The sequence below is a fragment of the Salminus brasiliensis genome, chromosome 8 (assembly GCF_030463535.1).
Source record: "Salminus brasiliensis chromosome 8, fSalBra1.hap2, whole genome shotgun sequence".
Classification (NCBI taxonomy): Eukaryota; Metazoa; Chordata; class Actinopteri; order Characiformes; family Bryconidae; genus Salminus; species Salminus brasiliensis.
This window is the reverse complement of record NC_132885.1, coordinates 6,313,831-6,458,009: the sequence shown is the minus strand read 5'-3', so window position 1 is coordinate 6,458,009 and position 144,179 is coordinate 6,313,831. Positions and strand designations below refer to the sequence as shown.

The 144,179-nt window shown below is 39.8% G+C and overlaps 1 protein-coding gene across 3 annotated transcripts; it reads left to right on the top strand.

Moving 5' to 3' along the window:
* The first annotated feature begins 53,669 nt into the window (after positions 1–53,669).
* On the top strand, positions 53,670–114,150 carry ikzf2 (IKAROS family zinc finger 2). 3 transcript variants are annotated; one of them, XM_072685448.1, is made up of 8 exons: positions 53,670–53,813; positions 59,118–59,166; positions 68,823–68,927; positions 83,193–83,384; positions 88,772–88,939; positions 99,230–99,367; positions 101,438–101,563; positions 107,236–114,150. In XM_072685448.1, exons 2-8 carry the CDS (start codon positions 59,139–59,141, stop codon positions 107,964–107,966), a joined length of 1,488 nt encoding a protein of 495 aa, XP_072541549.1. In that variant the 5' UTR covers positions 53,670–53,813; positions 59,118–59,138; the 3' UTR covers positions 107,967–114,150. The 3 variants fall into 3 exon arrangements, with proteins under 3 accessions (XP_072541549.1, XP_072541548.1, XP_072541550.1); XM_072685447.1 differs by lacking the exon at positions 53,670–53,813 and adding an exon at positions 54,479–54,893; XM_072685449.1 differs by lacking the exon at positions 53,670–53,813 and adding an exon at positions 58,335–58,450.
* Positions 114,151–144,179: the final 30,029 nt, after the last annotated feature.

Sequence of the window (144,179 nt, the reverse complement as noted above, 5' to 3'; positions counted from 1 at the left end):
AGGGAAGTGTGTGTGTGTGTGTGTGTGTGTGCGTGTGTGTGTATTTGGGTATTTGTGGGATCCATATGTCAACAGAATAATGGAATATATGCATATCTTCCTAGATGTATGGAGTTATTCCGACAAACAAGCAAAACATCAGCCTTAATTAGAAACAGTAAAAGAGCCCAATGCTGATCTTTCAGACCACACTTCTCCAGAGTGATGAACACATGAATATTCTGATGTTGTGAGGACAGTTGGTCTCTCCTCAAAAGGAAAACTGCAGTAAAAAGACACCAAAGAGACCAGAGCAGATGTTTGAGTTGCTAAAGTTAAGTTCGGGGTTGGGTTAGGTGTGCCAGTGGAACCTTGTTTATACACTAAAAAGGAAAACCTTGAAATCATCCCATAAAGTCAGGAATACACATACACATACAACATATGTATGTGTGTTTGCACAGTACAGGCATACCCAGCCATCGACTAAGCCATTAAAGCCACCGTTTGCGTTCGCAGGGGATCTCCAGTGCTGAAGGTTCCTGTAGCTGCAGATCAGACGCAGTGTGATGGGCAGCTGAAGACTCTCAGCCCTTTTAAAGCTTTGCTCCCAGCCTCCGCATCTCCTACACCATCTGCTCTCAGCACAGGGTGAGCAGATCCGATAGCGGCGCCGTCTCACATACGCTGAGCTGAATGACAAAAGCACTGTGGCTCATGTGTTCAAACATGGTGGTGATGCAGCGGTCTGTGCAGCAGGAGCTCCGGTGCTTTTTTTTCCCTTCTCTTTCCAACCTCCTCCTCTTCCTCCTCCTCCTCACTCATCAATACTGTCACTTTCAGAGAGCTCATGCTTTGACTGACATGTTCCTCTAGGCTCACGCAAGGCTGAGATTTTGAAACCACTGATGCTCCACTTGAATATTGAAGACTGTGGGCCAGATGTACGTGCACCAGAATGTTCAACACAAAGAGTAACTTAATGTCAACTCCGTTTGCACCCACGATGCATCTGAAAGTACCGTTCAGTGTAGTTAGACTGCAGCTAATCACACCAACAGCACGTATGACTGTTGTATTTAATGAAGTCCATTTGTTATGGGCTTATGTATGAGGTTTGTGCCATTTCCCAACCACTTTTTATTCAAATTTACACTAAGACTGACATACACCATGTTGACAAAAGTATTGGGACATTTGATCATTCATTGTTTTTTCTGAAATCAAGAGTATTAAAGAACGCTTATCCTGCTTTATCGTGCTCTGTACTGTCTCTGCTCTGTTTGAGCCAACATGGAGGAAGCGCTGATTGCCTTGGTTTCAAAACAGATGATAGGATTAAAGATTAAAGAGCAATTATCTTTTTTAGATTTTTAATGTTTGTGAATCTGTTGAATCTAAATGGAGAACTGATTTCTGGGTCTGCTCGTAACCAACTGGGGCTTTAGAGTAACTGTTTCTACTGTCCAGGAAAGGCTTTCCGCTAGATTTTAGGGCATTGATGTAAAGGATTTGATTGCATTCAGTGACAACAGCATTAGTCAGGTCAACATATTGGACGATCACCACCCCACCTCATCCCAAAAGCTCCATTCATCATTCCAGAGAACACAGTTCTTCCTCTTCTCCACAGCTCAATGCTGGGGGGCTTTAAACCCCACAAGCCCATACCTAGCATTAGGCAGCATGGTGCCAATAGGTTTATGTTTATCTTCTTTAGAAAGTCATATCTTCAATCTACAGGGACTAGGCAGGCTTTGTGTACACTTGCTCATCTGTGTTAGCAATGGGTGCAATCCAAAGTGGCTGAAGCAGTGTCCACAAACATTTAGCTATATCATCTATGTAAATTGCCTCTGTTCTAACTGGCAGCCATATATAGGGCCTTGTTCGAAAAGCAACCCAGGGCTGAAACACTGCTTATATGTTTAATAATGTAAATGGGTGGGGCTAGGCTGAATAGGCTTGTATGTATGGCTTGTTCGGAGCCTTTTTGGAGCCTTGTCTGATAATAAACTGCTAAAACAATATAACTGTAAACGGTCCCTTCTACTTCTATCTGCTCCTAAAGGCTACACCATAGATCAGATGGGTCTACAGTTTCAAACTCTATCAAACGCATCCTGCAACCCTTCAATGTCAGTTTCCAACCTCAGAGCCACTCTTGGCTGCATATTCCTGGGTGGTGGACTCACTTTCGGCCTGGCAGTGAATGTTGAACAGTGTAAAATCCCAGCATCACCGAAACACTCGTACCTGCACCACACACACACACCATACCATGAACAATACCATGTGGTCCCCAAAGATGGGCGACAGTGTCTGGAGCAAGTGCAGCTTAAAGTAGCTGAATGCATTCATCAGAAGGGGTGTGCACAAATATTTGGACAAGTAGTGGATATTGTGTAGGACAGGATGCCTGCCAGCTGTGAGTAGGGGAAAGCAGAAGGAAGAGGACATGAATGTGAGATAAGGAGAGGGAGCAAGAGAATGAGAGAGAGAGAGAGAGACAGAGAGAGAGAGCAAGAGAGAGAGATGCATGGAGGAGAGAAGTGTAAAACACAAAGGGGGTAGCAAATCACAGCTCTCTTTCTCACTCTCTCACACACATACACACCCCGACACACACATTAACGCTATCACCAGGTACGTATTGATTTGCTCTAATAAACACAGGCTCACGAGCTTAGCTTTCCTCGTTTTTGTACCGCAGACGCTATTCTCTGTACGTCTTTCACACCGTGCGACGCATAACACTCTTGCCTCTATTCTCTGAAGCCCAATTATCATTTTAAGCAGCATATCTGGAGCACAGGCGCCACTAATAATCTCTGAACGTTCCTGCCTTTGAAGAGGGGTCAGCCTCTCGAGGCCGCGAGCGTTAAAAGCATTAGCATTAGCATAGCATGGCTGATTGTTGCTGCTGATTCTGAGCACCAGGGTGAACATAGTGTCAGACGGGGTCATCCCTCGCTCTAATTGACCCCGCCTCTTCATGCTGAGTGTCGTCTAGATGCCCTAGCCGGAGCTAACGTGGCCCCACAATGCAGCACTGCTGCTCTCTGATTGGCGATTAGGCATCAGGGCACAGCAGCAGGACGGATGGCATGCAAGAGCCATCTCTGAGGTCAGTGAGGCTAATTGGTTTGTGCACAACGGTGACGGATCATTAGCCATGCCGCACTCAAGAAACCGCCGTCCTCTCTGCCCCTGCTAATGGGAAAATTCTCTGGCATGAAACTGTAGAACACCTGCTGCTTGCATAGGGCCCTGGTATATTCGTGATTTGCTGTATTTAGAGAACTCCTTGGCGAGGTTTACATAATTTTTACTTTGAAAGTCTAGAGTTTGGTTCTTTGGCTTTGCTATGAGTATAAAATATGAGTAAAGGTGCTTTTGATGGTTCTTTAAGCGATATCATAGAAGAACCACTTTTGATTGTGTAAAGAACCAGGTTTGTAATAGAGATGTGAGAACCTTTAAAATGGTAAAGGACTTTTATATTATATAAATAATGATTTTCAGACCTTTAAATAGTTCTTCCCACTCAAATACATGTCAGCAGAGCATTGATGTTTTTGAGTTTTGTACATATACAACTAAAAAAAGTGTACCCCATAGAAAAAAAATAACATGAAGATATTTTATACATTTTGTGTGATTCACAACAGGAGCTCCTGTCCACTGGTAGTGCTGTTTTTCCCAAATACACACAACCTGTCTACTGTTTATTCAAATACACAACCATAAACTCAAAGAAGAATTGAGAAAACAGAGTCGTTAAAGCTATATTCATGCTACTTTTCTCTTTTGTTCTACAAATTTTACATTCTACTATGGTTAGATGTAGTAGGTTAATAAGTTCTTGCAATTTCCCCTTCATTGGCAATTTGTTTGTCAGCAATTTACTGTAAAATGTACAATATCTCTGCAATGTATATATGTAATAACATATACATAATTCTTCCTGTTCTGGGTCACGTAGTTCATCTAGTAAACAATTTAGCTTTGTCATCCATATGTGTAACTGGCAGGTGGGAGGAAATTGGAGGACCTGAAGGAAAGCCACATGGTTACAGGGGGAAAACACACCGAAGTCTTTACAGGAAGAGACCAGAATGAAGATCAAACCTAAAACCCTGAAGCTTCAGCAGTTGTGTGGTGCACACACTACCCGCTGTGAAGCTATGCTGCATGAAACGCATTACTTTTACATTAGATTTGCTAACTTCAAGTCTGCACTTCAAGCCTGCACTTCTTGAAAACTCCTTCAAGCATGATGTTTTCAAAGTCCGACACCTGTTAGCTGCTGAAACAGAATTTGATAGCTAGCATGTTCTTCAGTTAGCACTTTATACAGAATTAACACTATATGACAACATATTTGTGGACACCCCTTCTAATACATACGTTCAGTTACTTCAGCTGGCCTCATTGCTGACACAGATGTACAATGAACACACACAGCTTCTCTAGTCCCTGAAGAGAAGTGTTGCCAATAGATTAGGTCTCTCTGGAGCAGATAAACATGCTGCCTAATGCCAGACGTGGGCTAGAGGGGCATAACGCCCTCCAGCACTGAGCTGTGGAGCAGTGGAAGAACTGCGTTCTCTGGGATGATAGGAATTTTGGGAGGAGTCGGTGATGATGTGGGGTGGTAGACGTCTAACATCCTGACCTTACTAATGATCTTGCTGCTAAATGCAATCAAAACCTCACAGCAATGCTAAAATATCTAGTACAAAGCCTTCTTTTCTGGACAATAGAGACTCCAACAAAAGCAGGATAAACCATGAATACTCTTAATTTCAGAAAAAAAACATTAAATATGCCGATGTCCCAATACTTTTGTCTATTAAGTGTATCAGTTTGTTTACAAATAAGGAAAAAAAATCTAGGCAAAGTTTTATATAAATGTATAAATATGAATATACTGCTGTCTGTACACATAACTGTGACTTCTAAGGGTCAGGTAGTGCTGCTGTCTTGCAGCATATTTTGTCCCATTTCCTTATTTTTGCAATGGATGCCTATCAAAAGTGCATTGGGGCGACCTTGCGGTTGAGACCCTCTGATTTATGGTCGCATTTGCGTGTGTGGTTGTTGAGAGAACATCAAGGCCTTCAAGGTGTCTGGAGGTGTAAAAGGCTGAGTGATGGGGTGGTTAAATGAGATGATTCGAATGGACGCCGGCCCATATGCTAGTGATTAAGGAGTGTGTCATTTGTGATGTGTGTTTATGAGGCAGTGCTGAGGTGAGACACAGAGTGTGAGGTAGTCCATTAGGACTGAATGGGATCAGAGAGGGCAAATGACAGCATTACTTTCTCTCTCTCTCTCTCTCTCTCGCGCTCTCGCTCTTTCTCTCTCTCGCTCTCGCTCTCTCGCTCTCCCTCTGCTCATCAGCATTCTATGGAGGATGCAGTCTATCAGCTCTGCGACTCTTAATTTGGGAAGCGTGCAGTGAGACAAATTCTGCCTCGTCGCTGTTTAATGACAGTGCATCTGATACTGCTCGTGTGGCCACAGTGTGAATTTAGCGAGAATCAGGCCTTATTAGTGACAGTTGGTTTGAGTTGATGTGATTAGCTGGTCAAAAAGCCACCAAAATACATCAGGGGGTGATGACGCAGGCAGGAAAATAACTGTTGCTGTACAAATTGCTTTATTTATTTATTTTGCTTCGAACAAGTGTTGAACACAACTTTCTTAACATTTAAAGGTGCCATGGGGGGCTTTGAGTGCCTCAGTGGTCTAATGTATTATCACTATGGCCTGAAGGTCACGAGTTCCAATCTCAAGCCATGCCGCTTTGCCATCAGCGGCCAGAGTCAGAGGTAGCACAATTGGCCGTGCTCTCTCCGGGCGGGTAGATGGTGCTCTTTCCTCTCCTCTCATCGCTCTTAAATGATGTTGGCTGGCACAGGCTTCTGGTTGCTTCCTTCTAGTAGAAGTCGTTATCTTTCTAGTATCGGGAGCATTGCTAGTGCTGGGGGGAACTACAAATGGATGGGTTAATTGGCAGTATCAAATTTCCCAGAAATTGGGAGAAATAGAGAAATCTTGGCATAGTTTAATAATGAGAGCTCAGTACATGGACATGACAAACCATGAACCTCTACCATCATCACCTGAGTCGCAGTTTTAAAGTCCTTCACCAGCTTTCTGTATTATTCTTCCTGTCCACTTCTGATACACCCCACACTTGACATGTCTGTAAATGGCTTTGTGTTGTGCCTGAGGTCAGAGATGCTCAGGTTGGACAGTAATGGAGCTAATACTGTTCCTCTGGAGCACTGGAGGTGCTCTCAATTTCATACTGCTATTAATTTTATATGCAATGTGGCTAAATAGATGTCTACAAACCAACAGGAATATCCAGTACTATAGCACTTCTAGCTCAGTGTTTAACTCCCTGTTGTGATAATGGTAACATTTTGTTTTTCCTTGAGGTTGATGGAAACATGTCCCTCTCCTTTGCTCTCTGAGCTTGGGTGCTTTTTCTCACCAAGGCGTCAGAAATTTTCTCAGCATGTGCCTCAGGCCTTTTTGTTAGTGTGTTTGCACCTGTGCAAACTCAATTACTTAGTGGCCGCATCCGTGCATGGGATTGAAATGCGCGCCTGCCGTTTTGTTCTTCATCAGCGTGTAATTAGCTGGAGATGGGATTTGCACAGGCCTCTCCCACTGGGGAGCAAGAGCTGGTAATAGAGAGGTGAACGGGGAGCCAAAGACGGCTGTAAAGGAAGCCTTAAAGGTGCCCTAGAAAAGAAAGCTGTATTTGTCTTATCAAAGTTAAATAATGAGAGTTAAAAACACGATAACCTCTGCTTTTTCTGCACTGTTCAGAATGCGTGGCTCTTCCCAGAGGATGTGGCTTCTCTTGGACTGATTGCAATTCAAGACAAGATGGAATACATATTAGATGAATTCACATCCATCCAGTGCCGTTTGTAAATAATGTAAACATTCAGATTATATCAAACCTGTATGTTTATCCACTTTAAACCAGTGCAATATTGTAAATAGAGAATATGTATAATGTATGTGTGTGTGTGTGTGTGTGTGTGTGTGTGTGTATTGCATATAAAGTGTATATATTTATAGTTTAAGTTAATGTGTAAAAATTCAAGTATTTCTATTTTGTGAATTTGTGATATTGTGAGGGACGATGCACCTAAGTATTTCATTCAGTTTTACACCTGTGTAATGTGACGTGAAATTAACCATGATTTGATTTGATTTCATTTGAGATGCTGAAACTGGCAAACGTCCATATCATAACTTGTATTGAGGACAGACACGCCTCTCTGTTTTAGCTCATTTAAAACTCATGTACAGACCCAACATATCATTCAGGTAATGTTTAAGAATGTGTAATATTTGCAGGTTTTTTTATGTCAGGAAAATCATGGAACCTGCATGTTTTCCACTGTAACTACAAAGCTAATGTAGCTTCAGTGTACTGGAAGCTTATACTGAACCAGTTAGCACTATTTGTATTTCTTAAAGGTGTCCTAGGATGGAATCTGTATCTTGCCATAGTTGATTAATAAGAGTTCAGTGCATGGAACTCACCGTGAACACCGTGAACCTCAGGCACTATTGTTCCTCCAGCAGAAACAAAACAGAGCTGGAAAACAGGCAATTCCAAAACCCCAACTGTTACAGAAGCCTTTTGAACAAGCCTTTCTGGGCTAACTGCAACATGAGAAGATAGAAGTGAGGCTAAGATGGCTTAAAGCTAATGCCAGGCTGACCGGAGAAGAAAAAAGGATTGAAAGGTGGAAGTACTGCCATTGTGGTGCATAAAAAAAATCTAACAGGCTAAAAGCTAATGCTAGGCTGACCGTAAAAGGGAGAAGGAGGCTTATAAAACTGCATCAGAAATGACTATCAAACATGTTTCAAACAAGGAAAAGCTGCCTCAGGAAGGAAGAATGGAAGGGAAGCTGACGAGTGACTACAGAAGCTCATGTAAAGCTCCATGACCCAACTTTCCATCATTATCTTCACATAACTAAAGCTTATGTTATTGCTATGGTTTGGAAACCCCATGTAACCTAAGCCTTGTTAAAAATTGCCATATCCTGCTGTAATGAGAACAAAACCTAGGTGTACAAAACAATACAAATACAATACTGTACATACAGCCTATTGTGTATATACTCTGGAACTATATACTCATAGTACTATGGAAGTGAGTGACTATGCTTAATGTATGTAACTTTCAGTCAAGACAGCATTTCCTTACACGTTACTCATTTTCAGGTAATGCTTCTGAGGAGATGAGACCAAGATAATGTACTTGCATACAGAAAGGACAGAAAGTGTCAAATGGAAAATAAGTGAGAAAAATAGAAATTTCCAATGATTCAAAGATGGAGAGAATGGAACCCCAACAATCATGCAAGACCTAGTAGTGCACCAAATCTGGCCTGCTCAGATAAACAGCTTTCATCTATGAGAAATGTCTTGATTCAGACCCTATGATAGCACTAAGACACCTTTAGTTCAGATGACAAACAATCTTTTTCATGCTTCTGATCAAGACCTCAGTGCAGCCTTTAATACAAAATATCACACTATCATCCTAGAAAGGTAGGAGAACATGCAAATGTGAGGTGTGGAATTCCACCAGGCTCTATTTTAGGACCACTATTATTTCGTTAGCAAACATGGTGTTAGCTTCCATAGTTATGTGGATGATACACTGCTCTATATATCAGCCAAAGCTGATGACAAATCTGGATTTAAGACAATTGAGGACTGTGTAAAGGATGTGAAATGCTAGATGCCACATAATGTCATCCTTCTAAACAGTAACAAAACAGAAGTTCTCCTTTTGGGTCCAAAAGCTAAAAAATGTTAACTTGCTCCTGAGTACCTGCAAGATGTAATTAACTATTATGAACCATCATGATTACTTAGAACACAGGGTTCTGGCTTCCTACTAGTTTAAAATTTCAGAAAGCCTCAGCAGGGGGAGAAGCCTTTTCATCTAAAGCCACCCAATTCTGGAATAACCTTCCAGATAATGTTCAGGGCTCAGATACAGACTCAATCTTCATGTTAAGGCTGAAAATGTATGTTTCCTTTTAAATAAAGGTTGTAGGTCCAGGGAACTGTGGTAAACCGAGATGCTGGTGCTGTCATCCCATTGCCTGCACACAATTATCCAGGTTTGTCGACACTGGAGCAGATGGATGCCAGTGTTTCTGGGTGCTCCCATGTCTGTGATACCTTCTGGCTCTCCTGCTCAACATTTACCTTTGCTTACCTTTGACTGCCCACTTATCTGGCCTGACCTGATGGAAGACTGACCACTGGGCCTTTCTGCACCTGTGTCAAACCAGCTATCCACCCTCCTGCCACTGCTATCTGCCTTTGTTGGACTATTTGCTGTTATCATTACTGGCACCATTAACCATCATTACTTTAATTATTCTTACCTTCTCTACTGTGATTAGATTTGTTATTTTATGACTATTTCAGCACACCTGATAATTTATAAAAAAGTTCTGATTAGAGGAGGATGGGTCCCCCCTTATGAGTCCTGGGTCCTCCCAAGGTTTCTTCCTCCAGCTCTGAGGGTTTTTTTTCTTGCCACTGTCACCTTTGGCTGCTCACTGGGGGATTTAACTCTATATTTCTTGTTGATCTTTTGTCCTCTTACTGATTCCTGTAAATATAATTTATGACAAGGGCAGTTAAAAAAAGCACTATGCAAATACATTTACATACACAGGTTTCTGTTCATACTTTCACTGTGAGAGGACAACTTAATGCTCTGGGTCTAAAAGCATGTAGAGGAACCTCACTTTTTTTTGGTCTTTTTAATAATGTGTAATTTTAATCCTTATTGAGGGTTATATGCAAATGTCTTGACAACACTGTATACAGTATGATTCGCACATGCAGAGGTTTGGACACCCATACTGAAATGACATGCTTTACTGATATTCTAACTTTCTGTCTATTTGCTCAATGTAACATATAAAAACATATATAATATAAAAGAAGAACATAACAAAACATTCCACAACTGTTGTACTATTTTATTTTGGATGTTTATTTTAACACACAAATCAATAACTTAAATAAAAAAATACATCAATACAGTGCTAAGAAATGTAAATCAGTAGAGCATTAGCTCATAAAATCAACAGTAATCAACAGTGAATAAAATTCACTCTAGTTCCCGTGCCTCTGTGTAGAACTATTGTCAAATGTTAGCCTTTAGCGGAAGCTCTTTTACAGAGTGACTTACAAAAGTGCTTCACTGTTTACTCAAAAATAACCTTAGCTAGACTAAAATTCAAAGATAACTCTAAGCTTAGATACTACTAAAGACAAGTCAGTATGGAGACCATAATACTCTACTCTTCGCCAAAGTACTCTCGGAGGAGCTGGGTCTTCAGCCTGCATTTGAAGACAGTGAGCGACTCTGCTGTTCACTTCGATGCCGGACAGTTAAAAGTCTGGACACTCGTCTTCCGTGAATCTTAAGGGATGGCAGGTCGAGCCGAGCCGTACTTGAAGCTGGAAGGGCTCTTGGTGCAGATTGCCTTTTGACCATTGCCATCAAGTACGGAGGGGCTGGCTGGTCCATTCTTGGCTTTGTAGGCCAGAGTCAGGATTTTGAATCTGATGAGGGCAGCAGCTACAGGAAGCCAGTGAAGAGGGCCTGATGGTGTGCAAAGGAAGACCAGCCAGAAGAGCGTTGCAGTAGTCAAGTCTTGAAGTGACGAGAGACTGAATGAGTACCTGGGTGACCCCTCTAGAGAGGAAGGATCGAATAAAGGAGAAATCTGCATGACCAAGTTAGAACTGCAACATGACTTTAGAACGATAACTGATCATCCATGACTACACCAAGGCTTCAAGCTTCTTTAGATGGAGTGACCAGTGAGTTCTTAAAGGAGATCATTCTGAAGTATCTCTTTCTGAAGCTGCTCTTTCTTGTTGCGGTTGAATTTGAGGTGGTGAGCCACCATCCAAGAAGAGTCAGCGAGGCATGCTGAGATGCGGGTAGAAGCCTGTGTGTCAGACAGTGGGAAAGAAAGGATGAGTTGAGTGTCATCGGAGAAACAGTGGAAAGAGAATCCATGAGAGGATATCACTTTACCAAGAGAGCCAGTGCAAAGCGAGAAAAGAAGAGGACCAAGAGCCGAGCCTTGTGGAACGCCAGTGGAGAGACTACAAGGAGCGGACTACTACTACTAATACTACTAGTACTACTACTACTACTACTACTACTACTACTACTAATAATAATAATAATAATAATAATAATAATTTTAAAGCATTTTTATTTGGGGGGGTGCAGTCATGTCCTCACAACTGTCTTCATCATCTTGGTGACACTTGGTCCCCTACAATGTGACAAATAAACCCCCTAACACATACACACAAACCCGGTGCTTGTTTTTGTCTGCTGATCATGACAGTGGGTCTATTCTTCCTGAATAATAGTCCAACTTCTGGCAGCCAAGTAAAAGAAGCAATTGATCAAAATGTGCGGAGCGTTCAGTTAAGAAGGATGGAAGTTGGTCTGGCAGGCCAGATTCTCATTATTGATATTGCCTGGTGTTTCTATTGTTTGCCATACTCATACATACATCAACTGAAATTGATTTTTTAAATACTTTAGAAGCTTTCTAAACAGTTAGCGACACACTGTGTCCTCATGATTACCTAAACTTTTGAGAGTGGACCGTTCCTTCATAATGGTTTAATTCCTTTGACATTGTAATTTAACAACAGACGTCATGCTCGGTGATGAAGGAGGGAAAGAGTAGCGATAGCAGAAGCCCAGAGCAATTACACTGAGGTTCAGCTCTCACGCTGCAGCTCCAAATGGATTACTGTCACTGTCTTAACACGCCTGACATTCTAATTAAAGCAAAGCCCAGGGATTTGCTATTCCGTTATGTCTGAAAGAAAGACAAAGTGATTTATGAATTTTCCGTTCACTATTCAGATAGCTCCATGTGTAATACAGCACCTGCTGACATATCTCGTCTCTAGCTGTTGCAAAATGAACAAAATGGAAGATATTTGTTTTTTTTCTTTCTCTCTCTCTTTCTGTATCTCTCAGTGTCTACACATATATACTATTTATGGGTGCCAATGCTTAGGGTAAGCCAGGGTCCTTACTAAAACAAACAAACAAAAAAAAATTACCGTATCAGTCTAGTTCTATTAGCATTGCATTGGCTTCCAGTTCTGTAGTTCTGTAAATTCTGTAATTCGACATGGTCTCGCTCCTGAGTTCCTGCAAGATCTCATTTCCTATTATGAACCATTATGATAGTGGAGGTAATTATAAACGCGTTTGCACAGATAACATTTATGATCTTTTATTTTTTATATTATAAAAGACAAAAGTAACTGTACGTGAGCTTTGCTGAAAATATTGTTAAAAACAGCAACTGATTACAGAAATTTTGAGTTAACTCAACTTCGTTAAATATTTTTACTTCTGATTCTCAGTTTGATCAACAATTCATACTAATTTGAGCCTTGAAACATCAGTAAATGAGCTGCAGCTGAAACTGATTCAATATTGTCACATGGTTAGTTTGTGGCTTATTCCCCCTCAATCTGTTTACTGTTTATTCCCCAGGTTAGAACTAGAATTAGACTGAACTTATGGCACTTATTTGAACTTATGATCAAGCAGGCAGTTAGACAGTCACTCCACTCTACAGCTGTAAAGCCGTGAACATTTCTGTGTTCAGGAAAGAAGGGAAGATAAATTTACTCTGAACTTTGTTTTATTTTATAAGAGAAGATAATCTCAGAAAGTTCAAACTGTAGCAAGGGCTCAGAGCTCTACAGTGAAAAGCTGCCCTGTCCTGGCACTGAAGTGGTTGAACGAAATTCCCCTAGGTGTCAGATTGGAAGAATCGCTTGCTGTCTTTAAAAGCAGACTGAAGACCCACTTTTTCCAATAGTATGTAGGCAGGGTGTTGTGTAGTGTTGAGTATTGTTGTCTCCATTCTGACTTTTGTATTTAGTAGTATCTAAGCTTACAAGCTGGGTATTTTCTATATACATATGTATGTGTGTGTGTGTGTGTGTGTGTGTGTATTAGAAAACATAATGTATTAGAAAACACAATGGAGTGTTTATTAAATACCAATAAACACTCCATTGTGATTGATGTGGGTGTGTGTTAACTTAATCAATCAGCAAATCTCTCCTGGTGAAGGTCCAGTATTTCCCGTTCCTATCCAAAACTTATTCAGTGTTTAATTCCAGCAAATCAGGTGAGCCGCTGGCAGAAGTGAACAAAGCCATACATTGTCTGGGGTTCACAGAGAAGCCCACCACTCAAACTGTGTTCTTCTAACTGTGTTTTCCTCCAGCCAACATATCAGTAACTGGACTGTCCAACAGCACATTCTGATGTTAAATAGTGTTTAACAGGTAAAACTCACGCACTTACTGTTGAGGTATCTTTAAACAGTCTTCTAGGTCTCTATCGCATAGTGCTGTGTAAGCACACACAGACACACACAGACATTTCCTCTGTCTCTCTCAGATACCACAGCATTATCTGTACAATGCCAATGTTCAATATTCCTACTTTTCCCACTGAAAGCTCTTTGTCTTGTATAATTTATAACTCCACGGACGCCACTGGATTTCATTCTAAATGGGATCCGTCATTGGCCGACAACTGTTCATAGACTGTCAGTTTGTTTTGTGACTTGGGGATTTTAGTGTGTTTTATTAAATTATTTTCCTTTTTTAATGTAACTTGCATAAATTCATAGACACACTTCAAATGACTGGTAACATCAAAGAGGCAAACTGCTGGAAACTGAAGAAAGAATGTGAGATTTGCCACTGGTGACTAAAGTCTTGTACTGAAAACTGTGTATTAAGTGTATTGAGACTTAAATAACAAATAGTTTGGGGCAATTTTAGGTTTGTGTTAAGACTGTTGCAGCTATTAACCCCTCATCTCTGGACGGCTGAATCACAACAGCTTTGTCTCCAATTTAGCAAGTGAATAAGTAAGTCAAATTAATTTCTTCAGACCATTTAAAACAATCAGTGTTTCACCAAAGTGCTTTATACTACAGAAAAGATAAAAATAAAAACAATAATAAAGGATGGAAAGAAATAAAAGGGACATTCTTAATATACCGTAAAAATCACAGTGCAGAGGACTTAGCTGTTTATGAATCGCACTATGTTTTAAGTTTGGTCTTAAATGGCAGTAATAATTGAGCACAATAGGAGTGTCGGAGCTTAATAGGAAGACTGTTCCAGGGCCTTGGGGCCGCCACTGAGAGAGCTTATTCACCTTTAGTTTTTTCTTAGTCCAGAAAACCCTCAGAAGAAGCTGGTCAGTAGATCTCAAGGCTGAAATAATTTGCCGACAGATGCAAGAACCAGCCAATTGAGTGCTTAAAAAGCCCACACTTAAACTTTAAATTGAGGTTAGGCAGCAGGATTAAGTCTAGAACTCTTACTCTTACCTATTGTTTAGGCCTGTCACCAGCAGGGGGCATCACCTTAATGTGGGATGTTATAACTGTCCATGATACTTTATATTAAATGACAAAGCCTTGACTTCACACCTATCTTTGTGGTGAACTTTGTCAGAATTTGGGTTTAATTTATGTAAAATATTGCTTTTGTTCGCCTAACATTTATATTGTTTCGAGTTTTTTTTAAGAGTATAATTTTAATTGGACAATAATCTGATATAAATTATATTTTATAATTGTATACATTTTATTAAATTGTAAAAATAAAATAAAACTTGTCATGTATCCAATATAGAATACAACTACAAAGATGACGTGTGAAGTGAATAACATTGGTTATCTGTTTAGAGAGGTATCTGTGAAGGGATAGATATATTAGAAAGTGTTGAGGTTGGAAGCAGGACAAATGGGCAAGCATAAGAATCTGAGCCACTTTGACATGGATCAAATTGTGATGACTGGGCCAGTAAGTCAGAACATCTGCAAAACATCAGGCAGGTCTTGTGTGATGTTCCTGGTTTGTAGTAGTCAGTACCTATCAAAATTTCTTCAAGGCAGAACATCCAACAAGGAACAGGATTTTGGGCCTGGACCCAAGAGTCTACAGAACTCAAAGGAATGTCTTGGTGCCACATACCACAGGGCACCTTGAGAGGTCTTGTGGAGTGCCTGCCTTGATGGGTCAGAGCTATTTTGGAGGCACAAGTGGGGCCTGCACAATATTAGGCAGTTAGTGGTTTTAATGTTATGGCTAATTAATGTTAATTAATGTTAAATTAATGTGCTGTGAACAGTTTGACACTTTGATGAACCTCGAGTGAACATAAAAAACATTGCTTGGCCTTTTTGGCCCCACTTTGCATTAGTGGGTCTAATAACTGTGTAATTACATGTTTACAGTCATACAATAACAACGTAATTACTATAGTATTACAAATGCATTAATTCAGAAGTGTATCAACTTCCGCTTTGACTCAAATACTTAGTGTGAATAAGTTGCTGTAACAGGAAAAGCAGCAGCAGTTCATATAAATACAGTTATCCTCGTCTTATTACACGTGTATAACCACATAAGAGAGCGCATGCTGGTACAGCTAGTAAAATAAACTTGTGTAATTACAAGAGTCACACATGTGTAATTTCGCAAGCTGTCCTGCTGTCATCCATCTGTAACAGCAAACACATCACCAGTAGCTATACTGTGGTTGTTATATGATTATTAATGTAATTACACAGTTATTACCAACACATAAGATAAAGCAAGAGCATATTTTCCCATGTTTTTCTAAGCTGAACAGTGAAAGTCAAGCCAAGAAAGCAAAGCAATAAAAAAAACTAAATTTTTGACAAGCTGTGTGTGTGTGTGTGTGTGTGTGTGTGTGTGTGTGTAGTGTAAGGGCTGGCTGGATAGTCTCTGCTCACTGAGCTGAAGCTGGAAGACAGAGGAAGTGGATGGAGACGTCATTACAGTCCAGCTTCAGCAGCCTCCTCCCAGGCCTCTGATAGCCTGAGAAAAGAGCGAGTTGGTGAAAGCCACAGTGTCAGCCTTCTGCAGAAATGACTCCAGTGGTTTCAGCCATGACATCTCGGCCGATCTGATTGATGTCCAATATGAGTGTTCTCTGAATTCTCTGAATTACTGGAAATAGAGCATAATCATGTCTGAACACATCTGTTTGACCATTGTGTCTCAACTTCTGCCAGTCAGCACCAGAGTGCTGAGAATGCTTATTACAGAAAAAGAAGCTCTAATAGAACTGAACCGCCGTGTTCTTCAGAGAGTGTCATCCCTGCGTACAGTACACTAAGCACCCTTTTCTAGTGCTTTCTAGGTACGTCTTCAAGAAAAGCCTGGACCTGAATAATTGCAGTAATTCACAGTCAAGTTTTTTTTTTTTTTTTTTTTGATAGCAAACACATTCACGATTGAAAGCCAAGTGTGATTACATCAGCTCATGCACTTTGTATCAGATATCAACCCTATTAAAACATGCCTCTACCTCTCAGTAATGGGGAGCTGGAGCACTTTGTATAGCAGAATTATTATTAAAGAAATAAAGAAATAAATAAAAACAGGAGCGACTGAAAGGGTCTTTCTGTGGCATTACAAATGGCTTTGACATTTAAAAGGACTTATTGGAGTTGATAGTAACAATGCTGGTGCTTCCTTGTCCTTGTTTATGTGGCCTGTACCTCAGACCCCAAGCAGCTCTTTCCTGTGCTCACAGTTATTGAGATGGACTTCCTTCTCTCTTCACTCTGTGAGCTGTTATTCATTCATTTATGTATTTATATCTTGAATAGTCTGTATTTCATCAGTGAAATCTGCAGACATTAGACAGCATCAGGCTTTTTCTGCTGGATAAAACTGGCAAAAACTAAATGGATAAACTGAATAAATGGAATAATGGAGAAAACAATCAAAAACAGCCCTCACCTACACCTAAATCTACACCTAACCCTTAACCTACACCTAAATCTACACCTAACCCTTAACCTACACCTAAATCTACACCTAACCCTTAACCTACACCTAAATCTACACCTTAACCTATATCTAACCTTAACCTAACCTTAACCTACACCTTAACCTACACCTAAATCTACACCTTAACCTACACCTTACTCTACACCTAAACCTTAACCTACACCTAAATCTGCACCTTAACCTACACCTTACTCTACACCTAAACCTTAACCTACACCTAAATCTACACCTAAACTTTAACCTACACCTTACTCTACACCTAAACCTTTACCTACACCTAAATCTACACCTTAACCTACACCTTACTCTACACCTAAACCTTAACCTACACCTAAATCTACACCTAAACTTTAACCTACACCTAAATGTACACCTTAACCTTAACCTAACCTTAACCTAACACTAAACTGCACCTTACTCTACACCTAAACCTTAACCTACACCTAAATCTACACCTTAACCTACACCTTACTCTACACCTAAACCTTAACCTACACCTAAATATACACCTAAACCTTAACCTACACCTAAATATACACCTAAACTTTAACCTACACCTTACTCTACACCTAAACCTTAACCTACACCTAAATCTACACCTAAACTTTAACCTACACCTAAATATACACCTTAACCTTAACCTAACCTTAACCTACACATTACTCTACACCTAAACCTTAACCTAACCTTAACCTAACCTTAACCTACACCTTACTCTACACCTAAACCTTAACCTACACCTAAATCTACACCTAAACTTTAACCTACACCTAAATATACACCTTAACCTATATCTAACCTTAACCTAACCTTAACCTACACCTTACTCTACACCTAAACCTTAACCTACACCTAAATCTACACCTAAACTTTAACCTACACCTAAATATACACCTTAACCTTAACCTAACCTTAACCTACACCTTACTCTACACCTAAACCTTAACCTAACCTCAGCCCAACCTTAACCTACACCTTACTCTATACCTAAACTCTAACCTACACCTTACTCTATACCTAAACCTTAACCTACACCTAAATCTACACCTAAACCTTAACCTAACCTCAACCTAACCTTAACCTACACCTTACTCTATACCTAAACCCTAACCTACACCTTACTCTATACCTAAACCTTACCCTACACCTAAATCTACACCTAAACCTTAACCTACACCTAAATATACTCCTTAACTAACCTTAACCTACGCTTAAGCCTTAACCTACACCTTATTCTACATCTAAACCTTAACCTACACCTAAATATACACCTTAACCTAACCTTAACCTACACTTAAGCCTCAACTTACACCTAAATCTACACCTAAACCTTAATCTACATTTAAATCTACACCTAAACCTTAACCTACTCCGTACCCTACTCCTAAAACTTAACCTACACCTAAATCTACACCTAAACCTTAACCTACACCTTTATCTACACCTAAACGCAATGTTAACCCTTATTGTAAACCTTATTGTAATTATAGAGAACTGAGGAATCCTTGTTGTTTCTCTATTCATTTTGGTCGATTCATTCCTTTATTATAAACTATTTATTAAAGTTGATTATTAAGTTGAATGCAACACAGAGACCCTTGAGAAGAGGTATTCTGGGTCCGGTGCTGGTGAGCTGTTAATTTGTGGTGAGAACATAATCTTCAATCCGACCCTACTATCAGATGTACTCTGCAAAATTTAGCTAAACAGCTGACGTAGCCAGGTGTTAACGTAGTACACTGCCCAGATCATTAACATTTCTACAGCTGTGCATAGATGCCATCTCGCTGCTGCTCCATGTTAAAGGAGTGTTTGTTTTGTGTGGCCTCTCTTGATGTACGTGTGGACTCAGGGAAATCTCAGCAGAGCAGTCCAGAGTGGATGAGTCATAGAGGAGAGAAGTCAAGCCACACACACACACACTACCCTAAGTTACCTCTGCACTAAGGGGCTTATGCATTTTCTCTAACACACAGACAGTCAAATACACTGCATGAAAAAGCTGAATCCCGCTGGGTGTGTGAGCTGGGAATCTGCTCTGCAGACGTACAGGAGAAAGCGCTCGTTATGAGGCTTTTCTCTGAGAATAAAGAATTCGTTTTCATTAAACATTTTCATTTACAGTCGAACAGAATCAGAACACTTGAATCAAAGACATCAGCGCTGAGTCCATCACTAGTTAATAGTTGATGCCAAACTGCTGCTAATAAATGAAAGCTCCCGAAATAAAAGCCTGCTTTATTGGTCCTAATGAATGGAGAAATTTGGAGAAGACATTTAAACAGTACTTTCTGGACATTCTGTAAAAGCTGTCATTATGGATGAATCACCCCACAGTTGTAAAGCCTTAGAGGGGAGGTAGAAAAGTTTAACAAAGTTCAGGCTGGGCTGAAAGAGAGTGGATGAATGAATTGAAAACAATAGATTAATATATAGACTTTTTTTCTGTTTCATTGTGGTTTATTGTTATTATTATTGTTATGATTAAGATTAATAGGAGTAGGAGTAGTAGTAGGAGATATGTAGTAGTAGTAGTAGTAGTAGCAGCAGTAGTTGAAGGTGGAGGAGCAGCAATAGCAGTAGTAAGAGGAGCACTAGTAGTAATAGTAGTAGCAGCAGTGTTAGTAGTAGCAGTAGCAGCAGTGTTAGTAGTAGTAGTAGTAACAGTAGTAGTAGCAGTAGCAGTAGTAACAGTATTTGTAGCAGTAAAAGTAGTAGCAGTAGTTGTAGTAGTAGTAGCAGCAGTAGTAGTAAAAGTAGTAGTAGTAGTAGCAGCAGTAGTAAAAGTAGCAGTAGTAGCAGTTGTAGTAGTAAAAGTAGCAGCAATAGTTGTAGTAGTTGTTGTAGGATTAATAGTAGCAGTAGTAGTAGTAGTTGTTGTAGTAATAGTAGCAGTAGTTGTAGTACCACAAGAAATATTAATAGCTGTAACGGTAGTACTAGAGTAGTAATAGCATTAGCAGTAGAAGTAGAAGGTGGAAGAGGAGCACCAGTAGTAGTAGTAGTAGTAGTATTAGTCGCAGCAGCAGTAATGGTGATAGAAGCAGTAGTAGGAATAGTAGTAGTAGTAGTAGTAGTAGTAGTAGTGAGATTAGTAGTATTTAAAACTGTAAATAAACACCAGACAGTTTGTTATTGATGTTGTTTTAAAGTTTTAAAATGCTTTACCAATAGAAGGTGAAGACAGTGACCAGAAGTAAAATAACCCTGTGCCTGCTTAAATAGCTTTCCATTTACCTTTACACATTTTGGTAAATGGTTAGATGTAGCAATATAAAAAGGTTTAATATTGTTAAAGTATTCAAAATAATCAAAGTACTCATTTTAGTATTCTATAGAATCAATGTACCAGTGAAACCATTGTGCATATATATGTGTATATATATATATATATATATATATATATATATATATATATATATATACAGTGTGGAAAGACAGTGTTTAGTCAGTGTCACCAATTGTGCAAGTTCTCCCACTTAAAAAAAATGAGAGAAAGAATTTAAAGAATTTATTTGCAAATAATAGTGGAAAATAAGTATTTGGTCACCTACAAACAAGCAAGATTTCTGGCTGTCACAGACCTGTAACTTCTTCTTTAAGAGGCTTTTCTATCCTCCACTCATTACCTGTATTAATGGCACCTCGTTGAACTCGTTAACAGTATAAAAGACACCTGCCCACAACCTCAAACAGTCACACTCCAAACTCCACTATGGTGAAGACCAAAGATCTGTCGAAGGACACCAGAAACAAAATTGTAGACCTGCACCAGGCTGGGAAGACTGAATCTGCAATAGGCAAGCAGCTTGGTGTGAAGAAATCTACTGAAGGGAAACCTACAAAACCTAAAAAATGGGAGACCTACAAAACAACTGCTAATCTCCCTCGATCAGGGGCTCCATGCAAGATCTCAGCCCGTGGGGTCAAAATGATCACAAGAACGGTGAGCAAAAATCCCAGAACCACACGGGGGGACCTAGTGAATGACCTGCAGAAAGCTGGGACCAATGTTTCAAAGGGTACCGTCAGTAACACACTACGCCACCAGGGACTCAGATCTTGCAGTGCAGACGTGTTCCCCTGCTTAAGCCAGTACATATCCGGGCGTGTCTGAAGTTTGCTAGAGAGCATTTGGATGTTCTGGAAGAGTATTGGGAGAATGTCTTATGATCAGATGAAACCAAAGTAGAACTGTTTGGTACAAACACAACTCGCTGTGTTTGGAGGAGAGTAAATGCTGAGTTGCATCCAAAGAACACAATACCAACTGTGAAGCATGGGGGTGGCAACATCATGCTTTGGGGCTGTTTCTCTGCAAAGGGACTAGGACGACTGGTCTGTGTATGTATAAGAATGAATGGGGTCATGTATTGTGAGATTTTGAGTGCAAACCTCCTTCCATCAGAAATGTGCCTGGGTCTTTCACCATGACAATGATCCCAAGCACACTGCCAGGGCAACAAAGGAGTGGCTTCGTAAGAAGCATTTCAAAGTCCTGGAGTGGCCTAGCCAGTCTCCAGATCTCAACCCCATAGAAAACCTTTGGAGGGAGTTGAAAGTCTGTTGCCGCCGACAGCCCCTAAACATCACTGCTCTAGAGGAGATCTGCATGGAGGAATGGGCCAACATACCAGCAACGGTGTGTGCCAACCTTGTGAAGACTTACAGAAAACGTTTGACCTCTGTCATTGCCAACAAAGGATATATAACAAAGTATTGGGATGAATTTTTGTTACTGACCAAATACTTATTTTCCACCATTATTTGCAAATAAAGTCTTTAAAAATCAGACAATGTGATTTTTTTTTTCTCATTTTGTCTCTCATAGTTGAGTCTACCTGTGATGTCAATTACAGGCCTCTCTCATCTTTTTAAGTGGGAGAACTTGCACAATTGGTGCAATATATATATATATATATATATATATATATATATATATATATATATATATATATATATGAACCTGGATGCTGGAAATTGTTTATGCTGAAAATGTAAACAAGAATGCTGCTACAGTAATTAATTCACTTAAGGTAGTAGTCAAGTTACTAACTTTAAAGGTTACTAGATTATAGGCCTGAAACCAGAGGCCTATTTAGTAGGGCAATGTATCATCAACCAGTCATAGTACCCCACTACACCTACTATTTGTTTATGGTACTATAGTGACAAGTGCCAAATCCCCACACAATTACTCTAATTAGCCTTGGGGAGTTTGCATTCATCTGTTTTTGCTGGCTGCATTATTAGGATGTGCTGTAAGTTGTAGAAAAAAGGGTTGATGATCAGGACTCTATTGTTTTTTTTTTTTTTGTTGTTGTTTTTCGTTTGTTTTTTTCTCTGTTAGCTTAACTCAAGTGTTCCCTTATATTAGCTAAATTGGCTTGTTACCAGGCTCTCACAATCTCGCTGTAACGTATATAAGCAAAGAAAAAGGGAATGACTTTACAAATAAGCACTTTTGATGTTTTGGTTCGTAAGCTGAAATCCCCCTCAGCTAAAGCTAAAGTACTGTGAAATTAGTTTAAAGTACAGTTTACAATTACAAAGTACAATTGCAGGGTACTCAAGTATTATAAGAATTGTGATTCTGGTTCACTACTTTCCATCTCTGATTTTGTGGTTCCTGTTTCACCAACATCCTTTGACTCACTGGACCAGATGGGGCGCTCCAGCTCCATGCCTCAACAAAACCAAAACTATGGCCATCATTTAAAAACACAATCCTTGAACAGTCTGATGTTTCACTCCAGGTCAATAAGTACAGCTTTTAGTTTGATCACTGGTTTAATACATGTTTATTTTTTTTTCTTTTTCATTCAATTTTGAGTCAGAGGAACTCTGCATATGAGTGGAAGTTTGGTAAAGATAAGGGTACAGTAATGTAAGGATTAAAGACTCATAACTCACCTGGATGATGGTAAGAACGCCCACTCTGTACTGGAAGTCCCACCCAGCTCCAGGCACAACGCACTAGCACAGTAGTAGAGAAAGAGTGATGGTTTCTCCTCTGCCCACGTCTCATTCCTGCAAGTGGGTTTACCACATACTACCAAACTCGGGGGGAGGTGAGATCACTGCTGTGGGGGGTGCTGGGACTGAGCTGTGGTTTAGAGTGGCAGGTGAGAGTTCACATAAATGTAAGGGACACAGCGTCCCTATTGAGTGTGCAGCATGTCTCAGGGTCTGTAGCAAAACTGATCACTCAAACCCAAACCGAAGCTGAAGCTTTCTTTATCACACAGATCTCTCATGTGTTTCGATACTTCCTTAGCTAAAAGGGTTCCAAAAAACACTATATTTTTGGTTCTATGCAGAATGTTTTTTTAAAAGGTCAATATATATATTAATTTTTCTTTACTAAAGAATCCTGAGAGCTGCATTTTAAGGGACTGAAAATGAATTGGGGTACACTGCTAAATGTTACTTAATAGTTCTTGGCTTAAGTGCATGGATCTGGAAAAACCTTTGCTTGGGATAGAACATTTACATGATATAACCTTAAAATATTGCTACCATGCAAAAATCTAGTATCTCCAATATGGTAACTTAACAAGAGGAGGAAAACCTTCAACCTAAATGTAAACAGATTTAATTAATTTATCTATAGATTTTTGTAATTTTAGTCACTTCTCATTTGGTCAATTTACCATTTTGACACAATGAAAACAAATTCATAGTACAAACCAGTGAAAAAACAGACAAAAATGATATTTTTTTGTGTGACAGTGACAAAATGACTCCTCAAGAATTCTTTGCTAAAGGCAATGGCTCTACATAGAACTGTAAATGCTCAAAACGTGTTTATTAATGTATAAGTGTATTTTTTTTTTGCATGATCAAATCATTTGTTTTTATGATGCTTCATCTCTTTCATTTTATTGAGAACCTTTTCAAAAACAGTCATATTTGGAGCACCACCAATGTTACAAGTCAAGTAGCCCTTTTTGGTACTAAATTAAACATTGCGATTAGAACTTTAGGATGTGCTTCAAACTTTTAAAAGATCAGCCGTTCCAGAACTCCACACACATCTGGTTTACAAAAGCACAAAACCATAGGCTTTTGACTGAACGGTTCTTCTTGCAATCAAGTGTAGTACAGAACCTTACTAGCTACTTCAAAATGAGTCTAACTTTAAAACAATCTCATGCAGCTTTCAGCTGTTTCATTAAAACATCTACAAAGCTTGGTCAGAGTACTTGTTTTCTTGAGTGACGTGTAGACATGTACAACCTGCTGTCTGATGCAGTTAAATTAACTAACGAACATCGGCAATGACTCATGGCTGTTTCTTTCCACATTTGACTAAACCCAGGAGAAAGTCTTTCAAACAACAATGTCACACGACTGCAACCACTGAAATGTACAATCATTCGCTCTGTGGTGGCTGTGGCACTGTTTCTACACTCCTTGAAGTTTTTGAGCAAAGTAACCAAACTAACTCAAATTAAAAATATTTTTAAAAAAGTAAATAAACAAATATATATATATATTACGAAAAGAACATGTCACAAACGTAACTAGCTAAAGTTACACATCTACTCAGTGTACTAAACCAAGCAATTTTTATTATATATGCCTAAAATAACCACATTCTCTCAGCTATCTGACCAAAATAAACAAAATATCTCAAGGTATGAACAGAGTGTTGAAAGCATGCTCAACATAAGCAAACTATCAAAGAATAATAATGCAGTGTTGAAAGCTACTCAATGTCCCAAAGCAAACATTCTCAAATTATGATTATGTGATTATGATCATGAGTATGATTATATAACTACTCACTACTCAATCAAGCCCAAATTATGAATACAATGTGTTAAAAGATACTGTGCTATAATCTGATCAAAATAACCACAAAATTGCATATTAGTAATAGAACATTTTAAAAACATGCTCGAAATAACCAAGAAGTTAAACATAGTAATGCAATTTCTTAAAAGCTACTAAACGTTTTCTAAGTATGATGAGAGTGTATGACTTTGAATAAAATGTATTAAAAGCTTCTTAAAGTGAACAACCTAGCTATGAATATGATGAAATGGTTGTTGGAGGTTACCTTTAAGCTACTAGTGCTTGTAAGTAACTATTTGTACTTTTTCAAACTTTTTAACATTTTTAACATTTCCATTTTCTCAGTGGCAGTTGTGCTGACACAGATGTGTTTTATTTTTCTTTTCTGATCATTCAGAAAGGAAAGTGAAACACTCTTGAAAGTGGTTGGAAAAAGTAGTGATTCACAGTGATTTGCATATTTTACTGTACTTTAATATGTAATTTTTGAATCTTGAATTACTTTTTCTTACATACTTGGCTACAAACGGAATCTCAACCCCTTGCCATCACACTGTGGTGTTAAAGCTAATTCCCACGCTACAAGAAAACAAGCCTGCCTACGCTGATCATGTCATAACTGACATCACGCCCTCCCATATCTCCATCTTCAGGCCCAGAACCAGTCATCATTTTCAGTCTTCAAATAGATTCAGAATTTAGAACTAAAGCTGGTTTTACTATTTTATCATAAAAAGGGTGAGCATTCCTGATCAAAATGTCTGGTACTGTGAATAGTTAAGTAAGGAGGAGATCCAGAAGGCATGAAGTTAGAGAGTTTTAGCAAGATTAGTTTATTAATTTTTGGTTTTGTAGTTTAGAGTGAAAATAACTAAAAGAAGCACCATCCAAATGTTTGGGCACCTCATGAGATTTGAGCTCTCAGATAACTTCCACTGAGGTCTCAGACCTTGATTAGCTTGTCAGGGCTATGGCTTGTTCACAGGCATCGTCAGGTGATGCAAATTCCAAAGCTTCATTCATACTTTCACCCCTCAAGCAGCTCTGCCTCTCAGCTGCCCAGCTCTCTGAAATGCAATGATCAAATTAATGCCCACAAAGCAGGAGGATATAAGAAGAGTTTTCAGGTAGGTGTTTCTTTAGTTAATAATACAATATAATAACATAATAAAATCAGGAAATGGCAGTCAACAGGGAAGGTGGAAGCCAAGTTTAGATCTTGAAAACCTCCAGTTTAACTGAAAACTCAGGAAAATGGAGATTCTGAAGTTAAATATGATCTTCATAGCAAAATCATCAGCATCAGATGTTTTTAAAGGAACAACTAAATAAGCCTGATGCACTTTGGAAAGATGTTCCGTAGATTGATTCATTTAAAATGAAACTTTTTGTTGAGCAATGAGCAAAAGTATGTTATCTATCTATCTATCTATCTATCTATCTATCTATCTATCTATCTATCTATCTATCTATCTATCTATCTATCTATTTGTCTGTCTGTCTGTCTGTCTGTCTATCTATCTATCTATCTATCTATCTATCTATCTATCTATCTGTCTATCTATCTGTCTGTCTGTCTGTCTGTCTGTCTGTCTATCTATCTATCTATCTATCTATCTATCTGTCTGTCTGTCTGTCTGTCTGTCTGTCTATCTATCTATCTATCTATCTATGTGTGTCTGTGTGTCTATGTGCCTGTCTATTGTTTAATTTTATTAATTTATTTAAGACAAGGCAACCAACTTTTATCATGTAACATATTGGATTAATAATAAAGGAGTAATATTAATATGCAACAGTTTATATACTTTTAGTTGATCTGAGTACATCCTCTACAGAAAACAAACCTGACCTGTGTACTGTATGTGTACTCTTGTAAGTCGCTCTGGATAAGAGCGTCTGCTAAATGCCGTAAATGTAAATGTATGTGTATGGATGAATGGATGGAAAAATCTATCCAAGAATTCAAACTATTCTAATTATTAAATATAATATTACGCACTTGTATAATACATAATAACATGACATAACACAGTAAGATGACAACTCCTGCACCTAACAACTGGAATCTCACACAGAGCTTAGTCCATACTCTACTCACCCACTACATCAGCTACATCAGGTAGGCACCTCCCTTCCTATGTTGCTGTGGGCGTTTATGATCCGATCAGCAACACTTTCACCAATCATTATACAATTAATTACACGGAATTGACAAGATCCTACACCTAACAATTAAGGTTGCTGTGGCTGTTTATGATCTGATCAGCAAGATCCTACACCTAATAATTATTGTTAACTAAAATGTGCAGAGCTGTGTTTAATGTAGAGGAAATGTCTAATTTAATTGTAAACATACATATAGGAGAAAGTAGAAGAAAAGAGATGGGGGAAGGCATGTTTATTAAAAAAAAAAAGAATATATATATATATATATATATATATATATATATATATATATATATAGTGCTAAATTACTACAAGAAAATACCTTTCAATTATGTCTTCAGATCTGTTTTCTAGGAAATGATCTTTCTGTTTATGTTACAGTCAGTAGCGGGCTGTGTTCAGTGGGATTTATACCAGGCACGCCAGGTCCAAAGGAGTGAAAAGAAACTGTCTTGATCTGTGGCTAAATGTAAAAGGCTCATGACTCAATCCTAGACTAGCAGACAGAACAGGCCAGCCTTCAGACTTTCTCTTATCTCCACTGGCTGTCTGATTACTCTAAACACACACCATCACTGCAGGGTTTCTGTGAAGTGCCTTACAGTGAACCCACTAATGCAGAGGAGTTGCCTGTAGCTTCTTTTTTCACACGTTCACCTTGTCCACCCTTCTTGCTTAGGAAAGTACTATTACCCTGCAGTGAGTCAGGCCTAGATCTCTACAGAAACGTGCCATCTTACCCAGCGTTTTAGAGGTCACAACTGACTGCCTAACAGATCATGTAGTATGTCTTCCTTCCTTCCTGAGAAAAGTGAATGAAAATGGAGAAGAATCTGATATGGATTTCAATTAAATCTGCCCTTTCAGGTTGAACATGAGTGGCCAGTGTGAATTAAAGTATTATAGAAAAAGCCAATGCACTGCCTACTTCACAGTTCACACACTCAAGAGTAGCCCATTCAGATGATAAGCTGTCCAACTTGTGCACTAGTGAGGTAGTCTAGTCTAAAATAGTGAGAATCGAAGGTGGACACTCCCGAATGATTTGAACTTGAGTTAGACAAGAGTTGCCATTTTTATGACTTTGGACTTTGACCTCTGTGATTGAATATCGAGTAATCAGTGTCATGAGACTTAGGGTATCATCTTTACTGCAGAAAGTCATGCACTGTGCTGTAAAAAACATGTTCTAGGCTAAGATGACCATCTTTTTTTTTGGACATGTTCTCTTTTTGGGATCTAAAAGTTGCTTCCAGTCAGGAATCAGTTGCGTAGAGGTTGCATAAAATATTTAGGATTTCACATAATCTGCATGAATTTCATAGCTTTAAATACGTGGCTATAGAAATAAAAACAGCTGGTCAAGTTTGCTAGCTGGTCTACCAACATGACCAACCTGATCAGGCTAGTCAACCAGTAGGACCAAGCTTGTTGAACAGCAAGGCCAAACTGATCTATCAGCATGACTAAAGTGGTTGACCATCATGACCAGACTGGTTGACCAGCATGTCTATTCTGCCACACAGGTCAACAAGAATGTCCAGCTTGACAACCAGCTTGGTGATTTACTGAGGAAATAAACACTTACTGCCCAGATAAGGAGATTGTTCATTCTCATTTTTACAGGTGGCTAAATCTTTTGCACTAAGAAATCAGTTGCTTGAGTTGCTTATTTTCATAAATACAGTACTGATCTAGTAATCTTGTGTGTAGTTGTATATTTTAAATACAGCCATATAAAAATCATCAAAGACCACCACATAAGAATTTTGCATGCAGTCATAATCACGGCTGACCTACTGATTTATTTTTTCCTGATTTTGTAATCTCAGAACTTGACATTAGATCACTCATTTTCTGTGTGCAGAGAAGGGGGCTTGATGGCTGCTCGTATGTAACAATAATGATGGTCCTTTTGACTCAGCAGTAAAAACAAATGTGGTTTTCCATTGTATTCCCGGGTACAATGTGACTGTCTTCTTGGAAAGAGTAGCAGTAGTTCTTTTGATACCACTGATATGAGTATGTACTCTGTCATACAGTACTGTATATGTCATGAATACGTGTTTTTCATTTTAAATCTGGCAGCATGTAATAATAAATGGATCAGTAGGAATGCTCACATAAAAGGTAAAGTAAAGGTGCACGTATTTGTCACTGTACAGTGTACACTGTACAGCAAAATGTGTCCTCTGCATTTAACCCATCTGGTAGTGAACACACACTCACACACACCCAGAGCGGTGGGCAGCCAACTCCAGCGCCCGGGGAGCAGAGAGGGTAAAGGGCCTTGCTCAAGGGCCTAACAGTGGGAGCTTGCCAAGCCTGGGAATCGAACCCACAACCCTGTTATCGATATCCCGGCGCTCTAACCGCTGAGCCACCACTGCCAATAATGGTCATATTATCACATTAAGAATGTATATAGATGAGCTTCCCAGACATACATTTAGTCACTGTGACTGTTTAAGGCAGTACATGAGTGTTTCAGGCTTCTGTAGAAGTGAGCAACTCTGCTTGTCTGCATTTACTTGCAGAGTGTTCTTTCAGAAATGGGTGTTTAGGGAACCTGCGTTGACTCCTAGAAGCAAATTTTGCCTGGACACACAGCGATTTTTATGAACAAGCTGGGAAACCTGTGGCTGCCCCATCCATCAGTTTCGTCTTTCAGCCACAATTCTGAAAAGAACTGTGAGTTTTGCCACTGCTGGTAGACCCATATGACCGTACACATCCAAATAATTGCAAAGTTAGCTACTTCCTTCACATTATAGAATCACTTATTTTTCCACACATCCAATGAGACACTCACTACACTATTTCACCTCTTCTCAATCTAGAAATACTGTCTCAGGTACCCCTCATGTAGGTATATGGTGTTGGGGTGAAAAAAAAATAATTTTGGAACCAGATTGTTTGGAACCTGGGGTTGAGATGAACTCTTTGGTGTTATCTTTAAATCTGTATTAAGATTACATATTATTTCTCAGCTGTGAACTCATTTAGTCTCTTAATCTGTTAAGAGATTATAAACATGATAATGGATTAGCCTTTAACCTAATAATAAATTCTAATTCTAATCTAATTGGTCATCACCACCATAATCATCACTGTTAATCACTGGCAAACACCTTGTTATAGACTAGATATGCTATTGCACACTGGCTGTTCCACTGCCACTACACACTGCACAAGTCCTCCACACACACCGTCCAAACCTTTAACATCTCTGGGGCTTTATGGATAAAGGGAAGATTCACCTAAGAGCAATTCCCTTCTTCCCCCACCAAACAAAGAAGAAAGCTTTCACCTTGGGAAGAGTTGCCTGAAGGATACACATGGACTACAGCCTGCCACATCACAATTCTCTTTGTTTGCTGCCCGAGCACATTCCCCCCCTCCCTCAGTGGCCCTCCCGGGAGATGGACCGCAGTGATTATCAATCCTCGGCAAACAGTGGAGAGACGCTAAAGCACTAAAAACCAGAGGGAATGAAGGATGCACACAGATTGCACTTTTGTCCTGTACACAAAAAATAGATTTTTTTTTCTTCTGGCCTGTGTATCCAAGAGGGGAAGGTAGACACATTCAAGAACAGTCTTAAAGCTTAACCACATCTGGGGGGTTTCTTGACACTATGAGTAATATTGAGACGGTGGAGAAGGACGATTACTAAGATAATCATTTTAACCTAAATTTGGCAACATGGTCAGATCTCAATTTTCTCGTGTGTTTCTCGAGTTTTACTGATTTTATCAAGTACGAGAATGAATGAACAGAGGATAATCTATTAACAGCTGTAATGTACCGTTTGGAAAAAGTATATATTGGAATATTGATGATTTAAGGATTGCTGGTTCGAATCCTGGGTGCATCAGCAGCCTGCCTTCAGTGTGATGCATGCTGGCCGATGCACTGGGGCTGGACACTCTACACATTCCTCCGAGAGCAGTGGTTGCCCAGTGATGTTGAATTGACGGTGGCTGGTTGTGCGTGTGTTTGAGGAGGCATGTGGCACTCCTTATTATCCCAGTGTTGGGAGTATAACGTGATATGAGAAGAGTTCTAATGAGTGGGTTGGGTTATTCATCTAAAATTGGGGTGTAAAATAACCCCCACCCCCAAAAAAATATTTTGTATGTTTAAATAATTATCCACTAAAATGTTATTTATAGAACTAAACAGGGTTCTTTCACATGATCACACTAAAGGACACTTCTTGTGTGTCTCACCAATATCATTAATATCTCTATACTGTGTTATGGCACCAATAGGTTGTATGGGTAACTAATAGATATATAATACAATGATACACTACCACTGAGTCCAAACCACACAAATGAATCAATGTACCAATTCAGATTCAAATCAGTTCAGTTGATGAGTACAGTCACTGATTACAGCCCCACTGGGTGAGCATCAGGTTCATCAGGTGAGTGTCAGACACTTGTGAACAAAAACCCTCTACTCGCCTCCCTGAACTGAAAAACTGCAAGATATCATTCGTCCCCCTGGCTCGATATGTCAGATCTCACATTTTTCCCATTGAGTTTAATGGAAGCTATTCCAATCCAATCCTCCCGATGCCAGATTGTTATTTCTCCACTTGGCCAAATAGCAATGTGGAACTCCAGGCTGTAGACTTCCACCTACAATCAACTGCCTGACTTATGTCTAATACAAATGTTCCAATAAAAGTGATGAATATCGTAGCATTACCCACAGTCCACTTTATGTTGTTTTCTCTGTTGGGCATTATATTGACATTTCATTTCTTAGATAATAATTCCAGTAAGATGCTCAGTGTGGGGCACATTAGAAAGACAGCCATTCACCTCACTCATTGCCCACTGAAGATTATTGTACACTTACAACAGAGCTCCAAATCAGTTTGAGTAACAGTATTTTGCTGTTACCGAATATAAATACCGGATATAAAAGCGAGATAAATTACCATACAATAGAATCTTTATTTGTTTTGGAAAGTACAATACAATATAGTACTATCACCAAATATTATCATTAATATCACAACATAATTTAAACAATATCCCAATACAAACATTATTGTGTTAAAGTATGAACATCCAAGCCTGTTTGTGCTCATCAGTTAGCTGGCTAACCCACTGTAGGGATAGTCATTTTGTAGTTGAATCCTAAAAGAAAAGAAAATACTATAATATAAATAATATAAAATATCAATATCTAAATTATATAATTATAAACATACTATACATATGTCAGCTTTTTTTGTGTGTTTTTTCAGCTTTTAGAGCCTGAAACCTTTCTAAACTTCATAGGTTTTTGTTTAGAGGAATGCACATGTATTCCAATGGTACTTTTGGGGTTATTTTTTACATTCATGGCATTTAGCAGTCACTCTTATCCAGAAGTAGTAGTCCACTTGATAGTGAGAACAGACGAGAGTCCAAATGTTTAGAGTTTGACAAAATCCAAAGTTACTAACAACTACACTGTAAAAAAAATCACTCTAAAAAAATGGTACATAACTGGAAGCAGGGTTGCCAGGAACTAACTGTTGAACTAACAGTATCCTACAGTTGTAAAAAAATATTTTTTATTATGAATAAATACATGATATAACTGTAATTAGGTACTTTTACAGTCAATGCTGGTGTAAGTGTTAAAAATATGCCTTTCTCTAGTGCTTTTTTAAACAATACACCCACATTTGCACTCTGTAATAAGTAATACAATACTTTACTGTTCTAGTATTTTTTCATTCCCAAATGAAGAACACATTGGAAGGTTCCTAAAGCAGAACTGAAGGAGTCAGTAACTCCTACAACAACCTGACTCTTGGAGCTAAGCCCACCCCCTCACCCTCTATGAGGAAAATAAAAAAATACAAAATGTTTGTAAACTTTGTTGTTTCAGATATACAAATGTACAGAAAATATTACAACAACTTACAACTCACAATATTTAGCATTACATAGGACTTACTGTAGTTACATCCTGCTTCCCAGAGTCCTTTGCTGCTGTATGCCCCTGTATTTCAAGACAAGTGTCCAGACTTTTTTTCTGTCCTGGCGCAAAAGTGGTGAAACAAACTTCTGAACTTCCCATGGATGTCTGAACCTCTTCTTTTGAGAGTACTTGGGCAAATAGTAGAGTACTGTGATCTTCATATTGACTTGTGTTTAGTAGTGTCTAAATTTAGAGAGATCTTTTAATTTTTTGCCTATTGTTAGTCGCTCTGGAAAAGAGTGTCTGCTAAATGCCTTAAATGTAAATGTAACTTTCATAAAGAGCATTTTTTTTTTGAGAATAATGCAATAATGCTGTTACAATTGGCGGTCATTATGCAGCAGATGCATAATACCCAACAGTTCATCAGAGCAACCAGACTAAGACATTTAAGGGCAATCACAAGTCTTTATTAAGTGCAGAATTAGTGTTCAGTAAAGTGCTCTTAAAAGCGATAGGTCTATAGACGAACAGAAAGTGACTCTGATTTTCGCCCCACTATCTTGGTGCCAGAACAGAGAGAAGTCTAGATGCTTGCTTTCCAGGCATCTTGAAAATTTGTAAGTCAAGCTGAGCCATACTTTGAGCTCAGAGAGCTCTTGCTACGAATATTGACCCACTGACCACAGGCAGGGAGTGACTGCTTAATTTTGGGCTTTGTAGACCAGTGAAATCTTGTGCTGAAAGTGATGAATATCAGAGCTTTAGCTACAGTCCAGTTCATGCTGTTCACTAACTGCTGGACAATATATTGACATTCCATTTCTTAGATAATGAATTCAATAAAAGGCTCAGTGTGGGGCACAATAGTACAGTATGGTAGGGATCAGATTTTGACCAATGCTATTTTGGCTTTGGCAGCTACAGGAAGCCAGTGAACAGAATGCATTAGATTTAGAATTTAGGAAGACTGAACACTAAGGAAGATGCTGTGGTGTGCTGCTGTGTTCTGGAACCGTTCAAGGCCTGATGGTATGCATAGAAAGACCAGCCAGGAGGGAGCTGCAGTAGTCAAGCCTTGAGATGACCTGGGCAGCCTTCTTAGTCAGAAAGGTTCACGTTCTTCGGATGTTGAAGAGAAGAAGTCTGCATGACCAAGACATCTGCAAGAGTTTGCAACAAGAGCCAAGGTTGATAACTGGCTAATCACAACTATGCCAAGGCTTTGTGCTTCTGCAGCTGGAGTGACCAAGAAGTTCTCGAAGGAGATGAGAAGATCTGGGTGAGGATCTCAAGTTTCAGGGATGTCCAACATATTACTTTTCTTTCTGGTGATCATAAATCATGCGATGGAGAAAGCATGCTCTTTTAGCATGGACCCAACCAAATTATCCAGTTTTTACATTTATTCAGATCAATTTAGGAATGTTCTTTTGGAAACATTATAAATAAATAAATAAAAAAACATTGGTTCTGCTCAGAACCAATCAAAGTGATCTCATAGAAAGATCTCGGGCTCCTGGAAGACATTCATGCAGCTTCTTCAAAGAACATTATCACATTATCACATCACATCACAGTTTGATGTAAGACTGCAGAGTGGAAAAAGGAGTAAGTATAATGTGAACACTGCACCATTCTCTCAGAAACCTAATATTAGGTTGTGGTTAGACTGGAAGTCAAACTGGATTACAAAGTTCGTATGAGTCTCCTGTCATACTGTATGTATCTGATACTTTCCCAGATGACTAAACTGCCCAAGATGCATCTTTTCAATTCTGTTCTGAATCACATTCATGGTCTGGTGCAGTCATTTCCAGCATCACATGGCAGCAGCATGTCTAAACATGCAAATCTGATCAGTCATGGAAGAAAAAACTGACCTACTGCAGTCTGGAGCCTAAACATAGCCATACTGTGCCTATAGGCTTGCAAGAGGAAGTTGACTTGAGATATGGCTGCTATTTTCGCATCGCAAATAAAGAAGAGACAGAACCCAGACAGATAATGCACCAGTGTCAAGCACTGAAATCTGTGATATCCTTGAACGTCACTGTACAGTCTGTGCTGAGGCTGTCTGGGAACATGGCCTTATTCCTTTTATTACTGGAGCCGAGCTGGTGTCTCTGTCACTGTGGCAGTCTTTCCAATCTGTGCACACAAACACACATATACACGTATACACTTAAACACACACCTGAGTCCATTCCTCCACATTCAGGTAGAGGGAAGACAATAGGGTTGAGATTTCCTGGAATTTTGTCCACCATTTGGACAAAAGTATTGGGACACCTGCTCATTCATTGTTTCTTAAGAAATCAAGGGGATTGAAAAAGAGTTTATCCTGCTTTTGTTGGAGTAGTTGTCTCTACAGTCCGGGGAAGAAGGCTTTCTACTAGATTTTGGAGGCGCATTGCTGTGAGGATCTCATTGCATTCAGCAACAATAGCATCAGTGAGGTCAGCATGTTGGATGATCACCACCCCACCTCATCCCCAACTCCCCAACTGATCCTAAAAGTATTGGCTACATCACCATCCAATATTTCAGAGAATATATTTCCACTGCTCCACGACAAATTTTATTCCAGGTCATTTTGGAGCATTTCTATTGGTCAATTCATTATGACATTTGGAAACAATGTGAAGAACAACTGCCAGATTCACTTTATAAAAAAAAAGATTTGACAGCTGCGATATGTGAAAAATGTTAAGGATTTCACCTCAATGCTAAATGTAAAAGGAAATAAGAGTATGCGTTCTGAATCTGTTAGTATTGCGAGAAAATAGGTCTAAAGAGCACAACATTTTTGTGGCTTCCATCTTAAAAGTTAAGACAGATTATGAAGATAAACATTAAGAAAGTAAAGTACCATCTCAGAAATAGTACAGAAATCTACAGATTCTTTGAAGAGACCTTCAAAGCTGTATGAAGGTCTTCCAGTAGCCCAAGATCTTTCTATGAGATCACTTTGATTGGTTCTGAGCAGAACCAATGGTTTATTTTTATAATGTTTCCGAAAGAACATTCCTAAAATGATCTGAATAAATGGAAAAAAAAAAATAAAAATAAGTAAATACATATCTAAACAATTCTTGTACAATTACAATAAGTTTGACCCTATTGGAAGACATCCTTAGATCCAAATGCCTTATGCATGAAGAAAAATGTAGCCGTTAAAGTTTTGATGTGCAATGTTTTGTATATCTGTTAACGCTTGTTCAGTGTCCCACTGGTGTAAATCAGTAGAAATGTCTCAATGTGACAGTGTCAGTGAAGTCAGTGAAGTTACCCCTGCTACTACCAGTATTAGTATGATGAACGTGCCTCTAAAATCCTTTTCTTGCACTTGAGGTTGTACAGCTGATGTATGCAGGCAGAGGCTGTGATTGTTTTCAGTAAAACATGCCAGTCTACACAAGCACTTGACCTTGGCAGCGATGTGGCTGTGAATTACAATGCAATCTCCGGCGCTGTCTGATTAAGATATGAAGTGGGGATGAGGGGATGCGGGCCTACACACACTGCTGTAACTATCGTCCAAGAGAAATTGAGAGAGAAAGAGAGAGAAAGAGAGAGTTATATAGATAGAGAGAGAGAGAGAGAGAGAGAGAGAGCGAGAGAGAGAGAGAGAGAGAGACGCCCTTTTCAGCATGTCTAAAAAATCTAATAATCATAAGTAAAATCTTCTGACCTAAGTATATATGCAAAAACCTCATTAACCACTTAAGTGCCAAATATCACCCTACATACTCTTATTACTACATACCTTATGTGTTAGTTTCATTGCAGTTTCTGAATAATTCATAGTAGTTACTTATTTTTACTACTTACTGAATATATTTTAATACCTAATGAATAATTCATAGCAGCTACTAAAAGATTATTGGTTAAAAAATGAGTAGTTATTGAACAATTTTAGTAGCTACTGAATGATTCATTGTAGATACTAAATGACCCATAGAAGGTACTGAATATGTATACACTAATTAGTAGACACCAAATAATCCATAGTAATTACTAAATCAGTAAAAACACACTTTTTAATTATTGCACTGCAAAACAATAGAATTCAACCTTCAGTATGGGCAGTGCACACACACACTGAGTGCTGGGCAGCTATTTCAGCATCTCAGCTACTGAATAATTAATTGTAGATGCTAAGTAATCCATATTGAATATTTTATCATTCATAGTAGTGAGCGATTTATAGTGGCTACTGAATGATTCATAGTGGATACTAAATAATTTATAGTAGACACTAAATGATCCATAGTAGTTACTATAAAGTAGAATTAGAAACACACTTTAGAGCTATAGCACAGCTAATAAAATAATTCAACCTCCAATAGGGGCAGCATACACACACACACACCGAATGCTGGGCAGCCACCAGGGTCCTGATGCAAAGTTGCTGCTGTTGTTGTTACATTTCTAATAATTATAACTGGTTATAACAATTTCTGGTTTGACTGCCACAGATATTTTCAGTTAGTCATGTATCTAGAACTCAGTCAGTATTGCGTCTAGAGGCAAGAGATCTAGAGCCCTGCTTGTAATGATACTGATCTGCTTAAAATAGAAATGTAACTGGTTGATTCATCTGTGGTTTTCTAATTATTTTAACAAACATGTAAGTCCATCAGTTCAGCATCTGAAGGCCCAACCAATGCCAAAACTCACTTGGCTGTATTTAGTCAAATACCATAGGAATTCATTAATGACTGGACAATGAATGAACTTATGAATGTGGCTATTGGTTCCAATCTAAACCTAGTGATTATAGTCCTGCTACAACTCAATACATTTCAGTATTTCAATACAATACACTATCAGTACAAGCATGATGGTTCTATGAAATAAAACTGAACTAATGTGTGTTGGTCTTTTTTTATTCCTGATATTATTAGGTCTTTCCTTGACCTAATACCTAGAAGGCTCAGACTTCCCCACTAATTCTTAAGGCAGGTTATCCAGTACCTGTGATGGGTTATTTTATAACTATTTAGGTTTAAGGTGTCAACACATCCATGATGTGAGAATATGATGGTGTGGTAATACAGACATGAATGGTGGACTAGCACTATTTATTTATTTTTCATTCTGCTCCACTGGAAGATTTAAAAGACCAATAGTGCCATCTAGCAGCTTCCAGAGATTCCAGCCTCTGGGCCTAAATATCCTCCAGGAAACATTAAAACACCATTCAAAGAAACTGGATGCACAGGAAGATGCTCTAACAATGAAGTCTATATGTACCAAACTCAAAGACTGAAGTCATTTGAAGGCAATTCTTTAATTAGAGGCTTTTTTATCAGCTTAACTTTTGAAAATTAAAATAAGCTATGATTTTGTTTTACTAATATCATTATAATGTTAACAGCCTTTAAAGTAAAGACTTAATTAGGGCCAAAACTGAGCTAATATAAAATGTAAATATTTATATTTATTTGCCAAGTTATTATTCCAAATAATTTTCAGTTTTCTCTAGAGCCAAATTTACTAAAACAAGAGTTTGCATTTCACTTTAATTTCTAAACATCTAAAAAGCTACGGATGATTAAACTGAAAATCTGCATTTACCATCACCTGTTGTCATTATCATCAAAGCCAGTTTTGTGTTGGTAATGATGTGTTGCAGTACTGATTCATATTCCCTTTTTTTAGGTCAAAAAGACCCCAGGTCAGTTCTACCACTGCTCAACAGTAAGATGCATTTTAAATACATATAAATGCTTCTATCATAAAATATTGCTGGAACAGTACAAACGGTAGTGACAATTATTAGTAGTAAATTATTAGATAAATAGACAAATACAAGATGAAATGTCACTTCGCTCTCATATCTTGCATGTGCTCCCCTGTCAGACTTATGTTTCCATGGTTACAGCATAAACAATAAATACTTGTTTCCTTCAAAAAATCCCTCACAGAAGTCGTAGGCTGTTGCGGTGAAGACAGTAATGATGGACAGTAATATATCGTGGACAAAACTAAAAAATACAAAACTTTAATTTGTACATTGTTTTTATAAAGTTATTATAAAAACACATCATTTTATTGGAGCAGACCAGTTTTAAAGTCTGGGTTGAGGACAAGGGCAAAGTGGCAAAATATTGATGTTTAAAACATAAAAAATGAAAAGCATAACTATTTTGACTATTTTTGACTATTTTTATGTTTTTGGTGGTGCAATAAGTAATGTATTTAATAGTCAGTAAATTTTGAGAGATACAGGTAATATAACTAAACACATACAACTGAAAAAATGTTTTAATTTGTAAAATTTAATTAATTGATAGAAATTCAATTTTCTTGTGAAGAAAAAATTTAAGCACCGCAGGTGAGCAAAATGCAGATTTCACTGTACATTACAGTGACAAATACGTTCACCATCACCTTTTACCTTTACCTTAAAATTAGAATCAGAACATCCACTGCAGATGATCAGAACAGGGTTAGAGAGGATTATTCCGGAGGAGTCTGTCTTATTTAAACCTCAGACATTTAGTGTGGTTTGCTCTTGATTGTTGAAGTGAGTGATGAAGATCCCCATGGCCAGATCCAAAGAGCTCTCCAGGACCTTCAGGAAAAATATTGTAGATGTTTATGAGACTGGAAAGTGGTTTTAAAAAGATCTCAGTTAGAAATCAGCCGTTCCACTCTCCACTAATAATTTGTTCAAGTGGAACAACCAACCAACATGGTCAGGTCAGGCTGTCCTAGCAAGTTCAGCCCAAGAGCAGACCACAGTATGAGTAACGAAGTGTCTAACAATCTAAAAATGACGTCATCATCAAGGTAGCTCTTACCACAGTGGATGTCAAAGTAGAGCATCTACCATCAGAAAGAGACTTAACAAGTTTGGTTTTCATGGGAGGTTGTGTGCGGAGGAAACCCATGCTGACAAAAAAACAAACATCAGGGCAAGACTCAAGATTCATCTGTCCAAAGGACATAGTTCCAGAAATCTTGGTCTTTGTTGAGATGTTCTCTGGCAAATGTCTTATTTAGCAGAGTTAACAAACTGAAGAATTACCCTTAACCAATTAAGCCCCAGGCTCATCACTCAATTACTGAAGCTAAGACTTGGTAGTAGGCCATGCCAAGCCACTTTGAATTAGCTATGAAACTAATATGTAAAGCATGCAGATACAAGGGCGAGGAATTGAAGTGTAGGGTTAAAAACAGGAAATGGCTTTCTCCTGCGAAAGGCCTTGCGTGAGCTCCAACCTTGGGGTAAGAAAACATTTCCTGTTTAAGAGTACATGGCCTGCTGTGCTGGGTTTTTGTGGAGTATGCCGGTGCAGAAAGTGCACAGCCTGGCATGCTTGTAGATGAGCGGCTCTCTCTCCGATCCAGACGCTGAATGTGTGGGTGTCTGAAACTGTAGCGCATCTGAGGTTTTGCCTCAGCTCTGTTTATGCCCCTTCTCCTTCTCAATCTCTCTCTCTCTCTCTCTCTCTCTCTCTCTCTCTCTCTCTCTCTCTCTGTGTGTGTGTTGCTATGTCTCTCTATCTCTCTCTCTCTCCAGAGAGAAATGGGGTTATATGCAACAGAGCTTGTGGTAATTTATTTTGAAGTATACTGCATGTGCACTGGCTGTGGGGTTGGGGGGGGGGGGGTGGAGAGGTTAGGAAGGCAGAGCATAAGAAAACTAGACACTTAATAATGAGGAAAATGGGCCTGTGTGGTTTAAGCTGTTTTTCTAATCAGTGGTTTTGTGACACATTTTTATTTGAATTCGTGTCGCATGTCAGGTTTCAGCACATGCGCCAGCATGTGCCAGAACACGAAACTTAGATTTTATCGCAATCGTTATGGGCAGAAACCACATAGCCTTAAATGCGAATCAAACGTAACTACATATACTTAGCTTCCCTGAATCTGAACATGTTTTTTTGTACTGTATAAATGACATGAGAAACATGTCAACCTCGTTTTGTAGGACTCAACTGTTTGTCCGTTTAACCATTCAAAAAGAATAATACTTCATGTGGTAACAAGCAATTGAACTAGGTTTATTTAATTCAAATAAATACTTTGAATGAACCATTATTTGACTAAAGGTATTTATTTAGGTTGAATAAACCAACTTTACCCATTGCCCATTACTTACACATAAAATAATTTTTTAGGTTGAACAGACGAACCATTTTTTACAGTGTACATTACAGTGAGCGAGAAGTTGGTGTAAGTGTAAGTAATGTGCCCTTACTCTTACGCCCTGTGCTTTGTGGTTTATTTCTTGCAGGTTACTCAGTAAGGTTAACCCCTTAACACTCCAAGGCTTATTACACACTAAGGTGTATTACTCAGTAACTACAGGGACTTCTGTACAAACTGGTGGGGCTATTCTCTGGTAATAGAAGCTTGTAATTACACTTTCAGCCCTGCTGGAAGACCATGTGCTTTTTAAGGGTTAACATTAGATCATCACAGACTTTCCTTAAGTTTCTTTAAGTAAGTTCTGGAAATGATAAGTTTACCATTGAAAGCATTGCAGCTACTTGGTCTTCATGGTTTTAACATTGGATTAGCTGAACAGGCTTGATAATGTGGTCTTTGATTGATAGTCTGTCATTTTTGAACCATGCATTCTGCATTTGGACGAAGTTCACAAGCTCATTTGGTGTTTGTTTCCACCATATGTCTGTTTTATTGAAATGTTAAGTCAAATGTTGGTCAAATTACTATGTATTCACTCAAAATAACCCTTCATAAAAGAACAGCACCAAAACTGATTGCCTATGATTTTATGGTCAACGTTTTTAGTCACTAAGCATTCTGCATGCTTTTATAAAATCATCAACAAATCTTACATTACCATAATAAATCATTATTTTAGATTTTAGATCTAACACTCAACCCATTTCAGACAACCTCAAATCATCAAATGACCTTCATTTCCCTGGTTGGTTTGTGTCTATTGGTTTATATTAAGCACAAAATCATATAGTTCCAATCGTTCTATCGTAATCTGGAAAAATCGAAATGTGATGTTTGCATTTCAGTGATGCCATGTTTCACCTCCTCCTCCCACCGCCTCCACATACCATCACCCAATAAAAACTCAGTTATTTCAGGGCATTTTCACACCAGCATTTTATTTTCCGTACACACCAGCGCTTGCTCTGAGAGTTCTGTACATTCGGTCAAGTGTGAAAGCTGAACCAATTGCTGGTCCTCCTGAAATGGATGATCTATGGTTCCCGACTCTAGTGCGGCCTGCTGCACACATGAAAGCTATCCGCTAATGGTGTCACATGTGGGGTTGCATGTTTGGTTCATTTGGTCACATGACTGCTTTGACTTATTACATGCATGGCTACAAACTTTCTCCTTCGAGAAATGACTCCTTGTTTGTAGGTGTTCCAGCACAGTGAAAAGCTCTGTTATTCACTGCTTGAGTGTATGTGTCCATTTAAAACAATGATAAGTGATAAACAGAAGAATCTAAGTCCTGACATACCGCAAAAATGAGCACAGAAAAGTGATGCTCAAATTTGCTCAACTGATCCATTTTTTGGTATGGAATCCTTCCTTGTGAAAGCAAACCTGCGATAATGAACCCCTCCACCAAATGAGCCCAGAATCTTTTTTTTTTTTTTTCCTGTGGTTTCAGTTTCAAGTTGACTTCTCTCGTTATTATTTTGGAGATGCATGTTTTTCTTTGTCAAAAATGAAGCAGATTTATGTCATTTCTTGTCAGCAGTGAATGCTTTGCTGTGAGCTCTAGCTTTTGAGTTGACAGACTAAATGGCAGATTTGGAATTTTATCCAAAAATGTCGTCCCTATAGATATTAAATTGACAACAGTGGTGAACTTCGACTATTCCTTCCTTCAGCATTCAATCCTGGTGAGATATGTAAAAACTTGGTTAATATGTGTGATAATATATGATAAGGCTACTTTCTTTTAGCCTCCTATAGAATTCTACTAGTATAATAGTGCTAAGCTAATGTGCACTGCACTGGGGCATTTATTTTTGGTCATTACAGAATAAACTTAAACCACCAAGCCTCTGTAAAGACAATTCATACTTTATTTGAAGCACCTATTTCATTTTGAAAAGTCTATGTGCACAAAGCTGCTGCCCCTGTTTTCCCCAAAAAATGACCCAATCCTGGTTTGGCTGCAACTCATATGTTTATATATATATATATATATATATATATATATATATATATATATATATATATATATATATATATATATATATATATATATATGCAGTGATGTATGTTGAGAGTTGCATTGTTTTCTGACATGATTGGTTGATTCCTGTCAGTTTCTTATTGTGTGGTGGTTAATGTAAAGTGTTACACCTTCAGTTTTCACAGTGAAATCTCAACCAATATGAGAGCTTGTCCAGCTGTATCTAACTAGATACCACAGAAAACAGTTCTGATTGGACAGTTTTCCATTTAGCATTTAAACTTCTAGCATTTAAATGAAGAGTTGTAATAAATAATAACAAATAACATGCTATAACATAGTTTTTGATTTATGGGTCACAGAAAGTATGTCAGATGAAAAAAAGCAAAAAAAAAAAAAAAAAAACCCAGACTCAGTGGTTTCTTTAACTGATATCTGATAGCAACTGATAGTTAGATTTTTTTGTGGATCAGATTAAATCCAGCAATATGTGGATTTCCTTTTCTAATGCTGTAGTTTAATCAGATCTGATAAGATGAGGGAAAAAATAGACCTACATCTTGCCTCAGTGTGCTGGCTCCCCAGAATGGGGCCTTATGTTTTCTTGCACCTTTAACATACTTCTCACCATGAGAAACTCATGCCCTAAGTGAACCTGCTTCGCTTGATCTCCACCAGTGTGCCATGACAGGATGCACCACAGAGAAAGCTTATAAAGCAACAATTCTCAACCACAGGTCACAGAGCCAAGTTGGCAGTCCACATTATTATTACTTTTGTTCTTGATAGTAGTAGTAGTAGTAGCAGTAGTAACAGAAGTAGTAGCAGTACTAGCTACAGTAGAAGTAGTAGTAGTAGTAGTAGTAGTAGTAGCAGCATCAGTAGTAGCAGTAGTGGCAGTAGTAGTAGTAGAAGCCGTAGCAGTAGTAATAGTAGTAATAGTAGTAGTAGAAGCAGTAGTAGCAGTATTAACAGAAGTAGTAGCAGTAATAGCCACAGTAGAAGTAGTAGTAGTATTAGTAGTAGTAGTTGTTGTTGTAGTAGCAATAGTAGTAGCAGCAGTAGTAGCAGCAGTAGCAGCATCAGTAGTAGCAGTAGTGGCAGTAGTAGTAGTAGAAGCCGTAGCAGTAGTAATAGTAGTAGTAGTAGTAGTAGTAGCAGTAGTAGTAGTAGTAGTAGCAGCAGTAGTAGTAGTAGGAGTAGTAGTAGTAGCAATAGCAGCAGTAGTACTAATCAATCTGTAACAGCAAATGCATCACTGGGAGTTTCGCCGTTGTTGCATTGCTGTTATTGTGTAAATATACCGTTCTTGGCGCCACTTAATGCAACACTATATGGAAATTTGGCATGTCTTCCCCTAAAATGTAATTTACACTTTGTGCCAGCACTAAAGGACGTGTTTTTCTGGTAAATTGAGAGATAAAGAACTGTCGCTGAAGAAGAAATGTGTATGTGGACTAAAGTGGTACAGTAGTATTACAGGATTCTACACAAATATGACATTATCCATTCTCTAGCCTGCTTCTCCAAAATTACATAGTTCAGTTATCAGCATGCCGGAGCAGCAACAACAGCGCTGTTATTCTCCCTTTCACAGACAATGCAGCATCACAAAGGTTTTGAAGCTGCTATTTTCAGGAACAAATGTTGTATTATTTAATATAAAATGCATGTCTTTTTACATATTTCCTAACACTTTCCCACAAATTCTCAATGCTGTTTCAATCTGGCAGTTGTGCTGCCATGACATCACCTGAACTTCCTCACTCGAATGATGAGCAGTGTGGTAACTTGCATTGTCTGGAATGCAATGGAATACAACACCATTTGTGGCATTCACTTTTTCACCAATAAAGACATGAAAATTCCCTTCGAACACATCCAAAACAGCTGCTGAACATCAGTATTGATATGTCCTACAGAACGGTAATGCCCCACATAAGCCTCTAGCTGGTCATTTAAGATGTGCTGAAATACACTTGCTCTTAACTGCTTGTACAGGCCATAGCAAAACAGCTAGGACTGGATTCATTGCTGAAATGGTTTCACTGAAGGCTGAACTAACTGGACAAACCCTATTTAGTAAGCCCGCTGCAGAATTAGCAAGGCAAACAGTAAGTTTATACTTACACTTTAGGATGCAAAACACCTTTACAACGCATGTTCATTGTCCCTAGCTTCCAGACCACTCAAAAAACATGTGATCTGTTTAAAGCAATTTACATGTCCAGAAACACTGTGACAGAAAAGGTACATTGTTTTTACCGAGATGAAGAAGCAGTATCACTTTCGCTATTCTTTTCTCAGGAGTAATAGAATCACAACAGTAAGTGTTTACTAGAGCCAGTTTCAGAACCACTCATCGTGACATCATGGTGTCCTTATGTATGTTTTAATTAGACCATTTGCATTCATGTAGAGCAGGTTCGAGTTAGTGGTGGGATTTTATTAGAGGTGTAAGTTTCATTTCAACATAGGAAGGAAACCTACCAACCAAACCAATGAGGATTAGCTGTACACGATGCTAAATATACATTAAGATTAAGTTACAGCACAAATGTACTATTAAACCGCTTTCCAATATGCAAATATTGTTACCTCTAAAATGTTAAATAATTTATTCACATAAAATTGGAACCTTTGTATTTTAAAAACCTCAACATGTAAAGGTTCTATGAGGACAACTAACATAAGTAGATTAACATTAGAAACATAACATTAGGAAAGAACCAAGTTCTTCACACATGCACTAATCTCTTTTTTAATCACGTTGTTCCTCAGTGGCATCACACAAATAACCCTTTGTGGCAGTTTTCATATAGTATGATTGTAGAACTATAATAAATAAAATGCTATTTAACTATAGACTATATAGATCATTGATCTCATGAGGTAATTGTACATATGTGACTAAAAAAATGTTTCAGGATTCATACGTGTACTAAATATAGATTGACCTTCGTATATGCAACCCAGAGTATTTTTTACCTGAACCTATAATCTCAACCTAATCCTAAACTTAACCTATTACACCTTGTCCTAATTCTAACCTCAGCCTGACCTAAACTTAATCTACTACACCTAAACCTAAACTTAAAATACTACACCTAAATCTAACCTTAACCTACTACACCTAAACCTAAACTTAACCTACTACACCTTGTCCTAATTCTAACCTCAACCTGACCTAAACTTAACCTACTACACCTAAACCTTAACTTAACCTACTACACATAAACCTAATTCTAACCTCAACCTGACCTAAACTTAACCTAGTGCACCTAAACCTAAACTTAACCTAGTGCACCTAAACCTAAACTTAACCTAGTACACCTAAACCTAAACTTAACCCAGTACACCTAAACCTTAACTTAACCTACTACATCCAAACTTAATTCTAAAGATAACTTAAACTAAACTTATCCTACAACACCTGAACCTAATTCTAACCTCAACCTAATATAAACCTGCTACTACTCTAACTAATGTTATTGATGCATGTTGAGTAATTATATGAATAGATCCCTGCATTTCACTACAACATAATTAGCAACCTTAAAAGTTGAAAATTACAAGTATATTATTATTATAAGTTATAACAAAAGCATGTTAAATAGCATCTCTCATAGCTCATCTGAACAACAGGAAATTCTGTGGAAAATGAGATTCTAATCGTTTCATACCACAGTTGTGTTTGTAAGTAGAAAAGGAGATATTTTGACTCTTATTTGAGTTCGTGTGTACAGTGATGTAATGTGTACGCTCTTAAAATGGCTCTACAAGGTTATTTTAGAAAGGAATCGGTTCATTATAGACCTTAGCATCTTTAAGAACCGTTTGATTATTTTCCTGGTTGAAGGGTTCATCAATAATGGTGGTGCAACAACACGATATTACATTATCCGGTTTTATTACATTTGTGACTTAGTTAAGTGCATACTTTTATTAAATTTACAGGTGTTATGTTGTCATTTTTCACTTTTTGAATCTTATTTCATTCAAATATTATTTTTCTATAGGCCTCTGACAGTTGTTTTTTACATCATGTCAAAATTTCAATCAAAATTGATGAATTGGAATAAAATCTTTTTCCATTGACTTCCATTCAGAGTTCAGGTTTTTGTGTTAAATGTCCTTTTGTTTGTGCTATATATAACCTTTTTGTTTGGAGTGTAATATTAAACTATCCTTAAACTATTCTATTTTATTCTAAACTATCCTTAAACTGTTAAACTATGTTCTTTTTTTGACATTGAAGCAATCAGAACAGACTTGGTCCTGTTTATTGTAAATATAATTAATTATATTATTCACAAATGAAGCTTGTAATCACGAAAGAATAGAGCCTTAAAATGAGAGTAGTTGAATGTCTGATATTTAGGGTAACGCCTATACTGCTGTTTGGACGCCAGTTGTCCAACTAAACACTAATGAAGTTTTACAAAAAGAAGAGCAGCTTGGTGTTTGAGAGCTTTAGTGCGACAAATGTTGACCTGATACTAAAAGGGGCTGTTGTTTTGAGGTTTCTTTGTCTGAACCAGAGGATGACACATGGGAGGAAGTCCGTCTAGTTGCATATCTAAAGGTTATCTAAGAATCGGGGGGGGGGGGGTGTTGTACAAAGCAAATAAACAAACACACATTTTGCACATCTGTCAATCACACTTGTTCTATGAAAGGTCAATCAAACAGTGACTGAAGGTACTTTTTACTTGCTAATACAGTTTAGTTTTATTCACTTTTGGGTTCCTTCAAAGTGCTTTAGATGTTTTTTGAGAGATGCCATAGATGATCCACTATGGCATCATGTTTGTATTAAAGATGTGTGAGTGTGTGAAGAAACTGTGACTAGAAAATTGGTAAAGAACCTTCACATCAAGTGAAACTCCTTCAGACCTCAAAAAGACTCTCCCACAAACATGGTTCTTTAAGGAACACTACACAGCTCTTCTATGGCATCGCCCAAAGAACCATTTAAAGCACTCCTCTTTTAATGAGCGTAGTCCATTACTCGAGAAAGCTGAGAGAGCTGTACGCTAGTATGGTGTCATACCTGATTCTAACCTGATGGTGGTCTAAACGTCTAAATAGGTCTTCAAAAAGTAAAGCACAAGGCTTTGGATGACAGCAGGCCCGATGCTGCTGACCTGGACTGCAGGAGAACCCACTGGTTGTGACTGTAAGAAGAAGTGCTGAAGTGCTGCTAGTGAAAGAGTGGAATAAAGGACAGAAAATAAAGAGTGAAGTGCAGAAGAGTAGAGGTGGTGTTGTGGCAGTGGTGGTGATGTGGAGGGGGGGTGGGCTCTAACGGTTTCCCCTCTACTTCAAACGCTCTCTCGAAACCGTGGAAATTTAACCAACGCTAAGAGCGTGTGGAGGCTCTATAGTTATCTAAAGGGACGCCTCTGCAAATCAGGGGGCTGATGGAGAAAGTAAACAAGCAAACACACCACAAGCTTACTGTACGCACACGGCATCCAGAGTGATTAGACATGAGCATTAGACTAAAAAGTCTAAACTTTAGGAGGCCTGTAGATACTTCTTCTATGCTTGTAGATATGTCAGGTTTTATTAAAAGGCCGACGGGCAAGACGTGTGTGCCGTAAAAGAGAGTACTTGTAGAGATACTATAGTAAAAAGCAAATGGAAATGTTTTGTTTATCATATAAAATGTCAAAAGGCAAAATTCTTGGTCCTACTTTATAATAATGTTGCTAATAACTGTGTTATTAAACATCAGCAATCCCTGTAATAACAATGTAACTACTGGTGATGTACACATCGCTACTGGTGTAGATTACAGTAGAACAGTCTGTGTAATTAAACAACTGGATCAACTTTAGTTTTGACTTTGGTATTTCAGCAAAAGCATGTAAACAGCCATTACAGTAAAATCAGTTTATACAAATACAGTATTCTCATATTATTACGCATTTATAAGCACACAAAAACAGTGACAGGTACACCGATACAGTTGTGTAGTTCAATAGATTTTTTTTTTCATTTGTAATAACACAAGGTAATGTGTCACATAGTGATATCATCACCACTCCGATAAACATGTAGAGTCACATGTATAAGTAATTTAAAATTATAATTGTAAGCAAAGTGGAGTATATTGGAGGATATATCAATTTCAATTTATATCAATTTTACGCTTTTGTAATGTGACCGTGTCAAAATATTATGACAAAGGGACCAATAGAGTTTACAGGGTTTTTTTTTTATTTCATTTTTTTTTTTACTATTTTTACATAACCACACATTTATTTATTTTTTTAAACTGTAAAAAATCTGTAAAAGTAGTTGGTGTAAAGGTTATACCCAACTTTACTTGCAATATATTAATTGGATATATTTATCCACACATCAGTATAGTATCATATAATTATATATATAATATATAATATATATATATATAAAACCACTAATATACATTCCTACAGAATGTGGTGGTGGTTCTCCATCACCGTGTTCATCATTAGAACATCTCCAAAGTTCTCCTCTCTCATGGAGTCTAGTGTTATTTAGAGCTCTCCTCAGATCAACACCTGGTTTGGTGGTAAATCAGGGCTTAATGACGGTAAATCAGGTGAGCTGCTGCTGCTGCTGCTGCTGCTGCTGCTGCTGCTGCTGCTGCTGCTGCTGATGGAGGTGAACACATCCTCCACGCTGTGCTGGCTGGACTGGGGGGCGTCCAGGAGAAACTTGGAGGAACCGAGCTCTGTTCTTCAGACTAGCTCACCAACAAGACCTCATTATTTTCTTTCTCCAGTTTACTGGATTTATGTTCAGCTGCTTTATCTGTTCTGATGAGATCTGGAGCTTCTACAGTAAAAACTCTCTCACTGCTCAGAGACATGACTTTAAATAAGATGTAGGTTGTAGCCTAAGAGATGTTGTAGATGTTGTAGGTTGTAGCCTAAAACCTTTGTACAGTAATGTAGACATATCTCATCACTGTTACACAATAACCTTGTATCTCCACTTTTTAAAATAATGTGAATCTGGTCGTCGTTCTTGGAATTAAATCTTTTTACATTGACTTCCATTGAAAGTTCATTACTTAACTATATGCATGTACTAATTGGATCAATATATGATAAGATTTCCTTGTGTTTTGTATGTATGACAGATATCAGCTATATCAGGTCTGTATTCCTCTCAAAATACACTTTTTTATCTATTTATTTATTTGTTTGTCTGTTTGTTTGTTTGTTGTGTATTAATTCAAATGCAATGACAATTCACCAGTTATTCATCAATCGATGGTGTACATGCAATGTCAATGTGTGTGAAAGTACTGTAAACGTAAGCTGTGCAGACACTGATGTTTTACACAATTATAAACAATGTTTTTAATTCAGATCTTAATGAAAACATGGCAGAGGCTGATTATTGACCTGGAGAGCCTACTTATTGACAACACAGCAGCACAGATTTTGCAGACAGTTCTCCCAGTTCACAGCTGTCATTTACAGGAACCAATCATGGCATCTAAGTTCAGCACTTGCCGTAAATGAATTCAGGGGGAGAGACGGCATGCAAATCTTCAGCCTGCCATGACTAATGGGTGCTGCTCCAGATGTTGAAGTGTACGTTACAGCCTCATGTCTGAGCAGCAGAAATGTCAGCGCTCTCACATGCTACTGTACAGAGTACGATCACACTGAAGATGATGAGGTTTCACTTACAGAACACCATATTCACTCATTACACAAGAGCCTGACTTGCACATGCTTTCTGTGGGAACCTGAGCACTGTGGTTTTCTGAAGTGCGCTGCATGCTCCTATGTCGGGATGGTGGTCCGAGTGGTATCTTTAGCATCTGCAAGTTCTATCTCATCTACAGCAGGAGCCCCCACCCCCCTACTCCAGTGGCTCTTTATCATTTCTGACTGAGTTCCAAGTAGGTCAGTAGAGCTGTTCACCACTGCTACCACAAGAGGGAGCTCCAGCAAGATTTACCCATCCTCCCTCTCTCTCTCTCTCTCTCTGTGAACATCATGGAGCTTCACATCCAAAGAAGCAGAGGCTTCTCAGTGATGTTCAAATAACACTCCACTAGTCTTTGGAGGAGCAATGTTGTGAGGATTTGATTGCATTCAGCGACAAGAGCGTAAGTGGGGTCAAGAAGTTGGAAGATCAGCACCCCACCTCAACACCCCACCCCATCCATCATTCCAGAGAACACAGTTCAGTGCTGGGGGGCTTCATACCCCTCTAGCCCATGCCTGGCATTAGGCATGGTGCTGATACAGGTTTGTGGTTATCTGACCAGAGAGTCCTATTTTAATGAATGCTGAGAGACTAGAAGGCACTGTACCTTTGCTCCCCCACCCCCACTTCCTGCCCACCCATGGGGATCAAACCACTAGCCTTTGGGTCCCCTGACCACTTCTCTAACCTTTAGGCCACAGCTGCCCCAATTGGATGTCTATACATGTTTGTTGTCTTGACCGAGATAAAGCGTGAGCAGGACGTTAATTAAAACACTCTCTCAGTCTGTGTCTCTCTGGCCCAGTAAACGGCAGAGTGACCACACACTGCCCCCTCACTACAGTATTATTAGCAGTGAGTGTTAAGTTCACTTTGCCAGAACTGCTGTCTGATGCCAATATTTACACATTATGCCCTCATGATAGCACACTGTCTGTCCAAATGAGAGCGCAGAGGCTTCTTAAGGCTTTTTAACTCAGACATTAGATTTGAAACTGCTCTTTTGATGAGCAGCTTTGGCTAGTCGTCTAAAATCATCGGCCAGTCTAACTCTGACCCTGGTCTGTCCACTTTTTTTTTACTCCTTCATTAAGGAGGTGTATTAGGCTGTGCATGCTATGAGGTATGTGATTACATATGTATCCATGTACCCTATTAACTGATTATTTCATTGATTGATTCGTTGATTGATTCACTCATTAATTCACTCAGTGATACATTTTATGCATTTATATATTTTTTTTATCTTTTCAGTGATTTAAATGTGCATGGATATTCCCTCATTCATCCATTCATTCGTCTATGTACATACCGTTAATTTATTAATAGTATTTTTGTATTTCTTTGTAATAATTATTTATAAATATTGTTTATTTGTAATATTTATTTAGTCATTCACCCTTCCAATTATGTATTTAATTAGATGGTTTATTAAATTACTGTCCTGTTTATTCATTTATTTTCTCTCTTTTTCATTCATTCGCTTCTCTGTGAACCTGTTTGTTTATCTATTTATTTATTTATTTATTTATTTTACTGGCCTATTTACTCACTCACTCACTCATTCATCCTTCTATCTGTGCATTCATTTATTTATCTAGTTGTTCATTCATCCATTCATTCATTTATTTAATCACTCTCCTATTTGTTTATGTATTAATTTAATAACTTTAATTAATGAAATCATTATTTATTGATTCATTCATTCATTCATTCATTCATTCATTTATCCATACATTACTGCCAGCCTATTCATGTTTTACCTGCCTCCTCACTCACTGTGGCATTTATTCACCCTTCTCTTTATTAATTAATTAATTAATTAATTTATTTATTTACTGGCCTATTGACTCACTCACTCACTCATTCATCCTTCTATTTCTGCATTGATTTATTTATCTAGTTGTTCATTCATCCATTCATTCATTTATTTAATCACTCTCCTATTTGTTTATGTATTCATTTAATAACTCTTTAATTAATGAAATCATTATTTATTTATTTATTTATTTATTTATACATGTATTTTGTCATGTATTTATTCATTCATTCATTCATTCATTTATCCATACATTACTACCAGCCTATTCATGTTTTTACCTGCCTCCTCACTCTGGCATTTATTCACCCTTCTCGTTATTATTTATTTATTTATTTATTTATTTATTTATTTATTTATTTATTTACTGGCCTATTTACTCACTCACTCACTCATTCATCCTTCTATTTCTGCATTAATTTATTTATCTAGTTGTTCATTCATCCATTCATTCATTTATTTAATCACTCTCCCATTTATTTATGTATTAATTTAAAAACTTTAATTAATGAAATCATTATTTATTTATTTGTTTGTTTGTTTGTTTATTCATGTATTAATTCATTAATGTATTAATTAATTCATTCATTCATTTATCCATACATTCTATTCATGTTTTACCTGCCTCTTCAGTCACTAACTCTGGCATTCACTCACCCTTCTCTTTATTTTATTTATTTATTTATTTATTTATTTATTTATTTATTAACTGTCCCATTCATCAATTCATGAATTCACTCGTTCGTTTGTTCACGTATTGATTAATTAATACATTTATTTATTTATTTATTTATTTATTTATTTACTTACTTATTTATTTATTGTTCTGGGTGTCGTTACAGGCGTGACCACGTGAGCCCTGGTCGTGTCCACGTCGAGTCCCCGAATCGATCAGCGAGCGGCCAGTGAATTCAGAACCAGTGTGTGGGTCGTTGATTGTGTGTGTGTGTGTGTGTGTGTGTGTGTGTGTGTGCAGGAACAGCAGCAACAGCAGCAACAGCAGCTCCCGGTGACAGTGTGTGTGTGTGTGTGTGTGTGTTTGAGCCTCAACCTGCTGCTGCTCCATTCCAACCACACGTCACTCTCATGAGCCTTTCCGTACAGGGCGTGTGTGTGTGTGAGAGAGTGCGCGCGATGGTGTGTGTGGCGAGTGTTTGTGTATGTGTGTTTGAGTCAGTGAGTGTGTGTGCAGCTCCACGCTAGAGGAGATGGGACTGAGGCTGCTGCTGCTGCACTGCTGAGGTAAAGCACATTTACACACACACACACACGCACACACACACTCACACACTAACTAATAACGCTCGCGGTGTTTGGTTTGCGGTAGCACTGGACAGGAGGACTGTGTGTGTGTCCAGCGTCTGTCCAGCGTGTGTCCTTTACTTTGCCAGAGAGAGATAGAGGCAGGGATAAAGGAAAGCAGCAGCGTTATTACATGCTGTGTGCCAGCCCGTGCGTCCGCGCGCGCGTCTCTCTCTGTGTGTGTGTGTGTGTGTGTGTCTGCAGCGCGTTAGTGGATCACCTGTTGCAGCCGAGCAGCTCTGAAACTCTGCAGAAGCTCAGCAGATGCCTGGATCTGGTGTTTTCGAGCCCAGATCTAGTGCTGTGTGGCAGCCTTGAGCAAGCCACGTACGCGCGTAATGCTGCCCTAATACCCAACACTGACGCTCCAGTTTCTGATGCCCAGAGCTGCTGCTGGTGGCTGGACTGGAGCTAAAGACAGAGACAGGCTGTTAAGTGTGTCCTAGGGCTCGTTTTGGTGTTCAGCAGGTCCATCCTTAAGGTCCTAGTCCCCTTTAAAAAAAAAAAAAAAAAAGGAGGCTGTTCCTATTTCCTTATTTATGGCTAATTCCCAAGGAACCGGTGGATCCAGTTCAGCCTTTTCTCGCTCATTCTTCTCCCAGAACCTGCTCCCATTGACCGGAGAGTCCTGCTGAGGAGCAGGGCTTTTCTATTTTTCAGCAGAGGCCTGAGCAAGAAGGTCCTGGGAGAGCTGTACAGGTGCGGAGTGGAAAAGCTGACAGGCTTCAGAGAGGGAAGTAGGCAAAGACGCTCAGACTCTCCCTCTCTCTCTCTCTCTCTCTCTCGCTATCTCACTTGATCTCTCTCTTGATCTCTCTCTCTCTCTCTCGTTCTCTCTCTGACACATTTGGTGCCATTGCTCACCCCTTTTCTCTCACTTGTGGCCAATGCCCTCTCCTCATGAGTCCCAAAGACTCTAGCAGCTCATAGGAACAGGGCACCTGTGCTTTCGGACAGCAGAAAGGCCTCATTTCTCCTGCTTTTGGGATCTTCACACAAGGGGGGAGACCCACAACGAAGGTAAACTTCTCACACGGCTTACCGCCTTTTAAACCTGGGGTCTGGACTCTTGCTGTGGTCTTAGAGCCTTTGCTTAGATCTGCTTAGACACTTTACTGACCTTCCAGCACTACCCAGCCTGTAGGAGTGCAGGGATCAGTGGGCCGTGTCCTGTCGCCCGTATTAAGGATTTTTATTGATGAGCGTCTTCAGGGAGAGCAGATAGTGTTGCTGATGGTGTTGCTGTTGCTATTGCTGCTTCTGAGAGGTCAGCATGGGTCTCCATGAGATGGAGGGGTGTCGTCAGTGCCTCAGTGCCCTATCCGCTCCATTTGCTCTGTTGGTTGTGTGTGATTTTATATGTTGTATTTAACTAAACATCTATCTGACCTTCGTCCGTAACCTTAAACCTTAAATAGCTACTGAATCCACATGAACCTTTCTATACATGTCTATTAACTCCCCGGTAACCATTACCTACACCTTTATTAACAACACTTAAACGTTGGCCTAAATGTTTATAAACGTCATATCAACCCTAAAATGAAATGTCTATTAACATCATGTTAATGTTGCCGTAAATGTTTATTAACACCACTTTAATGAGGCCCTAAATGTCAATTAGCATCACTTTAACATTGTGCTAAATGTTAATTAACATTGTATTAACCTTTCCCTAAATGTCTGTCAACATCACATTAACGTTGTCCTAAATGTCTGTTAATATCGCTTGACTATTGCTTAAATGTTTATTAACGTCACATATTAACATTAATGTAAATGTCTGTTAATGTTGCTTTAACCTTTGCTTAAACACTTATTAACATTATATTAACATTACCCCAAATGTTTATAATTATTACATTAACATTCCTTAAATGTCGCTTAACGTCCTCTTAACTATTGCGTAAATGCTTATTACCACTTTAATGTGTGTTATCACTTTAACTGGCCTAAATGTTTATAAACATCATATTAACGTTTCCTTAAATATCTGTTAACTCTATATTAACATGTGTTGTAAATGTTTATTAATGCCACCTATTTTTTTTATTTCCCTAAATGAACATTAACATCACAGTAACATTCCCTAAATGTCTCTAAACATCACTTTAACTATTTTCTGAATGTTTATTTACATCATATTGACAATGCATCGCACATCTATTAACGCCACCTTAACTTTTCCTTAAATATGTGTTAATACCACCTTAATTTTTGCTTAAATGTTGGTTAGCGTCACATTAACGTTTCCTAGATGTTTAATAACATCGTCTTTGTGTTCCCTTTAACATTGATTCACATCACGTATGTCATATTTCACATTTCCTTAACCCGTTAAACTAAACGCTTAACACATAAACACTTAACACCGATTCTGTCCTTGACCTCAACCCAGAACCTGACTCTGATTCTGGTTCTGCTCCTAACCCTAAACCAGCTCTCATTGGACCTGTAGATAATACAGCACCTAGAGCCCTGTTTAAATACGGTCCTTTCACCATCATAACCAGCCTTTAGCTGAGCCTGAGTTTCGGCTGGTGTCGCAGTGGTGTGTCTGTACGCTGGCGCTGCTGACTTCACCAGTGCTGACTTCACCAGTGCTGACTTCACCGGTGCATTAGAAACTGAGAGCCGCTGTGTTTATTGTAAAGGGAAAATCATGTTCGTAATGGTGTGGTTTTTTTAGCTTACGTTGGTTGTAGATCAGCGTTTGTTAATGTGGAAATTGATCTGTGGGGGGAGTTGAGGAAGGTGATTATTAATTATGCAAGTTCCTATCTGAAGGGGAGCCACACACTCACACACACACTCACACACACACACACATTGCTGCGATCTCGGTTTCAGTCCTTTGCATTTCTCATGGAGACTAGAGATCAGGAGGCAAGGGACAAATTCTCTCGGCCTTTTAGCCTTCAGAAGTGATTGAGGCGCGCCGGTTATGACCTTGCGTTTGATCGGATGTTGTAGGTTTTGGTTTGAAGTTAAAGGCGTAGGCCTCTGCAGCACCAAAAGCGTGACCCGCCACGCTGTAGTGAGGCATGTAGGCCCTGTTGTTGGAATATGTGCAGCAGCAGGGCTGGCCGATATGGTAAAAATATTATAGCATGATATTTAAAGATATCTAATGGATTTTTTTTTTTTTTTGACACTTGCGTCAGAAGTGGTAGATTTTTAAAAATAGAACTGCTTAGTATAGCGAAGTTTAGTCAAATCCAATGCACTATCCCATTAAACTATGCACTAATTACATTCTCTATAATCAAACATGTCGCTGGTCAGTGTTTTTTAATCCCTTAAACAGCCGATGGTCTGCCGGTGTGCTGGAAGTGTTATTAGAAACTTTTATTACCAGAGAATAACCCCACCAGTTTGTACAGAAGTCCCTGTAGTTACTTAGTAATAATACCTTAGTGTGTAATAAGCCTTTCTGAGTTAAGAGGGTAAGCACTGCCGACATCCATGACATCCATATTCTCAAAAAAGCATATTGTGCATTTTAATAACCAAGTTTATCATAATATAGTAAAATATTGTCCTGTTGCCCTCCCCTATGCAGCGAAGAGTGATACGCCGTCCTCCTATTTCTTATATTTGATATTTGATATCGTTCACCTCCACCGTTATTTTTGCGCACAAGACTCTCATGTGCTAAGCTGAGCGATAGGCGGATGCAGAGAGAGGGTGTTATGCAGTAATGAGAAAAATAATGGCTGTGTTTTGAGGTCTTGCTGCAGACGTTCTTGAGGCGGTCAGGGCCTCATTCTTGAAGAAACGTAGTGAAAGCTATTAACAGATGCTTTAGTTGAAGACCAGGAGATTAACATGTGTGTTGCCATTACAGCTGGCAGTCTGTAAGAGTCCTCGGATGTACTTGCCGGTTGAACACTTCTCAGATTTGCCTCACGAGTAAAGGCTGAGTAGGCACAAGCACTTTTACCACTTTTACCAGCCCCAACACTTTGTCCATCTACATGCTTTCGGTCATATTTTACTTTCTGTCAAGCCTCGCACCAGAGTTCGAGAGGCTTCATTGCTTTCATCTTCCAAGCTTTTGCTTTCATGACGTGAGGCTCGATCTCGAAGTGAAACAGTTCAAACATGCTTAGCCATTACTTGAGCCCTAAAACGAGGGAAGCCTTGCCTAGTTTGAGGACGGCCGTCTGGTCAGAGGCTGCAGCGTCAAGAAGAAGTGGCTGCTGAAACGCCTGATTTCGGCTTTGGGTCGTCTTATTTATTGATTAATTGACTGTTTGATTGTTTGTTAAGGTGTTGATGCGTCGGTCAGAAGAACTGGAACCAAGTTTAAGCATGATCATTTAGTCTCATTTGTGATGAGAGCTGGCACTGTGCCTTCTTCACTCTTGCCGGAAACTATCGCTGCATGTGTTACTTCCCTAATTATGCACTGGAGGCCTTTTTTTTACAGTTTACAATGATTTTTGCACAAGATCGCTAACAAATAACCCACACAAGCCAACAAGCCAACCAGAGAGCACTTTCTTTTTGAATGATGTGAAAATCTAAGGATAAAAAAAGAGAAAAAAAAAAACAAAAACACCATAAAGCGAAAGGTAAAAATGCTCCCTGGTAGGTGACAGGTCTAATATACTGTATATAGTGCAAGAGCTGCTTTAGCATTTATTTTCGGCTCTTTGGAGATGAGTCATCCTGTTTTAAGGCTTTAGAACTTACACTTTAGAAAGTTTGCAGGTTCTCCATGGATCAATATATTTGCTAAAAACACGTACGCCATAAATATGGCAACCGAAAACCCGTCCATGTGAATGCTGATAGAGTGGCCAGATCATTTTCTAGCTGCTGTTTGTTGGAAAACCCTGACAGATAATTAGCTCATCTTTTTCCATGCTGAAAACATCTCACTCCTGTCCCGTTCAGCATCACCCCCTGAGCCCGTTGCTGGGGTGTCTGCTCCATCAAAGTTGCTAACTCAGCTTCAAGTTGCTCCACAGATGACCTGTTAGCTGCAGTTAGTCTGAGACTGAGAGAGAAGTAGATATTCTGGCTTGAAACGCTGCGTTCTTTAGGGCTCTGTGCCCTGAGCTCTAGACGTTAATGCTCAGTTCCTGTGGCCATCATTGCATGTTACGTATGTCCTATAGGTAATGTGTGAGCATGTGTGGTCTCATTTGCGCAAATAGGAGCTCAGAGTGGCTGAAAAGAACCACTTTCATGCACAGCTGTGATCTCTGATGGCCTCTTCTTTTTTGCCCTCCACAGCTCTTCCCCCACATTGCGGACATGGAGGCGACGGATGGCTATCTAGCAAGTAAGTCTTGTGGCTTCTCTCTGATTTCTCTGAATTACGCTGAACTGAAATGTGATTGGGGGGGGTGATTTCTGGTACTTTGTTAAAAATTAACCTTAAATTAAATGTTAAACGTTAAATGAAACGTTACATTTACCTTGTAGCTCCATTTCTTTTTCAGTTTTTGGCATAATGTGAATCTGGCAGTTGTTCTGTCCATGTTTTCATGATGGATGAACCAATAGAAATGCTTCAAATGACTTTTTACATTGATTTCCATTGCCGTTTTAGATATACATGATTTTGATCCGACAGTGATGATGTAATTTATGCAATTTATGCAATGTCATTTTTTTTTTTTTTTTTAGTAATCTGTTTGATGGTGTACTCTAAACAACTTTAATTCACTTTTAACACATATGTTAAAATATTACTGTAAAAACTACATATTTTGTCAAATTTTATCACTCTTCTCTACTCCGTTAACTCTAATTCAGCCCATCCGAAAAAAAAAAAAAAAGAAGACAACCATACTAGGCTGCTGTTTGTCTAATACTGGGAGTGCTTTAGTCTCATAGACCTCTGATTTTGAGTTTCTGGAAACAGAGAAGCCAAATAATTGCGAAACTGATAAGTAATCATATTGGAAACCTCCAGAAGAGATTGCCAAGTTCTGAATCGTAGTGGTTAGACTAGCTTAGGAGGTCCGAAACACTACGTAACGAATTGTATCAAACACAGTTGCTTTCAAACACGGTTCTAAGTATTTCTTTTTTTCCGTCAGGTTGAAAGTCTTTTTTTTTTTTTTTTTTACATGACCTTTCTGTAGCCGAACCCCCCAACCCTCCCCCTCTATAACATCACAGGAGAATTAACTTTTGCCCAAAGCTTTGTTGCAAAGTGTAGGTGTACGTAGTCCTAGCTTCGCTTTGTTGAACACATGCAGCCGAGAAACAAATAAGCTGTTGAAATATCCCACTAAACCCTAACAGTTCTGCTCTTGGCTCCCCTTGAGATTTGTTATCTGCGTGGGGCTTCAGTACCAGGTGCACAGTGGTACCTTCCCGCCCGTTGACTCCCCCCCACCACCACCACCACCCTTCATATTCCCTCAGATGGAACAGGCTGATAAAGTGTCCCTCATCAGAGGATTCTTGCAGGTGTATTGGAAAATGAAGAAGGTTTTACAGTTTAACTTTGTTCCAGACACTTGTAGCGTATAGATTAGTGAACGGAATAAAAAGAGAAGTGCTTCTTCAGCTGCTTTTGCGTTTTTCTTTTTTTTTTTTTGTCTCAGATCACTCTCACTTGTTGATGTAGCTGGTTTTTTTTTTCCTGAGCTTTTGATTAACTTCTAAATTATTTTTCGGTTGACGAACCGTCCTGGATTTTCAGAACTATTTGTCAGCCCCACGAAAAGCTTCCAATCCTCACAATAACAGAAACAGACTGAAACCATGGCGTATGAAGCCCTGCGCTGTAGGCATACACACAATTAGCTCCTGACTTGACCACATCTCTAATACTCGCATGCTAGCTGCCTGGTTCCTTTGCACCTTGCCCTCGGCTTGCTTCAAGCCTGAGCATCTGAAGTGAACACTGTGCCGACAGTGAGAGCTTTCTCTCGCTTTACCAGACCAGGAGAACATAGCCAGGTGCGTTTGTGCCGCTGGTGATGACCACAGGCTAGTATGTGGTTAAGCAACAAGTCTAGGAAAAGCGGTAGGCCCTCTACGTAGCTGTCTGAGGGAGAGCAGTGAAAGCAGGGAGTGAGTTTCGCCCGTAATGTGGAACTTTGGTCTGGAGTTGCAGCGCTCGACAGGAAAAACCAGATCCTAGCTCAAAAACCTGCGTGTCTACAACATGCCACAACCAATCGCTGGCTGCACAGGGAGAAGGGATCCTGTGAAAAAGTCAGCTTTTACTCTTGTGCTGATGTTTCCGCGCAGCACTTGCCTCTCGGTGCCCAACCCTTTCTGCTGGAACGGGCCAGGAGCCAAGCGAAATGTGCAAATCAGTTCAGGTGTCTTTCTTCAAAACACTTTCGGTATCCAGATAGCTTCACTTAGGGCAGGAGATGAGCCAATGGCATCCAGTTTATTGCAGGAATAATTAGGTTTGATCTTTCTGTCCATTTCAAGGCAGAACTCAAGCTGATTGTGCTTTTTTGAGCCCTTCAACCAATTATCAGTTGTTTTTTAGTTCATCTTTAGGCTTGTAATTGCTTAACTGCTATGACGTATTCGGTAACCACAGTGGAACGGATTTGTAATTTATGTTGTGATGAACTGAACTGTTGAACCACATACAGGTCTCTTACATTTTTGGCTCCGTAAAGAACCATTTGTGTGAAAAAGATCATCACCATTCTGAATCTTGGTTAGTCCCAACTTAATCTCTGTAAAACAATGGATACTCTTAAAAAACAAGGTGCTCATTAGGCGATGCCATAAAAGAACCATTTTTTCCCATAAAAAAACATTTTTAGTTCAATAAAGAACCATTTTTGTGAGGGTTGTGAGTTTAAGGAACTTTTTAATTGGGAAAGAACCTTTACTTCCACTTCTTTATACCTTGAATAGGTTCTTCACATATCCAGTCTCTGTTCTGAATGCTGGTTAGTCCCGGCTTAATTTCTGACCCTACACTGTAAAACAATGGATACTCTTAAAAATGTGGGTGCTACAAAGGATTCTTTAAACAATGCCATAAAAGAACCATTTTTATTTCTATAAAAAAACATTTTGAGTTCTGTAAAGAACCATTTTTGTGAGAGTTGTGAGTGTAAGGAATATTTAAATTCGTAAAATACCTTTAGTTCCACTTCTTTATACCTTCACATATCCAGTGTCCATTCAGAATGCTGGTTAGTCCTGGCTTAGTTAGGCTGGTTAGACCCTACACTTTAAAACAATGGATACTCTTAAAAATGTGGGTGATATAGTGGGTTCTTTAAATGATGCCATAAAATAACCATTTTTATTTCCTTAAAAAACATTTTTTTGTGAAAATTTTGAGTGTGAAGAATGTATAAAGTAGCGAAGAACATTTACTCCCACTTCTTTATTTCTTTAAAAGGTTCTTAACATACCCAATCTCTATTCTGAATGCTGGTTAGCCCTGGACTAGGCTTAATCTCTGATCCTACGCTCTAAAAACGTGTACTCTTAAAAAAAAAAAAAACACGTTGCTACAATGGGTTCTTTAAAATGATGCCATAGAAAAACCATTTTTATTTTCTTAAAAAACATTTTTAGGATTATTTTGTGAGAATTTTGAGTGTGAAGAAACTTTAGATTAATGAAGAACCCTTTCTTCCACTTTCTTCCCTTTCTTCATGCACCCAACTATATTCTGAATGCTGAAAAAAAAGATGCCACATAGGATCCTTAAACTGAAACAATAGAAGAACCGTTTGTGGTTCCATAAAGAAGCATTGTTGTAAAGGATTGTCACGGTTGTGTGAAGAACCTCTTAAAGGTCTAAAGAAGTGTATGTAATGGTTCTTCATGCTCACGTCTCTTTTACGTAAATGGTTTTCTTATTAAACCAAAAAGGTTTGTTTTTCATGGCATCGCTCAAAAAACCCTTTGTAGCACCGTTAGTATTTTTTTAGAGTCTCGGCTCAGAGATTATTAGCTTTGCCCACGACTGCCCAGCACTCTGAAAGGATAGTTGAATTTCCATCATTAGGAAAATGTAGACCAGAATCAGGTGTATTCCCAGACCTGGAGAATGGCCCTCAGAATGGGTTAAAATCCTCGATAATTCGTACTCCTTGTTTGTCCCGAGCGAAAGCACATGGAACAATCCATTCTGCAGTTTCTGCTCTCCCTTCGAGTTGAGTCAGTGAATGATCTGATTATGACTCAGCAGTCTCCCGCCGCAGCCCTGCAGTCACTCCAGTAGTCTCCAGTGGGCTCTCCTACGACTTCTTGAATTACATCAGCACGGGGGCAGCCAGTAGCCTTTTTAATATTATCCCTGGGCTGTTGGCCCACAGTAACAATACAGCTAGCCTAAGCCAGGCCTGCAGGCAGTCAGCAAGTCTAAGTGTGAGGGTGTGTGTCTGTGTGGGAATGTTAAGCTGCTGATTTGTAGAGTAGAGAAACGCATATCAAGTGAAATGGAACAGTAGTAAAACCGTGAAAACCGCATGCCTGCATCGGATGGAGTGTGTCATAGCTTGTCGGAGCGCTAACAGAAACAGTGTTTGATGGATATCAGCCCAGTTTTTGAGCTCCTTGATTTTGCAGCTCTTATCTCTGGGCCTCAGAGTCATCTGGCTGCTTTCTCTCTCTCTCTCTCTCCTTCTCTCTCTCATCGAGACTGATAAGCAGCTCGTCTTTGCCAGGCCTATCTCGTTCCCTGAGAAAGTTGGCCGGACTGGGAGGCCACACAGCTAACGTACTGTACTGTTATGGAAAATCCTCCCCTCGGCCGCCACTCAAAATCGGAGCAGTTTGCTTGTTCCCCGTTGCCAGGGGACTGCCGGTCACCTGAGATTTCCCTCAACCTCGCCGCAGTAACCAGAGACGGACTCCGGGATTGTGTCATTGACTGCCTCTCTCTCTATCTCTCTCTCTCTCGCTCGCTCACGTAGACTGACACCGTCTCCCACACTGTGCTGGCACACACATAAGAGTCTGCTGTAACACTCCTGTCTCACCCCCCGGCTCTCCCGACTTGCCGTCCGTTCTCCGGTCTCACCTCCGGCATTCATTCTCCATAGAAGCTCAGACTGGATATTGTGGCGTATCCAGCTTAAATAGGGACGATTTCCTGCAGTTCAAATGGCAAAAAGCAGCATGAAATTTGACTTTTCACAGTCAAGCTCAAGCCACACACTGGTGCTGTCATTCACAAACCTTGTATCTCCAAAACGGCAGCATCACAGGAGGAGGGAAAAACTTTCTATAGAGGTCAATGGAAAAAAAGGTCATTTTGGAGCTTTTCTATTGGCCCATTTGTCAGGAAATTTGGACACAATGTTAAAATCAACTGCTAGATTTTAAATCTAATGTCAAATATTGAAAAACTGTATGTACAAGATGCACGACTTTTACTGTGTGATATTTTTTACCTCAGAAAATGTGCAACCAGAATTTTATTTTGTTTCCTCATAGTCAGATTATACACACCTCCGTTGTAACTCTAACAGCCAATGAGCCAAATGGAAATGCAAGCAACTCTGACTACAGTGTGACCTGAGATTTGGTCATTTATAATGATTGGATTTAGAGGTTCCAGCATATGTTTCTGTGCCTTTTGTCTTTGTTTTTGAAGTCCACTTCCCGTTAGGATGTTTTATAGATTTATGTACCAGAAGCATTTCATAAATTCTCCTAATCCCTTTGAGTTAAACAGGCTAATTTTGTCAGTGTGCCTTGCTTGGATGCCTTGTATTTTATGCTATAAAAATAACTGAGCTATTAAACACTGTAAGCAAAAGGGTATTATAGTACTGAAAGGGGGATTTCCTGACTTTCTTGCGATATTGAATTTTCTACAGGTTCTATAAGAACCAGCTAGTTAAAATGTAATAGTAAACTAGTAAAACCAGGCAAAGAACCATTTACATATGCACAGAATCCATTGTTCTTTGAGTTGGCATGGCTCTTCTTTATATTAGCATCGCCTTTACTAAAAAAAAACCCTCCAAGAACCCTTTTTTAATGGTGTAATAGTGTAGATCGAATTCCTTAAAGAGACAACCATAGCCTACACCCTACCCATCATTCTAAACATGTGCTTGTTTGTGTGATTATGCTGATCCACTACAGTTTTGTTAAATTACTTATTATTTTGTGCTACCATAGAACATATTGCATAATAAAATTGTCCCTCATCAGAGGATTATATATAATAATTTATTTTTGGTTGCATTCACTCTAATGCAAACAATATAAAATAATATTATACTAATATAATATTAAACACACTTATTGTTTGGATAATTTGTATTCTTAGGTGCCTAAGCATATATAAACATTTATTATATATATTTTTAAGTAGCTGATTGTAGTTTATGAGGATTTGGTTCCAGTTTCTGATCATTGCAGGAATGAGTTATTATCCACCAGCAACCTTGGGCCTCATTTCCCCGCCATACTTAACAAGAAATGTAAGAAATGTAGAACGATTTAAACCTTCTTAGACAGTTTTTATGGAAATTCTGACTTTCACCACTGTTTTTATTTTGGATTTGTTCAGTTTATGAGAACAATGGGATTGATCCTTATACTGAGGAAAGCTGTGGGTAATTCTGCTCTGTACAAACACATCATGAATCTGAGACTTTTTGTTAGGACTTTTCTCAAGAAAGTATTTATCAAGGATATCTAGATATGGATGGATGAGATGCTGGATGGTAACTTATGAAGTATTTTGAGCAGAACAGACCATTACTGCCCAGATAAATAGCTTAAAAAAAGGCTTAGCCGCCTAAGACATGTGCTCCAACCTGTGCAGTACATCATGAAATGAAAAAGAAAATGCTTTTACTGAGGTATGATGAAAAAAAAAAACCAACACAATCAGAAAAAAGCCATAGTAAATCATTCATTCCCGTGCCTTGACTGATTCAGCTAATCTAACCTGTTTGTGAAGGCGGGACTGACTAGATACTCAGGATACTCCATGACAATAGGGAGCTTAAATCTGACATCCCAGGTACTTTCCACTCTTTTTCTACCACAAACCAAGCATCAAGCCTCTCTACAGCACATCAGCTGTGAGTCCATGTGGAACCTTCTGATCTAGAAGCTTACCTGCTTGGAACGTTTTGAGGCCTGTGTTTACATTTATTTCCAACAGCTGAACAAATGTGGTTTTCTGAAGCCAAGAAGGCCGAGTGTGGAACTTCTCAAAGTCGTCTGGAAATACCATGTGGCTGTTTTATGACACAAGACCAAGAGCGTGTAAAACGTTAATGCGGGATGCACTCTCAAAACTGAAGCGGAAGAACCACTTTGTAATTGAGATGTTTGAGTGTGAAGAACCTTTTAAAAGTCTGAAGTAGAGCCGAGCAATATGACGATATTTTATTGTATCTTGATAAACTTTACTTAGCATATCGAAGATACTGTTAGTGCTTAATGAACACTGATCAGATGCAGGTTTCATTACAAACAGTGTAATTAGACTGGTTTAATTAGATGAAGAGCAGCAGATGTTAAATAAACATTTCTGCATTCAGTACGGGAGAGTATCTGAACAGTAGTTTTTTTAAGGATGTCACTACTGATGATTTTATTCTGTGATTACATGTAAGTAAGTCTCTTAATATCGTGATATAGCATTTTTACCATATCGCCCAGCCCTAATGTAAAGGTTCTTTAGCAATTTTTAAGGTACCTTACATTCAGTTAACACATCTCTTTTACAAACATGGATCTTTATCGAACCAAAGTAGTTCTTATGTGGCGTTGCTCAAAACCTAGAAGAACTGGAAGCCTGTTGGAAATGCATCCCCCGTTGCTTCTAATGAAGCTATTTGCGAGAATGCCAGGAGTGTGTGAAGCGGCAATCAGCAATACATTATTAAAAATAAGGGTTTTTCAAGGGGTTCTTTGGGTGATACCATAGAAGAATCACTTTTGGTTTAATGAAGAACCATTTAGAGACCATAGAGACCATCCAATAGAGATGTTTGAGTGCGAAGAACCTTTTAAAGGTCTAAAGAGGTTCACATGTGGAATGTCATCAAGCCTGTTGAAAATGCATCCCCTGTGGCTTTTCATTAAGCTATTTACAAGAATGTTAAGAGTGTGTGAAGCAACAATCAGAGATAAACTCTTAAAAATAGGGGTTTTTCAAATGGGTTCTTTGAGTGTTACTATAGAACTTTTGGGTCTATAAAGAACCATGGAAAATAGATAGATAAGAGTATACAACCATTTAAAGGTCTAAAGTAACTTGTTTGAAATGATTTGAAGGCTCTTCACACTTACTTCACATATCTCTTTTACAAACATGCTTCTTTGTGGAGCCAAAAGTAGTGGGCAAACAAATGGCATAATGGCATCATCTACTGGTTTGGTCCAAAATGACCACCACTGCATGTGCATTGTTTGGCCTGCTCTGAAGGGGTCAGAAGGAAAGTGGATCAGTCAGGAAAGGCTGGCCCCCCCTAGGTGAATGCTGCCGTGCTGTATAGGGCCTTGTGGTATGCATGCACGGGGTGCGGAGAGACGAGGAAATCCTATCTGGATGTCAAGGATGTGGTTGAAAGCTTAACAAGCTCTCCCTACAGCAGATGATGTGCCGTTGCCCTCCACACACTGCAACCAGCACACGGCACCAGGGAAATGGAGAAGGCCGCTAACACGAGGGGGGAAGCTTATACTGTACCTGAAACGAAGAGGAGTGTGTTGCTTCCTTAAAGGGGCTGAAAGGAAAGAGTAGTGTACAGTTGAGAGGGATGTACAGTGTATTGTTGAGACCCCTTTGCAGGGGGTTGCTTTAGATTCTTTGCCTGGCAACTGGTGAAATCCACCCTTTAGATTGTGCTCGGAATTGGTGAACCACAGTTCCTGGTCTAAGATGCCTGATTAAATAGAAGTGTCTCCATCTATGGTGTTTAGAGCATCCACCTTTACCTTTATTATGGCTTCCATTCTTCTTAGGAGACTCACTTGACCATCCAAGTCATGGTCATCCAAGTCATAGCAAGCCCATTCCTTGATGTTGACTTCTGGACCTCTGAGAATACCAGCAGCTCCAGCCATTTGATTCTACGTGGTATTCTCAGTTATGGTGCTTTTCCACTGCCTAGTACCTTCACTACTCAGCTCTACTCCCTTTTTTTTGAGGTACCTGGTTCATTTTCCACTACCACTGACCCTCTGAAGCACCTTTTGGGCTGGAGGTCGGGTGGCTTCTGCTTTATGGTAGGAAGCCAGTCCCCCCTCTGATACGTGGATCCTGGAATTATAGATGGCCAGGTCAAAAAGGAGGTGACAAGGTAGAGATAGAATATGGATAGGATGTTGGTTGTTTCGTAACTCCACTTATCTGATGGAGCGGGTTTGGTGGTCTACTATGTGTTGCATGGTTGTTAGGAGTCCCATTTCTCTGTTTTCTGCTTCTCCTTCATTACCTCATATGTGATCTCCTCAGGATCATCTCCTGAAGAAGGAAGAACTTTCTTTTCACAGTACCGGATAATTGGACATTTGTGTATACTCCCACATAACCCCACATTTCGTCTTACAATTAAAGGTGCCTTGATGAGTTCCTCGAGCGATGGCATAGAAGAACCACTTTTGGTTCCATACAAAGCTACGTATGTTTATAGTTGAATTTGAGGAACCATTTCATCAGGTGAAGGTTCTGGAAACCTTTAAAAGGTTTATCGCACTCACACATCTCTATTACAAATATGGTACCTGTTAAAGTGGTCCGTCTATGGCATCGCTCAAAGAAGCCTTTGAAGCACCTACCTTTATTTTTGAGAGTGTATGAGGGTGTGCATTTGTCCGCATTTGAATGTCTATGCATTCATACTTGTTTGTGTATGTGTGCGTCTGCCCGTCTGAAGTGTGTGTATATAAGTCTATATCTGTGTACGAGTGTGTGTGTGTGTGTGTGTGTGTGTGTGTGAATAAAGCCGCAGTCACTACTCTGCCTGAAGCAGGGCGATGTCCTCAGTGCACTTGTTTCTGCCTGTCTCCTAGGTAACGGCGACTGCTCTCCTAGGAAGGAAAACTCGAGAATGCTGGTGGACCTGTCGCTCGACGCACCCAACGGCCAGCATTCCCAAAGCCCCAGCTCTCCGACCTGTGAGTCTCCTCCCACAAACATTCACCCAAACAGACAAACACACACACACACACACGCTCACAGTCCCATAGTTACCCCAGCTCAACATTCCCTGCACTCTATTCCTCAGAGTGCTCCACACACACACTGCAGTGTTTTTATTTTTTTCACTTCCCCTACCTTAGTTACCCTCAGCATAAATGATTTATTCAGCCTGGCTGGAATATACAGCAGCAGTCAGTGGTTTATATTTGCTCTTTAACCCTTAGAAGTGGCTGGCGATAACTGAAAAAGGCATGTCGTCATTTGATATTCAGTATTTCTGACTGAAACAAGCAGGAAATTCAGTGGGAAATAGTGCAGATCCTAAACTTTTAATCCAAGCCAGCAGAAGAGGAGGTGTATTATTATGCTGTGAACTTGCTGAATGGTTATCTGTGAATATATGGCCTTGTTTTGTGACCCGGTACGTTTTGTACAGGGTTTTCTCATTTATTGACATTGAAACAAATGGATGAAAGTCAGTCTGTTGATGCAAAATTACACCAAATTCAGTTCAATTCACATGTTACACTGTTAGGCTAAGTCTCTGGTGCTGTAATAGGTAAAAAAAAAACATGGGACAAAACACGAGGCAGGACTCATTGACAATTAATACAATAAATATAAATGTGTGCATGTACATTTGCAAATGTGTGCCTGAAGCACCTTTTGGGCTGGAGGTCGGGTGGCTTCTGCTTTGTGGTAGGAAGCCAGTCCCCCCTCTGATACGTGGAGCCAGGAATTATGACAGGGTTAAAAGGGAGGTGACAGGGTGGTGACCGACTTGAGACACGAGAACAAGGTAGAGATAGAATATGGATAGGATGTTGGTTATTTTGCAACTCCACTTATCTGATGGAGCAGGTTTGGTGGTCTACCAGGTCTTGCACAGTTGTCAGGAGTCCCATTTCTACAGTTTTCTGCTTCTCCTCAGGTAAAAAACATGGGACAAAACACAAGGCAGGATGCATAGACAATTAATACAATACATACAAATCTGTGCATGTCAATTTGCAAATGTGTGCATGAAGACAGGGTGCTTGGTGTGCAAGCTAGTTAAGTTAAGTTAACAAAGTTACTACGCTAACAGTAAAAGAAATACATAAATACGATTACAACTGAGTGTGTAAATTGACGAGTACAGTAAGTTCATGCGTGTTTGCTGAGGCTGGCCAGCCTGGTGTTGTAAACAGCATCACATTTGTAACCAAACTGGACAGTGCAGAGTGCAAGTGTAGTGACTTGGTGTTCAGACAGCAGTACACTGTACTGATGTAGAGAAAACACTCACAGCTTATGAACAGTACCAGTACCAGAGTACCAGTCATCATACATTTGTCACTACTTGACATAAAACTGGCAGCCATTCTTCACATTGTAGCAAGTGTGATGGTGTCTAAGTGGGAAACTCAGAAGTGGGTTTTATTCAAGAAGTGTAAGCTTGAATGCAGCATGATAGTATGATGGTATGATTAATTAAAGTAAAGCATGGTTAATTTAGCTTCTTCAGAGTAGTCAAAGGTTTCTCCCATAGGCTCCTTCTTGCACTGCCACCTAGTTTGTAGGAATGGCCCCCTCGCTATGCATATTTACAAATGTGCCATATCTCTTTCATCTCTCTTTTTATAATTCATTTTCATATTATTTTTATAATTCATATATAGACAGATAGATGGATAAACATGTAGATAGACAGATTTACATTTATGGCATTTAGCAGATGCTCTTATCCAGAGCAACTTACAAGATAACTCGTATTACAGAGGTGGGTCAGTGTAGTGTTAGGAGTCTTGCCCAAAGACTCTTATTGGTGTAGCGCAGCATAGCCACCCAGACCAGGAACCGAACCCCAGTCTCCCACATGGTGTGGTAGCTCAGTGGCAGGTAGTGGTGTTATCTGTTGCGCCACACCAACTACCACAGGTACACTGGTAGATTGACAGATAGATAGATACACAGGTAGATATACAGATAGATAGACACACAGGTAGATAGACAGATAGATAGATACACAGGTAGATGGACAGATAGATAGATAGATAGATAGATAGATAGATACACAGATAGAGAGATAGATAGATAGATCCACTGCATTGCTCTCCTGATATTTGACATATTGTTCAGGGAGATTTGAATTAAACAGCAATAAAAAATGTGAGAATTTAGTATTCAAAAAAATTACATATGTGATTAATATTCCCAATGATGGTTATGCCAGGAGTCAGTGTTAATGCTAGCTAATGTTAAGCCTGCTAACAGTGAGAGTTAGACACTATTTACTTCAGAAGTTTCCATTTGTGATATGCTGCAGCTACCTGACTGGGTTTAAAGGAATTTAGATGATGTGAGGTGGTTGTGTGTGTGCAAATATTGTGCATCCATCAATGGGTTCGATTACAGCTCTGCCAATTAGATTTGAGGGCCGGAACTGTCTGTTTTACAAACCTAACCATGCCATGCCAACTGACTGTGGACCTTCATTTCAATACAATAGCAAAAACAACATCCAGCATCTCTTCTACAACTTAAAGTTGTCCTCCAGAGCAGAACACCCGCAAAAAGCAGAACTGAGTGAGCATCAGTGCACAGTGGATTGAGGAAGGGCCCTTATCTGACCAAGTTAAAGAGCAAAAGGCAAAAGAAAGCTTAAAATAGTGGTAATCTTATCTTCGCTCTGATGGGACAAGATTGTGAGAGTGTGACTTCTCCCTTCCTCAAAAGCTGAGTGAAATAGGAGGAGCTGAGGGCTTCGTTTGGGGCTTGTCATCATGAGCTGGTATACTGAGAAAAGGGAAGCTGTCAGTGTCTGAGGGACATGCACACCACCATCCCAACCTAGCATTGGTCAGCCTGCAGAGAACGTTGAGAAATGTACCGAGTAAAGAGAAGTCGCTTCAGTTTGCTGTGTCACAATTCCTTCATGGATTTTGCATGCATAGGTCAGTGTGGTTTGTGTTGAGATACCGACCAAACTACTGTGGTACATCAGTTGCTCATGGAGGATTAGAGTTGCATACAGAAGCAGCAAAGACGGAGGCTTGAGGCTGGAAGACCTGAGGACCTCCTCCAGTGTCCAGTCTAGCTCTTTCTGCTGAAACCAATGAGCCACATTTATTTAGAGGAATATTCTTCTAAAATGAAGGGTATTAAAAGAGTTTATCCCTTTGTTGGAGTAACTGTCTCTACTGTCCGAGAAAGAAGGCCTTCTACTAGATCTTGGAGCATTGTTGTGAGAATTTGATTGCATTCAGAGACAAGAGGGCGAGAGAAGTGAGGTCAGGATGTTGGATAATCGCTGATTACCACCCAACCTCTCCACAGAACACAGTTTCACTACTCTACCGCCCAGTGCTGAGGGGCTTTATACTTTTCCTTTAGTCTTCACACTCACATATCTCTATTACAAACATATTTTTTTTATGGAACCAAAAGTGGTTCTTCTATGGCGTTGCTCGAGAAACCACTGGAAACACCATTATCTCTACGTGTTAAGTTAGAGGTGAACCCAGATCTCCTTGTAGATGGTGGAAGATCACTGATAAAAAGGTAATTAATTCAGATTTGTACTTCAGTGACTTAAGACATAACGTGGACTTTCATAAGGTGACACATGACTGTTTCTGGGAATCAGTCACTGTTTCAGAAAACTGCACTATATGTGGTAAAAGATCAGCTGTGTTGCAGTAAATGCTGTAAATTTGACTCCCCATTAAGCTGCAAAACTACAGTGTACAGATGATGGTGTACCATACAGTGTGTGATGTATACCATGTCCAGGATCTTGGTGTAACCCTCAAACTCTCATTTGAGTCTCATATATTTACCATCTCTAAGACTGCATCACATGAGAAATCGACATATCCAAAACAGGCACATGCGAACTCTAGAAGATGCTGAGAAATTAGCTCATGCTTTCATAAGTCCCAGATTAGGCTACTGTAACGTACTATTGCTGTCTCTCTAAATAGCCAGCCATGTGCTCACCAGTAAAAGAAAGTCTAGGTCTTTAACTCATGGTATCATTCGGTCTACAGTGGCTTCCACACTGTTTTAAAGGTCTTGCATGTGGCATTTAAAGGGTATCATCAGTTCTTAAAGCATTAGAACAGCTACAGGTTTAATTACAAAGAGAGCATTAAAAGACATTTTTAATGGACTTAGATTACCATATATATGAAAGTATAAAAAAAAAATATTGTGCTTTCTTTGTTGATAGCATCAGGAAACTGGTTCATTTTGGTCTGATTCCAACTGATGAACCTTTAGATGTTGCAAATATGGTGGTGCATGTCGCTTATTGTGAAAATGTCCAATGTTTCATTTGTCTGTAAGAATTTGTTCCATGCTTACACTTTAATTGGTGGAAGAGAATTTAGCTTGTAAATGATAGAATAGCATCACATGGGATATTAGGGGAAGCAATCATAGTCAGTGTTTTTACATCACGATATAAAACAAATAGTTTCATTATATATATATATATATATATATATATATATATATATATATATATATATATATATATATATATATATAGTATAAACTGTGAAATATTCAGTATTCACTGTGAATTACTGGGTTCCCACTATGTATTATCTTGTATCCACAATTTGTTCAGTATTCTGTATGAAATAAGTATCCACTATGAAATAGTATGTTTCTGCTGTGAATTGTTCAGTACCCAGTATGAATTATTGAGTATTCACTATGAAATAGCACATTTACATTTACAATCATGGCATGTAGCTGACGCTGTTATCCAGAGCAACTTACAAGGTTACTCATATTACAGAGAAGGGCCAACCTAGTGTTAAGAGTCTTGCCCAAGGACTCTTGCTGGTGTAGCTCAGCATAGTCACCCAGACCAGGAATTGAACCCCAGTCTCCCACGTGGTATAGTAGCTCACTAGCAAGTAGTGGTATTATCTGTTGCACCACACCAGCCACACAAATAGAAAGTATCCACTATTAAATAGTAAGTATCTACTATAAACTGCCCAGTATCCACTATGAATTCAGTGTCCACTGTGAATTATATGGTATCCTCAATAAACTGTTCAGTATCAACTATGATTGATCAAGTATCCACTATGACTTATCTCAAAAGACTCCCTACACACTACATAAAACTCTACAGTGTTGTACTGTAAGTCAAATGCAGCTATAAAACCATGGCTTCTTTTGTGCACTTTATGTGCAACAGGGAGTCAGGCAGCCTGTAACTGACTTTATTAAACTCATAATGCATTTATTTACATATTAAAGACATTGTTTATGGCCTACATAGTGCACAACACAGGGAGTAGGGCATCAGCTGACATTTAGCCCTAGTGTTAGAGGGTCCAGTGTGGAGAAACTGGAAAAGCCATTTGGCCTTTGGCTACAGCACTGCCTAAAACCTGTGACCTGTGACCTCTGTCATTTCTGCTTCGTCATTAAGCTCTTGGGGATTGGAATGTTGCTTTGGTTGATATAGTGTACTGGGTAACAGCACCACCCTTCCTGTGACAGGCCAGGGTTCAATTGCCTGGTCGGGCAAGCACCCCACCCTACACCAGCTAGAGTCCTTGGGCGAGACTCCTAACTCTTAAAAATCAAGATGCTTCGAAGAGTTCTTCGAACCATGTTTGCAATAGAGATCCTATTAGACCTATAAAAGGATCCTCACACTCACTCATCTCTATTACATACATGGTTCTTTACGGAACGGAAAATGGTTCTTCTTTGGGTTTCCTCAATATTTTAAGGAGCACTTTTAAGCCTTTTTAGGAGCATAACACTACATTTGCTTGCCTTTATAACATGATTCAGAATCCCCCCCCCTCCCGACCCAAATATAGTCAGTCATCTTAAAATTGTGTGCTAATTTTGAGGCTAATGTAGATAGTAACGGAAGCTAACTGGACCAGCTCACTTATCATCATGCACACTGCAGGTCTAAACCATTGTACACTTGCCTCAAACCATGCTGAGTCATTACGAAATCCTAAGTAGACTTCCGTAAGTGGTTACTGACCCTGTATGACACACTGCTACCTATACAAACGGACATGGATACGTTGCATGGTTAAAAACAGTACTTACAACAATTCTGAAGCCTGAATTGTGTCTCGTTTGGAGATAACTGTGTCACACAGTGTGAAAAACCACACTAGCAGCTCAAAGCGATTTGAGGCAAGCGTGTGATGGTTTAGGCCTGCAGTTTGCACAGTGCTAATCCTGTGGCAATAAGATTCCATTGCTTGTTTGCTGCAATAGTCGTGTATTTAAAAAGGACGTTTCAGACACCAGACGTGCTTCGGCTGATCGGCGACATTTAGGGGAAGGAGGATAACTGTGTAGATTTGGATTTTTCACCAAACTTTCGCTTTAAGAGGACAGAACAGACTCTGGGGGAGATTGCTAAATGTGACTTACAGGGTAATCTCTTGTGTTATGTCTGGTTCTCTGTCTCGGGCCTCTCGCTCTCGCTCTCTCTCTCTCTCTCTCTCGCTCTCTCTCTCCTCTTTGCCTTTGCACGGATGCTTTGATCAACAAGAGCATGAGGAGGCTAAAGGATTCTGTGTGTTGTTGTCCCGGCAACCATCTCAAGTTCACTCAGCTGCAGCCACCAAAGATGCTCCATGCTTTCTGTGTTAGAGGGCAGAGAGGGAGCAATGCTTGCTTTATGGCAACTGTTGACAGAAGTCAGGCGGATTTGTTGACAACCAGGACCGCATGAAGTCGCTGGCTGTATTCAAACAGACTCTCTCCCGACAGTTGGTGAGCTACCATAGTAATAACCCTTTAAACCTCAGGCTTATTATTGACTTGAAGGAGGGGGTGGGGTGTTATTCAGTATTCAGTAACTACTACTAAGTTTTGTAGTTGTGGGAATGAGGAAATGAACCCCATGTTATGGACATGCAAGTTAATTGTGATTTATTTATTAATTAATTGATTTATTGCATAAAATCTAATGGTTAAATTACAAACAACTATTTAGCATGTATTAATTAATTTTATTTTATTTAATTCTTATTTTATTTAATGTTTCTTTCTTGGCAAAATAAAGGGTGATTTTAGTACATAAATGTGGGATTATTTCAGAGCCTAAACCTGATGTTAAAAATATAAAAAAACTCTAATATGCTGACTGTACACTTTTACAGGTTCTGAATAACTAGTAGACATCTAGGATCCTGTTAAAAGCTGTTGTTTAATAACTTACTGTGCACAGAATTCCTAAAATGTTGAATGAAATATATCAAAAGACGATTTCTATGCACATTGTGTAACGCTGTTTAGACACACAGTGATTCCAAACTTTTGAATGGTGGTGTGTGCAAACAAACAAACAAACAAACAAAAACAGGTACTGAAGTAGTGACCCACATTCAGGCCTTTAGAGTTTAATTAAACCTGTGAGAATTACGTTGAGTTGGCTTTGTGTTTAGCTGTGAATCAGAGGCTGTGGTCAATATTTAGTTAAGGCTGGAGTCGAGCTGCTCTGAAGCATTCATAAGGTGAATGTTTGAAGGGTTTCGTTCCAAAATGTGTTTTGAATGCATTTGACTGCATTAATCTGCATTAAACATCACTTTAATTCTTTTTTTATTTTTATTTTTTTTCGTGATATGCAATTGTAAAAATGGGCGTCATGCATCTCGACACTGTATTATGATCAATCTAACCCTTAATATAAATTATAAATATAATATCATATAGAAATATAAAATGTTAATATAAGATATAAAATGTGTTTCACATGATAAATCTGCTGCTTGTTCTTTTCACACCTCTTTATATCTGACATACAGACGTCTATGTGACAATACAAACTTTCCTAACCCAATTCACTGCACTTTGATTCATTAATTGGATGAAAATTGCTGGCAAAATATGTAGAAAGAATTTTAATAGCTACATATCATATGTTTGTAGGGAGGTTATTTTTAAAGGACATGGTGCTCAATATACATTTATCAACTGCTAATTCTACGCAGTTTCACAGGAATAAGATTATTTATAAAGTACATTTAGTATCTATGTTAATTCATGTATGTTGGGACTGGGGACTAATAAATATTTTTGTAAATAGCTGAACCTAAATAATGCTAATTAATGTGGACAATGCTTTCTAATTCTAACATGCATATACTCTGCACTTTCACATATTTCAAATAAACAAAGACTTATTTAATATTCAATAAGGTATTATGCACAAAATAAGTTAATTATCAAAAAGTGACATTTCTCTGCACACTTTGTAAGTCAATAATGTCAAATGATCAAATATCAAATCAATTGGCATACGCCCAGCGATTTCAAACTTTTAAATAGTAGTTTGTGTAAACCTGTAAGAAACGTCATCTACAAAAAGTGAGCCACCTTCAGGGCCCCTGGGGTTTAATTAAGCCTGTGAGAATGACGTTTAGTTGTGAATCAGAGGTTGTGGTCAACTTGTGAGATTCGAGACCGGAGTCGAGCTGCTCTGAGGCATTTATAAGCTGTTTCAATGTTTGAAGGCTTTCATTCAAAATTGCATTACACCACAGTAGGCCACTGTAAACACCATTAAACTGCAGTAAACTGTATTAAACACCACATTTTTATTATTAATTAATATTGAATATTGAAATACACTATATAGTGTTTTGGAACTGGCTCATGACAAGCAAGAACAAAATGATTTCATTCGATTGTCATTATTTCTTTGGAACAAATACCACAACCGATGTTGTTAAAACCACACAGCCACCTTCTAGCAGTGCTCTGGCAGAGCTCAGAGTAAAAATTTAATATTTCATGTGGGCAGTTCCCAGCTAAAGGCCATGTAACGTTTGGACTCTCTGCACTCAATTGCGTATCATGCTGAAGGAAGCAGCACTCACCTCTGAAATATTTAGAGCTGTTGAATACTGTTATCACCAATAGTCACTGAATTTGTGTGTCTGAGATCCGTGCTGGCCTTGGGGAAGTCGTGTTTAATAGTGTGCCAAATGTTACAGTACATTCCATTAAAAGTTCATGAGATGGGCCTCTGGGGAATTTTCAGTATTTTATTTTTTCTAAAAGCTCGGCTGTAGCACTGGTGTAATGTCACATGGCTGCAGGGATTTCAAAAAAGAGCCAGACAGACTGGGGATAACTCCCTCTCTGGCATGTCTGACCAGTGCCAAAAGATCAAAAAAACATCCAAAAGGTTTCCAAAAGGCAGCTTGAAAACATCTTTCAATGGAAGTCAATGTAAAAAGAATTTAATTCCAACTCATTTTGGAGCATTTTTATTGGTCTATTCATCATAAAAATTGAAAAAAATTAAGAACAACTGCCAGATTCATTGTGACAGTGACAATATTCATTTTATTTGCTATCCAAAATAATGACCAGTGAACCTACATGTCTTATCATTTTAACTTCCAGTGTTAGTGGTAAAAATGTAGATCTGAAATAATAACAAAAATGTAAGATGCTAAACGTCTCTTAAATGAAACTGAACTCTAGGCTGAATGTAGTTGACTGTCTATTTGATGTAAAAATACACCTAACCCTAACCCTAACCTTAATCACACACTTGTAGGTTTAGGTCAGGTTTAGGGTTAGATTTAAGGTTTAGGTTAAGGTTAGGTTTTAGGGTTGATCAAAGGTTAAGGTCATGGTTAGGGTTAGGGTTAGGCGTCGGGTTACATTAAGCTTAGAGTTCAGTTGCATTTGATAGATATTCAGTTGGAAGTTATTTGAATATTTGGTGAGCATCTACAAGACATATAGAATGAACCATCCAAATAAAGTATAGCAGATTGATTTAATTATTTAGGAAAATTATAAAAATATCATATTATGATATTTAAAGACATTTTTACGATACACAATATTTGTTGCAATATTTTACATGCAGACAGAATTCCCCAGTAGTAGCATATAGATATTAATGTTCTGTAATCTAAATATTAATACACACCTAATACAGTAAAATTTTCTAAAACACTGGGCCGAAAGTGTTATTACAAACTTTTACTGAAGAATAGCCGCACCAGTTTATACAGAAGTTGCTGTAGTTACTGAGTAATACACCTTAGTGTGTAATAAGCCTTTCTACATTAAGGGGCTAAACTGGACTAATTACACTTTACTAATTATGTAAAAAAAAATAGTTGATATGTGCAGAAAAGTTTAATGTGGATCATAATACAATAACATACTATCATATTGCCAACCTCTAATTTTAGGCCATGTTACAGATACAGCTTTTAGAAGCATTAATCTGCTTTATTAGGGATCTGGTTCTATTTAATGCCACCGTGAACAATTCTGACTTACGCTTCTGTAGGACAGAGGTTTCCCACCAAACCACTCTAGATAACTCTGTTTACCATCTGAACAACTTAATCAGGCAGGATTTTTGGAAATTGGATGGACGTTCCCTTTGATAGATGCAATATTTCGAATATACAATCAAAATTACATAATGACTGGGAGTACACATTCCTATCCTGCATGTATACCCAGTGCCGACGTAATCAGATTCATATACTTGGTACAAAGAACAAGCGAGAGTACAGCTCTGGAATCAGTTTCTGAAGATTAAGACGATGAGAAACTGATCCTGAATCCTGATCTTATCCTGAACTAGTTTGGAAAAGCTCCCCCCAGTCAGTCAGTCAGCCAGCCAAGACACGTTTGATGCCTGGTGGTGATACGAGGATATAAAAACAGTGAAACCTGATGAAACAAGGATGTCTTGCAGCTAGTACCCACAGCTGCCTTGAGGACTGAACGTTGTCTCTACTTGGGGCCATTTTTGCTTGTGTCCAGATTCACATAATCTTAAAAACTGAAATCTGCAAACATGGATTTACAACCGTATCCATTTAATTTGCTATCTGAAATAATGACCAGAGAACCTACATATTAGTTTAATATGCAGTTTTAGTGGTAAAAATGTAGATCTGAAATAATATGATTTATTATTTCCATGGTTCCATAGTGGAATGGTCAGCACTCTGGACTCTGAATCCAGTGGTCCGAGTTCATTTCTCGGTGGGACCTGCAGCCCTTTCTAATGAGGCAGTGGTGGCTCAGCGGTTAGTGCTCCGGGCTATTGGTGACAGGGTTGTAGGTTCGATACCTGGGCTTGGCAAGCTGCCACTGTTGAGCAAAGAGTTGTGGGTTCGATACCTGGGCTTGGCAAGCTGCCACTGTTGGGCCCTTGAGCAAAGAGTTGTGGGTTCGATACCCGGGCTTGGCAAGTTTCCACTGTTGAGCAAAGAGTTGTAGGTTCGATACCCAGGCTTGGCAAGCTGCCACTGTTGAGCAAAGAGTTGTGGGTTTGATACCCGGGCTTGGCAAGCTGCCACTGTTGGAACCTTGAGCAAAGAGTTGTGGGTTCGATACCTGGGCTTGGCAAGCTGCCACTGTTGGGCCCTTGAGCAAAGCCCTTCACCCTCTCTGATCCACCACTGTGTGTGTGTGTGCTCACTGCCCCTTGTTCACTAGCATAGATGGGTAAAATGTGGAGGACACATTTTTCTGTACATAGTACACTGACAGATATGCGCACCTTTACCTTTGCCTAACACCAGTATGTTGAAGATGCCTCGTAGATGCTCAACTAACATTCAACTACACGTCTCTTAAATGCAACTGAACTCTAGGTTGGACTGAAGACTGAACTTTGTCTCTACTTGTGTCCATTTTTGTAGATAAGAGTGTCATACAGTGTCAGAAACCACATAAGGCGGGTGATGATGAGATAGACATGCAGTTTCGTGCAATGCTAACTGTCTGGCTTTTCAATTACTCATTAGGGACCTTAGCATTGTAGCTCCAGTGCAAAAGAAAAGGAAGCAGAGACCTTTTTTTGGATGCCAAACATGTCCTGGTTGATCTACCACTCAAAGCCACTTTTAAGGTAAGGTAGGAAAATGTTGTTGGTCTTTGGCCAAGCTTTTCGTTTAATGCTAAAGAAGGCATGTTTCACTGCTAGCCAGCAGCTCGCTGGGACGGGGCTTTCCCTCCTATGGGACGTAAGAGCTGCGAGAGAGCAGCAGCAGGTGACTCAAAGCTTAGTCCTGGAGATTAAAGCCGCTGTATTATTACAGAACAGGCTGGGCTGGATGGTGAAGTGAGTAGCCTGAGCGTTTTTCCGCCTGATGCATGGTGGAGGAACGTGGAGAGGTGTTTTTTTTTCTGTTCTTGTGTGTGCGGTCGAGACGGAAAAGTCGCGGGCTGGGCGCTTGAGCATTTGCGTGTCACTTTTGTGTTGCCTTTGTCTGTTAGCGTGTCTATTTTTGGCCGCGCTGTGTGAGTATCAGTGGCTGTGGGGGTGGGCGATGACCTCCCTGGAGTAGCACTGCATAGGCCCTGACCAGACTCTAGGGCGGCGCTGCGCACAGATCTCTGTCTCCCACTGCCAGTCAAGTAGAAACCCACCTGCCTCCGGCCCCTGGGGACCCCGCCTGCAGCCGGCTCGTTCCTCGTTCCTCTTTAGGCCTTTCAACTCTGAGGACCTGGCCAGACTTCCCTTCTTCACTCTCAGAACTACAGAGTGTATGTAGTAGTTTCATAGTAGTTTTTTAATTAGTTACTGAACAGTAAGCTCAGCAAGCCTGTAGGTTAAGGAGACCATTGAGCTCATATTGCTGGAAAGGAAAGCTTTCTTGGTTGCTTGGCTGTCAAAGTAACTACAGGGTTTGGTCTCATTTTATCTGATATACTAACCTGCTATTTGGTGAAACTCATCTGATTTGCAACATTGTTTGCAGTTAAACCGTGTTTTTCTGCTTAAAGTACAGAATAATGCTGTAAAGGTTCCCTCCCGTCTGTCTGGCTCTATAGTTTTGCACTGGAGATACGAGGATATAAAACAAGCTAACAAAACTGGGTGGTCTTGCTGGGTTGTGACCGAGTGTCTGGTCTCGCTTTATCCGACATACTAACCACCTATCTGGTGAAACTCATCTCATTCTCAACTGCAGTAGCGTTTAAGGGTCTGAAGTTAGATTTTGGACTGTGGTTGAGGTTTAGAGTAACTGTTACTTTCTGAATTAGGGACAAGATGATGTTAAAGGGGAATTCCACCAATAAAAAATAGGAACCTATGTAGGTATAAATATGTATATATAGATATAGGTATTATTTGGAACAAGGAGATAGTGTTAATGTTATGGTTTGTGTGTATATATATATATATATATATATATATATATATATATATATATATATATATATTTACAGTGCTCCTACGTTCTTAAAAAAATACAGGTGCTCATTTTCCATCTTATCAGCTCTACATTTAAAAGAAAGGTCCTACAAAGGGTTGTTTGAGCGATGCCTTAGGAGAATTTATTTTGGCTTCATGAAGACCCATTTTTGTAAAAGAGGTATAAGTGTACTTTATTTTATTAAATATAGTAGTTTATTTTGTAATTAAATGTGATTTAAAGGTTCTTTTCCCATTTAAAGGCTCCTCACACTCACAGCTCCTTTACACAACTGGTCCTTTATGGAACCGCTTTGAGAGGCTTTAGTCTACTCACTTACTAGACGTCTGGCCCCATTCACCACCACTGTGAACAATTCTGCCTTAATAACTTTCTCAAGGACATTGCACTTTGCACCAAACCACTGCAAACCTATTGCTTAGAACAACTAAATGACACCCAAATCTCGAATTTTGGGTGGAATTCCCCTTAATAGCATGTATAGTGCGCCACCCAAATAAAGTGTTACCATGTTTATAATATTCAGTCTACTGCTGATATATATATGTGTGAGTGTGTGTGTGTGTGTGTGTGTGTGTGTGTGTGTGTGTGTGTGTGTGTGTGTGTGTGTGGGGTTGGTTTACTGAGCAACCGTGAATGCTAACTTGTACTAGCAGCTGTAGATCTGCTATGTTCTTCAGCTACAATACAGCAGACGGGAAAAAGACTATTATTGTTATTGTTAATTAGTGATTATGTAGGATGGTTTGGTTTCATCATGCTATGTTCTTTTGTGGTTCTTCTTATGAAATACGTCCAACCAGGTTCTAAAACGTCAGTGTATGACATGTATAAGCCCAAAGAATGCTTTAGGACTGTTTAGTGAGAAAGCCACACTGACTAGTATCTCAGTTTATTAGTATATTAGTATATATGGCCACTTAAAGCCTATCTGAATTTCCCATGCCTCCTTCTATTTGTAGCGCCATCACTGCTCTATAGAAAATGAGTAAGAGATGTTGACCAATTGTTTCCTTTCCTGTGGTGTTCTTCTTCCAGCTCATACAATCAAACAGGAGGAGGGCATTGAGGAGGAAGCCGAGAAGAGAGCCACGGGCCCAGATGAGACGGGCCACAGCGGTGAAGAGGGGTCAGTACTGGAAGAGCCAATGATTGACAGTCCCAACAATCTGCAGGACGTTGGACCAGGCTCAGAGGGGCCAGCTGACACAGGAGTACGATTACCCTCTGGTAAATATCCATTACGTTACTTCAGATGTCTGGATGCCTTTAGAGGGTTAAGCTTACTCTGAAGCCCTCTTCTTAGTTACAATCATTTTATCTTATTTGAGACTGGTGGAGAAATTCTGTCGATTTTAAACCTTGAATGAACATTTATGGTTAATAGGAGATAGATTGCGGATAGTGCACTATAGCACCATAAAGGTTACCTATAGGTTCTGCTAATGAACTGGTGAGTCTATTGGATCTTAACAGCATTGGGTTTAGGGTTAGGGTCCCAATAATAGATATTTAGTAGACTAGGAAATGGAAAGTTAATAGAAATTAATAGAAACATTGATTAAATGATTTATGAACTTTCTGACATTAAAATAACAAAAAAAAGTCTCAAATTGGTACAAAGTAGAAATTGGACGTAATGCAATTCATAAAATAATTGTCACTGTCACAGAAAAGCTTGTGCCTTCAAAATGGCAACTTTACTGAAGAAGGAAAAACTCTTATTTCTAACTAAAAATAATTCTTATTGATCCATCTTTTAACTAATAACAATCTAATTAACTATGTATGCAGGGATAGCTGTGTAATTAATTATGTAACGCGACAGGATTAGGCATTATTGTGAATAGGTGTAAAAAAATAAGAGTTTTAATGAAAGAATGCAACATGGAAGACCTCGTGTTTATACAGTTTAGATGAGCAGAAGGTTGGAAGGGCAATGATGAACCAGCATCACCAGTTGTAATGCATATTGTCACTGTACTGCAAAAAAATAGTATCTTGTTTTTGCAGTTTTCCACTTTTTGGCATAATGTGAATCTGGCTGTTGTTCTTAACATTTAGTCCAAATTGTATGATGAATGGACCAATAGAAATGCTCAAAATTGACTTGGAATAAAATCTTCCGTTAAAATTTCGGAAGGCTTTTTCCTTCTCCTGTACTTTGGTCTAAAAACAACGTTTCTTCCAAGTACCACATACACTATATTTCCAAATGTTTGTGGACTTCCAGTAAATACATTCAGCTACTTTTTATGTTGCAACTATTGCTGACACAGATGTGCAAATGCACACACCCAGCTTGTTCAGTCTCTGTAGAGAAGTACTGCCAATAGAATAGGACTCTCTGGAGCAGATAAACATCATGAACCTATTGGCACTATGCTGCCTAATGCCAGGCATGGGCTAGAGGGGTGTAAAGACCCCAGCCTTGAGCTGTGGAGTTGAGAATGTTGTGATGTGATGGTCATCCAACATCCCGACCTCACTAACACCTCTTGTCGCTGATTGTTGACAAGGAATAGTAGAAAGTCTTCTTTCCTGGACAGTAGAGACAATTACTCCAACAAAAATGGGATGAACTCTTTTTTATATCCTTGATTTCAAAAGAAACAATACATGAGCAGATGTCCCAATACTTTTGTCCATATATCAATATATAGTTTTCCATTATTGAAAATCACCAAGGTTTTTCTGAAATCTGCTTTGCTACTGCAGCTCTTGGAAATCCGTGTGTTAGGAATTTGATTTACTGGGAAATTTCTAATGAGGAAAGCTCCCTATGCTCTCATCTTGACTCCTCTTGAAAAAAACACAGAAATCAATGCAAACCACTCAGTAGAGTGTTACGTGCTGTGAGCATGCCTACTAAATAAATATGGTCTTTCGTAGTGCATAGCCTACGAAACCTGGTTCTAGTTCAGTGCCGTTGGCACTCTTCCTCCTTTAAAGTGTGTGTAAGAGGGTGTGGGGAGCACGGCGAAAAACAATAGCTTGGGTTTGGAAAGCTTTCTCAGGGAGAGTATCCCAGGAATCTTCCACAACCTGTTCTGGAGGCCTTGGCTCATGCTGGTGCTGCCGTGCGTTCGTCAGAAACTCCAGGCTCAGATTTCAGCTTTCCTGAGCTGTTTTCTCACAGCTACTGACACATCTGCCGCCTACGGTAGCATCTCTACACACTGCGGATGAACTACTCCACCTGCGTCTAGATGTCGCACTTGTTGGGCCTGTTTGTATCGGCCAGAGACTTCGGATGTCTGGGGGTGTGGGTGTTGTGGGTGTCAGCAAACCAGAGACCTACACTTCCCGTCAGAAGTTTAAAATCTTAAAGTATGATTCCAGCAAAGGCTTTGGAAGGGTTCTAACATATCCTTAGAAGTCATTAAAGGTCTGGTTATTACTTTTGTAACATTTATGTTTTTCCATTTCTACATTTTAAGACGATGCCTTGAAGTTTAGGTTAAAAAGATGCAAACTTTGAGTAAATATTAAACTACACCCTTAAGAATAAAGGCTCCACAAATGGTTCTTTGAGCGATGCCATCGAAAAATCACTTTGTTTTTTAAGGTTTTGGTTTGTTTTTTAAGAAGCTGTGTCTGTAATGAAAATGTGTAAAAAAAAAAACTTAATTTGTAAGAAACCTTTACATCAATTTTTACATGAAAGCCTTTAATAGATTCTTTACAGTCACACATCTTACAAAGATAGTTCTTCTGTGGCATCACTAACACGACCTTTTGTAGCACTCTCCAACCCTAGGTCTATTATTGAGTTAATAATCCTCATGCAGAAGCAATTGTGAATTTGGATTTAATGAGAGTTAAATGTTTTTGATCTCGTGGAGTCCCACTGGGTTCTATTTTAGGGCCTAAAAAACTGTGTGAATTGTGACAGTAGTGTTGTCATTAAAGTGGAGATATATGAGCTACAGTGTCTATGGGGTCACAAAAGGTTAGTTCTACTTATGTTCAAAAATAGTTTGCCAAACCGCTGACAGTGTTTCTGTGGTCAGCAAATGACCAAAAATTAAGGTATTGAGACCGAACTACTTAGACTATGACTAATCGATCACATTGAAAAAAAAATCATGTATCAGTATTTATTGTTGAGTATTGCAAGTTGCAATTTTAATGAGGTCTTTCAAAAAAATAAACTACTGAAATAAAATTCCTATTGAAATTTGTTCAATTTGAAGCAAAAACATTCATTGTCATGTGATGAGATCATTTTGAAAAGCTAGGTGTCCCCAAACTTTTGCCAGGCAGCCTATGTCAAATTTAATGCAATATGTTTTAATCCAACTTGGCAAATCTATGAGAAAAAGGGAAAAGGCTTGGCCGGACGTCTCGTGTGGTATGGGAAAAATGCATGGGCTGAGATGAAAAGCCCTAGCCTGGCTTTTGAAAGCTCAGAGTTTTCATTCGGTCGTGAAAGAACTCGATGGAACTTCGGGGTTGGTTCGAAACACTGCCTGTGGCTATGTTAAGCAGCGAATGACCTTTAGTTTCATGAGACTGTGCTGTAGCGAGCCTGTGTGGTAAGCCAGGCTGGCTGAGAAAGGGCCGAGCTATTGAGATCTAACACCTTCTCATCACACCACTCTATATATAAAAAGATGAACAATGCATTTTAGGAGTCGCCTTTGATGGTGGTTAAATACTGTTAGCACTCTGGGTCAATACTGAAACTGCGCCCAGTGCCTCCATTATCTGTGAACAAACTAGGCCTGAAGCTCCAGTAATCTGGGGTTACTGGGCAACTTGTTATGTTTATTTATTAATTTATTTTATTTAGCAGATGCTTTTAACTAAACCTGCTTAAAGTACAGGGAAGGTTAGGCTTGAATGGGCTGGAGCTGGATTTACAGAAGTGTGCTTTTTTTTGTTAACTTTCTATATATTTAGATTATATATGTATTATATTTGTATAACTTTTTAACTTTATTATAAGGTCAAAGGTGTAGATAAATATAAATTCTTCTATAAAACCTTCTATAAATGTAAAATATAAAAAAAGTTTTAAATGTTCTATTTTTTTCATAGCATTTCTCATAATTAATATTCTTAAAGGTTCTTAAACATTGTCTTAACCTTATGACGGTCTCACACTGGTCTTAGACTGTCAGAAGATCAGCCTCTAAAATGATCCGTTTAAGAAGTTGATATCTAATTTAACAGGATTAAAAGTGCCGTTCTTAAACTACTGTTAGTTTCTACATGAGCAAAATGGTGGGATTCCAGCTTCACGCTGTAGTTCCCATATTTTCCAAAGAGGTTTTCCTGTCTCCCGTTTCCTGTTTTTTTTATTTCTTATTTACTGAAATCTTTTTCTCTTAGTTTGTATGTGTTTTTCTGTGAATTTTTCATGGATTCAATTGAATAATGGAAAATTCAAAATGTGGCGCACTGTTTATGATAAGCTGTAAAAATGAAAAAATAGAATTTGAGAAACGTCCTTGTTTATTATAAATAAAAAAATATTATTAATTTATTATTTAAGATTCTTTGCACATTGTTTCTTATGCTTAATCTGCTGTGAATCTGGACCCTGATTTTCACATAAAAAATCAAAAGAACTAAAAAAGAATATAGCAAACTATTTCAGAGAGTTCCAGTTGTTTATACAGTCATACAAAAATGACGTGTCCAGAACTAAACATGTGGACACGCCTGGCAAAATGACATGTTGATTTTCTAAGTGTATACATGTACAAATCGTCCACAGAAAACGTCTGTACATGTTAATACAAAATAATTGTCTATTTGATATCCGTAAGATATAAAACATGAAATATGCAGAATGCATGGAATATATCATTTATGTTTCATTTTTATTTATTTTTGTATATTTTTTCCCCCAATCCATTACACAGAGCAAATTGGGTCCCACTTTATTTTAAATTTATATTACACATTAATAATTCAGGCAACAACAGTGCAAATACTGGTAATGTATTTACTGTTATTCGCAGATAAATAACAGTGGTACAATGTATGTATATTTATTTTTATATCTTTTGTAATAACACAAGTGTATCTCAATAACTGCAACAGCAAATTCTCTTAAATGGTTATACATTTGTAATAAATGTGTAATAAGATGAGGGTAACTGTATTTATATGAACTGCTGCCTTTTATATGACAACTGTTGAGATACACTGATGTTGAGAGATACAGTATGGATCTGTACTACTGTAATGGATCTGTAACACGGCATCACCAGTAGCTTACACATTTTATACAAATATATATAAAACTATGAACTATAAATCATTAAAAATAAATAGGTATAATACATAAATAAATACATTAATTTTTGTCTTTGTCTCTGTCTTTTATTAATCACTATTTATGTAAAGCTGCTTTGTGATGACAACAGTTGTAAAAAGCTATACAAAGAAATCTGACTTGACTTGACTTGACTAATTAATAAATAAATGTATGTATGAATGAATGAATGCACTAAGACGGAGAGCTTGGTTGCTGCAAAGCTTTGTTGTTGGTCATTTTTGGCATCATAAGTAAACTAGTCTTAGCAGCTCACTTTAGCAGCCCCAGAGAAAGTCTACGTAGACTCCGCTTCCTCACATTTGTCCACTGCTCTGGTGTCCTGCAGGTGACCGGCCCTTCCAGTGCAACCAGTGCGGAGTGTCCTTTACCCAGAAGGGAAACCTGCTCAGACACATCAAGCTGCACACGGGCGAGAAGCCCTTTAAATGCCCCTTCTGCAGCTACGCCTGCCGCCGCCGCGACGCACTGACCGGACACCTTCGAACTCACTCCGGTCAGTCTGCTCACCTTCCACTTCCACTAAATGCTTCCTCTCTACAGCTTACAGATCATCTACCTTCTGGTTCTCCTCACAGATGCTGTAAATATAATAGTTATGACGTTTATATGAGGTGGTGTAGCTGTTATGTGGAGTTCCCTGCCGTTGTGTGTTGATATTGTGTCCAAATGAATGGACCAATAGAAAATCTCCAGAATGACTTGGAATACAGTCTTTTTTTATTGACAGCTATGATAGATAGATAGATAGATAGATAGACAGACAGACAGACAGACAGTTAGATAGATAGATAGATAGATAGATAGATAGAACATCCAAAAGTTCCCCAAGGAGCCGATAGTTTTGAAAGTTTGCAGTGGGCTACCTCTAAATAGAGTTGAAGAACCCCTAAAGGTTCTTCTAGGAACATATACTTTTAACAGTGAGCTGCTTAGCAGGTGCTTGCCTAATATTTACAGTGAAGAATAGTGAGGGAGCTAGTGAGTGAGTTCATCCACAGATTTTTGACCCAATTTGTCTTACTTTACTTTCTGGAATCCAGCTGAAGATGCAGCATGGTAACTTTATCTGGACAGCCCGCTGCAGATGCCTAGAAGATGATTACGTTACATTACATACATAACCTCCATACAACTGAACATCTGTTGGAGAACTAATACCAGTTTGACCATCTGCAGAACATCTGCAAAACTGATCTTTGGCCCGGTTGATTTTTGTCTACTTTCTGGAATCCAGCTGAAGATTTCTCTCATAGGTGCCAAATGCACACGTGGATTCAGAATGGTCCAGGACTAAAGCTTTAATCTTTTACTGAGAAACTGACCTTAAGAATCTAGATGTTGTTCCATACTTGAGTTCCTCACTCTCATTACTGCAGAGCGTCCATGCTAGAACTCCCAGTGATCCTTTCTAGAGCACAGTTCTGGAGCCTGGAGTATAAGGTGTATATATATGTATACACACTGCAGTCTCAGGAGCCATACCTGAATAGTAAGACTAGCAGTAGAAGAAGCTGCAGTAGATGATCTTCAGAGGAAGGGCTGGGCAGTGTGTCATGTGAGTGCTTGTGGCTCATGACAAGTATGAAAGCAGTGATGGAGTGTCAATGTTGTTTGTGTGTGTGAGTGAGAGAGTGTGTGTCAGCTAAAGAGTGAAGTATTTCAATGAGAGTGACATGGTCCTCATCAGCTTAGCCTGACTGAGCCTACCTTCACCAAGCTACTTCCTTTCTGCTGAACTCTTGAGTCCACTCTGGAGGGCTCGGAGGGACTTTTACAGACGCGGTAGCGAACGCTGTGGTTAAGCCACTTAGGACATACTGTTCCTGTTGCCTGCAGGGCCCGCGAACCACTAAAGGAAATGTTCTGTCGCTCTCTCTCTCTCTCTCTCTCTCTCTCTCTCTCTCTCTCTCGCTCATGCTCTCTCGCGCACTCTTTCTCTCTCGCTCCCCCATCACTCATCGTAATTCTTCCTCACTTTCTTTTTTTTTCTCCCACTTGTTGCTTCTCGCCCTCCTCTCCTCTCTCTCTCTCCCCTCTCTCTCTCTCTCCTCTCTCTCTCCTCTCCTCTCTCTCTCTCTCTCTCTCTCTCTCTCCTTCTCATTTCCTCTTTTTCTGTTGTCTCTTCCTCACGGTCTCTCTCTCTCTCTCTCTCTCTCTCTCTCTCTCTCTCTCTCTCTCTCTCTCTCTCTCTCTTGCTCTCTTTCTCTCTTCCTCTCTCTCTCTCTCTCTCTCTCTCTCACTCAGTCTTTCTCGCTCTCTCTTCCTCTCTCATTTCCTCTTTTTATCCTTTGTTTTTATTCTCTCTCTCTTTATCTCTCTTTCTTTATTTCTTTATTTCTCTCCTTATTTCTCTCTCTCTTTCCTTTTTCACCCTTTCTCACTTGAGCCCTCTCTCTCTCTCTCTCTCTCTCTCTCTCTCTCTCTCTCTCTCTCTCTCTCTCTTTCTCTTTTTTGTCTTTTCTTCTGACTCACTCTCTCTTTTCTTTCTCTCTCCCTAATGCCCCTTTTCTTTCCTTCTTTCTTTCTTCCTTCTCTTCTTCTGTCTGGCCCTGCCTTCAACACTATCTCTCCCTCTCTCAACCACAGGGAAGTGTCACTTCAGTGAAGCGTCGCTCTCTCTAACCCACTTTCATATTATCACTCCATCGTGGCTCGTGTGCTGTAGATCCGGGTCATTCGATACCATCAGCAGTGACCCGGGCCAGGCCTGAGTGAGCTGTCACCCCGGGACAGGCTCATTGAAATGCGCAGGGAGAGAGGGAGCAGGTCTATCTCTCTCTAATCATGTTTTGCTGCCTTTCTTCATCTTTTCTCATTTCCTGTTTTTCAGAGCTAATCGCTGTCAGCACCTGGGATAGTACAGTTTTCTAGGGCAGGCAGTTCATTTGTCAGGGCTTCGTCACGTTTCTGTGCACACAACCTGTTCATACGCTCAACTTTACCAAACAAGGGAACCCTGTCAACTGCAGGGAAGTGTTGGCAGGTCCAGACATCCATTGCTGACATGGTAGTTTAACTACAGCTGTATTGGTTCCCAGTAGTTACTGAACGATTAGCCTGAAACCTATATATATATAGGCTATATATATATATATATATATATATATATATATATATATATGTGTTTTGGTTGTTGTATCTGTCTTTTGGGAGCTGGTTCCAGCTATGAGTAGCTCCCCACATTCAGTACTACCTCAGGATCTAAGAAGCCGACCAGCTGTATATCACAGTTATCTCGCTTGTCTTGCTATGTACATGGCACAGGCTAACCTACCGATTATCCATCAGTCCAGTTTGACGGCAGGTTTGAGGGCAGTTGGCGTTAGAGTAAAAATGCAGAACAGTGATGGTTGAGGAACACTGAGCTAGAAATTGCCGTGGGCTGTAACACCATGAAGTACTGCAACTTCACAGGATCTGTGCACGCTTATGAAAGTAGACGGCCAGCTACTTGTCTGCTGCCATTGGCCACAAAGATGCACATCGTAAGAGTCGCAAGTTCCTTTGGGGAGCCACAGTACGTGGGCTGAAGTGGTTAAAGCCCACTCCCTCTTTCACTACAGGAGCATTATATATTAACCCCTAATTCATCAGCTTTATTAGTCAGTTTATAGTCTTATTCTAATTGTACTGTTTATGTGGACTCACATAAAGGCCTTCATGATTTAACGCAAGACTTATTGCTAATTTATTCATCATTGATCTTTATTATCTGTAATGAAATAATTGTATTAATCTTATTATTCAGTGATTACTATATATCATTTTAGGGCCTGTGAAAGTGATGTTAATTATGACAGAAATGTAGTTATGAAAGTAGAGAATTGTGGGCTACGGGGTCTTAACCCCTTAACCCACATATTGCATCTTAAAAGTCTCAGTATTTTCTATAAATATTATTGTTTATGATAGAAATGTTTGTATTTATATATGACTATGTTCAGTTTAACTTCATTATTTTTCATATAGTGTGTGATATTATGTATAATTACAGAATTGCACTTAATTGCTTAAATTCTTATTTATTATTCTGTTTTAACCTTAAAGGGCCCAAATGATAGGAAATCATGTTATATTATGATTTATACATTTACATACCTTTGTCTATTCAGCCTACAACAGTTTAACCCTGCCCATTCACAATGGAGTTTAGTCCCCTGTGAAAATGAAAAGTTACTATTAGCTAATAGCTAATAACAGCTAATAAACATAATATTACATTAAATACAAATTCCATTCCATTCGTCTCCAAATCTCCAAAGCTCTTCAGATCTTTATTAAAATCTCCAAAACTTTCCTCATGGGAGCTTAGCTTTAGAACTTTAGAGTTCTCCTTCCTGTTGGCCTGTTGGTTTGGTGAATCAGTTACAGTGACTCCATATACGTAAATGAACTCAGCTCATCAATGACAATCATTTGGATTTGGACTTCAGCAAACCTTTCTCCATGACACTAAACTCTACACTATAGGCAATGGATTGGCCCTTGGTTTGTCCTGTTTAATATGCCTGGTCTTTTTTTTTCTGTCCATGATGAATGATACATATAATTCATATTTCATTTAAATGATGGATTAGCCATATTAGGAACTTTTTCACCCTCTCCCAATAACTACAGGAAGCTGGAACACTGTTCTAGACCATTCCTACTTAATGTGACCCCTGCCTGCACCGGATATTTGCTGTCTTTAAATCAATTCTCCAACATCGTTCAATCTTTCATTCTTTCTGTTTATTAGCTTCTATTCTTAGCGGCTTTCAGGCAGCTCTTCTGTTCCTTTTCCACGTACAGCGAGATTACACCAGCTAGATAGGCTGGAGTATTTCCGTAATGGCAGGGTTCAGTTGCGTGAGGAGCTGGGATGGAGCAAAAATGTGGACGATCTGGTGGACCCTGAGTAGTGGGTTGAGCTACACTCTTTTCTGATTAACATCAGCATGTCGGGCAGGGCGGGAATAGCACCCTTGCTGCTGGACGCTTTTGTCCTGCCGGCTCCTGGACGTCCCTCCTACGCCGGATCGGTATGCAAGGAACTTGGGCAGGTCCGACCGTGTCTTGCGCAATACGGCACTACATGAAAGGCCTCTTCCACCTGCGAGTATGTTTGGCAGCAGGGAGAAAAGTGGCAGGCAGCCCAGGAACAGGGCAGTGCATGAGAGATATCAAAATCTGCGATGAAATGCTTGAATTGCTCTTAAGTTCACATGCACAGAGACTGCTGACTGGGTTCAGGTGTGGCTGGAAACCGTGGTTAGAAAAACTGCATGTGCTGTTGAGTGTATGTGTAGTGGTGTGACTAGTAATTTTAAAGGTCATTAGTTTCATTTTTGTTAAATGTGTGAAGTATGAATATCGGCGCTGTCATAACCAAGACCTTGTATCTCTGTGATGAAGAAAAACAAGCTATGAGTTTTTTTTCTCGTCATTTTAGACCATTTAGTCATTTTGGTCTGTTTTTAATGCAGTTTCTGATGCAACAGATAATTCAGACCAACGTAAACTGTGACAGTACCTGGTTACTGAGCTTTTATTGTGTAACTCAACTTTGTTTAGTTAAATGTTCTCCTAACTCACACTTTTTACTTCACCATCTCAGTTTGGTCAACAATCCATATCCAAGTTGATCCTCAAAAACATCAGTAAATGAGCTGCAGCTGAAACTGCTGATTACATACTATATACGATATTTGGTCTGTGGCTCCACCCCCTTGGTCCCTTTACTGTTTTTTCCCTTCTGCAGGTTAGAGCTCCCCCTATTACGTTATGTCCCCAGACTAGGCTTTTATCAGTGGGACACTGAGTCCTTACTGGGTTTCGAACTTATGATCTCCCCACACTAAATAAGCAAGCAGTTAGACTGTAGGGCCGGCCTAGAGCTGTGAAACTACACTGCATAAAAACACAGTTCTGAGTAAATTCAACTTCCCTTCTTTCTTAGAGACAGAAAAGTCCATGGCTTCACTGCTCTGGAGTGGAGTGACTGTCCAACTGCCTGCTTTTCAAGAGAATCAGGAGACCATACGTTTAAATCCTGTTATCAACACCACAGCCCTCAATGGCCAAGTATCTGAGAATAGGAAGGCCTACGTCCATGTCATAGGTGGGGTTCTGACCTGCAGATGGGAATAAACAGTAAACTGTCTGAGGGGGCGGAGCCACAGACTAAACATTTTACACAGTATTCAATCAGTTTCAATTGCAGCTTATTTACTAATAGTTTTAAGGCTCAACTCAGGATGGATTGTTGATCAAACTGAGATTCAGAGACAAAAAAATCTGAGTTAAGATGTGTGAGTAAGATGAGTTAACCCCAAAAATGCTCTGCAATCAGTTGCTGTATATGATTAATTTGGCCTGGCTTTATTATTATTATTTTATTTTTCACAGTGAGATGAGCTGAGAGGCAAGTATTTTATTTTTGAAATGGATGGTTTGATGGACACATTCACAAAGCTGGGCACTTCTGCTGACAGCCTACAATTGATAGGCATTTACATGAAACTAAATGTCATCTCCATCTCACGATTTCCTGTTTTCAACCCGAATGGATGCGGTTAAGTGGGCTTTAATGCAACACTTGAGGTATTTGCATGTCAAGAATAGATGCTGAGACAGGGATTTTTCACAATCATCCATTATCTGCTCTGAAGGTTTTTCTTGGATGTCAGGTATGAAGACAGCAAGCCTCAGGCCTTTTTTCAGGCCTCTTTGTCTCTTAAGCACATCTAGCACTGTGTTCATGCCATAGACGCTCATGTGTGTAAAAGAGAGAGCCTTTTTATCTGTCCACTGCCTAACGTTCAGCCTGCAGGTGCTGTCCCAGTTCACTGGACCAAACCGCTGGGTTTCTTTTTATTTCCATTCTGCGGTGAAGCTCACTTCTAGCTGCGGAGACGGAATCTCCTCTGAGGTGTCGACGTTCAGCCACGTTCCACTTACTGTAAGGATCAAATTGAGCAAAAGCAAGCAAGCATAAAAAAAGAAAAGTCTCCTCTCTAGAAATATTGAAAGCGTGACAAAACCAGACACCACTATCATCATTATCTCTTACTCATACAACTCAGTTTCCAATACATTGACCCAATGACATATAAGTACCCTGAAGCTAGTGACTGAATGGTCTGCCCCAGATTGACTAATTTTACAGACATTTATGAGACAAATGCTATGAGTCAGTCAGAGGCTCTGCCCTATTTGATTTTGTTTGAAATGCTTTCTTCTTTTTCTGTCATCAGTTGAATATGGAATGAACATTGGACCTTTCATGAGATGCTGTGCTAATGAACCTCACCATGCTGAAAAATAATTCAGCTAATAAAACTAGCTTTATAAATGTTTAATGGCCCCTCTGCCATAGAAGAAACACCTCCGGTTCCCTAATAAACCATGTTTAGTATTGTATAATATTCAGTCTATAACCCTGTTATTAATGCAGTGTAATAAAGTGTAGGACTACATTCAGGTATAATCTGGTATAAAGTAATGTAAAATCCTACATTTAAGCGCTTACCAAGATCTATGTATTCTGTGCAGGTTTTTAAAACTATAACGCTGTTATCTGCACTCTAAAAAAAAAAAATATATATATATATATATATATATATATATATATATATATATAAAACAACAACAACAAAAAAAAACATTTTGGCATCTTACTTTTAAGAGCATACTTATATAAAAATATATATATATATATATATCTCCCATTGAGCAAATATATTAGGCTGTCCAGTACCAACCAGAAGAGGATGGGTCTTGAGTCTTGGTTCCTTTTGTCGCCACTGGCTTGCTCAGAAGAGGCTCAGACTCAGATCTCTGTTTTTGAAAAGTGCTATATGTATGTGCTGTTTATAACATTTTTTGTATTTTTTTATTTATATTTTTTAAAATATATCACCATGTAAGTATGTTAATTATGTCAATCGATTAAAAATATATGGCATTAATCACAACAATATTCTTTAAAAAAAAATAGCTAGCTAACACATCCATAAATGTGTGGTGGGCCGAATAAACTGCCTCAAGGGATTTTTTTTTCTGATAATATCAGGAAAATGTGTGGTTTTGAGAACTGTAGTCTCAAACACGACGAAGCTCGAACATAGAAGCTTTGATGGAGAAAATGCGTTACCAACTTTTTAAGAGATAAATGAATGATCAGTCATTGGACTGGATTAAGAGCTAAGAGCTAAGCAAGGAGCAGCTGTGTATGTGTAAGAGTGAGAGATGAGGGAGGGGTTATTAAGTATGAGATTAAATCATTGAATAATTTTAAATCATTGAAACATTTCAGCATTAATAAAGTGAGCTCAACAGTAGCGACACTGGGTTCACGTCTCTAGGCTCTGTAAAGAGAGTGACCTACAGGAGGGCCAACATGGGGCCAAACTTGGTACGATCATTCATTTGCACTGAGAGAAAAGCTTAACGGGTTAAAGTTTGCAGATTAATCGTGTGCATTAACGTGCTAAGGTTCACAGCGCTAGTCCTTGCTGGCACGCAGGAACCTCGCATCTCCATCATGGCAGCTGTACAGGAGTATGTACACACCGCTGTGCTTTCTTTTTCTCTTTTTGTCTTGACATTTTCCCAGACGGTTTCTATTTCTTTCTGTCAGGTCTACCCACAAGTCGTAGTACAGGCTCTTATGCCGTAATCCACTCTTTCTCACGCCGTTAGGATGACGAGTCAGTGCAGTTTGGGCAAAACTGTGAAACTGCGAAAGGTCGCCATGGCCACGTCTGATCCCGCCTGAGATGTCTCACTTTCGCTGTCTTCCACGGCCTTTCTGAAATGCGCCAAGGGTGTTTTTTTATAATCAGCACCCTTTACAGGTAACGGCTCGGGCTCTGCTTGTAACAGGTGTGTGTTTTCACCGCTGGTTCTCACGTGCCGTTGGGTCGGCATTCGCTAGACGCATATTTGTGTGAGTCAAGTCTCTCTGCACTCTTTTCATGAATAATACTGAAAGTGCCTCACACCAGAGAGTTGACCACAGAGCCTCGAGCAGGTTTCCCTCAAATTGGAAAGACTTTTCGGGCTGACTCAACTGATTAGCAGTGCAGGCCCTGCTGGTGGACGAGGCTCTCAGTGTACTACGTGAATGAATGAAAGGCCCATATGTGTGTGTGTTGATGAATGACTAAACCAATCAGTGAATGAAGCCAGGACTGAATCGCTACATCAACTTGTTCCTCTGGGTTACTGGAACATGGCTGTTAATGACGCGTGTTCCTGGATCCCCCGGGTCCACCTCCTCGTCCTGCTGCGCCACTGGTAGCCCACACTGGAAGGGCCAGCCGTGTTTGGGCTGCTGTTTGTCACTCGCTGCAGAGTTTGTGTGTATGGAGGCTTTTTTGCTCCCGCCCTACACACACACACATACACACACACACACACCAGCGCCCAGAGTCAGTGGAACTGAGACAATGATTCACCTCACACCTCACACCTGCTCTGGGTGAACAGAAAAAACTCCCTCTCTTCCTTTCTGATCTAAACACACACTTTCCAGCTACTACACACCCCCCATGTGTATTTGTGTGTGTGTGTGTGTGTGTGTGTGTGTGTACTGTATGTGTGGACTACATACTGTATCGCTATGGGTCAGAGAATGAGTATTTGTGTGTATGGTGGGCGATCATGTCTGTGATGTATGTGTGTGTATGTGTGTGTTTCAGTATGTGTGTATGCAGATTCCACATCACTGTGGTCTGTGTCTGTGCTTGCTCTGTGTATGCTGGGTGCTTTTAAGCTTTTCGCAGTTGGCCTGAGTGTGATGTGTCTAGTCCTTTTAAAGAAGTACTGTCAATAGAATAGGACTCTCTAGAGCAGATTAACATCAACCAACTGGCACCATGCTGCCTAATGCCAGGCGTGTGCTAGCGGGGTATAAAGCCCCCCAGCATTGAGCTGTGGAGCAGTGGAAGAACTGTGTTCTCTGGAATGATGGATGATGTTTGCTGCTCCATACAACTTTCGAGATGGGTTAGGGATTGAGGATGAGCAATAGAAAACCAACCTTCCTGAACAGCAGAGACAGTTATTCCAACAAAAGCAGGAAAAACTCTTTTTAATACCCGGAAGAAACAGTGAATGATCTGGTGTCCCAATACTTTTGTCCATATAGGATATGTATGCTGATAGATAGATAGATAGATAGATAGATAGATAGATAGATAGATAGCTAGATAGATAGATAGATAGATAGATAGATGATCAGACAGATAGATAGATAGATAGATAGATAGATAGATAGATAGATAGATAGATAGATAGATAGATAGATGATCAGACAGATAGATAGACAGACAGATATATAGATAGATAGATAGATAGATAGATAGATAGATAGATAGAGGGAGATGACATGGTATGAACACAAGCCTGTTCCTCACTCCAACACAATGGACATGTATAAAAAGAGCTTGTTCGTTCCATAGCACTGATTTTCCTGCCAGTTACTTCATGCCTGGGTGTGTGGCAGCTCAGAGAGTACTAGAAAACATCTACATGTACTTTTTAAGCCGACCATGCGGAGGAAGCTGCTTTTGCACTTAGTGTGTAGTGTTTTGTTTCTGTGTGGGATTATTCCACCCCAGGCTTACTCTTTTTTCTGCTGAGGCCATCTATCACTGGATTGCATCATCGTGAGAAAGTGCCCACTCTCTTGGTTACTCACTCAAAGATCGAAACTCCAATTGTGCATACAATCTGAATGACTCGCGTCGCCTCCTTACTAATAGATGTAACTCTTTCCTTTGATGTCCTCCCTTTTTAGTGGGTAAACCGCACAAGTGTAACTACTGTGGACGGAGCTACAAACAACGCACGTCATTGGAGGAGCACAAAGAGAGGTGCCATAATTACATGCAGAGTGTTGGCATGGACTCCGCCCCCAACCCAGGCCCATATGCAGGTGAGTGGGTCAGGACTTGCTGATGTAGGCGGAGTAAGAACCAGTAGCGCTGCCCACTTCTCATAGCTTCTCCTCAGCAGAGCATCTTCCTTTTTTGATTAAAGATTTTAATGGCCTGTAGGAGCATTTACAGAGCTCCAAAACATGCTCTTCACTTCAGTTTAATTATGCCTTGATGTCATAATTAATGTCATAATTTCAGGTCAATTAGTATTAACATTTTCAGAGATACAATTAGACTGAAGAAGCTCCTCATGTGGGCAGCACATGTTAATTTGCTCAGTAAAACACTAATATCCCAGCTAACAGGTCCATGTGGGCCTGTATTGGTAGCCCAACTGATAATCGGAAAGTTCTGTCCCCCACATAAGGCTGCCCACTACTGTCAGGGGGCGTCCAGGAGAAACCTGGAACCAAGCTCTGTTCTTCAGACTAGCTCACTGACTCTACTTTCTTCAGAATAAGAAGCTCTTCTTCCTTTTTACTGATTTTTAGTTTACCTGCATCTGTTCTGATAAGATCTGGAGCTTCTACAGTAAAAACTCTCTCATTGCTGAGAGAAATTGCTTCAAATAATGTCTTTATTGATGCCGTAGCTGCCTACACCCTCTGCACAGTACAGTATATGTTGTCTTAAAGGCACAGTAACATAAACAGCCCTTCATTTCTTTTCAGGTTTCAGAATGAATGAAGGTTAAGTAATAGGATTAGCACACTAAGCATGTATAAACTTTAATGTGCATGAGTATGTTGGCTGTTGGTACAATCCCAGGTGAGGTCTAAGCAGTAAAGCTTAGGTCTAGCAAGTTCAGACACTTCTGAACTAGTTCAGATTCAGTAAACCATGAAAGACAAGTTGCAATAAATACAAGGGAAAAACAAACGCTGACAGAGCCTTAATACTTTGGGAGTGGTGGGAAATGATTAGCACAGCCAAGCCAAGGCAACAGAACCTGGATGGGTGTTCTGAATACAACAGTTTCTCAGTTAGTCAGAAACCTTAAACCCAAAGTCAATGCTGTCCAATAGGTCACGATTTATGGGCTGTTCCTGTTGGACAAGCTTTATTTTGGGACTCATCCAGCTTTTAATACTCAGCTTTCAAGGCTTTTAACACCTTTTGTTTCCTGGATTTATTACACCCAAAGGATAACTAATTGGTATCTGCATGCAAAGTAATTCAAACTGGATGAATAAAAGCCACAAGACATTAATTTAATTCAATTAAATTGTAAAAAAAAAAAAAAAAAAAAGATCCATTATAGTAATCTATTATAGATCCTTCAGCTTACTCCAAGACCAGGAGACAGCTTTCCTCAGATAACATTCAAATGTGGGGCCTGTACGGTTAGCCCAGCAGTAAACACATATGGTTGTCCACCAGGGTCAGAGAAAGGACCAGGAAGGGTTAAACATAGGCCTCCTCTGGGTTGTACACTGCATATGGGCCTAGATGGGACCCATGTAAGATTAAGGTTGGCTGAAACAATTGGCCTCATTTGGGAAGCCCAGCGGGGTTCCAGTAACGACACATGTACAAACCCTCACCGAGCTCATGCCTACCTGGAAACCACCTAGCCTACATTCCACCCATGGCTGGGTCAGTTCTTCACAATTAAGTCTTCAACTTTCAAGACCTTTAATTCCTGATGTAAATAAGATAGAAGGGGGATTGAGGAGGATATTAAATAATCGGTTTAATTGAAATTATACATTAATTTTATTGAATTAAAATATTGAAAAAATATTTGTTTAATCCACTATACATTTGTAACCAGCAGTTTCCAGTGGTGATCCATCACTGACACTGCAGTTTAGTCCAAGGCCTAATTTAATCAGTGTACAGGAAACTGGCCCTTGGTGTACAGATGATGGGTAACCTTTTCACATGTATTGTCAGTCATTGAGATAAAAACAAACAGAAGGACAGAAGTGGTCAAGACTCAAGTCTGACCGTATAGAATGAAATAGCATTACATTGATAACTTCCAAATTTCCAAATGTCTTCAATGTATCTGGTGTTTGCCAGGCTCTGTCATTTCTAATCCCAGCCCTTTATCTGACCCACAGGAGAGCTTCCTAAGGAACCTATCAGAGAGCCGACGGGGGCTGTGCCCTTTGACCGGCCGCCGGTCATCGAGAGGCTGCAGGCCAGTGTGGCCAAGAGAAAGAGCACCACACCTCAGAAGTTTGTGGGTGAGTAGGGCAAGGGTTATAGATAAATGCATTATGTGGTGAAGCCAAGTTTCATGAGTATCGTTCTGAAATAATGATATGTAACTTAAAAATAAAGGCACTACAAAGAACATTTGAGCAGCGCCATAGAAGAACCATCTTGGTTCCATAAGTAGACATTTTTTAAAATAAAACATGTATGTGAAGAACCTTTTGCTTCCATGGGGCAGTGTTTCTCAACCCTAGTCCTGGAGACACCATTTCCTGCACATAGTGCTTTCCTTGCTCCCAACACACCTGATGTAGCTAATCAGCTCATTAACAAGCCCTTGCAGAGTTGCAGGGAGTGTGTCAAAGCAGGGAACCCACTAAATTACACAAGGCAGGGTGCCTCCAGGACCAGGGTTGAGAAACACTGCCATTTTTTTGTTGTAAACGTTGAGCTATTTAATTTTTTTTCATTAAATATTCTTTCTCTTATATAAATGTTTCTTTTTAGAACCCAAAATGGGGTCTTCTATGGCTTTACTTAAAGAACCATGGGTAGCACCTTTATTTTAAAGAGGTGTAGGTTACGTATATATGGATCATAATCCTTTGGGGTTATTTTGGGGCTGAAGTTGCACACTTTGCACTTTATGGAACATGTTTGGTTCCATAAAGAACCATTTCTGTAAATGATATGTGAGTGTGAGGAACATTAAAATTGGTCTAGAACTTTCATATCTACTTCTTTAAATGCCTAAAAGGCTCCTCACACTCATATCCCTCATACAAACAGGTTCTCGATTCTTTATGGAACAAAAAAATATATTTTTGCAAGGCATCGCTCAAAGATCCCTTTACAGCACCTTTATTTTTAAGATCTTTAGTAAAGGCAATGGATCTCTGAAGACCCATATAATAGTGTTAATGGTAAAATGCTGCTTTGGCTTGTTAAAGGGTTCTTCAGATTGGTGGAAAACATTTTGTAAATGTACACAGATAGTCCTGACTCTCTTAAGAACAAAGGTACTACAAAGAACCTTTGAGCAATGCCATTGAAGAATAATTTTTGCTTTCGGTGGAGCAGTATTTCTCAACCCTAGTCCTGGAGGCACCCTGGAGGCAGGGCGTGTGTTATAGCAGGGAGTCCACTAAAATGTGCAGGGCAGGTTGCCTCCAGGACTTAGGCTGAGAAACACTACCATATAGAACTATCAGCTATGTAAAGGTTCTTTACACTGTTTACATCATTTTCATTTCTTTGCAGAACCAAATAGGTTCTTCTATGGAATTGCTCAAAGAACCATTGGGAACATTGTTATTTTTACTGTTTTTAAGAGTGTAGGCTACTTGTCTATGTAAGTGATTGCTATAGGGACTATTTTGGTGGTAAGGTTGCACACTTTGCACTTTATAGAACATGATTGGTTAGACAAAGAACCAGTGTAAGGAACGTTTAAATTGGTCAATAGCTTTTATATCTATAAATCTTTACAGCTTTAAATCTTTAAAATGCTCCTTACACACATATATCTTCTACAAAAAAGGTTCTTGGTTCTTAATGGAATCAAAAATCATTTTTTTGAATATCATCGCTCAAAGAACCCTTTGTAGCATCTTTATTTTTAAGAGTATATTCTTAAAAGGGGGTTCTTCAAGGGATATTTGGTAAAGACAATGGCTCTATGTAGATCCATAATAGGGTAAGTGTTTTAAGGATGCTTTAGCTCCATAAAGAACCAGTTTTTAAAAGTTATTATTTTGGATGTGAAGTTCCTTCAGAAAAACAACCCAAAACAAGCTAAAAAGAACACAGCTTTAATCTAGACTGAAGTCACTCATGTAGCAAGTAAACACTGAAAAAACAGGAAGGCTTGAGAACAGATATGCATGACTGTGAAGATCAGCAGAATGTGCGGAGAACGTCCCACAAGTTCATATAAACAGCCTGCGCCAAAACAAACCCCAAAAACAAATGGTCACGGAGGGTGAGAAGGTGGGGCAGATGGAGCAGCTTAGCTGAGTAGAGTCTAATTGAGTTCAGATACAGCAAATGATTTCCATTCCCATCACCATACACCACTGAAGCTCAGCTCCTCCTGCTGTTTACATAACCCCACTGCACGCCGTGACCCAGTTTAACCCCTGAATATCCCCTGCAGTTAATAACACAGGCGCAATACGACGAGCGCAGCTTGTGAGTAACAACCCCACGGATGGAAATACTGTAGCCTTACTCAATATGAGAAGCGATCGCTAAATATAACCACAAATACTGTGTTTCCTCTTGACGCAGCGATCATAAGGGTTAAAAGAAATAGAGAGCCACAACAGGTGTGAGCTAGCACTTCCAAATAACTAGAACTATAACCACTCGCAAAACGACAGGCTCTTTGAGCAACGCCATAGAGGAACCACTTTTGGTTTCATAAAGAAATGTTTTGGTATGAAAGATGTGAGGGAATTAATTAGGAACCTTTACATCAGCCTCGTTAATCCTTTAAATGGTTCTTCACACATATTACGGAACCAAACGTGGTTCTTCTGCCCGTGGCATCGCTTAAAGAACCCTAGGCAGCAGCTTTATTTTGAGGAGTGCACTTTTTTTTAAAATAAAGGGTTTTCAAGGGATCGTTTTGATTAAAGGCTGTAGATCTACAATAAGGGTTCTTCAAAAAAATTTTATTCTATCCATGGCATCGCTAAAAGAACCCTAGGCAGCAGCTTTATTTTGAGGAGTGCACCTTTTTTAGTAAGGCAGTAGTTCTTAAAAAATTATTCTTGGTTCTTAATGGAATCAAAAGGGGTTCTCCCATCCATGGTGTCGCTAAAAGAACCCTATGTAGCAGAAGTGCATCCTTAAAAAGGGTTATTTTAGGGATCTTTTAGGAAAGGCAGTAGTTCTAAAAAAAAAACATTCTTGGTTCTTCATAGAACCAAAACTGATTTCTCTAGCTATAGCATCGGTAAAGGAACCACTTGTAGCACCTTTCTTTTAGAAATACACACATAAAATGGGTCCTTAAAGGTTCTAGGTTCTTCATAAAATCAAAAGTGGTTCTTCTATCTCCATTTGTAGCACTTTTATTTATGGGCACATCCCTAAAAAGGGTTCTTTAAGGTATCTTTCAAGGCAGTGGTTCTCCTATATGGAACCAACATGGTTCTTTTATCTGTGGCATTGCTAAAAACAACCTCGTATTAGCTTTACTTTAAAGAGCACACTCTTAAAAGGGGTTCTTAAGGGTTCTTTAGTAGAGAAAATGGTTCTACAAAACGGGTTCTTGTTTTTATTTATGGAAACAAAACAATTCATCTGTGTGATCTTTCAAAGAGCCGTATGTAGCACCTTTATTTTTTGAAGTGCAGTCGGCCTTATAAAAGGGTTCTTTAAGGGGTCTTTCATCGAGGCAGTGGCTTTTTGTAGACCCATGACACCATAGCTGCCCAAATGCTGGTTGAAATGTTGGTTAAAGGGTTCTCCAGATTGGTGGGAAACCTTTTGCAGATGGTTCTACATAGCAAGAAGCCTCTGTGGTGACCTGTGTCCACCATGTGTGAGGCTCTTTACACTGTACTCTACTGTACAGTTTAGTGAAGTGACAAAGCGTCCGTCTCCTGGCGCAATGGCCTCGATTCGATTCCCGGGTGCAGTGGTGGCTCAACGGTTAGAGCACTGGGCTGTGATGACAGGGTTATGGGTTCAATAAGCTGCCACTGTCGGGCCCTTGAGCAAGGCCCTTCACCCTCCCTACTCCCCATGGGCCGCAGCAATGGCTGCCCACCGCTCCGGCATGTGTACTCACAGTCACTGTGTGTGTGGGTTCACTGCACGGATGGGTTAAAGCCAGAGGTCAAATTCGGCCTGTGTCCAGCACTTATGGTGAATATAGGTGCCTTGTCTTGTTGACTAATGCACTGCAGCACTAGGTCCTGCAGCAGAACCTACATAAAGTGACACACAGTTTGTGTATGATGTTATTTGCAGTGCGGTTGCCAAATCCAAAACCCTGCAGTAAAGTGAAAGCGAGCGAGCCAAATTTGCTACAGGCTGGAGATGTTTTTTCCCCCCTGTGGTTTTTTCACACCTGTAAAGCTGCCATTGCTTTAATCGAGTGACGCGCAACACCTCACCACATCCACGTTAAGCAGGGGTTAAATTCTCTCACCCTGCTCTCCACGTGGGGCTTTCCACCATTTATTCAGACCTAAAAAACACGCGCGCAAAAAAATAACAGAGATGAATACTTTCGAAAAACGACCCAAACTCTGAAATTCTGATATTTGAGAATTTCCCTTTCTGCTAGAAACTGCAGCCGCTTGAGGTTTGACTAATCAGAAGCAGAACAGGAACAGCTTTATCTGCCAGTATGTGTCAAGTACTGGAATTAGTTTAGACATATTAGAAACTCAGCATTTATCATTAATATACATCTAATGGTGTATATTAGATTATTAAACCAGTGGGCCGCAAGTAAATATATACGGGTATTTGCATTTGCAGCATATGATCTATACTCGTGGACATTTTTATTTGTTTTTGCAGTTTAATAAAATTCAACAATATAATTTTATGTATCTAAAATAATAAAAAAGAACATTTTATTTAATATTAATTTTTACGACCCTTTCCAAACTTGTTTCTAAGTATAAGATGGGCTTTTGTTTTTTTCTGTGCATTTAAAACAGATTTTGTATGCAAACAAACTATATTCTGATTGGCTGCCATCCCTGTATTAGTCCTTATTCAAGAGGCAGTCTGGGTTGAAATTCTCTTCTTGACCGCAGCATAAAAAGACAGAGCTTAACTGCTTCAGGTTAAACGAGTGGATATACAGTGTGTAAATACAAAGAACAGTGAGCTCAAAAATGTGTGGAAGTGCGGAAATTATTTTAAAATTTTAGAATCTCAGCATTTAATATTAATATACATCTAATCTTTGTATTTTTTAAATATTTAATTAATATTTAAAAGAAATTAAATTAAAAAAAAAAACTATTTAAAAAAATGTAATGGCCCGCAAGGTAATAAGCAAGTATTTTGCATTTGCAACATATGATCTAGACTAGTATAGCTATGGTTAAAAAATAGTTATTGTTCACAGTTTATAAAAAACAACAACTGATTTCCATTATATTTTAATATTATTTCTCAGAATTAAACTGATTGTTGTTCTTACTGTGCCTTTTGTATGATTTTTGTATGCATGCAACTTCTATTCTGATTGGCTGCCCTGCATTAGTCCACCTTCAAAGGCAGTTTGGGTTAAACTCAGTGGGTCAGTGGGTTTACAGTATGTAAATACATTGTTTTTTACATTGAGTTCATTTTTTTTAGTTTTTCCATTATATTTTTTATGATATATTAATATATTAATAATTATATATACTATATGTAGTATATAAACACTGCTAAATTTGACAGTGCTTATACGGTATATTGACTGCTTTTTGAATGGGGCAGCCAATCAGATCTGGTCATTTACATTGATCAATCTTAAAGGCACAGTAACACAAAAGCAGGTCTATGTTTCGCTGAAAGCAGCTTAGCACAAAGGTGATTCTGAGGGTCGAGCGAGCATTACAATGAACACTCTCTCTACAAATGAAGATGATCTCACCACTGAGATGATGTTGGGGGTGTAGGTGTAAATGAAAGCTTCCGAGGACTAAAACACTGTGCTTCCTGTGCTGTTTTCTGCTGTCAGGGGAGAAGATGATGCGCTACTCCTACCCTGAGATGAACTACGACGTGAACCTGAAGGAGGCTGAGATGATGCAGGCCCATATCATGGACCAGGCGATCAGTAACGCTATGACCTATCTGGGTGACGGTCTGCGGCCTGTGGTCCATCACCCGCCGCTCACCATGGCTGAGGTGGTTCCCATGGTGAACCCACTTTTTCATCCCGTCTACCCCATCGGCCCGCGACTCGACCGGCCCAACAGCCGCGAAGCACTCCCCTTGCCCCAGCCGCCCCCACCAACGGAGTTCCCCGTCCCCACCAACGGGGCCATCTCTCTGGTCAGGCCCAAGAACCCCCAGGTGGTGCGTGAAGGCTCCCCCAGCAACACCAGCGGCCAGGATTCGGCCGACTCTGCCCGCAGCAGCCCTCAGGAGAAGCTGGTCAACCACAGCAGGTCAGTCCGGGTCAGTCCAGGTCACTTCACTCCGCGGGATGATCCACGGATGGCCGATCCCGGGCGTCCAGCAGTCCGGGACGGAGGGGTGCGCGTGTTCGGCCGCGAGGGTCAGGAGCTGAGAGTTTTCCAGTGCGAGCACTGCAGAGTGCTGTTCCTCGACCATGTCATGTATACCATCCACATGGGTTGCCACGGCTACAGGGACCCGCTGGAGTGCAACATATGCGGCCACTGCAGCAAGGATCGCTACGAGTTCTCCTCGCACATCGTCCGCGGAGTGCACACCTTTCGTTAGGGGAGGTCAGGACATGCACTGCCCGCATGTGCACAGATAGCCGTAGTCCAGGATCATGCCCGGGACGTCGGCGCAAGGGTGTGAAAACGTCTCAGGAGACGTGCCGGAAGAGAAGGCAGCTGTAAGCGTCATGTTGGCAACAATTAGCAAATATATGAAGGTTTAGGTCCAGCAGTGAACCCCTTAAAATCCAGGCTAATCATTCAGTTATTAATCTTAAAGGGTGAATTCTGAGATTTCTACATTTGTGCATAATTAAACATTAAAGTCATTCTGAGTGGTTTGAGTTGCTGCGCTGAAACCATTAGGAACCATTTACAGTGATGGTGAATGGAATCAGACGTCCCAAATTTAATTTAATACCCCTAAAAGCTACATCACAGTCAGTGATATTACAAGAAATATGCTGTCTAATGCATGAGAAATCATTTTAAGACTAAATTGAATATTTTAGCGCAGAGACAAATAATATTCACATAGTTAAATCAGAGTCTGTTTAGTTAGAAACCCTTCACACTGGAGGTGAATGGAACCAGGCATCCGAAAAGTTTAACGCCCCTAAAAGCTACATCGCTTTTAGTGAACTTACATGAAATGGTTATGAATACACTGTCTCATGCCTGACAATTCATTTTAGGATGTTTTAGCACAACATGTTTTATATTTAAATCAATTTAAGACAGAGAGATGCATGCAGGGTGCTGTCAGGCAAAGCAGACAACAAAGAGCACTCTTGTCAGCATTCACCACCACTGTAAAGAACCGCCTAAATTAGCCGATAACAGCTTCTCCACGGTGAGCCATTTCACACCACTCCACATGACTTTAGCTACATCTCACCCACTGGATTATGCACATGTTTTGAAAAATCAGGGGAGTTCCCCTTTAAGGCTTATTATCCAGTGACTACTATGAATTATTCAGTAACTGCAGTGAAATGAGCTCAGGTTATGAGAAAGCAGCCCAAGTCTGGAGTTTAAGGGGTTAATATATATATATATATTTTTTCTTTTTTTTTTCTTTTTTGAAGGTCATATGTTTGGGTGAGGGTATATGAGACTTTGTGCATGATGTGAACAATAAGGTCATTTATTCCCCTTTTCTTTGCATAAACACACACACACACACACACACACACACACACTTTTATTTCTGTCCTGTCTACCGCAGCATTCGAACCAGAGCAGCTATATTTCCTGGAAAGTTATGAAGGTTTTCTTTTCTTATTTGTTCCTCATTTTAAGCGAGTCGTCTTTCCATGCCGTCATTCCTGTCACACGGACTATTGCAGGACTGCTGCAGTTTTTATAGATAACGCCATACGAGGGTATCCTCATACTGTGGAGGACAATATGGACAAAAATGCTCAATCTTATACTTATATAGCTTTTTTTTTCTTTTGTTTTTGCTGCTGTGGTTTCTCAGTGCCTTGCCGATGTTTCGAATGATGTGATTTAGCTCCTTGTATGTGTGTTTGGACATGTCCTATCTGAACCATGGCATCCCCTCCCTCCTCCCCCAATTGCACACAGTGTCCAGGGTGTGCAGTTGAATGAAAGCTTAGCATTAGAAGTTTATAGATCCAGGTTTTCTGTTTGTCAATGTGAGTATGTGCAGGTTCACACTCATCCTCGTGCTTGTGGCGCTTGTACTACCAGGGCTCCATGTGATGGCACTGTCTTGTAACCACATTAAAGGGCAGCCAGGCAGCGATCGTGCACAAGGAGCTGATGACGATCTGGATGAAAACACTCCCTCGGGTTTGATGTAGGGCAGGTTTTTCTTTTTTTTTGCAAATGGTTACGCACAGTAAGGCTGATGCACATCTCTGTATGTCCTTCTAAAGCACCTCATGAAAGCAGCAGTCTGCAGCATGCCTTTTAAGAGCCTTTTTAGTGTAGTTTAGCTTGGTGCATCGGTAGCATGACGCCTTCTTTGGCTGGTCCCATCAAATGTATGTAGATAGTGTAGGCTATGCAGTGTAGCGCATCCTCGTAAACAAAGTCGCCCTCTGACTTTATCAAGGGACCAAATTACAGCTTGCACTTTATCCTGAAGCACTGGTTATGCTGGTTTATACGAAGCTCTGTATTAGCCTGATTGCTCCCAGTCACAGCCTCCTAATTGAACGCCTTTAAACGTGGTTTATCGTGGTTTAGCGCTCATTCTTTCTCAGGCCTCAGGTTTCGATCTGTCAAATAATCATCTACTCAGTAATGTCTGACATAAGCAGTTGGGTCTGCTGAACAGAAGCGCTATACTGTGCAGTAGGCTCCTGTAGAGAACAGATGAAAGTGGGGTAGGTTGGAATTGGAAATATGACCTGATGGAACAATGGCGCACAGTAGAATAGTGCATGGTACTATGGTATGAGATATGAGCTACTACCACTAAAGTAATGCCATCCCAGCACTGATCTTGAAGAGGCTTGCCGTTCACATTCTGTGTGCACAGTGTTTGAGCATAACCTGTCGTCAGACGTATCAGTCTTTATGCAAAAGGTTGGTACAATTTTCCCCTTAAATAATAATAATAATACATTAATTAGTTAATTAAGTTGATGATTTCATTTCCAGTAGGTTTAATTATTTATGTATACTGCTATATTGTAGCTGTCAAAAACCTTGTATCTCCAAGAAGGACAAAACTTTGCTAGATTTTATTACAAGTCATTTCGGAGCATTTCTATTCGTCCATTCATCATGAAATTTCGACACAATGACAATGACCAGATTCAAATTGTGTCAAAAAGTGAATGACATGGACCAACAAAAATGGAGATACAAGGTTTCTGCATGGCAATGCTAATATATAACATTTAGACAATGTAATACATCAATAGCTCTATTATGATATATTATATAGAAGTACAGCATGCAGTATGTTAACGTCTATAGCTCTGTGCAAAAGTCAGTCATGAAATATGGTTTAAAGCTATTCATCTCAACAGTAAGTGTGTTCCTGCATGCAAACATATGGTGAATAATTCTGAATAAACACAACAAAGTATATTAGAATAATATATATATATATATATATATATATATATATATATATATATATATATATATATATATATATATCGTTTTGATTGGTTCAGATAACTGTATATAATTGCAATTTGCCATCAGCAGCCAGAATCAGAGAGAGCACAATTGGCCTCTTCAGGAGGGTAAATGGCACTTTCTCCCCTTATTACTCTTAAGTGATGTAGGCCAACACAGGTGTGAGCTGAGGACATCTGAGCGCGTTGGATACCTGGCATCAGCAGCAGTTTGAAAGAAGGAGTTAAATACGGGTGGGCTAATTGACAGTACCAAGTAAACAGCTAAGCTCCTAAAGATAAAGGCGCTAATGAGGCTTCTACAAAGAGAGTAACAGCTTAGAAGAACCACTTTTGGTTTTATCTAGAACCATGCTCATAAAATCTGTAAGATCTATGGGTGTGAAGTACCTTTACATCAAGTGGAACTTTAAACCTTTAAACCTTTAGAAGGTTCTTTACACTCACACTATTTTACTATTTTATTTACAAGTAAGGTGTTTTATGGGACCAAAAGTGGAGAATACCTTTTTTTTATTTTTAAGGGTGTAAGAAACTCACTCACAATCATAACATATTGTTTATTTGTGTTTATTTTAATGCTAGTTTAGATCTATAGCTTTACATATCATTTTCTTGGGTGCTTCAGACTTTTGCACAGCTCTGTAGAGACAAGGCGTAATCTACTCATGGAAGCCTTCTTTAGGTTTCATTTTCATCCTCTAGATTTGACTACACTGTCCTGGTACTCCAGGGCAACGTTGTTGTGTAGCCTAAACGTTGACTAGCTCCTTCAGTGCTATAAAAAGCTTTGCACTTTTGCTCTTTTTCACTTTTACAGGCCTGTGTGTTGATCTCGCAGCTGTTTGGCCTTTTACTCTCCTTCTTGTCGTGGGTTGATTATGGGTGAAAACTGTGAATTTCTCCTTTAAAGATTACAAGGATACAAGTCCTAGCACTGATTGAAGACGCATTCCTTTTCCATGCAGAAGCCGAATTGTTCCAATGTCCACTTTCAGGTGTTTTGTGTGCCTTTATTCCAAGTATTCAAAGTCAGTAATGAGCGTACACACTCACACTCACAATGGAGCATTTGAAAGTAACTGTTTTACTTGTTTATTGTGCGTTTTACTTCATTGTCCCGTGTCCTTTCATACACTGTAGCTGTTCTTATTGTAGAAAAGTGTAAAATCAGTTTAGAGATCGCTCTAAAAAGCATGTCACTCTGGTTCCGTCACTCATTTACAGGGGTGTAATGGTATGTATATTCGTGCCAAATGGTCACGGTATGACAGATGTCATGTTTCGGTGTAAGCAGTCGTATATAGAATGCACAGTACACAGGCACTAGTCTCGGAGGTCGCAAGTTCAAATCCCGAGCCACGCCGCTTTGCCATCAGCAGCCGGAGTCTAAAAGTGCACAATTAGAGCCCTGCTTTGTCTAGGTGATTAGATGGCGCTCTTTCCCCTCATCACAGGCGTCTGGTAGCTGATGCATCAGAGCCAGGTAGCCAACACATTCCTCTGAGCATGTCGGCTGCTCTGCAATTTTGCATTGGCGGCAGTTCGTAAGGAGGCGGTGGCTTGCTAGTGTTAAGTCCTCGCCCTCCATTTATCCCTATATTTAGGAAATACAGAGCAGTCAAGTCATTCAGCTGGAGATTACAGCTGAATACAGATCAAATAAGGGTCATTAGATTTATTTCATGATAATTGATTGGTTAGTTTAAAGCGCTTTCATTAAGACCGAATCCCACGTCGTGCTGCCTGCCATCAACAGCTAGAGCCTGAGAGAGCAAAATCGGCCTTGCTATCTCAAAGTGGCTTTCAAGGCTCTCTGTCTATCTCTCACCACATCACTTCATTTTGATGTTGGCCAGTACTGGCATCTGTTAGCTGATGCATCAAAGCCGGGGACTCGACGCTTTCCTCCGAGAGCGCTGGCCGTCTGATGATGTTGCAGTGGCGGTGGCTGGTTCACATGTGTCAGAGGACGGATGTGTCAGTCCTCACTCTAACAGGGTCTAGAGCATTACATGCGACAGGGGAGAGCACTAACAAGTGCGTTATCGTCTATCGAAAATTGGGCAGAAAAATTGGGTAAAATAAATAACTAAATAAATAAATCATATTCAATTATGAACAGTATTGTGGGTGAAAAAGGATACAAGTGGGTGTCTGAAATGAGAATTAGAAAATTCTAATAAAGTTAATTGTAAAAAGTGTAGAGGTATTAGGGCTTAGGTTAGGTTTTTGGAAGAATAAGGTTTCTTAAAGGTTCCTCAAAGCACCTTAAGAGGTTCCTCCACAGTTTCAAACTAAAGAACCTCCTAAAGCTCCTTAACGAACTCTACACTCTTCTATACTTTTACAGTGTATGAATCTAGCTTTCCACATATTGGGGATGTGTCTTGTGAAGCGAACCATGACTTCTGTGTACCATTCCACCCCTACTCATTAGGTATCGAACACACTGGCTTATTTACAAAGAAAAAAATAGAAGTAATGAAAAAAGACAAAAAGAAGGACGTAAAAGAAGCATTGATGTAAAGACTATGTTTACAGCTGTTAGAGCGCAGCGAAAAAAGGAAAGTTTTCGTTCAGTGAGTCCACACTTCGGGAGTATACTTGAAGTTAAATCAATGGCACTCAGAGTCTAGGTTGTTATTTTACGTTCGTCTGTACGGGGTTGCTATTTTAACATTTGTAAATATATCTATTTTTTGTGAAAGGAAAGTGTTTTTTTAAACATGCTTATTTACTGTGGGCCTTATGAACAGCAAAGCAAGGATTTGCAGTGTATTTTTATATATATAGTGACTCTATGTATGAATGAAATACAGTATATTTTGGTACAGATGTTGAACTGGGTTTATCTCTTTTCTGTGTGTTTCAACTTTTTGGGGCCTTCTCAGGTACTGTGTTGCCAAGATGCCTATTAAAAAAGAAAAAATGGCATCTTAATGAACTGGTTGAACTGATGAAACTGAAAATTTTTACCCCTTGAAAAAGAGAAGCCCTTGAAAAGGGTTTTACAGAAACGTTGCTTTTTAGTCCATTGACCCTCAGAAGGAAACTGTGCTGTAAGGTGTTGGTTTTTAAAGCATGAACTTTTCTGCATTAAATACCTTTAAACTCTCAGTGCTGTCTGTCTGTCAGTCTGTCTGGACTCCTGTCTGTTTCCTCTCATTTGCACAATAGACATGTTTCAACATGATAATCATCAGTTACTGTGTGGGTGGGGGGGTGGGGTGTGTGCATGTGGTGAGCATGGATGGTGCTTAATAATATTTTTTGTAGGCTGCATAGGCAGACTTTGTAATTGCACTGAGAAACCTGGAGATCTTTAATGGTGCAGGTCCATCAACAGGGTTGACCTGGTGACTTTTGAATGGCACTCATATCCAACAGTTTGCAAAAGTATTTAATTACAATAAGTAAAAAGGAATGTATTTAGAACACATTTAAAATACATTATTAAGGCAGATTGAGGAAACTGTGCTGTTGTAATTGGTAGGTTACACAGTTCCTCACTGGAGTTAAGCCATAGTGCCGTGTTCTAACCCCCCTACAACCACCTATTACTGAGTTTAGAGCCCCTCCTTGATTAAAATACATCACATTATAGAAGTAAATCCTCACCTAGACTTTTATAGACATTGTATGTTCTGTTGATCATCTTGAAGCTAAAGTAAAAGTCAAGAATTTTACTGCTTAAAGGTTCTACATACAGTTTGTTTTGAGGGCAGTGGTGTTAAATGTAATGTGGATAGTAGTTAGTTTCAAGTAGAAAATGCTTCATGTTTTATAAACTACATGAATATGGTAAAGTGGCAGTAACTGATAATAAATATGAAACATAATGTAAAAACAAGCAGTTCAAATTATTACACACATTAAAATAAATTACATTACTATTATTATTGCACATATCAACATATTATTGTCATTTTCTTGTGTTCCCATAGAAATATGTCTCCAAATTTACCCTAAATATGTTTTTGCACTATAAAACTGGCCTTTTCATCGTTAATATGTTTAATTATTGACTTGTGTTCATAAGTCAAAGCGCTCACTCTCAACTCAATATTATCCTATGAAATCCTTGGTCTTCTTGAACAAATTCGAACATCTGGACATTGGATCTTCATTTGGACAATACTGGGAGATGGAGGTAATCTAACTAACACATACAATTGAGAAATGTAAATATTTGTAAAAATAATGAATAAAATGTAATTAACAGAAATTTAATTTTCCTGTGAGGAAAAGGTTAAACACCCTTACATTTATTATGACTTCAAATGTATAGAATTAAATTTAGGTGTCCCACATGAGCTACAGATGATTAGAACATCTGTAACAGGATTTTGGAGGAGCCTCGGTCAGTCCCAATTGTGTACTGCGTACTAATAATAACTAGTTAGTATAGATAAAAGTTGAGTATACTCATGTATACATGTATACTCATTCGACACTATGTATCGAAAATACACACTTAAGAACTGGTGTTTTTTTGAGCGTGGTTGCAATTATCCCTTTATATTATTATATTATTATTATCACATAATGCCATGGGAACGGAAAAAGAGGTGCTACTCATGCCTGGAACAATTATTAGAAACAAATGGTGAATATGGATGAAGTACAGAGGTGATGGCGGCTGGAGAGCTTGCAGTGACGTATGCTGGCATAGCAAAACCTCATCACTTCCTACAAAGTACAAAGCAGGTTAGTATGCTTATATCTTATATCTAACCAGTCAAACTCGCACTGTTAACCCCTTAACACTCCAATGCTTATTACACACTAAGCTTCATTACTCAGTAAGTACTGCGACTTCTGTATAAACGGGTGGGGCTATTCTTTGGTAAGCCGGCAGATTGCTATATAGTCTAAACCTTATAGAATTAGTGTGTAGTACACAATTAGGACACAAATCTGTCTAATTTAAACCCCGGTCTGTTCTTTATTGATGTTGAAGTAAGTGGTGAAGAAGATTACCATGGCCAGATCCAAAGAGCTCTCTGAGGCCTTCAGAAAGAAGGTTGTAGATGCAAAAGAAACTGAAAAGGGTTTAACTGTGAATTTGAGAACATGTAGAACAACATCCAGCATGTGTCCTAATTTTTAACATAACTTTTTGAAGTTGATAAAATTAAAGGCTGTGAGAGCTAGCCAGGCTAAAAGTACATCCACTACACAGTGAGGCAACACTGGGTTAGCCATAATTCTCCCAATAAAACATAAAAAAAAAAAAAAACGTTATAAATAAATAAAAGGACAAGAAAGATATCCATACCCTCTCACTTTACAATAGTACTTTTAGGAAAAAAAACTGTATTCTGTATTCACAGATTTAACAAAAATAAACTGTAGATGTTTACAAATGTACAGTTTAAATATATTTTAAGTCTATTTAAATCAAATAAATGACACATTTGACACCGTCTCTTTAAACCATACAAAAATAACAAAAAGCTAGGTATTTTGATGGAAAGCAGGTCAGGGTAAAACAACATAGTATTGTATCGAATTATCATGTGTTGCATCAATTTGCTAGATGTTTTATCTGCTGTCACAATGAGCCCCTCTTCCTGTTACAATTAACCCCACCCACTGGGTTAGATGAAATGCTGGCACTCACTTTGCTTTCAGCGGAACTGTTCTGTGGTGCTGGAAACAAAGTTTGCATTTTGGTGCACAGCAGAGACGAGCCCGCTCGAATGCTTTTAAAACTTGACTTCAGGGCAGGTTAAGCAGACTAGCCCTGCTTAAGTGCTCTGCACATAATGAGCATCTGGATAAAACAGTCTGAGACAATAGCAATACAGGACAATATGTCAGTGTTTTGTAATATATTCATTTTACAGTGCATAGATAAGCATGATAATACTGTCCCTGATGAAGACACTTTTGTAACATAATTTTAAGGCATAAGGCATCCCACAGATATGAGAGTAGCTGTAGGTCTTCTTTTAATTGACTTGACTAACTGATTAGACAGATAGTCAGGCAGATAGATAGACAGACAGACATACAGACAGACAGGCAGATAGATAGATAGATAGATAGATAGATAGATAGATAGATAGATAGATAGATCGATAGATAGATAGATAGATAGATAGATAGATAGATAGACAGACAGACAGACAGACAGATAGATATATAGACAGATACACAGACAGACAGACAGACAGACAGATAGATAGATAGATAGATAGATAGATAGATAGATAGATAGATAGATAGATAGATAGATAGATAGATAGAGAAACACAGACAGACAGACAGACAGACAGATAGATAGATAGGTATATACACCAGATAGATAGATAGATAGACAGATAGATAGATAGATAGATAGATAGATAGACAGACAGACAGACAGATAGATAGACAGATAGATAGACAGACAGACAGACAGACAGAAATACAGTGCATGGCAATGCATTTACAACTATTCACCCTACACACACACACACACACACACACAGATTTTCAAATCAGACCACGCATTTAGTACACAAGCACTGCAGCAGGTACATCAACCCTGTTGCAGCGGCCTGTTCATGCTGTCTTCCTTCTGTTGCTGCTGCTTTCGTTGACCTTTGCGTTGGCTCGTGTTTTGCTCCTTTCCCCAGACAACAGGGTGAGGCTCCAAATGCCAGGTGGTGGTCCCTCCTCGTTTGTGGCTACTGTGCCTTGTTTGTGGGGTTGGCATCCCTCCACGTATTGCCACTGATCAGAGGGCATTCGCTCACTCTGAACTTTCTGAACTGCTGCCTCTGCTCTTTCTGCAGTCCCAGTAGAAGCCCCCCGTGCACATGCACTGGCGTGCGAAACGTGCACTGCCTCCACATTAAAGGGGCTGCACTGGTTAAGATAAGAAGTGACTTCTGCAATGCCATAGAGCTTCCACTCTTGTTGTTTGCCAGCTTGCTATAGTCTTTCTTGATCTTCTTCTTCTTCTTCTTCTTCTAGTTTTTCTACTCTTTGTAAAAGTGAGCTGGGCAGATTTAGCATGCACATGACTCACATCCTGGCTGGTGAAGTTGTATCTCTTTAACTGCCTCTATGCATTGCTTTGATTTCAGGAGGTCTACCTACATAGAGAGCTCCTCTCACAAAAGTCAAACAGTCCAGGAGATGCACAGTCTGCGGATTCTACCCCTACAGATGTATGATCATTTGTTCTGTGTGAGTTCTTGTGGCAGGTTCTCTTTTCTATAACTGTAAGAAAGTGCTGGCCAACAATGGAGAGCAAGAGATGGAGAGAGATAAGAGGTTTGTGGGAGATGGGCCTGCTGCTGCACAAGGCCTTCACGCTGAATGTAAAGTGACCTACGTCCTAGAAGCAAGACATTCTGGGCTCCATGGCTCTCCCTCTGTGGTAAATGTGTCATTGGTCTGGCTTGGTGTGAAAAGCCCTTTTAGAAAACTTCCTTATTGTGACACCTCCATATCTCTCAATCACACACAAGAGCCATACATGGTCTTCTCAGCTTCTTATTAGCATGTTGGTGGTGGCAGGCAAGACATTCTTGGACACTGTTATGGGAAATACTTGACTGTATGAATTGTATGAGTTGTGAAGATCGGCACTATTTTGACAAAAGTATTGGGACACCTGCTCATTCATTGTTTTTTTACTAAATCAATGGTTTTGAAAACAAGTTTATCCTGCTTTTGTAACTGTCTAGTCTTTCTACTAAGGTTTGGAGCATTGCTGTGAGGGTTGGATTGAATTCAGCAACAAGAGCAATAAGGGGGTTCAGCATGCTGGATGATTCCATCATTCCAGAGAACACAGTTCGTCCACTGCTCCACAGCTCAGTGCTGGGGAGGGGTGTTATACCACTCTAGGCCTGGCCAGGCATTAGGCATGGTGCCAATATGTTTGTGGACGCCCCTTCTAATGAATGCATTCAGCTGCACCAATTCCTGACACACGTGTACAAATGCATACACACACACAGCTTGTCTGGAGCAGACTTGGGAGCAAACATGAATCTACAGGCACAAAGCTCAATGCCAGGCATGTGCTAGTGGGGTGTAAAGCCCCAAGCACTGAGGTGTGGAGCAGTGGAACTGTGTTATCTATCATCCAATGCTTTTGGGATCAATTGGGATCAATTTTGGAATGACATGGGTCCGTGATCATCCGACAACTTGACTTCATTAACCTATTATTGTAATTGCAAATTTGTATTACCAGAGAATAGCCCCACTAGTTTGTACAGACATCCCTGTACTTACTATGTAATACACATTAGCCTTTCTGTGGAGATAACACTGTTTGTCACGGACTGCAATCATATCCTCACTGCAATGCTCCTCCAAACTCTAATAGAAAGCCTCTTCTTCCCTGGACAGTAGAGACAGTTACTCCAACAAAAGTGGGATAAACTCTTTTTAATACCATTGACTTCAGAAGAATCAGTGAATGAGCAGGTGTCCCAATACTATTGCCCATATGGTGTATGTTACCTTTGTCTTTGTGCTGAGAATGGATAGTAGCCTCTGCTTCTAAACAAATAAATATTTATTTATTTGCTTTAATTTGTATTTAATTTTACCTTTGATCCTTGAAAGTCTTTAAATGTTGATACTTTGTCTAGACAGCATTTTTGGTTCCACCCTTTTTTCATACAGTACCCATACTTCCACTTAAGTACCTCTGTACTCTGACCCACCCTGCTCATACCAGATATAAGAGAATCGTGACCATTTTGCATCTTGTATGAGTCTCACAAGTCTCTGAAACCTCATCAACCTCATTAACATACATCATAGACTGTGTGACAGATCGTGTTAGTGATCTGACCACTAGTCCAGACTACTTTTAGCTTACAGTACTGCCCCCCCCCCTTCCAATAAGTCACTATTTCTTTCCCTCCATAATCGAGAGCAGCCTCAGGTCCTTGCGAAAGCTATTTTTAACATTTCAGCACATCTCCAGCTCTGCAAATATAACCCTGAGTCTTCAAAGCATCACCTTTCCTTACCTCGTCAATGGTCTGAACCACAATTTCTCAACATTGGTAGCAAGGGGGCCCCTTACCATGCACGTTTTCATCTTTTCCTAGCAGTTATGCTTCATTCAGGTCAGGGGTTAACCTTTTTTTTAACGAGTTGCATCAGACAAAAGACAAAAGCTGCTTAGTGCAGCGTGCCTCTAGGCCCAAAACCCACCAGCCAGGTTTTCCAAGGCTTGCTAATTTTTTGGGCTATCGTTAGTCTGTCGTTAAGTCCCACATTAGCACTGGATTTACTCAGGAGTATTGTGCAACTGCAAATGAGTCGTATTCCAGTTTTTCCTGCCTGGCAGCATGGGGGTTGTTCCAGCTGGCCTTTTGAACCATCTCCAGCACCAGAGAACACACCCTATAAAAGATGCATGACTTCTCTTGGTTGCTGCACCAATGCCGCTTGAACAGGGCTTGCTAAAGGCAGAGCTGTATGATGCTGTCATGTGAGACTGACACAGACTTTTGCAAACTGTGAAAAAGTTTGAGTGGCGTACGGTTGCATTGGAGTTCACCACGAGGAAGTTCTGCAGTGTTTTACAGAGACGTTCCGTACTATAGTGAAAAGGTTTAGGCACCTGTGAAAATGAGAATGAAAAGCTGCTTATCTGAGCAGTAAGAGTTTATCTCCTCAGTAACACACTGATATTAGAATAAACACTAATAATATCACTCCTACAGAAAGTGGTGGTGGTTCTCCATCACTGTGTTCATCATTAGAACATCTCCAAAGTTCTCCTCTCTCATGGAGTCTAGTATTATTTAGAGTTCTCCTCAGATCAACACCTGGTTTGGTGGTAAATCAGGGCTTAATGATGGTAAATCACACATCCTCCATGCTGAGCTGGCTGGACTGGGGGGGCGTCCAGGAGAAACCTGGAGGAACCGAGCTCTGTTCTTCAGACTAGCTCACCGACAAGATCTCACTACTTTCTTTCTTCAGAATGAGAAGTTCTTGTTACTGTATTTATGTTTACCTGTTCTAATGGGATCTGGAGTTTCCACAGTAAACATGACTGGCAAATAAGGTACCAAGTTCCAGGTACCATAAGTACCAGTCAAAAGTTTGGACACTTTTGAGGTTGAATGTGTGCTAGAGTGACCATATTTTTGTTTTCAGAAAAGAGGACACAGGGGACGCATGGGTATCTGCCGTAGGATGTTGTGGCTGGAGGTTTCAAATAGGCCTAAGTTGTAGGACCATGGCAGTGTGTGTATGTGTGAGGGTGGAAATATTTCTCAAACCCTGCAGCTACAGTATGATAATGTACATTAATACATACACATTTATTCATTTAGCAAGATCAGAAAATAGCCTTAATAGCCTATATGACCCAATCAGCTCCTTTCAGTTCAACCTACAACTTAGGCCTACTTAAACCTCCCCAGCCAAAAGAGCCTAACTACATAATATAATGTAATAACATAATATAAGCACATTTTGAGAGGAGTCATATGTAATTCTTTTACAATATGATGATTTGACAGATTTGACAGAATGTGTGAAAAAATATATTTTTCATTTTTCAAAACATTATTTCATGAGGGACAAGAAAACTGTACAGCATTGAGAATGAGCTTGTAGAGTTAATATCCAAACTGTCTCATATTTGAATAGCAGTGAGTGAATATTGCTGATCCAATAGCTATTCATAGTAATTATGCCAAAACATTTTCATAGACAGAAAATTATACTTAATTATATTTAATAATTTATATATTTTTTTCTCACAATTTCCTTCTTCAACTTCTTGTTGTTTCTGAAATACCTGATAAAATGATCAATAAACCATTGACTCTTGTCAGAGACATTGTTGTAGAGACGAAATTGTGGAGAAGGACGAATAATTTTTGTATAACTCAACATGGTACCTGTTTACAGATAAAGTCCCACCAATCAGCTTGTTGCTGGTTATGCTGTGAGCGGAGATCAGTGGTTTAAAACCAGCAATCTGACCTTCAGCTTTGAATATTTTGGTCTCTCCATTTTTAGAAATGTAAGCCTGGTCTAGCGACATTGCAAAAAAGGCGGCAAGTGAACAGACTTGAGTATAAGGACTTTGCTCAGGGTCAAAGCAGTATTATGTGAGAATTGGCGTTTCTTGCTCTTGGGCTCCCCCTACAGTCGGAAAGCGAAATTCGAAAAACAATGCACTTTGAGCCAACACTAGACATGCAGTAGCAGCACTTCAAGTACAAGAAGCATGTGGAGTGAGGCGGTAGAGGAATATCACAGGGTTTTACATGAATATATGACTCCTGCCCACTTTGCCAGAGTTACATACTGCAGTTAGCAGAGTGGCAGTGGTAGAATTCTCGCCTGCCACACGGGAGACCCAATTCTCGGCCAATGTAGAGATTGCCAACTTTTGAATGGGGCACTGGTGGCTCAAGGGTGAGAGCTACGGGTTATTGATGACAGGGTTATGGGTTCCCGGGCTCGGGAAGCTGCTGCTGCTGTTGGGCCCTTGAGCAAAGCCCTTCACCTTCTCTGCTCCCCGGGCGCTGGAGTTGGTTGCCCACTGCTCTGGGGGTGTGTGTGTGCTCACTGCCCCTAGTTCACTAGTGTGTGCGTGTGTATTTGTATGTAGTACAGTGACAAATACTTACTTTTTTTTTACCTCTCCCTATTACAGGTCAGTGGAGCATGAACATGGTTTTGAAGATACTATGTTAAGCTAAAAGGTTTACATACTGCTGCTTTAATGGGTAGTTTATAACATTATAACATAGGAATGTCCCAGTGGACATGTATCAGGGGCCGATTCTGACATATATTTAGTGGATCGGGTATTGGCTATTTTAATCACGATCTAGTTTTAGTTTTATCCACGGTGTGCAGTGTTTATTAACAGACATTATTCCCAGCCGGCAGCAGTGCAGACATTCTCAGAAGGTAAATAAAGGAGCTGAGGTTCTGACCCTTTATAAAACTCACTGAAACGCTCTGTTTTACCAGCGGGAGAACTGCAGAACCGCTCACTCGCCTTTCTTTGTTTATAAACCAGCACTGAAGAACCATTTAGAACAGAGTGGAGGCTAATTCTAATGCAACTACAGATATCAGTCCAGAGTGTGTACCACCACTACACACCTTACACACACACAGGAAGTGATCAGACTGCAGTGTTGTAAATGAGCTGGGAGCTGATTGGTCAGGGAGGAGAGTCAGACTGGATTATAAGATATTAAACACTATAAAACATCATTTTAAGAAAAGTCTAAACTAAATCAGTCAGTCCAGAAAGTCTGATTATAGAAACTGATCCTGAAAATAAAGGGATTTTACTGAACAGATTAATCAGCAGCTCGTCTGATCACAAAGATCAGATCTGATCTGATTCTCAGCATTAGGAGACTCAGATCAGATCAGGGGGGACATTAGTATAACAAGTGATTTTGTGCTTTTGATATCTACAACCCTGTTCAAACTGAAATGCTCCAATGGGGAAAACACTGAAGCCCCCTGAACCTGACTAGGCAGTTAAGACTCAGTGATGTCACAGTTTTAAGACATTGACAAGATCCATCTGACCACACTAAAGCAGTAGGAGGGGGAGGTATGTATGTGTGTTTGTGTGTCTGAGACTCAGCACAGGACTGGAAGCGTCAGGCCAATCCAGCTCCACTGGTGTGGGCAGTTCGGTGTCTCCTGCAGTCAATGGCCCCTTTCACAGAAACCTAGGGAGAGCAGGGCCACTCTGTCAAAGTGGCTTCGGCTGTCGTTGTAATCCTACACACACTCCGGAGAGCCGGGGAAGGGCGGTGCTGTCAACACACAGCCTGGGGCCACTTTTGTTAGAAGCAGGCCGATGGAAGAAGCTGTTAGTAGAGCTATAATTGAATGTAGCAATGTGTGGCCTTGTATGTGTGTGTGTGTGTGTGTGTGTGTGTGTGTTTTGAAAAAAAGGGTGCAAAAGAGTGTGTTTCTCTCTCTCTCTCTCTCTTTTTCTCTTTTTTTTTAATGTCACACTCACATTGCCTGATTCTCTCGGCCTCCGATATGTTAGCCGCACCACCGAGGGGATGCTACACCTCCATCTTGGGTTTGTGAAGGGGCTGAGGAGTGCAACTTCCTGTGCTGAGCGTGAACAAGTAGAGAGAGAGAGAAAGAGAGAGAGAAAGAAAAAGGGAGAGAGAGAAAGAAATAGAGAAAGAGAAAAAGACTGCTGCAAAGATCTCTGGGTACTGACTAGCTGGTTTGTGGTTAAGCAGTTCGGAGAGCTAGGTCGCAATCTGAAGCGCGAGGAGGAAGGAGGGAGCGGGAGGGGGGCTTCCACTTTTTCTTCCTACCGCTCACCAGAGCCACCAGGCGAGGCGAGGAGCCTTTTCAGAACTGTGGAGCAGAAGGTCAAGGCGTCTTACATGGAGAATGATGTGCCTCTTGATTTGGGGGGGGGTGGGGAGGTGGAGGGGGTTGGGGTGGAGAGAAAAGGGTCCCGAAGTTCGGGACAGGTGCGTGCACCTGTGCGTGCTGAACGAGTGAAAGGAGATGTGTGGAAAGGGAGCCATCTGCAGTGTGGGTTGGAGCAGAGACCGAGAGAGAGAGAGTGAGAGTGAAAGAGCGAGAGAGCGAGGATAGAAGCTGGAGAGAGAGGTTGTGGGAGGAGGGATTGAGAACCAGTGAGGAAAAACAGTGAAACAGTGGTTTGACGAAAATGGGTACGCAGCTGTCAATAACTGAAGTGAAAACAGGAAACAAACCAAGATGAAATCTCCCGGCGCATCTGACGCCCATACGATCAGAGGCCGTGACGGTATTTTGGGCCTCTAGGATGCAGGAGGAGCTGGGTGAACTTTACAGAGCGCACCGTGCTCCGAAATGTGCATAATAAACGTCAACCGTCCCGCAAAAGCACGCAGTGGACACAGGGTTGACCCGAAGCCATTAACTGTTAGCGTCACGGGGCCTTCACGTGCAAGCCTGACAGTTGGCCTCAGCATGCAAGCGTGAACTTCTCACTCGCTCTCTTCACACTCTCACATCCTGAGGAGGTGCTTGAGTGCTTCGGACTGAAAAGGTCAGTAGAACATAACCACAGAGGAGAGGAGAGTCAGAGGAGAAAGAGAGAGAGAGAGCGAGAGAGAGAGAGAGAGAGAGAGAGAGAGAGAGAGCAAGGCTATCATCACACAGACCAGGGCCTACTCGTCGCCTTCGGTCCGGCTGGCCATGCAAACGCCTGGGGTGTTGCATTGAGCTCCATCCACTTGTCACACCTTCTCCAAGAGCCTGATTTACAAAAAGGCTTGGTGAAAATTGCAGCCTTGCACAAATATCAGCAGCGCTTTCATTTGTGGTATCTTGTAAGAGAGAACAGCGCGAGAAGCTGTACAGAAATGTCACCCACCAAGCGCTGCTGTTACGTTTGATGCTTCGCGATTAAAGAACCGCCGCTTACAGACAGCACAGTCTCCACCCATTGGTTGGTTAATAGGACACAAACATTGGCCCAAACAGAAGCCTGACAGAGTGGAATATGCTCTGCTTAGGGGAAAACAGCTTCTGTGGAAGACCCGATTTGCCGACTTCAGACTTTCTACTCCGCTTTATGCTTCGGCAGGTAGAAGGTACAAATCCTCCACAAAGGCATTTTCTGCTTTGATTTTGGATCCAATCCTGGTTATGTGGTTGTAGGTGCCCAAAGAGGTCTTGTTAGAATTAAGCCAGCTGTTTTTGTTGAAGACTGATAAACGCCCCAGTTGTGACTGTCTGTTCTGTATTAAAATCAGTATGGGGGCAACCACTAGAGCTTAAAGCCATGGCACTTTGCCAGCAGCAACCAGAGCTTTCCTGGGTGGGTAGATGGTGCTGTCTCTCCTCTTCACTCTTAAGCGATGGTGGCCAGTAAAGGTGTCTGATAGCTGGTACGGTGGAGCTGGGGGACTGGTGCTTTTCCTCAGAGCGTGACGGCTGCCCGATAATGTCTGAAAAGAGCCAGTGACTGGCTTCACATGTATCGGAGGACATGTGTTTAGTCCTTATCCTCCTACTGCAAGGGGGCTTTACAAAAGGGAGGGTACTAAATTGGGAGAAAAAGGAAAGAATCGACCAAACAAAACTGTTAGTTTTAGATTGAACTCCTCAACTTGAGCCAGGACATTGTTCCCTGACCAATGTATATTCCTGCCTTACACCCAATGTTTCCAGACAGGCTGGCCAGGACTAGCGTATATGAAGATGAATGAATAAATGGATGGACTTCAGACAATTATTTTGTTCCTGTGGCTCCTTTGGAAGGCAGCAAACAATCAATTTTTTAATGGTTTATCCCTCTTTTATAGACTGTCTGGAGGAAAACCCCCACATCACTGTAAAGAAGAGGTCATGTGTGAATGTCTTGCCATTAAAGTTCAATACAGGCTATTTTCAAAGCTTAGTCTCTATGTATGGGCTGTCTGAAGTGGAAATTGAAAGGATAGGAAGCCTTATCAATGGTATATGGCTCAAAAGACACGTGTTCTATCACAGTCACAGTAATGCTGCATAACCCGTCTCCTCAGTTTCTCACAGCTCCTGTAGCCGCTGTAAAATTAAGCTAGAGTCAGTCTTTGCTCCTCCAGATCTTTCTTCACCATCATTACATCCCTCTCCATGCACTTCAGTACTCCTCATGCTATAGGTGTTCCTCTATGGTTGTTTAGTGTTATGGCCTCCGAACTTTGGAGTTCACTCCCTGGTTCACTCCATGACTAATCTTTGTTTGCATCCTCCAAATCTAAATCTTCTCTTTCTAAGTTCAGCCAAGAGACTCCTCTACTGTGTTCTCTTAACAGGCTTCTTGTAGCTGAGCATCAGATTCAAAACACTGGTGCTTGTCTACAACGTCAACAATGGACCAGTCCCTCCCTACCTGATTACAATGATCAAAACCCAATCTGTTCCAAGAGCCTTTCAAGCCTCTTCATACCCCCCAATCTCTCTCGGCCTACTTTACAGTTCATATTTACAGCCTAGTTTGGATCAACCTTTCAAAAACATTCAAACTGTACTGCAGGAAAGTCAAGATCAAACTCAAGAAGAACTGTCAATTCAACTTCCTGGCTGGTCTTCTGCCATCAGGCCCTGGCAACTGCTCCAGAACAAAACATCAAGACTTGTCTTAAATCTTTGGCTTCCTGTAGGTGCTGCCCACATCAGATTCCAAACCCTGAGGCTGGCCTACAAAGTCAAAAATGGACCAGCCACTTCCTACCTGACACCAATGGTCAAAACCCAACCCATACCAAGATTCCTTTGAGGTTCCTGTGCAGCTCAGCCTGTAACTCCATCCCTTAAAATGTATGACAAAAGTATTGGGACACCTGTTCATTCATGGTAACTTCTGAAATGAAGGCTATTCAAAAGAGTTTATCCTACTTTTGTTGGAACAACTGTCTCGACTGTCCAGGGAAGAAGGCTTTCTACTAGATGTTAAGGCATTGCTGTGAGGATTTGATCGTTTTTAGTGACAAAAGCATTAATGAGGTCAGGATGTTGGCTTCCCAACTCATCCCAAAAGTACTGGATGGAGCACACCATCATTCCAGAGAACACAGTTCCACTGCTCCACAGCATTACTTTTTCACAGGGACCAGACAAGCTTTGTTCATGCATTCACAGATCTGTATCAACAATGGGTGCAACTTGAAGAAGCTGAATGCATTCATTAGAAGGGGTGTCCACATACTTTTGGACATATGACGTATCTAGCTTTTGTTTTAATTACCAGTACTGAGTGTCTAAGCTTGAGGTAAGCTCTGGATAATAGATTCATTCATTCCTTCAGGGCCCAGGTGTACCATACAATACACACATAGCCTATGATACACAGCATACAACAACTGACAAGACAGGTTGGTACACTGTTAACTAAAATACACGGGACTCGGTTCAGAGTCCTACAACACTAGATCTGAAGGAAGTCACTGCTGTCCAATGAAAACCATGTATCTCTGTCTGAGTCCATTTTTCATTGTCTCCATGGTTTGAACGCTGTATGGTTTGTACACTGTGTAAATAACTTCTGGATGAATTGACCAATAGAAATGCTCTAAATTACACTTACAGTCAAATTTACATTGACTTCCATTCAAAATCACCACTTGGTGCATGGTTTTCACTGGACAACATTGACATATAACTCTATGACATAAAGGGTCAAAATGTAGATGTGCAGGTGTGAACTGTGCAGAGAGTGCAGACCTGACCACCAAGTGTGAACTGTGCAAAGTTGCTATTTGTCACCTTTCTTTTTCAGTTTCTGGCCAAATAAACAAAGTAGTCAGTGCATTGTATTAGCAGAACACTGGGGACAGTAGCACTCGTCAACTGACACATTTTAAAGTGGAACTTAACTGCTGTTATTAAAGAATCGGAGAACTCACAGATATAAATAAAAATAGCAGCAGTATTCGGGGTTAGAGTGATCAGACAGCTTTGAACAAAAAGTGTCCCAGTGTTACAGTGCTTAGGTGCAGGCAAAGTGTAGAGTAGAGTCTCCAAATTTGGGACAGGGAACCACAGTGATATTGGTGTTCTCAGAAGCACTGCTAATAAGGAAGATGAGATGTAATATGTAACCTGCTTAAAAATCTCAATGTTTTTTTTTAGCAATATTTGTTATGCCATGAGCATAAGGTGACTTGAAGGTGCCAAAAATGCCTGTATTGAGGTAACTTGTTATTTGATGTATAAACAGTAAGGGCCCTATTTTAGCGATCTTTAGGCCAGATATCAATCCTGCACCATGCAGCTTGATTTAGGGCGTGTCAGTGTGTGTTTGCTATTGTATCGATGGGAAAAGTACGTCTTGCACAGCTCAAAACTCACATGTATTAAGCCCCTTAATTAATCAGGGGTGTGATTTGGGTGTGACAACCAGTCAGCGTGTGACTCGCCCTTACCCTTTAAGAGCTAGGATTGCTATTTCAATGGTGCAAAGTGTTGGACACGCACCTGTGTTGACAATTCACTGCCAAGATAGCAACGAACCTCAGACTGTTAACGTCTGCCTAGGTTGTTTTCAGTCAGTCGAGCTACTGTGTTTTCCATTGCCAAGACACACAGCAATACGGCAGAAATTTACCTGAACACATCTCATTTCCAGACCACCACGCCCATCAGCATAGGTATATTGGCAAGCACCGTTGCTGTTTAAACGACGCAGGTGGAAAGTAGACGCAGTCGTGAAAGTAGACTGTTGACAGGGTGTAAGATAGCAATGAGCATCATGACATGCCTTGCGCAGGGTGTAAGATAGGGCTTTAAGTGTGTTACTTTGGTTAAGGCAGAAAATGCCCAGACTCTGGGAGCTTTACCAGTCTATTTACCACCCTGTTGTTTTGATTCAGAATAAAATAGGCTGATTATCCTTTTACAGAGAGCTTGTGTTAAAAAACACTACACGAAAAGTGAGTCACAATAACCCCATAGCATATAGTTTTACCACTGTAACAAAGACCCTGTAATTATTCCTGAGTCTTACCAGATACCAGAGTGTTGCTGTCCTCTTGTTGTGTCCTCTCAGCGCAAAGTGAGGTTAGCAAGCTAAAGAGACTGTAGCCGGGCTTCCCTTCCAGAGTGTGTTTAGCTCTAGTTTGGTTCAGCAAAGGTAGACTAGTTTGTTTTTGAGGGAGATGGTAAATGCTGGTTGGCTAACATTAACTTTTCGCCTAGCTAGGATCCTCCTGGCTTTTGCTTCGCCACTTCGTAATGACTTTGAGGTCCCTGTGTGCCTGTACTGGCACAGGAAAAGTTGTGGTCACAAGGCCTGGCTCATGTAGCAACCCACATTTCCACAATTAGCAGTGTCTGGAGGTGATGAGCTGCTCTTCAGTGTCAACAACACCAAATTCTCCTGACTGGGGCTGTCGCTGGTGGGCTGGGAGGATGTAAACTTCAGGAGTCAGGAGCGCTGCAGAACAGTTTTGGGGTTTGGTTATACGACATTTTCTCTTGAAGGCAACAGTGTTTGAGTTTCACAATGATCTCAGTGAAACCAGTGACTTCCTCAAGTAGATCTCTTCATCATTTATTGGCCTCAGCCTATCTTGTCCATTTTGGGAACTGTAGGGTGCAGGGCATCGGTGTACAGGTTTCTATGAGTATCCAGGGAAACAGAGTCTATATCTAAAACTGATGGTAATTAATGATAGAGGAGGGATCTGCACTACTGGCAACTGCCAAAAATAAACTTTGCCAATGCACGGTTTACAGCAGACCACTGGCAGTAAACTGCGGCAGAACACTCTTCATACATTTTTAGAACAGGTGTTTTTTCAGCTCTTTATCAGCTTGTGGTTTTGTGCTGAAAAAATACACTAAAAATACACTATGTGTCCAAATGTTTATGGACACCCCTTCTAATTAATGCATTCAGCTACTTGAAGTTGCACCCATTGCTGACAATAATGTACAAATGCATACACGCAGCTTGTCTAGGATCTGTAGGTAACTACTGCAAATAGAACAGGAAGCAGTGGAACTGTGTTATGTTTGGGACAAGGTGGGGTGTTAGGGGTGAGGTGGAGTGGTGATCAGCCAACATTCTGACCACAATAACTGCTGAATGCAAAATGCAGTCAAATTCTCACAGCAGTTATCCTTCCTCCAAAACCTAGTAGAAATCCTTCTACCCTGGACAGTAGAGACAGGTTCTCCAACAAAAGCAGGATAAGCTTTTTTTATACCTTTGATTTCAGAAGAAACAAGGAATGAGCAAGTGTCCCAATACTTTTGTCCATACAGTGTAGAAGTGTCTATGGTCTTTTTGTGTCAAATGCTGCAGGACATCTTGATGGTAAACAAGGTGCATCACATCATTAGTCTTAATTTAGCCTCCCAGTCCTGCGTTTTTACACTGAACTGTAGTCCATTGCCATGTAATGGCAAGGTTGGGAGGACTTCATCTTCTCAGACCTGGAGTTAGATGATAGAGACTAGCAGTTTAAAGGCTGTCATAAACATTTGGATTACAGGTCATGTCCTCTGTTTAATTGGACAAACTAATCTACTTTGGTGGTCACAGACTTGAATGTGTGTGTGGCAGCTTCTGTAATTGGTTCAGTGATGAGTTTGATCACTCTGACAGCGCTTATTGGAAAGCTTTGGCCTAATCTGTGTAGAATCTGAGTTTCTGAATTTTTTATTTGACAGAACTTACAGGGTTTTTTGTCGTTGTTTTTGTTTACAAAAATCAGCCAGTTGTGCTTTACATTGTGTCACAATTTCATGATGAGTGGATCAATCGAAATGCTCCAAAATTATCTAGACAACTACAATCCTTTCACATTGATTCCATTGACAGTTAATCATATACCTGCTCCTCTAAAGTTGCCAATCTGAGGAGTTTGTGTGACAGTGAAATAATATAGGAAACTAAGCAGGAGGAAGAGGATGATTCATGCACCTGATTCACCCAGAGCAGACAAAGGCTGCAGACACAGTAGGCTGTTACACTGAATTGTCTTAGCAGGTTTTTTTTTTTTCTTTTCCAGACATAATGAGTAGACTGAACAGTAGGAGAACTGCCACAAGGACACCAAGCATGCATATAAATGTTCTAAATGCAGCGCAATCAGATTATCTGTTAACTTTCCTTCTTCATTCTTGTAAACAGGCCCACACAACATCTCCGTAATGCAAAAACCTGGTCTTTCTAAAACAACAACTTTACAGGAGATGGAAAAAAAAATCTTCTTAAAATTTAATGGAAGATAAAAAGTAAAAGGTCCCCAGGACCTTTCCTCCAGCTCCGAGGGAGTTTTCCTTGCCACTGTTTTCTTTGGCTTCCTCATCGGGGGGGTTTAGGTCTTTATGTCTTGTTGATCCTCTTACTGGAGTCCTGTAAAGTCAATTGTTACAGTGTACAATTGTACAATGCTTGTTTTTTACAACTGCTGTTGCCACAAAGCAGCTTTACACAAACAGTAATTAGTAAAAGACAGAAAAAAAGAAAAATAAAAAGACATGAAGAATCGAAGACCCCCAGTGAGCAGCGACAGTGGCAAGGAAAAACTCCCTCAGAGCTATACGAAGAAATCTTGGGAGGAACCAAGACTCACAAGGGGGACCCGACCCGTCCTCCTCTGGTCAGAACTATAATATATATTATAAATTATTGATAAAAGTCACTGCTCAGGTTTGCAACATATTCTTAATCATAATATAACAATCATGGTGTGGTAGAACTTAATATAATACAATAGTATATTAGTATTAATATTAATAGTATATTAGTATATTACTAATATAATATAATAGTCATGGCAGTGATGGTCTGAGTAATGAGAGTAATTATGGTTAATAGTGGTATTATTAATAGTGGCTGATGGTTAAGAGTATGTATGTGATAACGCCAGTTGTAAAAAAAAAGAGCTATACAAATAATTTTTAATCAAAAATTTTATTTGGATAATATTTTAAGCATTTTGGAGCATTTCTATTGATCCATTCATCATGACATTTTGATCACACTAATACTTCATACACTAATCAGCCATAACATTAGTACCACCTGCCTTATGTTATGATAGGGCATCAGTTCGCTGGTTGTCCTTTCTTGGGGCACTTTTGGTAGGTACTGACCACTGCATATCAGGAGCTGCCTAATGTGTTTTGGAGATGTTCAGACCCAGTTGTCTAGCCATCACAGTAGGGTTGTCTTGGATTAGATAGGCTGAGATTCTTATGCTTGCCCAATTGTGCCTGCTTTCAACACCAACATCACCTTCAAGAACTGACTGTGATTTTAGACCTGCTGTCTAATAAAATCCAGCTACTGCAGATGAAGATAATCAATGCTTCATGCCAGATGTGAGTTACGTTTCACATTGCATTGCGGGAAAATAGTAAAAAACACTTAAAAGCCAACGAGTTGTAGGTATGCAAGGTATACTACATGCTATATACGCAATAACAAATTAGTATTACGCAAGTTCACAAATTGGACAGACCGTTTGTGAGCTCCAGAACGTCATCATTATCGTCAACCATCATTAATGTGAATTTCTGCAGCTTCTTATCCATAAACAGTTCTAAAGAACTGTTACCTTTATTCTCAATATAGTATAATATAATATGCATATTCTCAATTTCAATATTCATTGATCTCAGGTGTGAGATTAAGAAAATATTTCTCTAAACCTCAATATAAAATATGCTTATATCACATTTGTAATGTGTTACCTTCGACTATAGTGTCACATGTTGAGTTCTGTGACCTCTTGCTCTGCTGTGTGTGCAGGCCTGTGAACAGCAGGGCAGGTAGGGACGCCAAAGCACAACCAAGGCACCGTTTCCCAACAGCTTGTCAGCATAACGATTAGCGTTTTAAGACAGAAAGAGAGATTTCAAAGCGATATCCGCTGCAGCACTTAACCATGATCTTTCAGCTGCAAAGGTTTTTGGGAAATGCAGCTCAGAGTGGTTGTGTCAGTTGAATTTTAAGATGTTTTCCCTCCTACACACTGCTGGGGAGAAGAGAGGTGAAGGAGACGTCTGTCAGATTACACTCTGATAGCTGGAAAGTGTGGGCAGAAACTTGCCAGACATCTTCATAAAGAGTACTACAGTGTGGTAATACACACACACACACACACACATGCGATTTTTTTTTTATTATTGTTATCTTTAGCATATCGAATGTCACATGCGGGGTAATATTTATAGTAAGGTATTTTACTGTAGAACAGACATTTCCAAGAAAACATGAACCCCAGCGAATGTAACTGAGCTTACAATAATAATAACTATTATTATAAAAATAAGAAGAATAGTATTAATAACTGCACATTTTAATTAACTCTGTGTTCAAATAGACTAAATAAAATAAATCAAATTTATTTTAATATAAGTATATATTATAATAATATAGACTGGACAGGGAGGCGAATTTTTGAACTTTTGAAGAAGAAGACTTTTAGGCTGGAGCTCTAGGCACCTTTGTGGTAGGTGTGTGAAGCCCAGCCCTACTGTGACCGAGGTGAGCCATGGAGAAGAAGGGAGGAGACTGGGTGGAAATAGGTGTGAGGCTGTTCTTCAGGAAGGTGCAGTGAGAGTGAAGGGTATATATCAGGCTGAATAGGAGGGGGAGTTCAGAGTTTGGTCCAAAAATTTCTCAAAATGTAATTAAATGTCATAACTCCACTTTATAACAGTTCCTGAATAAAAAATGAATAAACACATGAAGACTTTCTGAATAACAAACCCTCTTTAAACCCGTACTCTTCACTCTGGTAACTACACACACCATGCACTAGTTTTCTAGCAGTAACTGTATAAGTCATAGGAGTTGAATAATTAGCCTTAAATGGGCCCGAGCTGGAAAACAGGCCATTTTCCAAACCCCAGAACTGTTACATCATAGTCTTGACTCATTATATTTACACTAGCGTGACTTCTGATGCGAAAAATGTGCCCGGCTGGGATTTATTCAGCACTAATTCCATGTCTGCACTGCTTTTACATTCATTTTAACAACCTTGAACAGGGCTGGTTAAGTCCCGCCTTCCCACTGCTACTATCGGTCTACCTGTACCTGCATCTACATCCACCATTGGTCAAACTGCTTCACATCACTGCAGACTGACCACAGTCTAAAAAAACTTAAACACAAATGTAAATAAACACAGGTCAGTTTGACTTTATATGATTTAATATTTTATGTTATGTATTTGTTAAAATGTTTTATACATTGGCATGACAATAAAAACCATGCATAGCTTTTTATTTGTTGCTTTTTAATTCTTACTTGTGAGATAATTTACTTGTTGAGCTGAAAGGAGATGATTTGGGTAAATGAGTTTATTTGAGTTCATTTATTAGGTTCCAATAACATAGCTGCATGGTTTTAGAGATATGCAATGCCCTCCTACCCTTACACATACCTACAACTTAGGCCTACTTGAAGCCCCCCAGCCACAACATCCCAACCACGAACGACATGACTGTGGCCCCAGTGTCTCTCTTTTTAGAAAACCAGAGCAGCTCATTATCTTCTGACTCCTGGAATATGCGAATATGGGTTGCTTTGAGAACCAGGATTTGAGACAACTGCTTTTCCTTTGCAAGTGTCCTCAGAAGGGGAACTCTTTGAGAGTTTGCGAGAGTAAGGAGACTAAAGCTAAAGCGAAAGTGGGTAGGTACACCCATGCCAGGCTAGAAGCTAAACCTAGGTAACCAGCATTTACCAGTTTTTCTTTGCAACATCCCCTACCTCCAGAGCCGGCCCAAGGCATACTCGAATTACACGTCTGCTTAGGGCCCCATGCCACCAGGGGGCCCCCAAGAGCATAACATTAATTAATAAAATGAATGGTATTACACAGATAAAAGTGATTTTTATATTCATTTATTTTACTAATTGGCACTAGGTTAATCAATTCCTGCTATTGGCTGCTGCCACTGTTGGGCAAATGCAGATAATGCTAATTATAGTGGGTATGTTACATACACAGTGTAGCAGTGGTGCTGAGGTGGTGGTATGAGGGGCCCCAAATGAAAATCTGCTTAGTCCCCATACACACATGGACAAATTTGTTGGTACACCTCGGTTAATGAAAGAAAAACCTGCAATGGTCACAGAAATAACTTAAATTAATAAAAAGGCTTTGAAAATTAGCCAATGAAAATCTGACATTGATTTTGAACCATGTTTCAACAGAAACTCATTGAACAGGCCTGGACAAAAACGATGGTACCCCTGAAAATAATGTGACCAAAGGGACATGTTCACAATTAGTGTGTCCACTAATTAGCATAGCACAGGTGTCTACAATCTTGTAATCAGTCAGTGGATCTATATATAGGGCTACAGGTAGTAGCTGTGCTGTTTGGTGACATGGTGTGTACCACACTCAACATGGACCAGAGGAAGCGAAGGAAAGAGTTGTCTCAGGAGATCAGAAAGAAAATGATAGACAAGCATGTTAAAGGTAAAGGTTATAAGACCATCTCAAATCAGCTTGATGTTCCTGTGACTACAGCTGCACATATTATTCAGAAATTTAAGATCCAAGGGACTGTCAGCAACAGAAAAGCCATGTCTGACTTTCATTGGCTAATTTTCATAGTATTTTTATTTATTATTACTTTTCTCAGATTCAAGTTATTTCTGTGACCATTGTGGGTTTTTCTTTCATTAACCGAGGGGTACCAACAATTTTGTCCACATGTGTACATGCTTGAGCCGGCCCTGCCTCCTTGTCAACAATTTCTTACCTCAGACTAGAGACAACCATGCATGAGAACTGGAACTCAGCAAGCAAGGAAGTCAAGTGAGTGAGTGGTAGGCTAAAAGCGAACCCAGCTACGATCTCTTGCCAGCTGGCTAGCTTACTGCAGACCATACAGAGAGGACATCAGTCTGGTGAGACTGGAAAGCTGACTGGTGCAAATATCTAAGCTTTCCTATCATCTAGAAATAATGAGTTCAGTTCCCCACAGCGGTGCCACAGCCAATTATTGCCTGAAGTCTAATAGAGAATAACTGGTGTCATTCTCTCTTGGTGGGTGGGAGGACCCCCGTTGTCTGTTAACCAACAATTGCAGTCAGTGTTCAGTTAGCTGCAGTTCAGAAAACACGGATGACTGGCTTTGCATACACTATATGGACAAAAGTATTGGGACACATGTCCATTCAAAGTTTCTTCTGAAATCAAGTAAAGGAGTAACTGTCTCTACTGTCCAGGGAAGAGGGCTTTCTACTAGATTTTGGAGTAGCATTGCTGTGAGGATTTGATTGTATTCAGCAACAAGAGTGTTAGTGAGGTCAGGATGTTTGATGATCACCACCCCACCTCATCATCCCCAACTCCCCAACTCTTTCAAAACTATTGGAAGGAGCTCCATCCACTGCTCCACAGCCCAATGCTGGGGGCTTTATATCCCTTTATGCCCCTCTAGCCTGCACCTTCTCTTAGGTGTACACATACATCTCACATAATGGTTCGCTGCCTGGCTTAAGTGTCAGTTAGTTAGTATGCAGATAGTCAATGTTAGTCAATTAATGAATGAAGAAAATGTCCAGTTATTAACTTAATATAATACTAAATATTTAGTTGGACTAATTGGATGAATTTGTTTCATATAAAACAATCAATTGACACAACTTAAATTTGTCCTAGATTCCAGGGTTGTCAGCAGAGCTTAAATTAATTTAAAATTAAAATTAAAATTGAATTTAAAAAACTAGGTGTCCTGGGTCACCTTTTTATTACAGTGCATTTTTGAGATAAAAGATGATAATAATACGTTGGAATAACTTTTGTTGTTTATAATACTTACTACTTTAAAAAAAAAAAGGTTTTATTTATGTAAAATAGATTATTATTTGGCATTAACAGATTATTAACTGTCAGTGGTTTTCTTCAAAACTCAAAAATGTAGTGCAGTAAGTTGCCTTGAAATGTAGAGTTTTCTTAACTTTTTCATTTTTACAGTGTAATATCATATTTATTTGCTCCAGAGAGTCCTAATCTATTGGTAATAAAGGGACTAGACAAGTTGATTGTGTGTATCTGCTCCTCTGTGTCAGCAATGGATGCACTTTAAAGTAGCTGAAGACATTCATTACAATCAGAGGAAGTATTGGGTAGTGCTCACCCTTTGTGTGATGGGGTGTGGAGGGTGAGGGTAGGGTAGTTCTAGCTAGAGAATTAAAAATGGCAATGCCAACATTTGTGGGAAAACTAAGAGAAAGACAAAACATTAGGTTCCTCACATCTGAAAATATAAACATATAAGCTCATATTTATTGATCTTATTACTGAAAAATAAGCTTTACAACATAACTGATGGAGAATGTACAGAGTTAAAGCTGTGGGGTGTAGAGGCCTAGCGAAATGTCAGGGTGGTAAATAGATTTGTACAACCGCATTTGATCATTTTTCACCCCAACTAAAGTCACATTCTATGTATCGTAGTATGCAAAACAAAAACAGGGACTAATGCTTGGTATCTATAGTCTGGGATTGGATGGTGCGAGCATATGACTCGGATTTGGGTGAGTTGAGTTTGCATTTTTTGAGTTTTTTTACTCCTAAATTAATTTTTAACTTAAAAATAATCCATCTGTGTGTAATTACTGAATAACACACCTAGGATGTAAACTGCTGCAGAACTGAAGGGGTTAAAGCTGAACGGAACAGGCCAAGCCTGTCTATGACTCAGAAGATCAGAGCAGTAACCCACAACGAGACCTCGGATGTCTTAATTCCAGACTGGATCACTGGCTGATGGGATGTGTGGGTGCTGCTGTCTCTGTCTGTCTGTCTGTCTGTCTCTCTCTCTCTCTCTGTCTCTCTCTGAGTGTAAGGAAGCGACTCATGTATAGAGTGTAGATCAGAAAAGGAGATGGCCTGTTTCGGGGGGGGTGGGGGGTGAGGGGTGGGGGTTAGATGGTGCAGAGATGACTGCCATGGTTTGTGGGTTATCTCTCTGCTTTGACTCATTCCCAGAATGTTCTGTTTTACACTACGCCCTTGAAGTGGCAGCCAGTCTAGGGTACAAGTCTGCAGTACTGTTAATTCTCACAGTTACAAGTTCCAATCAAACATTTCGAGTGTGACACTGTTAAGTGTGATACCAGAATAGACAAACCACAGCACTCATACTTTGTATCACAGCCACAATCAGCTGCGAACTGAATGACGCTCACGACAATGTGGATGATTGTGCACCTCCTTTACACTGTAATTGGCCTTCATGTACATTGTGCTGCTGTGCATGGTGGAGTTTAAGAACCTTGAGGTAACATTACAGGTCCGGAAGGTTGTAGACACCTACTTATCGATATTAATAGTGCCAATGATGTGAAGTGCACTCTTCTGAGAAGGCTTTACACCAGATGTTGGCACATTCACTGTCTAATTTGTGGACACCTCTTCTAAGTATTGCCAGACATGGACTAGAAGGGTATAAAGCCCTCCCTGGCATTGAGCTGTGGAGCAGTGAAATAACTGTGTTCCCTGGAATGATGGATGGTGCTCCATCCAATACTTTTGGGGGTTGGAGAGCTGGGAATGACATCGGTTGGTGGTCATCCAACATCCTGACCTCACTAACACTTTTGTCACTGATTGCAATCAAATACTTAAAGCAATGTTCTCCAAAATCTAGTAGAAAGCCTGCTTCCTGGACAGTATGGGCAGTTACTCCAGCAAGATCAATATAAACTCGTTTTAATATCCTTGATTTCAGAAGAAACAATGATTGAGCAGGTGTCCCAATACTTTTGTCCATGTAGTGTAAATGCCATCGGTGACCCTGAGGTCAGATATAAGAAATAGACCCTTTTAATTCACTTCTCCTGACCATTCATCCTGAGACATTACCATTGTAGAACAACTATGCTCTATGGTAAATGCCAGTTTACCAAGGGAAGGTTCTTCCGACCTTTACAAGGTTCTCCACACTCACACATCTCTATTACTACTACTGGTTCCATGTAGAACCATATTTGTAAGGGTCTTTAAAGGTTCCTCACGCTCACACTTCTCTACACTTCAGGAAATGTAGGGCACAGGCCCTTTAAGAGTCCTTTCCCCTGAAAAGTCATTACTGTAGAACATCTAGACTCTTAAAAATAAAGGTGCTTCACATGTTCTTTGAGTGGCTCCACAAAAGAACCACTTTTGGTTCCATAAAGAACAAAGTTTATAGTAGTAGTAGTAGTAGTAGTAGTGTAGTAGTCCTTGGTCCTTTATGGAGCCAACAGTGGTTCTTCTAAGGTATATTACTTGGCGAAGAGGGGCTTTTGGTTCCATACAGAACCATATTTGTTATTGATATGTGAGTTAGATGACCTTTAAATCAAGTGAAGTTTCCTAAGAACCTTTAAAAGGTTCTTCACACCTCTTCACACATCTTTATTACAAACATGGTTCTTATGGAACCAAACCTGGTTCATCTATGGCATCATTTAAATAGCCATTGAAGCACCTTTATTTTTGAGAGTGTAGAGGACCATATAAATACCTAGTCTGCTGCTATTTTATGGTGATAACCCCAGGGTGTGTGTGTGTGTGTGTATGTGTGTCTTTGTGTAAGTGTGTGTGGTAATAATAGCTTGACATATATAACCCACGGCTTCCATGCACCTTGCCCCACTTTCAGCCACAGCTATGGCCTGTAACCCTTTCATTATAGACATTTCACTTCTCCAAGCTGTTTTAACCACTGGACTGAAAGCATCTGAAGAGGAGCTTCTCCAGTGACCGACTTCTAAGCAAAGTGTAAGACTTCATTAATTCATTAATGTTTAAAGCCCAGCTTATTTTTACTACTTAACCCCTTAAACTCCTGTTTGACAGCCAGTATGTGGCCCACCCGGCCACCCAGTCACCCACTCTCATAACTACATCACATACAGTAATAGCTGCAGTAACTGTCTCTACTGTCCAGGGAAGAAGGCTGGCGTTCTACTTGATTGTGAAGGAGCATTGCTGTGAGGGTTTTTATTGCATTCAACAACAAGAGTGTTAGTGAGGTCAGGATGTGGGATGATCTCCACTGTACCTCATCCCTGACTCCTCAACTCCAAAACCAAAAAGTACTGGATGGAGCACCAACCATCCATCACTCCAAAGAACACTGCAGCTCCACTGCTCCACAGCTCAATGCTGGGGGGTTTTATACCCTTCTAGCCCACACCTGACATTAGACATGGTGCCAGAAGGTTCATGCTTGTTTATCTGCTCAAGAGTGTCCTATTCTATTGGCAATACGTCTCTACAGGACAAGGAAATCTCTATGTGTGTGTTTATGTGAATTTGAGCTTCTATGTCAGAAAAGAGTGCAACTTAAAGTAGCTGAATGCATTCATTAGAAGGAAGGGGTGTCCACAAATATGCGGACATATAGTGTAAGCATCATAGTCCTTCAAATAATTTACAATACCTCATAAATCATAAGTAGTCAAGACTAATAACTGATGAATAGTGGGTTATTACAATTTACTTACATTAAAATGTAACTGCAGCAATACAAAGAATTAACTCACAGTGACTCACTTCAACCTATCCAGATGTTTTCCTGCCCTCTAGGGGTGGATGGGGGAATTTACGTATAATAATAATAATAATAATAATAATAATAATAATAATAATAATAATATATTTTTGACATTAAAGTTTTTTTTTTTTCATTTTATTTAGTGTATTTGTATGTATCCTTAACTTTACGCATCTCAGAGTTCAGCCTTTACAGGTTAATGTTAATAATTACTCAAACAATCTGTTCTTAGCATCAATACATTTTTAATTTCGAATTAAATTCATTTTATGTTTAGAATTTTCACAAAAAAAAGGAAACGTTTAAAGGTCACTAGCCCTGATTGTAAAGGATTGTCAGAATTTTGCTTTGTGTTGCTATTCTCATTGCTGTCCAGCAGATGGCAGCATTTCTATTTCCACATCTTGTTATCACACAAGTTGTTTAATTTTATAAAATTGCCCCAGGGACATTTTCAGAACCACTTTAAAAGTTGTCAGAACGTCTCATTGGTAAACATAAAATGTGCTAGTGTTTGAAGTTGCCCAGAAATGCATGTATTAGGTACTTACTAAGTTGTTCTTTGATATAATTTTATAAATAATAATTATATAAATAAAAATGTTATAAAAGTCGCTCGCTGTCTTTAAACGCAAACTGAAGACCCTCCTCTTCAGAGAATACTTGGGTGAATAGCAGAGTGGCCTCCTTACTGACTTGTGTTTAGTAGAGTCTAAGATTAGAGGTATCTTTGAATTTTTAGTCTATTTGAACTAGCTGAGGTTTTTCTTAAGTAAATAGCAAAGCACTTTTGTAAGTCGCTCTGGAGAAGAGCGTCTGCTAAATGCCCTAAATATAAATGTAAATGTAAATAATTAGTATCTGACCTTGGTCAGGGTTAACATGCTTACATATATATTTAACAAATCTATTTACAGCCTTGTTATATTACCTCCATACTTTTACAGAGGGCCTGTGCAAAAACAACAACAACAACAGCAACACATTATCCCCAAGGCTGTCCCCTTGTTTTTGTCCAGAAGCTGAAGAGATCCATAATAACCACACTCAAAGAAGTGTGCATAATGGGTATTTAAGTAAACTAACCTTTGATGTGTCTATCTTACTTCTATTACCCCTGCTGAACAGCAGATTCCTGGTTAAGCTGGAGGATCAGCACAGGGTATAGAGTTTGATGATTAGCTACAGGCATGATCAACCAGACAAAGCTAATCAACCAGCATGACCAAGCTTGACCATGTGGATTCACCAGCATCACCAAGCATGTTGACCAGCATGACCGGCAAGACTACACTGGTGGACCAACATGACTAAAATAATAATACACTGTGCTGGTTACGCTTTGCCATAAATGAAAAAGCTGGTTAACTAACTAGCTTACCATCATAGTCCCCTCTACCTGCGTCAGACCAGCTGCCACCCACCAGTCCGACCACCAGGCTCCAGCACCACCCATTCCAGACCAGCTACACACCCTCTTACCACTGCTACCTGCCTAATGACCATGTTCAGACCTACATGGACTCTTAACTTTCTGTCACTATTAATATTATTACCCCTATTAACCATCATTACTCTGACCACCACTGCCATGGTTATATTCCGTTCTACTACACCATGATTAACATATTATGATTATGAATATGCTGCACACCTGAACAGTTTGGGTGGTTCTGTGATTTTTATCAATAATTTATAAATAGTTCTGACCAGAGAAGGATGGGTCGGGTCCCCCTTGTGAGTTTTGGTTCTTCCCAATGTTTCTTTCTCCAGAGGGAGTTTCTCCTTGCCATTGTGGCATTTGGCTGCTCACTGGGGTTCTTAGGTTTTCAGGTCTTCTTATGTTGTTGATTTCTTGTTATTTTACTGAAAACTGATGGTGTAGCTGGTAGTGAAGCTGCTTTGTGACAACATACAAATACATTTGATTTGATTTAATGATATGAGACCAGCTTTACAAAAGCTAGTATTGAACTGCATATTTCAGCAGGGATGTTCTACATACACACACACACACACACACACACACACACATATATATATATATATATATATAAAATTAACTAATAATTAGTAACTAATCAGTTCACAGTTGGGACTTGTCCATTGTTTTTTTTATATTACACTATTCAGTGTGGCTTGACATTGATAGCCTGGCCACCTACTACTGTTGCTGTTCAGCTCAATCATAATCCTGCCCAATTTAACAGTAATGCATGGCCTGTTGTCCAACTGTTTGACCTATAGAACTCCTAATCCTATTACAAAATTCTGCACCTACACCTACTCTCATTAAAATATCACTTATTAGCATCTACCTATGATTTCTGTCCAATATCAGTGTGTGACACCCAGCAGAAAGCCTTCTGGGACTTTGTACTGCAAAATGGCAATGCAGTTCAACAGATATCTCTTCAAATGACACATCAGTGACTCATTGATCCTCTAGATGGCACCATTGCACAAGAAATCGCCATTTCATTGGCTCAGCGTCCTGTCCTGACTATCATGGAGAGGCAGGCCTGTGTAGGGGCGCTATCCCACAGTCCATTAATATTGTGAGAAATATTGCTCTCCACCTCATCCAAGCGTCACTTGACATATCTGGCCTTTTCTGAACTTTGGACCAGTCAGTGATTTGCAATGTAAGCTGTCTAATCTACATCACCTTCACAAGGACATGTGGTAGCCATTATTTCTCTCAGGAAGGCAGGCGACAGGCCGCCAGCAGTCTTTGGTCTTTCTCTGTCTCTCTCTTAGTCTCTCTCTGTCTTTCTGGCGCGTTCATTTGTTTCCCATCAAGATCAGACGCCCCAGAAGGATTATTTTCTCAAGACCTGAACCAAACGGCCAATGCGTATCTGCTAGATGCATTTCCACATTTCCGCACCGCGCCGAGCACTCAGGCCATGGCCGGCGGCCTCCTGGCATTATTCAGAACGCATCAAGCATGAGGACGGGAGCGGGAAGCGTTCACCGAACGGGAAATGATTACACACTCACTGATTCCTCCACTAAAGTTGTGATGAGTGTGGTTTGCTGAGGCAGTGCCCACGTAATGGTCTGGACGTAATGCGGTAATTCTGCTCATTGCTCAGCGACTTCCACTCTCCAAGGGACCTCTGGAGCACGACACACACTGGGCCGCT

What these genes read in the sequence shown, in the direction of transcription:
- ikzf2 (XM_072685448.1), top strand. Translation starts at nt 59,139, where the DNA reads ATGGAGGCGACGGATGGCTATCTAGCAA. An exon ending in GACGGATGGCTATCTAGCAA is followed by an intron (nt 59,167 to 68,822) that starts GTAAGTCTTGTG and finishes CCTGTCTCCTAG; the next exon opens with GTAACGGCGACTGCTCTCCT. An exon ending in CACACCTCAGAAGTTTGTGG is followed by an intron (nt 101,564 to 107,235) that starts GTGAGTAGGGCA and finishes TTCTGCTGTCAG; the next exon opens with GGGAGAAGATGATGCGCTAC.